The sequence below is a fragment of the Chroicocephalus ridibundus genome, chromosome 6 (genome assembly GCF_963924245.1).
Source record: "Chroicocephalus ridibundus chromosome 6, bChrRid1.1, whole genome shotgun sequence".
NCBI lineage: Eukaryota > Metazoa > Chordata > Aves > Charadriiformes > Laridae > Chroicocephalus > Chroicocephalus ridibundus.
Window position 1 is genome coordinate 44,954,320 of NC_086289.1, and position 135,718 is coordinate 45,090,037.

General features: G+C 49.0%; 2 protein-coding genes across 4 annotated transcripts; both read right to left on the reverse strand.

Annotated features, from left to right (window-relative positions):
* Positions 1–2,011: 2,011 nt before the first annotated feature.
* On the reverse strand, positions 2,012–76,377 carry P3H2 (prolyl 3-hydroxylase 2). Of its 3 annotated transcripts, XM_063338805.1 has the most exons (15): positions 75,398–76,375; positions 18,950–19,096; positions 17,815–18,004; positions 14,890–15,021; positions 13,589–13,731; positions 12,752–12,841; positions 12,234–12,274; positions 11,633–11,727; positions 8,620–8,747; positions 7,955–8,050; positions 7,715–7,865; positions 7,009–7,126; positions 6,421–6,496; positions 5,376–5,516; positions 2,012–4,295 (listed from the first exon to the last, which is right to left on the reverse strand). In XM_063338805.1, exons 1-15 carry the CDS (start codon positions 75,854–75,856, stop codon positions 4,203–4,205), a joined length of 2,100 nt encoding a protein of 699 aa, XP_063194875.1. In that variant the 5' UTR covers positions 75,857–76,375; the 3' UTR covers positions 2,012–4,202. The 3 variants fall into 3 exon arrangements, with proteins under 3 accessions (XP_063194875.1, XP_063194876.1, XP_063194877.1); XM_063338806.1 differs by lacking the exons at positions 2,012–4,295; positions 5,376–5,516; positions 6,421–6,496; positions 7,009–7,126 and adding an exon at positions 7,200–7,327 and having other exon boundaries at positions 75,398–76,377; XM_063338807.1 differs by lacking the exons at positions 2,012–4,295; positions 5,376–5,516; positions 6,421–6,496; positions 7,009–7,126 and adding an exon at positions 7,201–7,408 and having other exon boundaries at positions 75,398–76,376.
* Positions 76,378–118,364: 41,987 nt separating this feature from the next.
* Positions 118,365–130,514, reverse strand: CLDN1 (claudin 1). The gene is made up of 4 exons (XM_063339569.1): positions 130,189–130,514; positions 121,818–121,982; positions 120,840–120,924; positions 118,365–120,459 (listed from the first exon to the last, which is right to left on the reverse strand). Exons 1-4 carry the CDS (start codon positions 130,409–130,411, stop codon positions 120,297–120,299), a joined length of 636 nt encoding a protein of 211 aa, XP_063195639.1. The 5' UTR covers positions 130,412–130,514; the 3' UTR covers positions 118,365–120,296.
* Between the last annotated feature and the right edge of the window lie 5,204 nt (positions 130,515–135,718).

Genomic DNA, 135,718 nt, shown 5'->3' on the forward strand with positions numbered 1-135,718 from the left:
GACAACCTTTTGGCTGGAGGGAAACTTGCAGTAAGGCATTTAGAGTCCAAAGGGGCTCAGCCTCAGACTTTCTGCTGGCCCCCGCTGGTGGTTCTTTGCCTGTACGAGGTGTTTTCCATGCTCCTACCCTCTACACAAGGCACCAAGTGCCTTGTTGGGCCACTGCTCCCCACGCCTCCGTGCCCTCGCTGCCGCTGGCCCTGCACGCTCAGCTGCCACATCCCTGACTGCGAAGTGCAATGATTCAGCTTCTCCTTAACGAAGCCATCCATTTAGTCTGTACTTTTTCCTGAGACACTACTGATGCCCCGTTGCTGGAGGCATACCTGTGTCACAGACCGGGCTTTTGCAGCCCCCCCCCCCCCCCCCCCGGCCTTTTCCCAGCAACCCCTATCAGCAGCCTCCAAACTTGGCTTGGGCCCACTGGAACGCCAAAACAAAAACAAAGCTCCTTGCTAGCAAAGATCCCCCAGCATTGAGTAACACCGCGCAGGGCTTCACTTCGGAGCAACAGCCGCACCCAAGCGCGCGCGCGCACACGCGCACATGCAGCCACTTCAGTTGTTGTTTTAAATACTTTTAAATTCTGTTACGTTTCCTTTGTGAGTTGTTTTCTTTTTCTTTTTTTTTTTTTAATGTCATAAATCAACCCTGCTAATCCCACCCTGCATATGTTAGTAGTATTAGGAGGGGCACGGCAGAGTTAACAAGGAACTAAGACACGGTTCAGGCATCTCCATCTCGAAACCGCTCCCATTGCCGGTGGTACAACCAGGGCACGTATAACAAATGGCCAAGTGTAAGTAGGTTGTAGTTCTCTTCGGTGGCCAAGCCTTGGCTAGAGGAGCTCAGAGCTGGCCTGGGAGCCACGAAGCTTGCTCTAAAATGCACATCAGCTTTATTCCCAGTGGCATGACTTCGGACACTGCCTCCTTGGGGATCTGCTTCTTGTAGGGGCTTTGGGAAGCAGGAAAGGGCAGAGGTGAATAACAAATGTGAGCCAATGCAGCAGGAAGCAAAAAATGTTAGTGCACCAGGTTGTCCCTGAGGCATGTTTGACCAAGGAGGAGTGTATACATTTGTTTTTTGTTGTTAGCTTTGTTTTTCCAGGGATGCAGGTGCCCTGTGGACAGTCTGGATGTGACCCTGACAGCTCTGGCAGATACCAAGTCCCTACATCAAATCTAAGAGTTAAAATTGATTTCTCAGAGGCCAAGCCACCCTGGTAGCAACCCACCCCACCTGGCTACAAAAAAGACCCAAAAGCCTATACTGTATTTTGATGCATGTCCCAAAGAGCTCTGTAGCTCGCTCCTGTGAGGCTACAGTGTGCCAATAAACTTGGCAACCACCTCTGCTGTTGCAGCAGAAATACAGATCCACCTCTGAGCTAGACTTCGCCAGAGCAGAGTGATGGAAAAACAAACAGGGAAAGTGCCTTTGACTCACTGCATTCCTGTTTCCTGGCTTCAGCCTGGCACGGGCCACAGGCAGGTCTCGGCGGCACAGCAGCACGGTGAGCGGCACGGCCCAGGCAGCCCGGAGTCTTTCCCCTTCTTGGGGGTTTGGAGTTTGTGTTTACAATTGCGTCCCCAAAATGTCGCATCCTTCTGAAGCTGCTCCACCATTCTCCACCAAAGCCATTCACCAGGAGCCAGCCACCGCCCCGCTTGGCTCCCCAGCCTGCTGCACACCCCAGCAGCGCACAGGGGCTGCGACTCCCTCCTCCTGCTCTCCAAATTGCCTGAAGCGTGCCAGTGGTGCGTAAGTTACTACGTGGCTGGATGCAGAGCAAAGGTGATGGACAGGCAGGCAAATGCACACACACAACTTCGCTTAATCGTGTCCACATCAATGTCTCTGATGCTCCACCAGCATGAGGGATGTGTCCATACGCCCTAGGGACTGGAGCAGGAAATCCCAGGGAGAAGCACCATCATGAGACAAACCACATACCCCTCCAGTCTCCCCTTCTAATATTGGCTAAAGAAAGACAAAGACAGGCCCAGACGTTGTGTTTAGTTTATTTCCCCCGGATTTAGACACAGCTCTGGCTAACCACCACAGCAGCAAACCAACAACCACCTGCGATGGCCCCCCTCCCAACCTCTCGGCAGAAGAACCAGCTGGTGGGATCCCCACAGCCCCTGGGAGGGCAGGGGCTGCACCGAGCTGCTTGGAGAGGGCAGCTCTGCAGGATGCGCTGGGACAGATGCAGTTGTCAGGGGGGTGGCCGCACAAACTCAGGCTGAAGGTGCAGCATGTAGGAGTCAAGCCTTAGAGGCAATAGCGTGGTGCAGATGGGGAACAACAAAATCGGCGTTTTGGCTCTCCAGCTGCCCTCCTCTCCTTCCCTCCAGCTTTTCCTCTGGCTATTTTAAAAAGGGGCAGTTAAGCACTTACTGGGGAGGCATTTAAGCAGGAATGAGTCTCTGAAAGCAGAAACCTGGGGGCAGTTCTTTGGGGAGCCAACACAATGAATCTTTTCATCAGTCTATGAGGAAGATGAGATAACCTCCAAGAAACACGCTACATTGGTAGCTCAGAAACACTCAGAGCTTTATCCCCTGCAGATTCCACATTAAAGGAGGTGCAGCAAATGAACTTTCCATCATTTTCCAGGTAGTAATGGTGCCCCCTTCACAGTCTGGGCATTTGTTTTTCCATATTAACTGAGTTCCCCTTTATCTGGCCCAGGACCAGCTTTTGAGGAGGTCTCTACAGAAGGACCATCCCTGTCTATGGGCCTTTGCAGCCAGTGACTGGATGAGAAGAGGGTGCTGCTGAGCCTGGAAGATTTGGGAAGGCAAAAGCTGCGTGAACAGAGAGAAAAGACAATTCCCTATTGCAGATTTTAAGGCCTGGAAATGCCAAAGCTGGCAGAGGGGAGCAGAAAGGGACTGAGGAAGTGTCAGTGCAGCAGGGAGCTGAGCAAAGCTGCTCAGGGATGCAAATGCCAGCCAAGATCCCCGCAGTGCTTTCTGGAGAGACAGCAGCCTTCCAGTAAATTCAACAGTAAAGATGGCTGCAACCTGCCTTTTAGGAACTGCTTTCTAGCAGCAGAAGCAGCTGTTGGGTCAAAATAAAAGCTGTCCCTATGTCTGGGATGTGGGCAGTTCTGTGACTTCAGTGTTCGTTCTGACTGAGGTAGGGGCTGCTCTGATCCCACAAACGGGAGTTGATTTAATGGTGGGAGAGGGATGATTTACTAGCTTAGCAGCAGTTCCTGGCATAGTAAATCTCTTGTGATTAGCAGCATTTTCTTTCACTGCAACACCCTCAGACTGGGTGAGAAATACTCTGAGCAAATAGATGCCACCACACCATGAGCATCTGCTGCTCCTGCAGCGTCAGGATGTGAGGATACAGCCAGGGCATCCGCAGTACAAAGCTGCACTATGATCATCCAACACTGTAACATCCCTGAGCCTTTCAGCTGCCTTCCAACACGGACCTGGAAAGGATGATTTCCAGCCTTGGGTTTTCCAGCACTAGGCTGGAAGCTCAAAGGATGCAGTGTGAAGCAGTTTATTCCATGCATCCCAGGCCGTTAGCAAGAGCAGGGACTGAAAATGAGTGACAGGCCCTATTTCACCAGAGTCAGCTGCAAATCAAGCCCCTTTTCACCTGTGCACAGTTCATGCCCCTGCCCAGCAGCTGGGGAAGCTCTGCTCAGAATTAATGCCCAAATGCCAGCTTTGCATGGCTACAGAGAGACGTACATTTTGCTAGGGCCTGCATTTTGCTTTTTCAAATGGTGAAGTGCTCTGAGATGGAAATAACTGACTTGTGCTCCAGTTTCCCCCAGGGCAGCACCGTCCAGGTCTTCAGCCAGCACTTAGCAGAGGCAGGAAGACCGGTCTGTTATCACACCTGAGACATTTCTCTAGCAGAGGCTAAAGAGAAGCAGCTATTTGTGGCTGAGGAAAGAAAAAAAAGGGGTCCTCCAAGGGGGTACAGTGGGCCTGAATAAGTCCTGAGAAGTGCTAGGGAAGGACAGGGAATCCCAGAGGCAGAGAGATGCTGGCACAGAGATGAGGGGTCCCAGCAAGAGCTGTGCTAAACACAGAAGAGGCCCTCCTGACACTCCACAACCATATTAACCTGTTAATTTATACAGCAGCTCTGTACAAAAATAGAAAGGTTCTAATAAGATTAACAATATTAAATAAATATTTAATAGAAAAAGTCTTTGGCCTAGTTCATAGCTCATCCTTTGGGTTGATGTTCATTTCGCTGGGTCCTAGATGCTCCTGGTCCAACATTGCGATCACTTCATCTGCCTGGATTCGCTCCTGCAAGAAGGGACGGGAAGAAACCATTAACAGCTGAGCTTCAGCATCTGCTCTCAGCTTATTCAGCACGGCCCCGCTGGGAGCACCCACAGCAAGCAGCTCCTCCAGGGACCAGCAGTGTAGCTGGGAGGACAGGGGAAAGCCTGGGTTTGAGCTGGGGATTTGCTGGGCAAAATTAATCAAATCACTTTGCACCTCATTACCTAATTCCCTCCTCCCTCCAGGGGCTGCAGTGGTTGGGGCAGAGCTCTGATGTATTGCTGTTCCCTTAACACGCTTCACCAGCAGCCACTGCCACAGTGTACCCTTCTCCTGTCCCCTCCGCTAGACGTGGCTGTCCAGCCCCCTGGGCAGGGCTGAGCTCTTTCCACGGAGGAAATTCCAGCTCACGCCAAAAAGCAGAGCGACAGCAAAACGCATGTCTGAAAATAAGCTTCTCCTAAAACCTTGCAGCCCATCTGCTTCACAAGGCAAAGGCACAAGGTTTTGCTCTTTCCATGTGTTTAGTTCTGCTTGGTCTTTTATTTTTTACTCTTATAGACCAGAATAGCTATCAAAGGGAGACAGGGGCTGGTACAGCCGGCTTTTCAAACAGAATTTGGAGGTTGCCTGTTGAAAGGCACCACAGCCCAGATCTCCCGAGGTATCCGGGTGCCCAGGACCATGGATTTCAGGCTGCAAAACTGCTTTTGAGGACCCGGCAGCAGCCATGCATCACTGGCCTCTGAGCTGTGGACGGCTGTGGAGAACTTCCCCGTTCACCAGGTTATTGCCACTAGGTGTCAGAAATGGCCAGCCCAGCCCTGTGCAGAGCCCTCCCACATCCTACTCAGCACCCCATCCAGGCCCCACACCCCATGGGACCAGGGTGATGGGTGCCCAGAAGCACGGCCATCAGAGAAAAACGGTGAGTCCCAGGGCCACCAGTTCATGTCCCCATGGTGCAGTGGATGGGAATGCTGCCACCGGGAGGATGTGATGAAAATAGTTGTGCTGGGACCAGAGGCTGAAGATGGTCCAGTTTTTTTCAGGTTGCTGGGTACCCTCCAGCTCTTCTCACATCATGATGGAGGGACTCACCAGCTCTCTGTAAAGCGGGTCCAAGGTGAACCAGAGCGCCACAGCGCACCGCTGGCCTTTGGTAACCGCCTTCACCCCATGGGGGTTCTCACCACCCGACGAGAAGCTGATCATTCTCCCGCACTTGGGCTTGATGGAGGCCTGTGGGAAAACAGTCAACACCTGGGTGGCAAGGAGCAGCACAGCTGCATGCACTGGCCACATCTCAGCTTGTCGTAGTCCAGGGCCTGGGATCTTAATGGGCATCTCTCTGCATCACCCCAGGACCCAGTGAGCAGCTCTGGAGGATGTGCAGAGCTCTGGGCAAGGCTGTAAAAATGTGTGGGGTAAAAAGGGAGGTGTGAGGCTTGGTCCTGCTGCACAGCCATCATGTAGAAAGGAGATGGTGGCATGGAGTCCTTGCAAAGCCTGCAGGTGACCAACTACAGCAAAACAGGGCCATGGCATAGCTCCAGAGAGGATAAGGCTAACCCTGGCATGGACTGTGAAACGCCTTTCTTCTGTCTGCTGAGTCCACAAAAGGTATCCTGCAGAACTCAGGGGCAGAAGTGCGAACCAAGTCAACCCTGTGGTACTGTTCTTAGGTAGATGCAATCTACCCTCCAGCATCTACTGGGCTTCAGAGTCCCAGAATGGTGACAAAATATTCTGTCCAACCATGGAGGGGGTGCTGAGCCTCCTAAACGGCCTCATGCAGAGGTGAGGGCTTGTGCCGGAGTCCCATCCCTCTCAGGGACTGATGGCCACCACCGTGGCCTGCTCTGGGCCAGACACAGCATATGTACAGAAGCATTTCTTCATGTTCAGCCACGAGATGGGGTGGGAGCTCAGCGGTCCTCCAGGCAAGAAGGACTCAGCCATCCCTCTGATCTGCAGATTTCCTGCTCAGCACAGCCTCTGGGCAGGGCACAGAAGGTCTGTGCACCTCTGCCAGCAGGATTTTGTAGGGGCTTTTTGCAAGGTAGGAGCCACAGGCTGCCTGGGGAAGCTCAGAGGCCGGCACAGGCTGCTGAGGAATGCCATTTGGTTCACAGCCCTGACTTACCGTCACAGTTTTGGCATCCATCTCGGTGAAAATGAACTCGCCTCCTTCAAAATCTGCATTCATGTACAGGAGGGCACTGGGGGAAGAAGCGGGAGACCCCTGTGAGGGGAGCAGCAGGGAGGGCTTGGGGCTGACTCCCTCCTCCAGGGCAGATCCTGCATTGCTCCACTGAGATTCAGGTGAGGGAGCTGCCAGGCAGGGGAGGTCCTGCTGTTCTGGGTCAGGGCCACCCAAACTGCCCCCATTTTGGAGCTACAGCTGAGAACCAGCAGATGTCTCCTTGGCTGGGGAACAATTCGCAAAATGTCCCCTGGGTCCCACTGTCTCTCACCCTCCTGTTCTGCACCTGTGACAGAGGCACAGCCCTGTGGGCCACAGCTGGGATCTCCTGACCCTAAAATATCACAGAGCCATTACAGTTAAACTCTTGCTTGAAGCTTAACCACAATGTTTGCTGCCACCAGAAACTACCTGCTGGATCTCACTTCTGCCATGGCTGGGATGTATCAGCTTCAGGTCGGTGAAGCAGGAAGGACCCTTGGGGAGGGTCCCCAGGTACCCACGGGGACAACCCCCCTTTTTGCCTACCTGTAATCCCGAAATGTGTAGGCAGGAGGTTCTTTCCAGCACTCGTTGGCCTCAGGGTCCAAAAGGCAGTTGTCAGCGTGGATGGGGTGGCTCAGGTCATTCCTCCTCTCCTGCTGGCCTAGGCAGGACCATGTGGAGGAAGGGGGAAGGAGAAGGGGTGGATGAGATGGTGGGTGGGGTGGGGTGGGGTGGATGAGATGGTGGGTGGGGTGGGGTGGGGTGGATGGAAATGCCATGCTCTGTGGGGTCCATCATGGTGGGGAGCCTGCCCCGACCCCACTCCAGGTGGTGTTCACAGGTGAGAGGAGGAAAAGAAAGGCTGGGGAGAAAAGGCAACACCTGAGGACTCAGATCTGCACAGCTCTGCTTGTTCCTTACTGCAGGGAAGCAAGATGGAGAGCTGCGGGGGGTGGAAATGAGAAGGAACGGTGAGAGGAGGCAAGAGAAGAGGGAGCAGAAAAGAGGAAGAGCTGGAGGCGTGAGAAACAAGAGACACCCCAGAAATGAGCTGCTTCAGGACAGCAGTGCCCACCCTTTGCTGCTGTGGGGACAGTGACTTTCCCTAGCCTTCAGACACTAGTTTAAGCATCAAGCAAAACAGAAACACTCTCAGGCTTGGGTCTCCCACTCGTAAACCCTCCAAGGTGGGGCTGAACCCCTCCTGTCCTCCCAGCCCTGCCCCACCACCAGCACCCTGAGCCCTCACCGGAGAGGGCAGTGCGGCACACCAGGTGGGTGTAGGAGAAGTAGAGCGTGGAGTTCAGCATGAAGTAGGACTCAACGATCCTGCGAGCCTTCTCGCTGATGTCGTAGAAAAGCCGGGCGCTCTTCAGCGGGACACGGCCCTCGTAGCCATACTAGGCAAGGAGAAGAGGCGAGAGAGGGTCAGCGCTGCATGCTGGCTGGGAGGGAGGGCATGGGAGAGGAGGGAGGGAAGGAGATGCACCTTGAGGGCTTTGAGGACGGTGGCTCCTTCAAATCTCTCGTTTGGGGTGTGGGGGGAGGTTTTGCCCCTGTAACCATCTCCAGCCAACATGATACCCTGAAAGACACAAACATGGGTGAGGGGTGAACTGGTTGCCCAGGAGAGGGGGAGCTGCAGTGGAAGCACCTGGCACCCTCGTCCCCAAATCCCTGAGGGCTGCATTCACTGGGACAGGTAAGTTGGGTGGGAAGGCACTGCAGCTCTCCATGAACACAGTCCGTTCTGAGATGCTGGAAAACAGCCACCTACCTCCCAGCTGGGGATGTTCAGGCACCCTCAGTCTCTTCCCAGGCTTAGTTGACGATGAATGAGAAGGCTCAACCAGGCTTGTGGATGAGCATCCTTTGGGGTTGTGAATAACATGCAGCAAAGAGCTATTTCTGCACGGGCTTTGTCTTGCAGCATGTTTCTAAGAACAGCCCAAGACGGAGCAGCAGTTCATATGCTGCAGTTATGGGGATAAGCGTCTGACTGCTCTCCATGGGCACGCTGGCATCAGCTGCAACACTCAAGGCATGAACCCAGAGCCTCCCCAGGCGCTGATCACTTATTCAGCTCTTACAAGCCACCAGGCACTCAGCCCAGGTGGCACTCATACCCCCCGCCCCGGGGCATTGCCTACTCACATTGGCCACCCTGTGAAGTTCTCGGCACTGCTCCTCTGAGATGACGTTATCCAGTAGTACTCGCTGAGTGCCGTTCAGCTGCTGCGAGTTGTAGACAAACTTCACGTCGCTGTAGAGAAGCGGACCCCCTGATGGAAAGAGAGACACAAAACGACCCTGCTGAACATGTCCTGGCCTCATTGACATCTTGTACCATGGCTGCAGGCCAGCTGAAGTCACCCGGGTGCGCTGCCAGAGAAAGAGCAGAGTTTGGCCTCACATCAGCAGCAAAAGAAACAGAAGCAATGGAAACACCCGGAGACGAAATCAATTTGCTGCAAGAGCATCAGCATTTTCCACCTTCTCATTAGCTGCCTTGCAAATGCAGGGACCACAGCCTGAAAATGCCAAAACCCGATGGGACACAATGAGAGACATGGACACCGGCTAACTTGGCTCTCCTCCCCAGCAGCCATCTTCAATGGAGGCTATAAGTTTCCATTTGTGCTGTGTGGCTCTTGCCGGCTTGGCATGCAAAGAAACTCTCTGCAATTGTCATCAGCGGGGTTTTTTGTCTTTTACACACATAGAAAATCTAATGAGGTGCTGAGCTTGCAGCAAGCATCGCTTGTTTTCCACCAAGAAGAAGGGCTGGTAGTGGGGAGGTAGTCAGAGGACCCTGAGGACAATTATTCTCCGCAGAGGCAAAGGAGCTGCCATGGTTGTCCCTGCCATCCCTCGCTCCCTGTCTCCGACCTGCCTCCCTCCGCCTGCTGGAAGCTAATGGTTTGGCTGCATTTTGGAGGTCCCACGTAGCATCCCTGGGATGGGAATACAACCGTGGCTGGGCTTGCACACTGCTGGGCTCCCGCCAGGTATGGGGTGGCTGAGCCTTGCCACGTGCTGAGCGCACAGGCAAGGAGAAGAGAGATATTAGCTCTTTACAAGAAGTTTCAATCCATCCCCATCAAATTTGCCTGATCAGAAAAACATGGTGAGGCCACTAAATCACCATCTTCTCAAGCCTCTTCTTCTCATCTCCTCGAAGAGAGAGAATGAAAGAAATGGCAACAATAAAACTTAAACCAGATGTTTCTCCGGGAGAAAGGTGACATGCATCTAAATTGTAGGAAAAATTATCTGTTGTCGCAGAGCCGCAATAAAACAGAGGAAAGAGAGCCACAGAGCTCCTCTCACCATGTGGCACAAGGAAACTTCTCTGTTTCACTGCTTTTATAATCACTACTTTTCCTGTCCGTTGAAGCACATTGTGTGTTTTTGGAAGGTCTCCTTGGCCTACAGAGGACACGTAACCCTGAGGGCAGAGCCCCGCTGCTAGCCCACGACTTTATTTCCGAAGGGTTAGGTTTCTTGGAAACGGAAAAGGTGGGATGTTCCTCATGCTAACTTTGCTGTTCTTGTTGCTCAACAATAGCATTTATTATAAACGCAGCTGGATCAGAAACAGGAGCCTGAAATCCAAACTCCTGGCACACTCCAACTCAGGACTGAGTTTTCCAGCTCGGATGTTGCTCTTCCCCAGCCGTAGGCACATGAGGGATGAACCTGGAAGGCATCACTCACCACTTCCCCGGTTTCTTCTGTTCCTCCCAGGGAACTAGCGGGGGCTGCCCCGTGCTCTGAACACTGAACCCTTGTCCCACACCAGCAGCACACTCCTGGCTGCCTTCCTCGCCCCCACTGCCTCTAAGCACCAGCAGAAAGACCTGTTTCTTGTGTGTACACTCTGAAAAACACCCCAAAGAAACTGAGGCATTCTTTGGACTTTTGGGAGTGAAGGAATTGACGGAAAAGAGGAAGGGGGGAAGGAGAGAATCACAGAAGAGGAGTACAAAATTAAAATGGACTTTTCTTTTTCTCTTTTGGCCTTTTCTCTTTTTTTTTCCAAGTGAAAAGAGAGAAAGAAAAAAAAAGACAACAGAGAAAGGAAGCAGCTGGATGGACAAAAATTCCATTTTCTTTTTGAATCGTTTCAGTTTTCTTTGTGAAGTTGAAAACATTCTGCAACTAAACCAGAATAAAAGCATAGAGGGAAGGAAAAAAAAAAGATAAAGACGCACTTTGAAATTATTTGGTTATAGAAGGCAAACAGGCCAACAAATATAAATCAAACAGCTCTTGGCTTAAGCAAGCTCTTCAGGATCTTCCTATATTATTTGTCTATTTTATGTATGGCTAGAGTAGGGATAACAATACTCTCAACACGACACTGAGGAGCTGGAGCCAACTTGGGCTATGGAAAGCTGTGAAATTCCCCAAAAAGCGCAACCATTCATTCCATTACAGGGAGGTTTAACTGCCTGCTGCCCAGTAGAGACACAAGACACCTCCTCTCTTGAGGTCCCATCATTTTGCAGCGAGGAACATGCTTTGGTACTTGGCTACAATATAGTTTTTCAAAATTGTTATGGGGGGAAATCTTGTCTTTAGTAGAAGATGCTATGGTATTTTCTGTGGTTGCCCAAAATGTGCTGAAATGAGCTGAAATGTCTGCCAACAGGCCTTAAAACCAAGTGATTTGACGTAAGCCAAGACATGAAATCACAAGCCAGTCTGCAAACAGAAATGGTCGTTAACATGGTGTCATCCAGCACATTTAGCAAAGCATCAGGACCAAAGTTCCCAAAACCTAATGCCTCCAGCAGCCATCCTTCTGCAGCCTGGACAACAGGGAACATTTTAATCTTAAAAGCACCTGGGGGAAAGACTACTGTTTGCTGGTGCCACCTTCCCCACGGTGAGGAGGACCCAGCCTCCCAGCCCCATATCTCAGGGCTCTGTACTGAGCAGCTCAGCAGTTGTGAAAAGCAAATCCAAGAGCAGAGCAGTGCTGCTGGGGTCCACAGACCCAGAAATGTGGCAGCATTGAAGACTTCTCTTACTCTTAAACAAAACTTCAAGTCCCTCAGATAGGACTGTCCCTCACTGCTCAGTGGACAGCCTTTGCAGTCTGCAGTCTCTAGTAATAGGAAAAAACCTTCTGATTTTGTTGAAACATCTTCATCAGACTTACCCTCTTTCAGCTCTCGATCTGGTTTTGGCATGGGTTTCTTTGCCAGGGACAGCCTGGGCCCATCCTCTGGTTCACTGCTAATACTTGATGGGACACTGAGGAGCAAGAGAGAAGAATATCATGACTTTGGCCACAGATGTCCGGTTCTGGGAACTGTGCTGTTTTGCACCTTTCTGAAACCAGTACATGAAAAAAACAACCAAAAAACAGGCAAATGGGTACTTTCTACAAATGTCACAACCATATAAGTAGAAGCCCTCACCCTGTCCTTTGGCAAACTGTGTTTTTGTGGTAATGGGAACAACAGGTTCCACCAGCAGAGAACAAACACCAACAAACCTGAACATCAACACTTGCCTCATTGACCAAGTTCCTTCTAGATCATTGCTGGTTTTGAAGCACTCAGCTAAAGTAAGGTGCTTGTGGGAATGTTTGTAATGGTAAGGGGCAAAGGGTCCTAATTCAACCATGATGGTGTGCTGGGGTGGATGGGCAGCACCCCGCAAATGGCAGGCTGGTAGCCCATGATGGGCACATCCCCTTAACCCCACTGAGGGGACTGGTGAAGCTGTGGGATCAGCTGGGGTGGGTGGTGGCTCACCTGTGCTCATCCTGGCGGGCGCCGTACCTGTTCCAGTAGTTCTGCAGGAAAAGAGAGAGGTCATGCTTCCTCATTTAATGTTCCAGCCGAAGCCAGAGAGCTACCTGCTCTGTCGCACACATGAGGACATCAGCCAGCCTCTCTGGTATGGATCCATCCCACACAGCCTTGGGTCACCAAATTGAAAATGTAACCCCAACCCAAACTGGCATCGTATGATGAGTAGAGGGAGCCCAGCTCACCCAGCCTTCTCTGTCCCACCCCACCACCACCACAGTGGCTGAGATAAAGCCAGGCACCATGACAGGAGAGATGGACTAGGCTGCATCCGCTTCTCCTTCACCCTGGGAATGGCTGCCTCCCTTGCTTTGCCGTCACCCATAGGGAACAAACTGGGCCAAGACCCAGCTCCTGAGTCACCTACAAGGGACTTGCTTTACAGGAGAGAGAGGCAGGGGAAGCTGGTCCCATAGCTGTGAACTCCTAAAGGTCCTTGCCATAGCAGACCCAGGCATTACCGGTTCTGTGTAGGTGTATCCGAGGCCGGCCGCAGCCACCTGCAAGAGGTGAGACTCCAGCTTATGGCGCCGCAGCAGCGTTTTTGCTTCCTGAAAAGAAGAGGGGAAGAGGAGTAGTTGTCTTGATTTTCCTGGAAATCAAGGGAATGGAAAATCCAATTCCTGCCTACCCTCTGCTTATGGCACAAGGGGAATGAGCCTCATCAGGGCTGTGATGGAACAGAGAGGATAACTTCTCCGCTTCTGCATCATGAGAAAGGCAGCCCCAGGGCTGTAGATAAAGGCTGCCGGACCGGAGAGGAAGCCTCTCCCGCTGGGTGACTGAACACATACTGTTTGGTTGTTTGACCCCAACCTAACCCTGTGATAGCAAAGCTGCTCCCTGCAGAACAGGCTGAGCGCTGAACTCCAGGCTCAGTGACTTGAGAGTAAAGCTGACAGCCCAGCCTCCCCTTGGGAAAATATTTCTCAGCCCTCTCTTAACCGAGGTTGCCCTCTGCTCACTGCTTCATTGCATTCCTCCTCCACATCTCCGGAGCACTGAATGAGGGGATGGTTTACATTGTTGAGGCACTCGGTCATCGCCCTCCCTGCCCTTGCTTGGGTTTTGCTAAGCTGAAGTCCCCGTTTAAAGAACATCCCGCCCTCCAGCTTCTCCCCCACAGCAGTGACTCTGGACTTGCACGCTGGCAATTAGCTTCACCAGCTGGTCCAGCATCTCCACATCTGTTTTCAAAGTGGTCCCACTGTGGGAAAGCTGCCAAGCTGCTTCTATTTCCAGCTGATGCTTTTGTTAAAGCCTTCCACCAAGGGCTCTTAGGTGACACTCACTCTCACCTTTCTGGGTTTGACCGTGTCTGGATCCATCGTACCTTCCAAGAGGCCCTCGTAATAACCTGCGTTCTCCAAGACATCTTCATCATCCGGGTGGAAGAGGAGGTAGGACTTGGCACACTCCAGGGCTTTTACATAGTCACCAACTGGGAGGCAACACAACAGTTCTCAGGGGGGGCAGATGGGGGACACAGCTCCGCCAGCAGTGCCGGGGGCTCACACCGAGCATGGCGGGTCAGAGCCAAGGAGGGGAGCCTGCAGGGAGGGCAGGCACAGCCTGAGCTCTCCATCAGCCGAAGGGTGAGCCTGGCACTTTACAAGGCTCTTTTGATGCAACTTTGTCTTAACCACTCCATTTCACCAGCAGGGAAACTGAGGCACAGAGACATGACTTCTCTGTGGTCATGCGCAGGTTGAATGGTATCCAAATTGGATCCAACTGGATAGGCAGGATGTGGATGCTGCCCGGCAGCAGACTGCTGCTGTCCTGTGCAGCATGTGTCAGGGCTCTGGGGGGTTTTACCCACCACATTAAACCTCTAGTTTAGAGGAATAAAAAAGCCTGCACACCACACCCGAAACACTGCTGACTCCTCCAGCTTTCTTCTCATCACATTGATGAATGAAGAACCTTTAGGTTTGAGAAACAATTTTGACCCTCCCACATTCTGCCCTCTTCAGGAAAGAGCTCTTAGCACAAGCCTGAGATAGCAAAATTCTGCCTAGATTTTGTGTAACAGAACATAATAAAGTGCCATATAGGACCATACAACTGGCAATATTTTATAGCACTGCCAGCTCCTGATATTTTGCAACGTTGCAAACTCCTGCAACTTTACTATGAATCTTAAAATATTCCATAATTAGCAAAAATTGGCATCTCTGGATAAGCCTGGGCTAACTTGTATATCTGTTGTATATTGACTTAGAAAATGTATCAATTGGAGAAAATGTGAAATATATAAATCCCCCGAATGTCAATATCAAAAGGCAAATGAAAGGACCCTAAAAAGCATGATAATAATATTTAAGCTAAAGATTGGGCTTTTAAAACCTGGCTGATGTTTTAAAACACTTTTACAAAAACACTTAATTGCATTTCAGTCAACCTGAAAGGAAAAGGACTTTTGAAGAGACAATTTCCACTGTCCTCTGCTTCCTGACTCTTTCAGACCATGCCTCTGCATCGCTGTAGCACAGACACCATGGGGAAATATCCCGATTTCCACAAGAAGCAATTAAAACTTGCACAAAATGTAACAAAACTCCACAAGCGCTATGAGGAACAGAAGAACAGCATTTACCTCTGTAATAGGCAAACTGCAAGTAGTCGTAATGGAGGGGAAGGAAATTTTCGATGGGCGAGATACGGCCTGAACGCGTGGCGAGTTCTCGGACGCAGTCGTGTTTGCAAGCCAGGACTTGCATGTAGTGATCTGCCAAGAAAAGGAGGAGAAGATGGTCTGAACTGAGAAGGATGGTGATGGTGCCAAGATGAGGACAGACAGAAGTTAAATCTCCCCAATGTGGGACACGAAACTCATGCTGCTCTGGTCCAGCAGGCGGCTGCGCACCTGAAGAGCTCAGGCTCCTTCCCAAAGCCAATGGAGAGTTGCATTCACATTTTTGCCCCCACTGAGAAATGCCTTTCTCCTTCTGTCAACTGTAGAGGGAGCTTGAGCATCTCTTTTGTGTGCCGGGAGATGCTGCTTCTGCCCGGGAAAGGGGGATGGGTACAGGGACAAGCAGGTGGCAGGTAGCTCTTCAACCCCAAGAGTCAAACCAAAGGTGAGGACACCCACAAAGCAAGTGGAGATGTGAAGACAGGGTGGCCACATGTGCTGCTACACGAAAGCCACCTCCACACTCCCTTCAGCTCACCTTTAATCCTCTCCTTTCTGCAGCAAGAAAGCTCTTGAAGGTATGAGGAAGTTTAGGTAAGAGGGGTCAGAGCATCTTCCCAGGCATGGGAGAGCAAGGGACTTGTGCCACGAGTCTGAAAGGTGCCAATACAGGCAGTAAAATCCCTGCGTTTGCCGCTTCTCAAAGATGAGATATCTCCCAGAGAAATGCAAGCACGTGGTAAACATCTGCCATTCGCAAGATTTCATAATTGGTGGGAGTCCATAATATAGGCGTTGTATCAGCTGTACAATTTTGAAGCCAGAGCTGACATCTGATTCCAGTTTGGAGCCTTTGCTGCAATGTACTTAGAAATCTACTTTGCTTGCTCTGTCTCTGTACACCATTAAAAACCTTAAGAAACAAACACAGGCTTGGAAAAAAAAAAAAAAAACACAACTAACCACGTGCTCAGCTACCAAAGCACTTCTCAGAGCTGCCAAAAAAACAGCCTGAGGAATTTGCAATGAAATCAAGTGGAAACTCAAAACAGCCCCACATTCGCTCTGGGCAGGTAGTCTGAGTAGTTATCATCTGATTTAGTATATACAACCAGGGTATTACATTAGGAAAGCAAGAAGGAAAAGGACATAAATAATTTTGTTGTAATTTAAACCTATTTAAGCATCCTAGACCTGGAATAATCCATCACTGAGAAGCACTGCTTTTTCTTGGTACTGTCAAGGTGCCCTAGAAACAGGCTATATAGACTGGAATCGATTCCCTGAAATGCATCTGTCCCTGGGGTGGAGAGGTGAGAGTGTTTCGACCCCACGCAGCAGCACAGCAAGGCTGCTTGGGATTGAAAAGAGAAACGAGTTTTGAAGCAACTTCAACTCTCTTTTCTTCGCGTATTAGTATTCCCGCTCCCTGCTGAAACATCTGGGGCTGGGCGCCCTGGACCCAGAGTAAATTCTGGATTATGTTGTCCTGTAAGGAACCACTTAGTTCCCTGTAGCAAAGCAGTTGCGTTACATATTTTATCTCCCTCCACATGCCCTCGCTTCCCTGTTTCTTTGGGTGCCTGAATGGCCCTGGGGTTTGGAGTTGTTATTTCCAGGCATATCTGCCCAAGCCAAGCCACAGCACCTGCAGAAACCATCTTCTTCTCACTCCCAGTTGACGTGCTGGGTTGAGGACCACCACACCATGACCACACTGTGCATGGTTCGGCACAGAAACATCTTCTCTGCTCACTGGGGCTGCACTCAACTTGCACAGCATGGAAATAATTTAAGAGAGACCAAAACCTTCTTGACGAGCAGCAGCTTTCAGTGAGAAGGAAGGTGGGTTTTCTTTGGTACTGAATGCTGGTCTCTTGGAGGGCTTGATATGGCCCTTGGTGTCCTGGTCAGGGTTTTAAAAGCAGGCATGATCAGCTGACAGTTACACTGGTATCAAGTCAGCCCTTACAACACTTCTCATGCTTTTTCCATGGATAAATAAATCCAACAAAGGCAGCTTCCCATCCGGTATGTTGGTGGTTTCTCGTCTTGGTCATTTCAATTAGATTTCCTGTCTTGATATAAACAGAATTATGCAAAAACAAAAAACAATCTGCATCTGAGTGAAGTATTTTCCACACAAGAAGCAAAACTCCAAGAGCTTGATGCAACTCCAAGACCATGAGCAGATAAATAAGATTTCTGTCACCAAACAAACCTTAATTTATTGCTCTTCTTTCCCTTACGACTAATTAAATGTAATCTCATTTCTACTGAGAATGAACCATTTTAATCCCCTCTGGCTCAGAGCCACACATGCAAATCTGAAGATTACATAGCAATGTTCAATTCTCTCCAGAGATTTCAGTCAAGATCATAATTAGGTGGGCCTCTGCTAATGACAAATCCATCCTTTTTGGATGGGGAGGAAATCTATGTTCTGAGCCTTTTTGGCAACTTTCCTGGCTGTCTGGAGCATGGCCAAGAGGACTTTGCTGCTTTTTTATATGCACTGAAAAACAGAGAAAATATAAACAGAGGCCAGCAATGTCGAGATTCCAGTGAGGTATATGAGACTGTGTACAAAGGGAAACTGAGGCAGTTTATGTTAAAGCACCTATACTTTCATCTCTAATGGAAAGCTGCAAATGCTCTTCACATCTGGAAATGCAATTCTGCTAGCTCAGCTTCTATTCAGGACCAAAACCAGATGTTCTGTCTCCCTGTCCTCTGGATTTGCATTTTCTGGCCTTCCAAGTGCCCCACCAGCAGCAGTGATAGAAGGGAAGACATCTCACCAAATCCAGCCAAAGGCCCAAACTCAATAATTAACAACATTACAGAGCAAAGGGTGAGAACCCTAAAGATGCCAGAAGATCTCACCTGCAATAGCTTCATAGAGGCCAGCCTTATACTCCAGGTACTCGTGCTCCTCAAATCTCTGCGGTCCCTCGCACATGAGCTGGCAATCTTCATCCTCAGAGTAATACCCTTTCAGTGCACGCTCCAAGAAGTCAATGGCCAGCTCGTACTCCTCCTTGTCATAGTGCCTTACTCCAGCACTGTAGTCCTCCTGCAAAGTAATTAGGCAGAAGACAAGACCGTGAGTGGGCTACGCTGCTCGGACCACAGCATCCTGCCCTTGCCAACTGCAGGTGCTTCTATTAAGAATGTAAAAGCGGGCAGCGACAGAATGGTCTACCATGTACCTACCAGATGTAAGTGTTTGTAACAAACCATGTTTAACCATCAATGGACTTTTGGACCAGTGGAACCTCGTAAACCTGCCTAAATGCTCTGTTGAACTCCTCCGTACTTAGGAAATCCTTAGTGCCACTGCTGGATTATCCATTATGTGAAAAACCATTCCTTTTCTTTGTTATTACCCTCCTACCCAACAACTGCACTGAATGTCAAGGGAAAAGACTGCTCTTGACCCAGGCAGATCTGTCTCAGGATGGCCTCTAACGAGCACCTCCATTAATTACACCAAACAGCCACTCCATCTTCCTTGTGTCTTGCGAAATCAGAAAGTTAGGGGTGGTCCTGGCATTTGTGTTGGGCTTTTGCTTTGGGGAAGTGGAAAAAGCTGTCACTGTCCTCCCTGCCACCCTGCACCCTCACCAGCACAGCCACTTGTGTGCATGTAACCTGCCCAGGTGGGAGAACCCAGCTCAAAAGGAACACGCATAAGCCAAGATCTGTCAGTGCCCACAGAGCACTCATCAAAGCTGCCTGCTGATGCCGGTCCACAGCCATGAATGACTCCAGAGTTCCCTGAAGAGAGGGACCAGGGTGGGGACGTAGCCATCAAACAAACAGTAGAGAATGCCTTGAAAAAGCAGGAGCTGGCTTGCCTTTAAGGAGAGCACTGAAAGGGAGAGCTAGTTTTGCTGTATTGTAATACAGACCTCAGCAAGTATCTCCTCATTCATAGATGATGCTCTCTTGGCCTCCTAAATCTCTTCTCTCCAGATGCCTGACGCTTAACCTGGGCTTCTCTTTAGCTCAGACTCACCATGTGCTGCCTGGCCTCCCGGTCAATCAAGTCAACCTTCCCTGCTGTGGTCTTGTAGTTCTCAATGTCCTGCTGTATCTCCATGTGCTCAGGGTTTGCCATGAAGAAGGTGTGAGCTGCATTTGCTGCCTCCTCCAGCTTGTTCAGCTGTAACAAGATAAGAAAGAACGAGTGAGTTGGTGATGTAGGACAGTGATCACAGGCATTTATGCTGCACTCTTTGACACCACTGGACTGGGAAATGATGGGATAACCAAGGAAAACCTGAACGCAGAAGTTAAAGAAAACAGCTGAAATGAAAGCAAAGGCCAGCACAAGGGAAATTGGAAGAACTAGAGTTCCCGAGAGCCAGACAGGTCGCTTATCTGTCTGCAACATGGTGTATCAACAATGGGGTACAGCCTAATTTCCAGCTGCACATCCTTTGAACTCAGCTGCTCCAACCCCCTGCACAGTCTCAGGTGGAGGGATGTTCTCATGAGATATGAGAGGGAGAGATGAGGGGAAAGCAGCTGCTGAGGCTGCTCTCTCTACAAGCCTTGGAGGCTGAGCTACATCCAGGCTGAGGGGCTTCTGATTGTAAATGGGGACCTGGGACCATTTTTTAAGCTCGGCTGCCTATAGCTGCAAAAAGCCAGACTCTGCTGGTAGTGCCAGGGATATAAAGAGGAATTTATCTTGGTATATCAAGTTACTTTGGATTTAGAGATTCAGAACCGAGACCAGACATTAGTTTCACCCTGGAGAAAGCCTTGTAAACAAACAGAAATGCTAAACACATCCACAGTGGCTGCCGGGATCTGAGGGAGCAGTACAGATGTTCAGGTAAAACACCTGCATGACCTAGCAGGAGAGAGGCCACTTCCATGGCTAATGCACTTGCTCCTCGAAGAAAGCCAACACCAGTGAGCACCAGCAAGGTGCAGAGTCAGGCCCCTGGCATACATCTGCAATCTGAACAGGCTCACCCAAGCTTGTTAGCCAGGACCAAGCTAATGCTAGCCCTGGCAAGACTCCGTCCAAGTGCTCTCCTTGATAGCAAAACCCAAACCAAATCCTGTGCCACCGCTGCTAGGCTCCTCCTGAGGCACCGGAGCCAGTGAGCTCAGGCACGTCTATGCTATGCTGCCGTCATGGTACGACAGCTCACCTGCAGAAACCTGCACATTTTCCCACCAGACAACTCGACCAGCAAAACAAGAAATGCAAAAGAGACCTGCAGAGAAGCATGAGCTGCACAACCTGTCACCCTACACCTGAAGCAGGGCAGAGAGCCCATGTGAGGTAAGGTGAGGCCATGGCTGCCCTCAAGACCCTGCTCGTCCCCAGGAGACAGTGGTGGCTTCCTTGACATGCCTTAACACTGGATTAATACTTGCATACACTTAATGAGCATCAACTATAGCTTGCCTTTCAGCCAAGCCTTGAGAAACACCCTAAACCTCTTTCAGTGAGCCCTTAGGAACTACCTAGTACGTTGCATTTCATGGGGGCTCAGAGAGGGCATACAAACACTCATCACCAGCCAGGCATATAACAACTAGTTTCATCTTTGACTTATGATTATTTTCAGAGATGTGCCAGAACTGTCAATTGCCTGAGCAGCCACCTCATCACCGGGTGGCTTCTTACCTCCGCCAAAGTGTTTGCAACCACCTTTAAAATCGAAATACCCATCCAATAACACATGAACTCCTGTTGAACCAAGTAGGATTGACATCCAGGTGAAATCATGGATGCCCTCAAGGGATGCCCCTGCGTATGTATATCCTATGGCAATTTTGCACAGGCAGCTTGTGAAAGCTTTGCGATGAAAAAAATGCAAAGGATTTGCTCAGGGCACTTGGCTGCAGCAACAGCATGGCAAAAATTCCTTTTTTATGTCAAACGCTGCTCTGAGCAGGAGTAGCTGGACTGGGGCAAGAGCAACTGTTTCAATTCATCTGGACAAGGAGAGTTCACCTGGAAGCACTGAGCCAACGCCACATCACTCGGCAAATCTGCTCCTATTTGGAAAGGGGAGCTTTCTGCCAGCAGTAAAAAAATACCTCGGTTCTTTACCTGGCAGAATGATGCCTCCTTTCCTACTGCACGTAAAGTTTGGCAAGGCTCGGGAAAATACGGGGTCAAGACATGCATTATCTTTGTAAGGTAACCTTCTCTCAGGGTGGCGTGGAGGGAGCGCGTTTTGGCTGCGAAGGAAGCAGCTGATGCCCTTTGAATCTCCACTCTCAAACACCTTTTTCAAGTGGCAAACATTAAAAAATTACCGTACCAGGTTTCCTTTGGCTTTTCCTCAAAACGAGGTGGAATTAGAAAGTGCAGCAAGCTGCTGAAAACAATTTTTGCTTTAAAGAATGGAGATAGATAGATAGATAGATAGGTAGGTAGATAGATAGGTAGGTAGGTAGGTAGGTAGGTAGGTAGGTAGGTAGATAGATAGATAGATAGATAGATAGATAGATAGATAGATAGATAGATAGATAGATAGATAGATAGATGCATGCATAACGGTGAATGGGAGCCCACCTTAAAGGCAAGGGAAGCGGGGAAGATGCAGAGCACAGCAGGACAGGCACGCAGCAAATCCCTCAGAGAAGCACCCAGCGCTTTCATCTGGGCTATTTAGATTAGGACGAGCGCAAACACAGTCTGCAGAGCAAACAAGGGGGCTACCGTGAGTCAAACTGGTGGCAACTGGAGACATCACGGCTGTTGGGAATCACTGGCTGAGCTTGTCAGGGATGCCTGGGTGATTCTGATAGGGAGACACTGAATGGGAGCAGACACCCAAATCTACCCAGGGATTTGTCAAATTGGCACTTTTATATCAAACGAGCCATTCCAGACACACTCTCACATTGCTCACTGGGCCATGGAGACATTTTGAAAGCAGGTGCCCGGATACATGAAGACCTTTTGGAGAAGCCCAGCCATGGCCACGGGCCAGACCCACGCCAGGCGGGCGCTCTCCTAACCCCCCTCTGCTGCTCCAGCACAGCCAAAGTTGCTTGTCCAGTTCCCAGAAAGGCCAGGGCAGAGCTGTCCAAAGAAGCACGCATGAATACCTCTGAAAGGAAGATGAAAGCTCCGGTCAGACGGCATCTCGGCCCGCTCCCCAGAGCTGCCCTTTGAACACCAAAGCACTGCTGTCCTGCAGTGCTCACAGAAACGCAAAAAATTTGCCTTGTGTAAACTTCAGAAGTTTTTCAAGATTAGCTCTGTGCTGACAACGTATGTAGGGAAGCCAGCTTTTACTGCAAAAACAAGATCTATTCCAGTCCTTCGCCTGGAGTTTTCCTAAGGACGACACTCTCCAGCATAACCCCTTGGCTTCCCAGCAGCCGGGCAAAATGACTGTAAGAATTTTTTATCCAGGACAGCACAAAAAAATTCCCAAATCCCTTCAGTGTAGAAATATTATGTTTTTTAAAAAGAGACACATTCCTATTCAGAAACATACATCCCATGAAAATGCTTGTCTCAACATAATCCCATCCTGGAAAAGCTCATTGCAGCTGGGCAGCATCTGATACGGGATAAAGGACTGACCAGAGCATCTCACGATGGGAATTTTCAGGTCATGCTGAGTGTAGATGGGACTGCTGCTGCAGCTGGTAATTAGAGAGGTTGAGATGGGGCAAAAGGTTTGTTGGAGACACATGAGCTGCTGACCTGATCCAGAGGACTGCTATTTGAGTTGCTCAGGAGAATTGCATTCTTCCACACCACACCGCACCGCAGATTTCTATTCACAGACAGCATCCTGCCTACGCAGACTTAAAAAGGACAAAATGCATCTCAGCCAGGGAACTGGTCCCACGAGACGCAAGCTGCAATAGTCTGTGGTGGGATGTTCTTTTTCACTTTGGTTCTAGCTCCTTTTCAGAAAGCTGTCAAAAACTGTCACAGATCCTAGGATGGGCTTAGTTCTTCCTGGATTAAATCCACCCCTGTGAGATAGGAAGAGTCTGATTTCTAGACAGAACAGAAAATCCCTTTTCCACCCTTGAAACAAGGCTCACACTGCTGTCTCTTCATAGCAGAGATGACCTTTGGATTTTGCTAAGTGGACTCAAAGCAGAACATTTCAACTCAACACTTTTCAATTTATCATGTCCCATATTTGCGCTAGAAACATTCAAGTAACACAAAGAAGCCAACAGCTGCTAAGTTTTGGGGAGTTTTTAAGTGGATGCGTGTATATAAAAGCAAATTCCTATCTGGTAAGACACGTTCAGAGACTAGCACTGACATTAATTATGAAACACTCTAGGGAAACTTTTGCCAAAACACTCCGAATTCAAAAGGAGCGGGATATTTTGGTGCTTAAAGGTCCGGGCTGGGACTCAGGACACCTGGATTCAGTTCCTGGCCCTGTCGCAGCCATCGGAAAATACCATTTTGTTTTCTTTATGCCTGATTTTCCATTGTTTTAAACGAATAACAATAAAAATAATAGCATTTCTCCCACAGGGTAATAATTTTGTTTATTTAGATGGCAAGCAACTCAGGGACCATAAGCATATGCAAGAATGTAACACAAGGGGATTTTGATCTTTGTACAACGATCACAATGAAAAATCAGCAAGGAAAAAATGACAACTGTAGAATCACAACCTTAGTATGTGCTTTAAGGTCTGCTTGTTCACCCTGCTGGAATGAGATTGCTGGACTATCACTGCCGCTTTGTACCAAACCCTGTGTATTTCATCCGGCCACATGAAGCCAGAACACCAGCACTGAGAGAGCCCTGGGAACACTCTGTCGCTTTTGATCTCACCATGCCAGTGACTGGACCCAAGAAAGGGAGAACACAACATTTAAGTGCTTCTGGGTTTTGACGCTGAAAAATATTTTTTTTCCTCATTTGAACTGTCGGAGTGTTTCATTTCACGTAAAAACAGGAAAATTATTTTAAGCAGCAAAACCTCAGAATTTCAGCAAATTGCAAATGCCCAGCTTCATTCCCATCTGGGACAGTGCTGGCCTGGACTTCAATGGAACTGCGACTTCCAACCTGCAGTAGTGGCAGGATTGGATTAGAAAGGCTGTTTTAACCAGAGCATTAGACAGGACCAAACACAGGCTGGAGAAAGGATCTTGAGCAAGCATCTTGAGCATCACTATACAATCGATGCCAATTCTCATTGATACCATTTGAGAAAATCCTTTATGGAGCTTTCATGGGATGCATGATGAAAAATGTAATATAACGTTAACAGTCCATTAATAGTTCATCGCCAGTCTTGTACCTCTCAAACTACATATCAGCCAGAAAACCCCATGCTGAGCAATCTAATTTGTACCTATAAGGCCACTATCCCAACCTGCCATGGTTAGGAAATAAACTGCCTCGCCAGAATATGTCTAACTTGCTATTTGATTTTATCATCGCTTCAGCTGCTGAGTCCCTCAAAGAGAAAAACAGAGGATTCACCACATCGCTAATGCCCACTCAAAATCAGCTCAGACTGGCTCAGCTCCACTTGCAGGCACATGCTCTGAATTCACACTAGCCATCGCTATTTGCAGACAAATAAGTTCTGACCAAAGCCTCTCTCATGCCAAGATGCTCAGCCAGCTTGTATAAACCCCTAGCCCCTGCCCTAGGGGATACGCCACACAAGAGAACCATGGGTTTAGCTACAATGACCCTAAACTTGCAGTCCTTAAAGTTTGCTCTCTGGTGCTCGGCAGTGGAGATAACGAAGTTGAACAGGCGTCGTGCCAGGTCTGTGAAACGAGCATCGCACAGCTTTACAGTCCGGTCTTGCACTGTACCACCATCACTTTGCGTATGTTGAACACCGACATAGTGCAATTCATGGGGGGAAGCAGCTATAGCCAGAACATCTACAGGTGTGTGTGTGCTCCCACCTCACCCTGCAGTTTTCAAGGCGGAAACAAAGATAAAAGAGGTGGAAAAGTCAGAGGATTTCAGAGAGAATGTAGACCAAGCAATATCAATTCTGACTGCCTGAAACAAGGGGTCACAGGGAACGATATAACCAAGACCTCAGACTGCTGTTGATGATGAGTTCCCATTTCATTGAACGCATCAGATATTGGCAACTGTCGTCCATTCTGTGTGACTGCCATAATCCAACCTCTTTCTATATTAAGATATCTTCAGCACATAAGATATTGTTTGAACTAAAATTTCTTTTTCAGGAGGGGAAGAGAAGTAAGGCTTATACACTGGAAAATGTGTGAGATCCCTCGAAACCCCAGTGTTTCTTGCCGTGACAAGACTGGACCTACCTGCACATAACCTCCGTTGATTGCTGAATGCATGAGCCTGGCATGGAGCTTGTGAGAAAAAAATTTCAAACCATTCATCTGACCTAGAAACCAAAGTTTCAAACCTTCAGACAGCTCCTGGTTTGCTGCACAGATATTGTTTTTTTAAACTTTTTTCATGGCTCCGCTGCTGGTGTGTTGTATCAAAGGCTTAGTGCACTGGGCTCTGCAGAGGAGGGAGGCTCTGGAGTCGGTAAGCACCGATAACAAGAGAAATAAAAGGTTCGGTGTCATGAAGGATTAATCTCGTTGTGTCTATGCAGAGCTTACTGCCTGGGCGAGTAGAAGCAAGTAGCAGTGAGATGGCTATAAATAGCATGTGACCTCGACTCAACTATTTTATTATTGCAAATAGGGAAGGGAGAAATTCTCCGGAGAAGTTAATCTGGAATTTTTCCCTCTGCTGATGGGACTGCGCATTCACAGAAAGGTGCTTGAACTGTCTGCAACACACTATCGCACCCACTGACCCCTCAGAAACACTAAAATCGGACAGCAAGGCAAGCATATGGCAGAAAGGGGTCTCAGCCAAGTGCAGGGAATAGGTACCAAGTGACAAAGATATGAAGAAGCCTTAAAGTTCATTAACACACCATGCCCTGCTCTCCAGAGTCTACCAGTTCCTTGGCTTCCAACTCAAGATAAATAAGGTTGTTCCCCAGTCCTTGCTACCAGTGTGAAGGGGGCCAGTAGTGATGCCTTCCCAGAGGCTCCACATCCATCTTTTCAGAGGTCTTCTCCATTTTCAAAATGCAGACAATCTCCAGTGTGCTTCAGAGGTTCCTCTCAGACCACCCCAGCGCGCCTCGCTGTGTGCTGCTGCTCACCAGTCGCTCTGGTAGACCCAAATCCAAAACAGACGAAATTTGGACAAGTGGCACAGGGAAAACTTCCCATGAGAAAGGAAACCTAGGAAGCATTTGGGGTTTTTTGTTATTCCAACTACCAATTTTTCAGTACACAAACATATGCAGATTGGTAGGTACATGGTCAAAAAAGCTGACTAGACGTTGAATTAGTCTCCAGAAAGTGGCAGATACTTGGAAATTTAAAACTAAACTGAACAAAACACTTCAATATTGTTCATGGAACAAATTCTTTCAATTAACCAAGACAGAAATCAGATTTCCTAACGAAACTCTCACTTGGGCCATGCTGGCAGTATTTTAAGTAAGGGCACACATGTACGTGCCAAGCAGACTGATTGCATCCCCCTGCCTGAAAAGAAGAAAAACCAAATTAGACTGAGACCCTTCCTTCCTTCCTTCCTTCCTTCCTTCCTTCCTTCCTTCCCCCTCTGACATGCTCCTCTTAAACTGTTCCCAGGCAGGTAAGAATGAAGATTTTCACACATTTCTGGCTGTGCTTCAGTGCACACATGGTGGTAACAAATACCACACAAGGGGCAGGGCATTACTCACAGCAAGTGACTTGCAAAACCGCTTCCCAGCAGGGAAGACCCTTCCCACATAAATCTCGAACACATTGAGACATCATAGGATTCATCTGCGGAGCAAGCAGTGGGAAATATGTTTGTGTTTACTGAACCTTCACTCTGACTGATTGGGAAAAAACACTTTAAGCCAGATTTTGTCCTGTGTGAACACTAACATAGTCTAATGACAGCTAAGTCGTGTGTGAAACAACACTTTCAACAAGGAAAAACTCCTAGAATATGCAATGTGGACTATTCTGGCAAAAAACACAAAACCCCTAGGACTGTTTTTTTAAGCTTGGGCAAGAAACCCCTTGTAAAAGGGATTCTTCCCTCTGTGCCAGTACACAACAGCCGAGAGCACAGTCAGGAACTGGCAGTACATGGATTTCAGCACACTATTCTGTACCCAAAAAAGTGCCATCAGCAGATAGCTGGCCACTTGTCCCCCTCCCTCCAGCTGCCAACACACAACCATGCTGCCAACACACAATGTCCACGCCGCAATCAGGGGTGCAAAACACCCTGAACCCTGGGCCACGGGAGGGCTCTGAGCAGCTCCTCCGAAAGCCGTGTCTGGCTTAGAAATGGGCTCCTTCTCTATTTTTAAGGATACTAGCATAATTTGAAGGCTAAGTAAGATCTTCCCTTACAATTTTCGTTGGAAGAGGCGGGATGTATTCAGCCCTCAGGAATCTGTGCAGATGGTTACCCATGAGGCTCCTACACCCCGGAGTTTTCTTTGGACAGGTAATTAGAGATGAGTGGCATGGGAGAAGCAATATGCTTACAGACTAATGGCAATGAGCAGTGCCAGATACTAAAAGGTAGGGGGTATAAAGCCAGCCGGACTTTCCAGAGCCAGCCAGACTTTCCAGAGTGGAGGTTTTCCTCATGTCTTTCCTTCTGTTATAGCACCCCTGTGGCAGCTCCACTTGTTGCACACCTGGGAAAGTATCAGTCAAAGATTAGCCCGTGTGTTTTAAGCTAATGAAATCAAGCAGATGGTAACAAGCAGTACGTGACTATCCCCTTCTCATGGACCACCAGCAAGGGTCCCGTGGGCCACAACCTGTTAGACAAACAATGAGTTTGCATCTGATATATTGGCTGATAACAGACAGAGAGGCAGGTGGTCCCCTGCAGAGAGTCTCCAAAATACCTGGGAAGAGAGAGGTGAGTCTTGCTAACCCTGCCGGCAAGGAGCGAGGGAGCTCTTTGCCCGTGAAGTGAGGAAGGTCAAGGCTGGAATGCTTCAATCTGATCAAGGCTAAAACTGATCACATGCTTTTAGGGGAAAACAGAGCAAACCAAACTTGTCAGGCAGTTAAAAGGACCGGGGGGGTGCATCACGCAAGTGTGAGTCACAGGAAGAAGTGGACACGGCACCCTCTTGAGCAGCAGAGATGCCTCGGGAATTTAACAATATGCTGTATTTCCACAAGTTCTTCCAACCTCAGGGACCCAAAGGCATTTGATTTGGGCCAGAAACAAAGCAAACTCATCTGTGATGAAAGAACTGAAGTGATGACACAGAGATGGAATGGGGGATGCTTGGGAGAGGATAGCTGGACGGTGCTATTGCAGATAGTCTTACGGTGTTTAAGATCCCAACACAAGTATAACCCACAACACAGAGTCATCAGCACAGAAACAAACTTAACAGTGTTTATTCCAAGAAGGATGAAGGCCAAAGCACACCGCAGCACGTCTCTATCAAAAGACTTCCCATCAGATAAGAATTTCATTAAAACAACAGCAACACACAACCTCCTCTCCCAATGAGGGGATGAGAGCTATACTCTTGTGACTGAATTGGTTAACAAATACACAAGCAAAGGTGAATAACCTGGGGGCTGGGTGTGACAGGCTGATGCCATCCATGTGCCTGCAAGAATAAGGCAAAGCAGCTTATTCCAGCAAACTTCTGGACGTCAGTAGTTCTGTCTGGAAAATTTCAATGGCATTTCTTGCTTGCAAGAATGCAGCAACCCAAGTCGGAGACTGGATCCAAAATTAGCAGAACTGTCACATATTCTCTGTTTTCCAGATTCTGTGTTTTTCCTGCTTTTATGTATCTTCTTCTCTGAGACCCATAGAACAGCAGCTTTACAGTTTAGATGTGAATTTGCTCTAGCATCCCGCCACCTTGGACATTGCAACTGCACTGGTTGATAACATCAGGCACTGGGGCAGACTCCTGACCAAGCTGTCTCCGCGTTGATATCTCTAGAGAAATAATTACTAAAACACTTAAGAAAAACACAACAGAAAAATCCGAGACAAACAGAAAAATTCTGACAGCAGAAACTTTCCTCCCTTTCCAGGGTTTAGCAATGGCTCAGCACCTTTTAAAAGAGTCAGACATGATGAGCTGTTGAATGTCCTTTGGGAGCCAAAGTTTCCTGTGAAAATATACGTGCTTGTCTGCTGTTACTCAACATCATCCAAACAGCTACGCGTGCCCTTCCCCTTTCTGAGAGGACGCGTGGATTACTCATGACCATCCTGGAGCCAGGAAGCCACACTGATCTGGTGATAAAATGATACTCCCTTTTGCAGGCCTTTTCTGTTGTAAATAGAATTTTGTCAAATGGCTTATCTAAACCCTGTCCCAAGCCTGAAGGCTGCCTCTCCCTACCTTTTCCCTGAGCAATAGAAAGGTCATCTCCCACAGAAGGTACTGACTGACCCCAACTGTGATTATGGTCAGTTTATTTTATTAACAAACATCAGAATGTTTGTTTGAAAAGCAGAGTGTGTAGCCCTGAGGGTGGGCTGCAAACAGGACTGTGCTATCTGAGAAAGAGGTTGTTATCTCTCTCTGCCCCGAGCCATGGCGGGACAGCAAAGGGAGAAGCAAACAAACCTTAATTCCCAAGGAGAAAACAGGCTCATACCATATCTATGCATTGTCCCCTCACACAAAATCCTTGACAGTCTTCAAGGAACTGTTTTTAATTACCATGCTTTTTTAGACACAATGTTTCTGGAATACCTTTTCCAGGGCTCCAGTCATAAAGCCATGGATGATGACTTGCAACTGCAGAATGCTTGGAAACCATCGTGATGGTGATGGACACTAGGGCACCGCAGACAATTAAGTAAATCATTAGATAACCCTTCCAAATCAACAAGCAGTTTACAAAGAGTAAAGACGATCTACAAATCAGGGGCAGGCTCTGTTGACCAGGAGGGGAACTGACTGAACTTAGGTGACTTTGGAGAAAACTGCCATCTTTGAAAAGAAACTTCTATGCTGATCTGATAGATTCACGACTACTGGGCCAGCATCGAGGCATCGCATTTACTTTCTGCAAGGAAGCAATGCTTGTAGAGAAAGAGAGGGAAGTGAAAAATATATCCGTAGTTCTGTAATATAATCTCAGTCGGTCTGCAAAGCAAAGGAAAGGTCTCGCAAGGGCCACTACCTGCATGGGCTGCCAAGCTAGTCCAGGCCAAAGGTTCATGTCTCCCAGGAACCTTACCCCAGCAGTGGCCAGGGGTGGACATTTGTGGGCAGAGCGTAAAGACGTGGCAGGTACACTGTGACCCTCACACACGGGGTATCGTCAGTGAAAGCAGCAGTTTACAGGCTTCCTGAATCAGGATTTGCCTCTGGACCACTGTGCTTAAAAGCCACCGATGGACCTATCCTCCGGGGAGCTGTGTAATCCTTTCTGGAACACATTTATACAAGCTGCAATAAATAAAGGATTTGGGAGATTTTAAGGCATCAGTATATTATTTCCACCAGAGTAGATGTGTGGCTGAGAAAGACCCACTGCTGGGCTATGTCAGAAGACATGGGGGTTGCTGCAAATACACCTACACACACGTTTACATACCTGGAAGGCAAGAGCCATTGCAGCAGCACTGCAAACTTCCTCAGGTTCCTCCAACATTCGTTACACTAAAACTCAAACCCATCTGAGTAAAACAGAGATGGATTTTCCCACAAAAACGCATCTTCTGAAATGAAGGCAGACGAAACAGGGCAGGGGAGGGGGCCTGCAACCCACCCTCTCATCCAGGACACTAAGGGCACATCAGTTCTCAAGGGTGCTTTCTTGATGGGCAGGATGACTACGCTGACATGAGATGGACTGTGTGGATTTCACAGCGTAGCGACTGCCAGACGTGTTCTTAGCAAAGTCTGACCCTGACAATTCTGGAGGAGAGGTCCTCTTTCTTAAGAGCTTCTGACTGCTACAGCTGAGGTTGACACACCGAATGAAAGCACTCCAAAGAACCCATGCTCTTCCATCTTCAGTTTATCCAGCACTACCGAAGAAACGGGTGTTTCATTGGGGAGGATGTAATTCTACCCTTGCAAATGTGACTCTTACCCTACTCCAGCTCCCCAAGCTTTGATGAGGACTGTTACTAATTTGAGAGAGGAATTACTGGCTTTGAGAAAAGAATAACACCCGTCTCCAAAATGACACCTCCAACACAGCCCAGGGCCATGTTACAGACATTGTCCACTGCTGCTCAGGCTCTTGGTGCAGCTCCAGTGTCTCTGGTGGAGTTACACCAGGATGAATTTGGCTCGTGCTTCAGCGAGTGAGGCCACATACCACTTGGACAATTGCCACCATACATGACACACACCACAAGTCTCAGCTGGATTTGCTGCTTCTGAAATAAAAACACTTTGCTCGCTTTCCCCAGCCATAGCTTGGTAATCATTACTAAACACTTATCAACTAGACGGCCTTCATTTCCTGAGAGCCTGGACCTAATTACACCAGGAAACACTCCGCTTTTTCTTCAGACACTGAGAAATGTTGGTTTCTGAGCCCTCCTCCTACAAAGTCAAGCTTTGCTCTGATTAGCAGAGGGGAGAGGAGGGGGAAAAATAACGCAGCCAAATCTCAAAAGGCGAACTGCAGTGATTATTCACAGAGATGCCCTGGCTTCACTCTACATCGTTAATGATAACAATAAAATGTCACAGCTATTCCATCTCCACTCCTAACCTTAGCTGAGCCCTGCAAGGCCCCTGCAAAAGAGGTATCATTTTCCCCGGCTTGCAGGTAAGGAGCCTGATGTCTCACGGCAAATCAGAACCAGATCCCAGGGTCGCCGGCTCCTAACGCCATTCCTCGGAGTGAAACAAGCTCACTCAGCTCCATCTCTTTATCAGGACATTCGATCCAGCGGTGGGATGAAGGGGCCTTTGCCAAACGTGCTGTGCACAGAGCAGCCCTTTCAAATCCCTCCTTTGTGCCACAGGGCCAGCTGGGATGTTGAGTTACAATCGCCCGCTTGTAATAGAGCTCAGAATATCGCCATCAATTCAAACTGTTGGTTAATTAGTGTGTTAAGAAAAACCCCTATAAATGCACAGTAATGGAGTTAAAATGCCTGTAGCACCAAATCGCAAGATTTGCTGCTGCAGCAGCATCAATTTTCCCCTGTGAGCTGCCCGGGAGCTGCTGCCCGTCCCAGCGGGTGGCCAAGCAGCGGCTGCGGGTGCTGTATCCGATGGGAGCAACCTACAGCAAACCTGCCTGGGGGAGAAAGGCAAGGAAGACTTGTGCTACGGGGTAGTGCTTCCTCTGACAGAGGTTTCCAGGCAGAAGTCACATTACCCTGGCTTGGGAATGGGCCTACAGAAAGGCAGAGCAGAGCTTCACGAGAGTCAGTGGAAGAGCATGGGGAAGGTGCGTCAGCTCCTAGTTTGGCCAGTGCACGTGTGGCCGAAGGGTTGAGCCAGGAGGAAGCGGGCACATGTCTCTCCATGAAAGCAACTAACAGATGCGCCCTCTGCAAAGGGCTGATCAGCAGCACATCCCACATTTCTGAGTCTGGGTTGCTCTCCTACAGGCACGTACCTTCACTTCTCTTCTTCCTCACAGCCAAAAGGTGGAAATAAGACACAGAGCTATAACTCTGGGCAAAAGCAGTTCAAGGACTGGACTCCTGGGGACTGGTATAATGCAGAAGGGAGCACTCTTCTGACAGCCAGCCCTTCCCATTGATCACTCCAGTGCTGGTGACCAAGCACCAAACTGGAAGCACCAAACAGCCCGAATGAAACAGAGCTGCGGTTTTTTGGTGCCACCATCCTCCCGAGCCTCTCTCACAAGCACATTGCCAGTGATGCAGTTTAATTATAACCCACAGCACACAATGCACATGGCTCAGAGATTGCAAGCCTGTGCCTATATTTCCGTGGCATGCCTGCCTGGACTTTCCCTGCAGATCCAGCGCACCAGGGAAGCGCTGCAGGTTTGGGGTGCTTTGGCAAAGCACCTCTTACACCTGACACCTATTAAGTCCTGACCCTGCAGCTCTGCCGTGCTTATAGCAACTTCTGTGGCCCTTTGGCAATGCAGATCTTCCCATTTCGGGTTGGCAGATGACACTTCTGGGGGCACAGTGCTTTGTGGTGGGGGAAGAGCTCCGACCACGGGCAGGGAGGCTGCTGAGCCTGGACACTGTGTCCCACGTGGGCTGCTGCTCGGGCACAGGGACATCTGTAATGGCTGCTTGAAGAACAAGACTTCAAAGAGGAGACTTCTGTGTTCACCGCTGGAACAAACACAGAGACAAAATACACCGATAGCCACCACCAAGCAGATAAACCCTTGGTCTGCACAGATTCCTGTACCGGGGGCAGATATGCATAGAGTCAGGCTGGATGGCAGCCACAACTTGGACAAAATTAAACACATACAATGTTCAGCTCCAACTTCTGACACGCTCGTGGCCCTACTCACTGGAAACCCTGTAGAGACACGCTCCTCCACAACCTTCTTCACAGCAGGGGCTTAAAAGCACCCACAGTGGTGGGCGATCTTCACTGCTTTCCTATCCAAGTTCTGTTCCTCAGTTTCTCAGCGCTCACCAGCACCAGGAAGCAACATCCTCAAGGATGCGTGTGTCCCTTGTCGGAACAACGCAGGTGCTTATTCCATTACCGCTTGCTTCGCTCTGCCTGCCTGAGACGAGGAAAGCAGCTGCTTGGTGCAGCTCCAGCGGGGGACGGCAGCCCTCTGGAGCGGGAGCCCCACCAGCAGCCGTGGGATGAACAGCAGCCCCGAGCCTGCGGGGAGCCCGGATGCAAATATCGCCCGGTGGCGTACATGGGGACAGTGTCTCTCGCAGGGATGCCGGCGTGGATCACTTCCCTTTCCCCTCCCCGAGCTCAGGCTGTTATTATTACTCTCAGCACCGACGTGTTCTGCATCCCGGCTCCCAGCTGCAGCCCCAGCACTGATGTCACCCCAGCAGGCTGAGAGACATTACCCGCTGTCTGGGGCAAAACTGTTTTTTAGTATGCTAAAAAATGAGGAGCTGTCTGCCCCCGCTGAGCACACGGCTGAAGCCAGTGTTTTCTGAGCACTTCCAAGCAGCATATGGGTTTCTGCTTTTTATTCCTGGCTCTGGTTCTAACATACTGTGAATTCTTCTACCAGTCACTAAGCATCTCCATGACTCAGTTTCCCTGTTAAACAGGAGCCCAAACCTTCCGGCCCTGGCTGCTGGGCAGCTGAATGACAGCATTTAAATACCTCAGATGACGTTTCAGGGCTTAAGACATTGCAAGATTTTTCTGTTGATCCTAAAATTATGCACCGGTCTCCTGTAAGAGCTCACTCAATCCTCATAAGTGGCTCTTTGTCACTGTTCCCATCCACACCCTGGTTCCTCTTTGAAAGGCAAGTACCATAAAAGGCTGTTTATGGAGACTGAGATCTAGAAAGGAGAAGTCAAATAGGGTCAGGCTCGCTATGGCTTTGCTGCCCCGAGCTGCGGCCAGGGAGGGGTGGCTTCCCACTCCCCACGCCATGATCCACAGGGAACAGCAGCCCGTCTGTCTGAGGATGCTCTGACGTGGGTGGGTGTCTCCTGCCCCTTCGCAAAGAACCGTTTCATCTCCAGTGGAAATAGCTAAAACGGAAAAGGTGGGTGATGCCAAGATTAAGTAAGGGAATTAGGAAAATAGCAAGCGTCCCTAATCAATCACGCTTGGACAGTGAGGGTTTTATGTGCACAAAGACTTTACTTAAATTCTTTTTTGCATTCATCCACAAGAAAGAAAAAAAGAATCTGGTAGCTGAGGAAATTGCCAGGCGTTGATTCACCCTTGCTTTCTGCAAATATTTCCATTTTGTTGAAAACCCAATTTGCAAGCCCAGGAACTCTCAAAAAAGAATATTTTTTATTTTTTTATTTTTTTTTAGAAAAGAAAACCTGCAAGCAGCTCCAACGACAGCACATGACGTGGAGGAAGGCAGTGGAACTCTGCCATCCAGCAGACTTCATGCTGCTAACTCTTCCCTGGCCTGGAGCAGCAGAACCGCACCAGTCACCCTCTTGCTCTCTGGTACCAAGTCTGGGCTTTCCCTAGCACAGAGAAGAGAATGCTTAAAGAAGGAGGTATCTCAGTGCAGGGATTTTTAAAAGAAAATATGGCTAATTATACTAATAAACCTTATTTGTAACGATCCTAATCATAATCTGGTTCACAAAGGTCCTTTAACTTGCCTAAAGATGATCCAGGGCAACAACTGAGAGGGGCAGAGACTGAAACAGAAGCCACAGAAGGCAGCAAGGTAGCCAGGATGTAACAACATCCCATGGGACTCACCCCAAACACCTGAGCGGTAACCACGTGGCTTGAGAAATCCCATCACAACCAGTGAGAAAGATCTGCATTTTGCATCTCAGCCCAAAGACAGCATCTCCAGTACAGCAGCCCCTTAGAAAGAGCTCAGGGATTATTCCAGTATTAACTTTAAAAAGGCATCACTTCGGAAACCATCTGTGACTTTGCATCTCATCTCTTGTAAGATACAAAACACACCTGCTCAGCCTGAGTAATCCACAAAATCTGCAGCCTAACCAGTAGCTGTGGCCTCACAAAAAACCTAAACCTATGTTGTGGTCACAGCAGGCAATGGTACACCACAGACCATGCAGTGAATGGTGGGTGTCCCAGGCCCTGCACCGCTAGCAACACCTCAGAGCATCCCACGCTGCAGAGCGCGGGAGCTGCACCGCTTTCCAACATTTCTGTTCTAAACATAAATTTACAGCCAGCTATTGATGGATTAAATATGAGGGGGAAGAGCAAGTCACAAGTCTATTGTCTCATTTACTCACTCAGCCTCCTGGCACATGCACCTAACTATAATACTGCATTTAATTTTGTTTTTGTTTTCAAAAAGGATCACTTTGGACTTACTTCCACAAAGTTCTTCTGTTTGATTTAGCGCACAACAGCTGTTCATTTCAAGAAGCTGTTGGAAAAACATTAATCTGCTGCCAGCCCAGACTATTGCTAAAAAAGCAGAGCATACTTCTAGAATAAAAAAATAAATTAAAAAAAAAAAAAGCTTTAAAAAGTACAAATATCAAGACCTTTTGACAAATGTGTTTTGGTCATTGCTGAGGCTAATGCAAAACATAAATCACCGCAGGTGTAACTTCACTGGAAACATGCGGCTTTCCATCCAAAATAAATCTGGGCCACGGAATAAAACCCTCACAACCTAAATGGTGACTTGGTTGGCAAACAGAGGCATGGGCAGACTTGCATAGCTAGCACCAGGATTGCATTCAGCCCTGCGGGTTACTATTTACAGATGCTTCCTATGACGGCAGCATCCCTCCCCTCTCACTCTTCGGGAACGCGTTCCCGGCGTGGGACACTCCTGAGCCTCTCCCCATGCGGGCAAGTGGGGCTCACCCAGCTGAAGCCACTCGAGCCCAGGCAGCGGGGAACAGGGCACAGGCCTCTTGGTTGCCCTGCAAAGCCCAGCAAAGCGTGGCACGGCAGGGCTCAGCGTGGAGCCCGTTTCGAAGCCCAGGGCCATTCCTGCAAGCCCTCAAGGTCTGGCAGTGCTCAGCTCATGCTGCGGGGCTGCGGCACAGGCGTGCGCAGCAGAAACATCCCAGGAATGACGCAAATATTAAAATAAATAAATAAATAAATAAATAAATAAATAAAATGGTTTCCAGTGACAGCAGCAGAAAGCTCTCTGGCTGCCAGACCACAAACAAGCTGGAGACATTTCCCTCCTTCATCCTACTTGACACGAGACCGGAGCCAAGCTCCTTCTTCAGCAGTTCTCCAAAGGGTTTAGCATGAGACCATCCATAAGTCTGACTCCTGGTTGCACATGGACCTGGCCTTGCACTGGCAAGGTGAAAAGGCTCTGATTTATGGGGCATTGGTGGAAGCAAAAGCACTGTCTTGTGATGGGTCAGGAGTGACAACACCGACCTCCAATTTTCCAGCAACCCTGGGCTGGATTTTACACCAGGCCACAGCAGCAGCAGCAGCTTGTGACTCCTCTGGAAAAAACAGAGATGCTTTGAGTGAAGCACCAGGAAAGGCCAGAGCCCCAGATGAGCTTCTCAATAGCCTATGCACCCGGGTTTGCCTGGACAGGGTGGGCTTCTCACTGCAGCTTGAGATTCAAACTCTCCTGCAGGCATGGGCTGAGGGCTGCCCACCATGCCTGGACGCCTCAAACCAGGGCTGCGAGGCAATTCTTGTATCTCACTTTGGTGCCATATCATGCACTTTTGTGTCCAACAGGTCGGCTGGCTTGCAAGCACTTCTGGTCCCAGGCTACGCAGGGAATCAGGTCAGACTTACATGCCCATTAAACACACAGAAAAATAAGTTTCATCAGCCCTCCCGTGGAAAGGTTGTTACTTATTTATATGATTACGGTGGTCCAAAGGGACAGCTCAGAGCAGGGCCCTCTGTGCCAGCTGGCCAGTGCAGCCCCAACACGTACAAGAAGGTGGGTAACTCCTTCTCCCATGCCCAAGTCAACTGAAGGCTTTAAGAAGCTCACAATCTGGAGAACTTATGAACGAGGTTAAGGGAAGGCCCCAGAGACCAAGTCTGGAAGAGGAGGACAGCGAGGACAAGAGGGATACAATAAAGCTTAGCTTTTGGAAAGCAGATGGGCCCAAATCATGCAAAAAGGCTTTACGATCCCTCAAGCAGGAAATAAGTGATGACATACTGTCATGTTGCTGTGTCAACAGCTGACACATCGCAGCAGGATAATTTCACGGACTCCCACGTTATTTTAAAAGCTTTCTTTGAAATTGCAGAGCTAGGGCAGAGAAGCTTCAAGCCTTGCAGAGCAATGGCTCTGCAGAAGGCCCGCGTCTGTGGGAGACCTCGGTCCCTTGGGAAGCAGCCGGCTTAGAGGAGCCGCAGCCAGCCCTGCCATCCACAGATGGCATCTGGGACTCACCACGACAGCTGCTGATTCAAGACCAAAGCACCAGCCTCCCTTCTCTTTCTCCCTCCAAGCAAAGAGTACTCTGACCCAAAATGTTTCAAAGGGTTCATTGTTGTCTGGCCGGCACACGTGATGCTTGAAGCTAGCCTGGAAGTCCTCAAGATTGTGGACAAAGTTCTGCATATCTCAAACAGGCTACAGCACTTCTGAGAGTCTCCTTTATCCTTAAGAGGGGCTTTTTGTTAGCTTTTAACATTGTGCACCAGAAGCAAAACATCCCTCCCTCCTGCTGCTCTCCCTCTCTTTCTTATCGGAAGCAGCCGCTTGCATTTTCACTGACGCAATCACCCGGCTGTTTTTCCAAGGGTCTGCATATATACTTTCTCTGCTTTTTTCCCCAGCAGTGGGATGCAGGAGCCAAATCTTTGAGGACTGGCCCACAGGGTCCCACCATACTGGAAACCAGGAGGGATATCTCCAGGAAACCTTGGATTTCATAGCACTGCCAACTGGAACTGCGCTTCTGCTTCCAGCAGCGGGTTCAGCACAAGGCACAAACTCAGACATCAGCAGAAAGAACAAACCCCATGTTCCCGATGAGCCTCATGGAAAGGCTACACCTATTCAGCCAAAGTCTGCAAAATCCATTCGATCTCTAAGGAACAGCTTTGTTTACAATCTAGTTTAATTTTCTGGCCCACGGTGTTAGAGGCAGCCTCTGCGTAGATACATCTCTCATGTGCTTTTGCTTTTCAGGGTGATCCTGCCTTTGGGAGAAGTTTGCTGGAGTTACCAGGTAAGCACACACAGCCCTCTCCCCGGAAAGCAGTGAGTTAGGAAATAGTCCGGAGTCATACGTCAGGGTAAGCTTTGTTGCTCATTAACCTACTCATTTACTCACACCAGCAAAGCCTCCCCCCTGCTCCAGGTTAGTGCCTCCATCCCCTGCAGCAAGCAGGTGCACACAAGCATCCCCAGAGCATCCCCAGCAGGCCTGCACCGAACCAGCCACAGCGCTGCCGGCCAAAGCGGGAGGCAGGATCCCGGCCCATGGCTGTGACTCATTCTCCCGGCCCTGCCAAAGAAGTAGTTTTGGAGCGAGGAAGTGACAGGGAGACTTAAATTAGAAAGCTGCTAAAACAAAATGAAAGAAAATACTCCTCAGCTCTCCTTGCTTGGGTCCAGCAGGGCAAAAGGGGAAAGGGTGTGCAAAGCGTGAGAAGTTTTTTGGATGGGGCTTTGAGCAACGTGGTCTAGTGAGAGGTGTCCCTGCCCATGGCAGGGGGGTGGAACTAGGTGATCTTTAAGGTCCCTTCCAACCCGAACCATCTATGATTCTAGGTGTCAGAGCACAGAGTGGTGATTCCCCAACGCAGAGACGGGCCTTGGCCAGGTGACCTTTCCTTCCACAGGAGTGAAACACCTCTTTCAGCATTTCACCATCTGCTCTAGTGGAGCGATGACTGTGACCACACTGCCATTTGGCACACAGCACACGAGCTGATGCACTTTATGGGCATGTCAACATGCTTTATAGGGTCCTGCTAACCACACTGTGCCGGGTGGGTTTCCCTCACTACCCTCTGCCGTAGAAGAATTAAAACATGTCTCGAATATCTCCCCCACCACTACATATAAGGCTGAGTGGGTTTGAGCCCACATACAGGCACAGGAAAGCATCACGACAGAACCACTACAGTCAATGACAAATCTCTAGCCCTAAGGGGGGCTCAAAATACAACCATAGGTAAAGTGGCACAAAACCCAGACACCCTAGGTTTGCCTATCCCTTCAAAGCCACTCCCCAAGCCCTCTCTCAATTTGGCAGATTAAATCCAGCTGTTGCTTACATGCTGGCTACATAGCTAGCTGCTGTGCCAGCTGAGCTGGCTGTCCCGTGGCAGCACAGACACACAGAAGCAGACAGGGTGGTGCTCAGCCACCAGCTCTGCTCCTCTCCACCTCATACTACCTCTGCACAGGGACTCTCCTGAGAAATTGATGGCTGCCTCTGAGCATCACCACAGACAGGCAGGGTCATGAGGGTCCCTACACACCTTCTGGCCTCTGTGGCCAACGGTTAACTCCACAGCTTATTTAGATGGTTATATCACATCTGCGGAGGGGGAGAGGGGAACTTCATAAGTTTCCCAGGGAGAAATCCATATTTCTCTTACTGTACTTTGAGCACTGTAATGAATGACCCTGACGAGACTCAACCACGCATTTAGTGGCAAGAAGGGGTCGGAAGTCCAGCAGCTCAGCATGAAGCATGGCCCACAAATACTAACGGAAGAAATCTGAAACTAGGACAAGTGCCCTGCCCATAAATCACATTGCTGTGAAGAAAGCCAGAGACATGGCAATAATGGTTTAGGCCAGCACTAGACTTGTAAGATAATTTCCTGCTTTGTTTTGGTTTCAGGCAGACCCCATTTTTCTGGTCTCTCAGGTCGAGGTCTGCTTAGGCAGATTAAGCATATAATGTGCTATTAATAAAGGTTAGAAAAAAGTATAAGAGCATCAGCAACTTGGACTTACAACCATGACACTGACCTAAGAGACCGCTGTGCTAGGACCCATCCAGCCACGTCTACCACAGGCTCAGTGAGGACAAAGCTGAGAGCGGTGCCCGTGGCCGCAGTCAATACCGAGCGTGATGCCAGCCCGCAGCAGCACAGCTGTGGTACGCACGATGCTGGGACACAAGTGCCGGTGAGCCCTAGGAGCTCTTCCACCAGGACTTGGTCACATCAGCTCAACACCAGCGAGGACAGTGTGCAGAGTAAGCTCAGCCCTGGTTAGGGAAGTGCCACATCTCCTCACCTGGCCCAGCTCCCAACATAAACCCAGATGTTACAACTCCAGCATTTGCCAGTATAAATTCTGGTTTAATACACGAAATAAACCACAGCAATTAATTGCGCCTCTAAGCATCGGTAGACAGAGTTTCCAGCGCAGAACCTCTCATGTTAATTCTCCCAGCCAACCTTTAAAGTAAAAAGCTGTTATTGGGACTTCTGGGAAATGGAGACAAGTCACTTGGGTTCATTCTGCAAGCCAAGGAGAAAGCAGGCTTGGCCGTGGGAATGGGCCTGGACCAGCTCTGAGCTGATGGAGTAAGTAGACCCTTGCTTGTGGCGTTCACAGTCATTACAGCATACATATTCCAGCACAGTTACAACCAAGGCAAACCTCATCCCTGGTACTGTGCTTATGTCCCTAATCCAGGATGCTTCCTACAACAAAATCCATTATATCCTGTCCCAAACACACACACACTTTGCCCAAATACCTTCTTTGCCAAGTTTCAGCCCACATCTGAGATTCGATAGCCAAGTTAATAATCCAGGGAGGTGTCAGTTTAGAACAAGGAGGATGACAAAGTCAGGCTCACTTTTTCCCACAGTCTTCCATGCCTGGTAAATGGGACAAGCATCAGAAACGGGAGGAGGATGCTGTGCCGCTGCCCTTGGGAAATCCCACTGCATGACCGGCCAGGCAGGCTGGATCAGCTCCCAGGCAGGCAGGGCAGATATTGTCAAGGAAAGAAAAGGTCTGATTAGGCCTTTCTACCACTAATAATATCAAAATAGCATATTGCTTTCATTGGCAGTCAAGCAGAAAATGAAATGGTGCAAAAAGGAGAAGCCACAGGTGAAGTGGACTGGAATAATGTGGTGTCTGCAGAAACGACAGCCTTCAAGTGCCCTTTATGCTTGAGTTTTTCTCTTGCACATCAGGAGGTCTGTGAGGTACAAGCTATCAACTCCTACTCACCACCCCATGGGAATCGTCCCACGCTCCTGCCTTTGCATTGCTAGTAAATTGGCAAGTATCTCCTCCAAACTACAGCAAGCCCCTGGGAAACACGAGCCAGATGGTCCTCTCGCCCACTCTGATGCGCTGGAGGAAGGACAGCCTCACTTTCCACCTCTGAGAGCCATTAAAGTGCGCTTTCTCCAGTGAAAAGGGGAGGAAAAATGCTTTTGGCTGGCACTTAATCCCAATAACGAATTGTGACTCAAGACTCTGACCCGTTGGCTCTCCGCTCTTAAACCAAAACCTGTAGAGGACATCTCCTTGCTGCTACACGGAATGACAGCTTAGACTTTGACAGACTCCGATGCCTTGGCTCTCCCGTGCGGGGTCCGTCACACTCCGACCTGCCCCAGAGCCTGGAGAGAGCCTGAGCCCTCTGGGCAGGGAGGGATTGGTAACACGCCTTTACTCTGATTAACAAACTAAAGCGCTGACCTTCTGTGATTCCCTGCTGCGATGGCAGCAAAAATAAATAAAAGCAGGAATACCAAAGAATTGATTGAAGCAACTTATTGGAACTCCCTAGGGTGTTCCTAAATTAGCTTCTTTTTTTTTTTTTTTTTTTTTTCCTGTAGATGCTGTGCAAAACCCAGAGCGCACAATGGGAGGGAAGCAGCATGGATATGAGAGCGCATACCTAGCAGGTACCCTGCAGCGTGGCATAAAAGCACCGTAAATCTGCAGGATGATGTTCCCAGGCCGCAGCTTCCTGAAAGCATTATAGCTCTTATCATCTAAACACACAAGCACCCTCATACACAGCAGCAGGCATGTTGGGACAGCGTGTGTACAAACTGAGTACCAAGTTTGTACAGACGTACACGCACTTACGTATATTATGCATGCGTATATGCCCTTATACATGCATATATCATAAAAAGGGGCAAACTGTATGCCTAGAGTCAAAGCTAGGTGGAAAGGATAATTTTAGAGGTGGTGTGATGCACCTCAGCTCCAGAATTCAAAAATCTGGAGAGAGTCCAAAGGTGCTTTTCCTTTTTCCTCTCTGCCTCTTCCCCCATCACCCTTACCCCTGGGAAAGACTGAATATAAATTGCCTGCTAATTCACAAGAATAACGGAACAAACTGGGCTGCAGCAATGCTTAGCACACTCCCGAGCTCCGCGCCAACCCAAGCCAGCAGCAGCAGGGCTCAAGAAAGCGACTGGAAACCTGCAGGTTGTGATGCTCAGCCCTCAGCCTGCTCAGAGCCTGGGCTGAACCCGCAGCCCCGCGATCGCCGAAGGGGCCGGGATGGTGGGAGAAGGCTCCGTGCGTGACCAATGCAAATCTCCCAGCCTTTGCAGGAAGGGGGCTACAGAGGGTTAAAGGCAGGGACACTGGTGGCTTTGGGTGAGCAGGAGGATGGAGCTGTCAAACCCCTGAGCCCTCCCCTTCTCTGGGATGCTAAGACCGGATAGCTTTTGCTGCTTTCAGCAGTCTGTGCGGAGAACAGATGCCTTTTCCATATACAAAACGAATTATTTCCTTGCTCTCAAGGAGGAGACACTTCCCTCCCACGCATCCAGCTTGTTAATGTACTTTTACAGTTCCTCAAGGGGAGGGAAAGGCCAGGGACCCCCCATCCCACCTGGGCTGCTCTGCACTTTGCTTCCTCTGAGCGAGCAGCCCCTTTGCTGCTGGAGGGCAGCCTGGCAGGAGGGTCCCCTGGGAGGGGAAGGGCGGCAATGGGGGCCAGGATTTGGGTCAAGCTGGCTGCTGGCAGCACTTCAGCTGGCTGTGCCAGAGAGAAAATAAAATAAAATAAATTAAAAAAAAAATAAATATGGAGCTGGGGAATAAATGTCATTAAGTATCTGACAGCTGGAAAATGTGAGCAGCCATTGTTTGCAGCCCCCCCTACAGCTCCTCCTGCCAAACAAGTCTGCTGAAAGCAGCAGTAATAAAGCGTGAAAGTCAAGACTGGAAATAGTGACTCCCCTCTCTGCCCTGCCGCTCCCACCGAGGGAACAGGATGGCTCTGAGCTCACCCCGGCTCATGGGCCCATGGCTTCCCTATGCCCCCTGTCCCCTGCCCTTGTCTCCTCTTGCTGCTTTGCGGCAGCAGTTCCCAGATTCGCGCCCAGAGGCCTGGGCGGGCCGAGGATCTTTCTCAACTTTCACCCGTTCAGAGCAGCTGTGCCCTGTCTCCGCACGCAGCACTCGTGTTGCTGCTGTCACTGCAGGGGTGGGCAAACTGCTCTGAGCGTGGCTTCTGTCCCCACTGAGCCGCCGCGGGGAGGGAGGGAGCAAGCCAGCTACACTCCACATCACCAAGAACTCGGAAACATTGCTCCTGCCCCTTCTCACAGCTTGGGAGATGCTAGAGATCCTGGAAACTGCTGGCTCCTACCTGAAACAAAACCGGTCCTCTGCAGACTGGGAAATGAGCCTTACACTGCGGCTTCACTGTGCATGAATGTTTTAATGTTGGCTGCATGAAAAGAGGAAGAAATCTAGAGCTTGAGACACATACATCAGTTTCCACCAGCGGTCAACAACTCTAGGAATACCAACAGCTTATTTATCCCTTAACCTCCAGGCTATCTTCCCTATCAGTAGCTGAACCTGAGCCCAACACAACGTTCCCCATGTGCAGGGGGAGCATGCTGGAGAACACCGCAGGGAGGAACACAGATCTGGGGAGGAGATTTTATGGTAATTTTGGGCTTTTTTTTCTTTTAAAGCCTCCAGAGGATTTTCATCAAAAAGTCTTCACAATAATTCTGAAAACACAAACCTCAGGCACTGAAACTTCATCCACTTCACGTCCCAAAATGATGGGCAAGTAAACCAAAGATTCAGTTCCAGGAGGTACTTTCAAGCAACTCCAGCTGGTCTGACATTTCCAGAGGTGAGGCATGAACAGATGTTGTGGAACTCCTTTTCCTAGGCCCACAGAGCTGAATTCATGTTTGTATCTGATCACAGGCAGGCACCGTGCTCCATCAGTGAAAAGTACCTTGATGGAATTGCCGCTGGTCCAGTTCAATCTACTCCACACTTCAACAACAAGTGCCTTCATAGCAGTGTGAGAATTAAAATTGACCCATGTTCATACCTAGATGTTCCCTTTCTCATCTTGAGGTCTCATCTCCTGCATCCCACATCAATAATAAACTCACAACCCACCCACAACTTTTTCAACATCTCCTACATGAAGGCAAGCAGCAGTCGGGAAGCAGCACTTCTAAGAGACTTCCTCCTCTTGGTGGAAGCAAGCGGATTTGACAATTTTGTAATAACCAGCGGTTAAGAACAGACCCTAACCGCATTGCGTGGGAAGGTATAACCACGGCTCCTTCCCTCTCACACCCCTGAAAACTCCTGCGGAAATGTAGAGGAGGACCTTGCATGGTGTGAGACTTCTGCATTACCAAAAGATGTATTTTCCCCAATACATCCTGAAGAAGACAGCAGGTAAAGGGATGTTCAGCTTCGGCTGAACCCACTGGTAGGATAGAGAAAGCACCCTCATATTTCAAACAGTACCCTTAAAATATCCACCTTCCAGGTTTCAAGCCAAACAGCTGTATGAGTGATGATGTGATGGCCAGACACCCACTCCTGGTTGGTCACAGGGGAGGAAGTATTTTTGGCCACAGCAGATTTTCTTTCCTGCAAATTTGGTAACTACTGGGTTCTTGGAAAAGACCAAGGTGGGACTACGCCTCTTCCTTGTGCTCCGATGCAGGTGCAGACCCATTCTTGCATGCACCACGGAACACAACTCTACTATAACCCTCTAATTTAAAGGTTCAGATGTTGTTTAACTGTAATTGCAAAAAATGGGGTGAGAAAATAATTGAGAGAAAACCTAGACTTCTGTCCTGGTCTTTTTCACCTCATTGTGTCTCTGTGACCTGCCAGTGTCCTTTAGGAGTTTGGTGACCATGTTTCATAAGCAATTGGTGTCCTGAAGTGATAACACACACACACTGAGGTATCTCATTACCTTATTCATGTGGGTCAACCCTGCAAAACAGTGTGTGACACCAATACGTCTTGACCTTAAGAGCTCTTTGCTCAGCACCTCATCAGATGATACAACTCCAACAGATCTACAGCAATAGCACGACATGTCCACACACACACATGTACATGCAATATCAATAACTGAGATTCCAGAGATATTCTTTCTCTCACCGCTTCTCCTGCCGAGTCCCACACGCTTCCGCAACAAGCAGGAGGATTTTGATCAAGGCAATTCACATGGGTATAAGCCACATTTTCCCTGGCATCTTCCTCACTGAACACTCACTAACTCCAAAATGAGCATCAGAGCACCTCACAGCAGCTTGTTTCAAAGCCTTTGTGCCTCCTCCCAGGCCAGCTGCCTTCCTCTCCCTTGCCTTTGTCCAACTGGGAAATACACATTTAATTACATTCATTTATGTTCAAACAGGCCTACTGAAAAATAAGTGGATTAAAAGCTGGTCTGGAAAAATAATTAAACCCTATTGCAGCACAGCGCAGGCTGCGTACTTGGACTGCGATGTAATGCAGGCAACGGGAATTCTTCCCTGCTAGAGGCATTGGGAATTTAAAGTTGCAGCACAGCCATCCCCGCTACCTGCGATACATTTAGCAGATGTCTGAGACCCGCAGCCTCATCCATCTACCTTTGATGTTATGTTCCAGCCCTTCCTTCCAAGACTAAACAGCCATTTAACCGCTGGAGAGGCTCAGTGCATTTCTGCAGATGGATCTCAACTGCTCTCTGAACTCGCAAGGGTAGGAGCTGCACATAGTCGTCTCCATGCAGCAGAAGAGTACACCCACTCATTCACAGCCTTCACTGTCATCCAAGACCCACATGTGGATATTCTGCTTGAACGTGGCCTTTCCATGGCAGCAGACGCTTAATGCTATAAACGAGCTGGCTGGGAGCTGGCTACTGAGTTTGAACATCAACACCTTCCTGTTCGCACTTCCCACCGGTGAACGTAGCCAGTTCACTGCTGCTCAGCCTCCAGCTTCCCAGGAGAGGACCCCGCCATGGGCGGCGAAGAGATCAAGATTATGCAAGCCTTTCCTACCTCTAGACCTCAAAGTCCAGCCACGCAAAGTAAAATGCTACTGAATATCCCCAAAACCAAAACAAAATGCAAAAGAAGCAATCAAACAAAAAAATCCTATGAAATTAAAGCCAAAGAGGCAGAATTGTGAAGCACCAGGCACGACCACCCCATGGGTGCAGACACAGCTGACTGTACGTAACACACACTGACCACAGACCTGGAAGCAGTGGGACTGCGCAGCCCAGACACCAGTGCAACACAGCCGGGACAAAATAAGCCTATTTCCAGGATGCTGTGCTGAAACAAGTTCTGCCTGGAGTGTTTCTCAGCTGAGGGCCCAGCAGCATGCAAACACAACCGTACGTTTCCAGACCCACGCAGGTCTGACTTGCTAGCCCGGGGCTGGCTACCAGAGGACACCCACCTTCCTCCTGCTCAAAGCAACCAGGGGGGATTGCAAGAAACAAACCTCCAGGACTCGCTAAACCAAACACCTTCCCATCCAACCTATGCCACACCAAGCTGTCAGCTCTTGGAGTTGGCTCTGTGTGGGAAAGAAAAGAAAGGACAGGAGTAAGACAAATTTGTAACAGCTTTTGCAGCCCAGTGAAAAAGTTCAGCAGCAGTTGGCAGACCATTAAGACCTTCACGAAACCACTTTGCCCCAGGCTTCCTCTGAGCTTTCCCCCTCCCAGCTTTGCTTGTTTCCCTTCTCTAGCGCAGCCAGAATGCAGAGCTGGCATGTTCTTTTGTTTAATTAAGCAACAGCAATTAGGCAACACATTTTTAAGAGTTTCTCTCGTTTCTCTCGCAGCCAAGTTTGCTGTTCCTTGGGAAAAGGCTGGCTTCAGCATTAAACCAGCAGCTGCGTTCAAAGTGCCAAATCACTGGGTCAGAAAAAGGGAGCTTGATATGTAAACAGCCTTGTCACTAATTACCCGGTGCCTTCGAGTTAATTGCTGTGGCTTCGCTCCATTAGAGCCATGACTTCCTCAGGGGCAGGGCAAGCAGGCAGGCAGGGATGCTGCGAGAAGCAGGAGTTTGTCTGATGGTTAAACCAGAGCCTGGTTAGCAGGAACAGCTTCACTGAACGTTTCGTGTCGTACAAACCCAGCCACCACAAGCCGGTTACATGGAGCGGTCCCTGTCAGCACGGGCTCGGAGGATTTATCCATCTGTCCCACAGGCTCTGGGCTGATGTTTATTACAGCAGGTTGCACAGGATAGAGCTTTCTTTCCCGAGTCCTTTGGAGCTGAATTCAGAGATTGCTGCCCCCTCCTCAGAAACTCCTTGGGAGGGACGGAGCGGATCAGGGGGAAGGGGAGGACTCCGTCGCACTAGCAGGGAATCGCACCCAGCTTTCCTCCTCGCTCCAGCACTAACCAGGGACTTCATGTGATCCACGTGGTGCTGAAAACATGTTCCAAAATCCCTGAGAAAAATGCTGAGCGACTCTCCCACAGACAGCGTTCAGCAGCTGCAAAGGAAGCAATGCCTGGAGGACGGCGTCCCAGGCTCCGGCTGGGACCCACCGGGAAGCAGCACGGGTCCCCAGGCAGCACCACCGCCCTCTGCCTCCTCTCCGAGCCTTGACTTTCACTGGGATGTAAGAGCAAGGCCATCTAATCTATATGGTCAAGGACTCTGCACGCAAAATTCAAACAGATTTCCTGTTGTTTTTTTGGGTTTTGGTTTTTTTTTTTTTTTTTTTTTTTTTAAAGTAATGGCTGTTCCTCCTCTGCTTCAGTCAGGGCGAAGGTTGCCAAGGACACCCAGTAAATCTATCATACGCACATGCTCCACTTCTCTCTCAGCTGAATATTTACAAATTTCCAAAGTGCTGAACCTCTTCAAGCTGTTCAGCTTCTGCTTTCATCTGTAATATCTGTAGTGCTTCTGAGATTTTCCTGCAGCTATCCTAAATTAGCGAAGATCGAAAACTAGGCTTCATCCATAACCCTAAAGGTCAATCACATCATTTTGCTTCAACATGACAAACAGACAAGAGGAAAACAAACATATGGAATTTCCCAAAGGAAGACGAATGAAGAGCCCTGCCCCAAAGGAAAACAAAAGCCCTAAACTAAGAAGGATAACTTAAAATAATTATTCCTATCTCTCTAGATAGTGGCAACACATGCAATGCCCAGGTGCTAGCAAGATACCCCAAGCTATATGGGTTTTCCTTGTATTTCCAAGGGGTGGTAAAACATTCCTTGCTATTTTGGGAGAATGTCACCATAAAAAATTTGCATTCAAAATTAAATGCAGTTTTGCACATCTGAGGGGAGTTTGACAGCCCCAGGAGAACCCCAAGAAGCTTCTCACCCGCTCCAGCCCACAACACCCGTGTTATGCTGAGAGAACAGCTGCTGGGGAGGAATCCTACCCTGGGGAATGGGGTTTTTTTATAGCCTGAAATTACTACAAACACCAAAGAGCAAGTTCCAGATTAAAAGTCACTTCACTGGATAGCCACCATTGTGGGCAACAGCATGCACTGCATGTCTTGTGCTCCAGAGGTTGCCCCATCTGGTACAGCTCCTTAGGTTCAGTTCCCACGGAGCCAATGGGCACTGGGAGCATGGATGACCCACTTTAGCTCTGAGATGATGGCGTGCAGACTGCCAGCTACCCCACCATGCACATTTCAACGATCCAGTACCAGCGAGGTGAAGGCAGAGCTACATCTCTGTCTATAAGACCAGCTACTTCTGCCCTTGCCACTTGTGAAGCCCAACAGGCTGTCACGCTCCAAGGGAGATGTCAAAAGATCAAGTGAAGAGAAAAATACGGTCACCAAGAGTTCTACACATGAGTTATGGGTCTGGAGGATAAAGCATATCAAAATGAGTAATAGTGGTCTGAGGGGACTGCACACAGCTGGAAAGTTGAGCTTTCTTGCTCCTGCCAAGGCAGAAAAGAAATCCAGAATCCCTTGGTAGCTTCCAAAAGAGTCTCTTTTTCCAACCACCCCCATTTCCATCTACATGTGACCAGCGGGGAGAAGTGGCTGTGTGTCACCTCTCATGGCCCATAACCAGCACCCACTTCATTGCTCCGGACTCTGTGCAGAAACTGAGACCGCAATCCCCACAAGGATTGCTCAGCCTCTTGGTGCAAGATATGAAATCACACTCCAGGTGAAAGCAAAATATGGATTTAAATTACATGCTTGCAAGCTGTGTTTTCTCAGCAGTCAAAATAATCAAATATAGAGAAGCACCATGAAAACTTCTTCAGGGACCTCCCTTTCCAGCCAGCTTTTAACTCTCAAAGTAACATCCCTCATTTCTAATTCATGTACTGCTTCATTGCCTTTAATAGCACTTTTCCCCCAATCTATGGTCTCTCTTCTGCTTAAAGCACTAATTTCCATTACCTCAAGAGGTATCAAATTCCAAACCTTTGCTGCAGCTTCAGGTTTTCACACTCTGGTTACAGACACCTCATTAGCCTCCCCACATCTGGTCCAGGCTACAAGGTGTTTGTTCTGCGACACGCCAGAATCAGTCAACGCGACTGTCTGATTACACACAGGCTCCAAAATGTCTCATGTATAAAGAAAAAAAAAAGAAGAAATTAAGCAGATGGCCTGTGGAGCACTGAGATTTGCAATTTTCTTCCTGGAAAACTTATGGTAACCCCAGTTCCAAAAATAATACTAGGAATTTCCCTCCATGTGGGAAGGAAGCATTTTCTAAAAACCTTTGATCTCTGTTTTCCAGAGGAGGGAACCGACACATTAATTAAAACATATTGCTGAATGGGATTGCTATCTCACACCATAGGGCAAAACCAAAGCCAGTATTTAAATGTTGGTGGCCAGCTCCTGATAGAAACCTACTGTGGGTTTTTAATTCCCCCAGGATCTTTTTCCAATTAACAAAGCAGGAACATATCAGTCCAACTCTTCCATAATCCCAACTATCATCTGTCCCCTAAATCACTGCTTGTCTCCTACTAAAATTTCTTTCCAACAGTTCTCACCCTGAATTTTATGCACGTTTGTGTCTGCCCTTTTTTAATGTGTACATATTATGAGACTTTCCAAATATAATGAATTTATCTACGGCTATGAGCCTCGTTGTACAAGCGAAGCACTGAGACACCGTGGAGTGCAGACATAAACTTAGTGAGAACTTTGGTGGTTTACATCCAAGGGATAAATCCTGGTAGTCGACACTCCAGCATGACCCCAGAGTGTCCCAAAACTCCCCGGGCTTAGTCACACCCACGAGTGCCCTCTTCCCACCTAGGTTTCATTCCAAGCCAGAATTTACAGGAAAAACACTTTGCAGGACCTCCTGCACACACATTCCTCTGCTTGACTGGTCACCACTCTCAGAGGACATCTGTGAAGGACACCCATTCCTGTCCATCTCCTCCCCAAATCTTTACCTAATCAGTGTGAAGGGCCCTTCTCCTCTAATTCCGCCTCATGAGGAGGCTTCCTCATTTTGGAAACAGCATCTTCAAGTAATCGCTGGCCCCTTCTCCCCATACTCCAGCATCAGCAGAGCCAAGTCTCCCGACACAGAAGCACGTTGCAGAGCTCACGTCCTCTTACGGAATTGCCTCTGTCTGTAGAGGCCACAAGCTGACAGCACTTGTTTGGATTTCTTTCTTGGATCAAACCTTGCTTGAAACACTGCATTTTCTCCACTTCTTCCACTTTCCTTCTGTAACATGAAGCAATACTTTTTCCCCTATAAAAACTGAAATTGGGAGCATACAACCTTAATTTCAAGGTATGTATAATTGTTGGCTCACGCAGTCTCAGCATCACCCTGCCAAGCAGTACTTGCTGCTTGGAAGGCTGACAAAATGTGCTCAGCCATAAACAAATGAACTTTAACTCCACTACAGAAAAAGATGGGAAAGGACAGGAAAAGGGGAAAAAAGGGAGAAGGACAATGACCCTGCTGTGGAGTGACAGCACACTTATGGACTGGTCTGCTTATGGTTTATGGTAGTTTTATGGTAAGTATATAGCAGTTTATGGTAAGTATGAAGCCAGGATGAGGGGAAGACAGGTTATCAGCTCTCTTTGGAGTCAGAGATACCAGAGTGAGGGGGGGAAAGGTGGAAAACACACATCTCCAATTTTCTAAAGAGAGCTCATCAAAGCGCTTCAGCCCGAAGGAGCTCACATTCTGTGTGGCTTTATCGATAGACATGATTGCAATAGAGACACATGGGTTGAGCTGCTTAGTGATGCTTATATCTGAGAAGGGATTTAGGAAAGCTGAAAGTCAGCTACCCAATTTGGATAGCTGGAATTTGGCATAGCAATCTGACCTATATTAAGTTTCCATCTACTTGAGTACTACTTGGAGGAAATTCTTAACCACTGTTCTTGTGTCCTGTGCTTCCAGTTTGTAAAACAAGTTAATTTACAAAGAATCTGAGTTACCTCAGAGGAGGAGAATGATGAGAGACTTCCTCCGTCTGGATCTGATAATTCGTTACCCAGTGGAGGGGAATTCACTTGTAAAGGTGACCACAGGACACTCAGTAAAACACTAAGGAACTCATTGTCTTCAACACTGGTTGCAGCTTCGTGGTGCTGCGCAGCCGGCTCAGCCCCAGTGCTATGACCTTATCCCGTTAACCAGCTCCCTGCAGGAGGCTCCCCAAAGTGGCATCTGCTTCCAGAGCGATGCCCTGCAGCTCTGCCCCTGCTCTCTGGACTCCTCCTTATGAACCCAGCCTTATTTTCCAATTGGATTGACAGGCAGCACCTAGCACCTCCCGCGTCTGCTGGCACAGCGGGGATTAAGCAAGGGCTCGGCACCATGAACTCTCCTGCCCTGGGAACTGGAGGATCCCACTGCAACGCTGAACAACAGGAAGTACTAAATCAGCATCTCCTCTGGAAAAATACCGCAAGAAACCACCCACGGGACTCTTCTGCCCTTGCTCTTTTGGCCCTGAATACAACTTCCTCAGCAAAATAACCATCCCTAACAGGAAATGCTGCCTTTGTCCATCCTATCGCCTCCGAAACATCTGCTCATCCGCATATGCAGTCAGCCTTCTCGAGTAGGCATCATCACCCCTTGGTCTGTATCTGACAGGTCCCTCAGTCCCTCCCTTCCCACAAGCACTCTCCTCCAGGAAAAAAAAATAAAAATATCTCTTTAGCCCTGCACAGTTTTAACCCAGCCTTGGACTTGCAAACACAGAGGATACACCTGCACAGCAAATAATCTGATTTCTTCAGAAACGTAAGGGCTTGAATTACTTGAAGAATGTGGGCTGCTCTTGCAAACAGTATCTCACAATAACATCAGTTTTAGCAGTCCCACGGCAGGGCACGAGCAGCAAGAAAGGCAAAGTCTATGCTTTGGGAAAAGGGAACACAAGGTTAACAGAGTCCAGCAGAGCTGGGTTTGCGGGGGGGGGGGAAGAGATAAAATCGCTCTAGAAGATCTCGCCCAGGAGGGAGTGCTGAAAGTAGCAGGTTTTCTCAAGCTAGAAATGAAAAAACTGTGAGGGGAGTCACCAATAAATAAAAAAAACATACATTTCAATGAGGGGAAGAAAGAGGAAGGAGGAGGTGAGAATTTCTGACCAAAGGCAAGGTAGCAGACCTTCACACAGCATCATTCCACTTTGAAGTCCTTGCTGAAGGAGCTGTGGATGCTTCATGAAAGTTCATAAGCAAGCAGACAAATTCACAGAGGAAAAATCCAGTGGAGGCTCTCACAGGCACAGACACCAACCTCAGATCTAGGCTGCCCCACAGCCACCAGTTCTGGAGGCTAGGCAGGCAAGTGTCACACTATTTTCTCTGTTCTGTCCTTCCTTGAGTGCCCAGTGCTGGCTGCTCCTAGAGACCTTTATTCCAGCTGGATACAGCTGCCCTTGTGTCAGTTGCCTAAAAACAAAAAACAAAAACAAACCTCCCCCTCCCACCATACCATTAATCATCTGTTTTCTAGCGCACACAATGTTACTAAGAGTAACCACAGCAATAACAAAAAGCCTGGGACAAATAGGTTTTCTCACTAGAAAATCCAAAGGTGGTTTCTGCGCTGCATGTCGATAGTCTGTTATTGCAAGGAGCTTCAAAGGAGCAGAATTTCAGGGAAGGGTTTATGACACATCTGGTACGGGGCTTGAGTTTATCTGGAAGGGATCTTAATTGAAATAGAAAATTCCTAATTAAGATCGGAATCTCTTAACAGCCTTCCCAGCACCCAAACAGGAAATTCCAGGTGGGAAACTGCATCTCTTCCAACTCTGCCTCCTCCTGATACCAGAAGACAAAGGAGCTCTGTGTTGGCCGGGCAGCAATTCGCCTCTGATTTCGTGCTGCTCCTTGGCACCCTATTAAACCCAACGGTATAGACCCAGGAAAGAGGAAGACAAAAAAAGTTGTTTGGCTGATGTCGTGGGTATCTTTGAAAACACAGCAGCAGAAGATCAACCAGTAGTGCAAGATCAGTGCCTCGGGCACAGGCAGGCAGCCACTGGTGCACCACTGCCTTCCTCAACCTTCTCCTCGGCTGGTACCTCAAGCTTCAGCCTAATTTACTGCTCTCCCCCAGAGCACCTGTAAAGCCTCTGATTGTTTCCTCATGCTGGGACATTTCAGCTGAAGCATCTATTGTGTGACAAGCATCAAGTCACTTGATGAAATTCAGATTAGCAATTCACACCTTTTAGGATAAAAATAACCGAAGGAAACTGGGATGCATCCCAAAGCACACTAGACAATTCACATTAATCAGGGGGTGATATACCTGTCTCATTTCCAATCCTTCACCTCCTCTTCTCCAGCAAGATAAATGGCAAAGAAAACAAACCAACACCCTCTATATTTTTCTTTTGCAAGGATCCAGTTTCCATAAGACCAGTCTGCCTTGGCTGTGAGCTGGAAAATAAACCAGAGCTCTGCTCTTTCTCAAGGGCCAAGATGAAGGTGCTGTGTGTACAACCAAGAGTGAAAAAGCCCATGACTCCCTACATTTTCCAGGCTCCATTCCAGGCTGGTTGCTTATAAGTAAAGTTGTGAAAGAAGTATAGCTACTCTCTTCCCGGAAACAATCTCTTTTGGACAAATGTCACAATTCAGGGATCTTCTAGCATCTTCCCCACCTGCCTTTCTGAACCAGAGTAACTTCCCAGCCCAGCGAGGTTTCCCAGCTCCGGGTGCTGCAGTAGCCAGCATCACAGCCCAAAACACCACAGCCAGAAAAAGTCCTGACCTCCCCAATGCTGAAGCAGGAAGACAATCTGCTCTCCAAGAGGTCAACGCCAATGTTTGCCTCTGGAACTTCAGTGTGAGGTTCACACAAACTGTCTGTGCCCAGGGCTTTTGAAAAATTACTTAGTTGCCCTGCTACAGAACAAGACACCAAACTGCAGGCTCCTGGTTTCAAATATTGTGACCAAACGGTTCTCAGTGAGAGTTTGGTCCATTCAGAGGCTTGCCAGACAAAGCCATGTTGGTAATTCTACTCTGATCAGTTCAGCGTCACTTCTGTTGACACAGTGCCAGTACAGCAATCCTCATATGCCAGTCAAGGGCTAAGTGTTGGGAGCAGTTCCTGGATTCCATGCATTGCAGGGCCACCCATCAGAGCTTCAGGTGATGAGCTGCTGAAGCCATAGGATCAACCATGCTTCCTGCATGGAAAAGGCATGAAAATCAAGGTCCTTCCTCTGCTCTTTCCCTGGAGGATGAATCAAGTCTCTTAAATTCTATTTTTGGCTGAAACCACAATGACCAACTTGGAGGTCTGCAAGGGTGGAAAAACCTGGGAAGTCTGAGATGCAACCTACATCATCCCTGGGCTGTGTCTGCTTGACTCAGCAAGCTGTAAAGGGGTAAGACCAGCAACTGTGGTAACCGAGAGCCTCCTCCTCCCCTTGCAAAAATGTGCAGTTGTGGGACAGACAGGTTTGTAGCAAGCAGTGTATTTGGAGGTGAAAGGGAGGTGAAATAAAAATACTTTCCTTATCTAGCAGGTTACAGAAAGGTTTTCTCAGCAGGGAGTGTGAAATGTCAGCTGTCTTAGTGAAAGCAGCTCTAGTGCCACAGCTTTTATGGTGAAATGGTTTCATTGCCCTGCCCACTGCATACCACACTTGAAACAACCAGAGAGAGACCTGGTGGCAACGTCAGCATCCGCTGAAAGCCACGACAAACCACCATCTTGTGAATATTAAGGAAAGACCAAGAGTTGTTTCCTCCTTACACCCCGCTTGTGGTTTTGGTTAGGTCTATCCAGACGCACAGAGTGGAAACAAGCGTCTGCACTGATGAACCAGATAGCATCTGGCATGGGAAGGAGATGCAGAAGAAACGCAACACGAATTGCAGGCGGCAATTCACACCTGCTGCCCCCACAACAAGTTTAGATAAAACATTCACAGCTTGCTAATGGAGAGATAATTCTCATCCACCTGCCGACGCACACAGTTCAGCCCCATCCCCACAGTACGGTGAAGCCTTCTTCTTTCTGCAGCTACCTGCAATCAAAATGAGTAGGACAAGACCTCCCACCTGCACACAAGTTTGAACAGCTGTACCTACATGACTGAAATCGATTTAAAAATTAATTAAGAAATTAATTCAGGACATTGGAGAGACCCATGCCATTCAGAGCAGGGCACAGAGCAGCCCCACCAGTTCATTTGCCATTGATACCCTTCTGTCATACATTGCTTTTGGGTTGGTTTTGTGGGGTTTTTTTAATATTTTCTATGGAAGGCAATGTCTTCTAAACGGAATAATTCTAACAAGTTGTGGTGTGGTCTGTGGCAAAGCACAGGAACAAACATCTAGCCTCTTCACATCACTTCATTTATTGGGGTGGTGGGTGTCTGATGCCCGGCAGGTTCTTCCCACAGTCGCAAACCGAGAGCAGAGAATTCCCTTTCCTCCTTTCACCTTGCAGAACTTGTACACTCACAGTAATTTATCTACCACATCAGTGCGAGCACTGCAGGCTCTTTGAGATGGAAGTCCATCAACTCCAGAAGTCTGTGCGCCTGTTACTGGCTCTGAGCATCCCATCCACTGGCAGGGAGCAGAACCGCACACTGGCTCTGGGCAGCTCACACACAAAAAAAATCATAAGCTGGAGAAAAAAAAAAAAGCCATCACCACCGTGAAAGAGAAAAGCTGTTAGATGAGCTTTGTGTGCATATTTGCTCAGCTAAGGTGAGCTTCTGGCCTTGGACTCCCCGCGGCACAGACAGAAGTAACAGCTTTTCTTTGTCAGGACTGAGATGTCTTCTCATCTTTTTTTTCATACCCCAACAACTTTGTATCCTATACGAGCTAACACCATCAATCATTTCTGTCTGATTGCTACCTTGCTGCTTAAGCAACAAATAATGTGATAAATAAACCTCTGAGGGGGAAAACAGAAGCTTTACTAAACACAAAACACCAGCTAAGCACTATGAACTTTTCTTAAATTGCCTAAAAATGAAGAGCAGCTGCCTGGCACCAATTCTCCCAGCAGCAGTAACTGCAGCATTCAAGCAGCTCTGGATGCTTCTGAAAATAGGCATAATTTTGTGCCAAAGAAAATAATCCCTTAATTTTATAGGTGTCTGAATAACAAAAAAAAGAAAAGTGAAAATGAGATTGTCTGGGAAGGCACATATAATGCATTGCCTGGTGTCTAAAAAGGTCTTTGCCTCTCTCCAAGCATCAGCAAGTGGTACTTCACCGGATTTAAATTGAGAGTTCAGGGGGTTCAAATCAAAAACCTTTTCACATGATGTTCAGTTTACCATTGTTTCAGTTGTTAGGGGTCAGGCAACTCAAAAAAAAAAGGGGGGGGGGAGGGGGCAAAAAGGAAAAAAATTAAAGTATTCACAATACTAAAGAGTCCTAGCAGCATCCTCAGCAGTTCCACATATTGGCTGCTAGCAGAGGTTTGCCCAAAATTTTCAAGAGGAGATTTCAGGCTCTCTACGCAGCAGTGGCATATGCTGTCCCTGTGGGAAACCAGATGGAATGAAAAGCTGGGGAAAAAAAATACATTTTTTTGTTCCTGGGTAGCTCTTCTGGTCTACATTAGCAGTAGCAGGAACAGTCAGGTTGGAAGAAACCTTGGTGGGGCTTGATGGTGAACGCGAGAAGGGGATGCTCACGCCAAGGAGGACATGAGCCATTCTGGGGAGGGCTGAAGTCCCTCTGCCAGGAAACCTGCACCCAGGAGAAGGAGTGATAGAGAAACCTTGTGACTGCCCCCGCCACGATGCCCTGCTAGCCCAGTGGTGAATCCCTAAAGCAACAGGCCTCTGGACGTCTGTGGGGATCAACTTCTGGAGAGAAAGTGGGTAAGGCGTGAAGCAAGAGCTCCCACCAGAGCACAACACAAAGCTCTGGAGTTATTTAAAGCATGGAAAATACCAAGAAAGGCCCATGAAATGGCAGCTGTTTGTGACTGGTCTTTTATAAGCTACTCTAAAGAAAGCACTGAATATCCTACTTATGTTGAAAATTATACAGGTCACCTTCCATATTTAGAGCAGAGATGCACAGACGTAGCCGGGGACAAGACACATTCATACTCCATCTTTAGCAGGACTGCCACCCAGATCCATATGTGGTCTTGGCCTCCTACCCTGTATTTAAACCACAATAAGCTGTGCTCTGCGTTCAAGGAAAAAGGAAAAAAAAAGAAAATGAATCCAAACCTTTGTGGGAAGGGTTTCAGTGAAAAGGCTGGCTGCTTTTCCGTGGTTACTGAGGTAATGAAACTTCAACAGGGGCTTACACAATGTCAGAGTGGAAGAAATTCTAAGCATCTACTAGAAAGGTTTTAAGTTACTCAAAAGCCTTACTGATAGGATTTCAGAGCCAGCTACTCTATTCGGACACTAATGTGTGAGTGAACACGTCTTTCAAAACCACATGTGGCCAGGCTATTCATACTCCCAGTCTCGTTCCCTACCATTCATAAGTAGGAGTGTGAAGCAGCAGGGCAAATCAAATAAATGACTTCATTCCTCCAGGGATATGAGCAAATGCGAACAAAGAACCAAACATTTACAAATTCAGGATGCCATATTTTTGCCAAGTTTTCTTCCAGTGGGGAGCTCTGAAGGATTCAAGGAATACAACTGCTATTTTCTCTCCTAAAGCTCTGCGCCCATGAGTGCACACAAGTAAGCTCTGAGATCTCCCAAATCCACAAGACTCCCTGCACAGCTCTGCAGAAGACACCACAGAGCAGTTTAATGTACCAACACTTGTGTAATTGGATACAAAGATGTATGTCTCAGGTAAAGCAGAGTTTAGGGTACAGCATCGCATGCCAGGTAAGTGTAGCCCTTTTGCTAACACAAAAGCTCCTGGAAACCCTCACTTTGTAGTAGAAAGGATGTTTATGAATGGGCTAAGATGCTCCCAATTGCTCAGAGCCTTCATCAGACCAATCAGCTCCATTACGAGTTTGCTTCTGTAACAATAAGCAGACAAAATACCTAGCAAGTTAAAAGACACGAACAACAACCATTTACTTCATGCAGGGTCGAGACCCTGCGCGATATTACCCTCAGCTCCCTCTTTACCAGCTGCAGCGGAGCCTGCCTGGCTGCTTCAGTCCCAGCACAAACTCTTGCTCCGGTTTTCTGCACAAAGAAGCCCAAATCCAACCTTTTTGCAAGTTCCTCCTTTCAAGACAAACCGAACCCATCACTGCTTATCCTCCTCAAAACAGGACGGCATCCTTCTGACCTCTTCCTCTAGTTTGGTGCGGTCTGCCAAGCTCATTTAATGCTGACTCGTTTCCCCTCATATTCCTCTGCCGTTTCTGTTCCCTGCACCACTTTTCTCACTTACATTTCTCTTTTGATTCTCCCATAGGAGGAAGACAAGCTGAAACATGCTCCAGAGCTGAAATTACAGTTCACTCCATGGATTTGAAATTAGGCAGAATATCGACTTTCCAAAAAAAAAAAAAAAAAGCCTCTCAATGGATGTTGAAATAATTATTTTCCCAGCAGTGATTTTTTTTTCTCTTAAAGGAAAGCAATAAAGCAATATGAAAAATAGATAAAGTCTTGCTGCAAAGGGAGAGTCACTCTCAGCAACTTTCCTCAAGCAACACAGCTGTAGACAGGTCGAGCTGTCAGGCCTGCTCAGCCCCTTGGACGGCTGGGCTACAGCAGAAGAAGATGGGTCTGATGCTCCTTGCACCAGCTCATACTGATTGTAGGGGTTTTGCTAATGAGGTTCAGCAGAAAGAAATACAAAGGTGTGCAGGGCAGATTCCCAGGGGAATTTGTGGTGTCATGATGGGATGGGGTGATGTGACAGAGTGACAGGACCGGGTTCAGGATGTTGAGGACCCTCACTTCACCTTTCATCCTCGGCCAGATGCGTCCTGCTCTGTGAAATGAAAGCTGGTGCCCCTGGACAAGCCAGCTGGCTTTCCAGATTCATTACAGGTCTCAACCAGAAAGTGTCTGTAACTCAGGAATCACTCCAAAAACACCCCTTGGGTCACATTTTCTACAGTGATCCTATCAGGCTTTAAAGCCCCAAAACAAGGAGAACCATTATTCTGCAGCCTGCTAATAATTAAGGGCTCACACTCATCTGAGATGCTCCATTTCCCCCAGATCCCACGGATGTCATCAGGTTTTGAGGGCCCTTTAAACAGCAGCAGCAGCAGCTCAGGGAAAAACATCTGGAATAAAATAGGCTGAAGGTCCTGAAGTCAAAAAGATCTCTGCAAAGGTAATAAGGAACACCTAACCACAAATGTTTGCTGTATGGAGTCCTGTGCTGCTGAGACACTGTACTGCTCCCTCAGAAGGAGCTTTAATGGAGAGTCATGTCTGAAGATCACCTGTCCTGGACCCACACGTCTGTCACGTATGTCTCCTCTTCCATATGCAGGACAGTTGTGACTGTTGACACCGCTGTAGGACCAGTTTCCACCGAGAGGACAGTTATCTCATGCTCTGCTAGTAAGCCAGGCAGCACTATTGACGCCGAGCAAACTGTTTCCATAACTGGGCTTTTCTCCTGCAGTACAGGACATCTTTAATTAATCTGCTACTGTTTATGCATGCTATTCCCATCGGAGCTTCCTCGCAGTGCACAGACATCATGCAGCGCATCTGAGACTCTCCAAACATGTGATGACAGTTATGTCTTACAATGCCGAGTGCCTGATGTACAATTACTGCCCATCAAACTCATTCAGCAGATGGGCAAACCAGGGCATGGAAAGCTGGTTTCCCTCCTGCTCCTAAAATGACAAAATATGGGCTGGAATGGACCAGTCCCTGCCATTTCTGCTCTGCTTCTCCAACTGTTGGCAGTGGCCACAGCAGCACTTCTCTGGGTCACACACTCCCAAAGAAAACACGGTTGGGACCATCGGGTGGTTGCTACGCGTAAACCGTATTTTCTTTCTGCGTAAGCTGTCACAGTCATTTACATTTATACTAACAACCTCCAGCTCAGTGTTTTCAGATTAAAGGACAGGCACGCCTATGCCATTGCACAGTATAAACCTGCAAGCTTTATTCCTAATATCACCACCTTTCAAACCCAGACACCTGTGAGGACCCTCTGCTAAATCCATAATCAACTTACTGCACAGTCTGGCAGTCAGAGCGGTTGTCCTCAGGATGGACCAAGAACAAAGCGTGCAACTCAGGAGGCTCCAAACCCTGCTATTTTCAGCAGCACTTGGTACATATATCTGCCTGAAATTCCCTAGCGCTGACATCCTTCTGTTGTCACCGGTCACTGGCAGGACAAGGTCTCTGCTTGCACTGAGCAGCGTCCTGGCTCTGAAACAAGAGATAGCTGAGCACTGTTTTATGGCTCCTAACACTAAGTAAAAGCAGACCTCGTACTCCATGCTCAGGACTGCTAAAGCACTAAGCGTGTATGAGAGCAGCTGGCACATAAAAGGGAGAGTGTAACACAGCCTAAATCTACTGCAGTTTTGCAACAGAAGAATCTACAAGGATAACCTCCAAAAGGCCCCATGGTCCTCCTGGCACTTAGGAAAAATTATGAAAATAGAAGCGGCTTCTCTCGTCCTTGTCTTTCTCCAAACTCTACCTTTCCTACCCCAGGCCCCAAGAGCAAACAGAGCAAAATTAAACATGGTTGAGAGCTCAGCTGTCTGGGCTTAGCTCTCCTCCCTCAATAGTAGAGGATTATCTCCAAACTTGGTGGTAAATAGCTTAAATAAGAGGGACTGTGAAGCGGTTCACATAATGCACTATTGACCTAGCTGTACCTAGAAGCACGGATAGCTACACCAGCACGCTGCTTCACTTGGCACAGTAATGCCCATCGCTTCCCAAAGACGCTTCCTTGTAGGCTCGGGTACATTCCTACCCCACTGAAATAATCCCTTACGCGCAGGGTCAGGCATTGCTGGCTCTCACACCTGAGCAGTCCCTCCCGTCTCAGGTGTGCAGCAGGGGTGAACGCCAGCAGGGTTCTCCCGTGGGTCACCCCAGCTCCGCGCTTGTCTGCGCACCCGTGAGCAGAGCCTGTGGTGCGCGCCCAGAGCACAACTCTCAGCCTTGCTTAGCAGGACTTCGCCGCTCAGCACGGGCTGGCTGCAACACCAAAAGCAGCCCCAAAGAGCAGCACAGAAGATCCCTAAGGATGGCATGGGAGACCTTTCTGAGCACGGCTCCACCGCCTGACTCCGCTGACAATTCCGCTTGGGAGCTGAACTGTAACATCCACCACGTAAAATAATAGCAAAGGAACAGGAATGTAAACAGTAAGCCTGAAGCACGCAAACCCTTCCTATCTAATACTTCTCAAAGGCTTCACGAAGGGCAGTATGTTTTCTGTGCTGTGTTTTCCAAGATAACTGAGCGCACTGATTACGGGCCAGACAGTGACAGCTTTAAGTGCTGTAACTTTCAAAGAAAAAGTCCAGGCAAATGCTTATTCAGGTCTCTCTACCTGGTTTGGTTTGATGCAAAAAACATGACAGGCTAAAAATGGTTTATTTAGGAGTCTGTAATCTAGCTAGATCTCACAGCAAGGATTCAAAAATAGATTTGGAAAACAGAAGTACGCTGATTAAAATAACAGTGATTTGGAGTTACAAACACTGCTGCGGGAAGCCTTATGCTACAGTGCAAAAGTCATTTTCCAGGGACAGTTTTGTTGAGCATCTAAAACTCAAACAGTAATCAGGCTGGAAAGAGTCCCCCAAGATGGGGAAATCTCTTTTGTGAAGCTCAGACCTGAGCTCAGGAACATTCAAAGAATCACAGACTATTTCAACTCCCAGAGGCCAGCCACCAAAACTGAAGCTCTCCTGCACATCCCAGGCAGCCGGGGACCTACAAGCTTTGTCATCTACAAACCACCGCCTTGCAGAGCTGCCTCCCCTAGACACCTCCTCTCACACTGCTCACTGCAGCCTTCCCATCATCCAGGCTTGAACCACCCACTCAGGCACCGGGCAACAACTGGGCTCAGCAGATGGAGACCGATATCGTGTGTTGTGGTTTAGTTTACACCCAAGTCATTGAGGCTACTGGAGTGCGAGCCTAATCCAACATTAAAGATCTGAGTACATACAGGGTCTGCCCCTTTCTACGGTGGTGAGTCAGGTGTAGGCATGCTCAGGTCACAGCAAGAAAGATTCGGCCAGTTTGGGTGGTGAAGGGCAAACCAAGCAGCAGGAAGGATGGCCGGGAAGGCACAACACACAGACGCAGAAGCAGCAGGAGAGCATGAGGAACATGCTGATGGGAGCCAGAGGGCAACACCTGAGAATCATGGAATTCACACCTTTGGCTCCGCCATGCAGGTGAAAGTGCTGCACGAAGCCTGACTGGACCAGGCTGGAACAGGTTGCCCAGAGAAGCTGTGGCTGCCCCATCCCTGGAGGTGTTCAAGGCCAGGCTGGATGAGGCTTTGAGCAGCCTGGTCTAGTGGGAGGTGTCCCCGCCCAGGGCAGGGGGTTGGAACTAGATGATCTTTAAGGTCCCTTCCAACCCAAATCATTCTATAATTCCATTCTGAGATACGATTCTATGACTGCAGGATGCACGTGCAGCTCAACGCAGGCAAATCGAAGAGGCAAAGCTGTACGGACACTGCTGGGGCTGCCTGACTGATGCAAAGAGGGGTGGGAGCCTGAGGATGTCCTTTGCGTCCTTACAAGACCCAGAACATGCTCACAGAGAGCTACCAGGAGCACGCAGCATAGCCTGGGCTGTACAGAGGGGACGCACAGTCAACAACTGCTGACTGGACAAACTGCTTCCTAAAGCAGCACACGGCTGTTTTATTCGCGATTTGCCTGCCTTAGAAAAGGATCCAGTCTGAAATCCAGTTTTATTAGTAGTACCCTTGTGAGCCAAGGTGGCTGGCTGGAGGAAGAGACAATCTCGAATGGGCTGTCACAGCCAGCGTGTCCGAGACTGACCCCGGAGCCACCAGTAGCTGGACACCAGGATGCAATGCTTATGTTAAAGGAAATGGAGTGAGACTGCCAACCAAAGGATAAGGAGAACTACCAGCTGCCAAAAGACATTAGTATTTAAAGCAAAGAGAACAGAAGTGACCAAATGTGAGAGCAATTCAACTCTTGCCATGCTGTCCGTGTGGGGAGGCTGTGCTTGCCGTCAGGTGCCCAGGTCCACACTGACACCAGTGATGCTGGTGCTGGGGGCTGTATTTTGGCCCCCTTCTTTCCCCAGCTGAGCCCATTTGGAGACAAACTGGGGGGACTTAAACCCTTCTGCACCATGCTGACCCGCCTCAAAGAGGCTGCACGGAGCTTGGTGAGATGGGTACCCTCTGCCTGCCCCAGGGGTGGGAGTGCTGAGCAGTCCCTGCGAGACTGCAAACCAGCTTCCCCAGCAGCCCACAACAGGGATTTGCAGTCACTGCGGCACCCTGAAGTGCCTACGCACGGCATACGGACTCTGCACCACGGTAACTCATAGCAGAAGATGCCGCAGCCCCGCTCTCCCAGGCGGCAGCAAGCCCTGCCCCAACCTCCTGCTCTCACAAAGGATCAGCAGGACTCAGGAACACCACCAAGCCATTCCCAAAAATGATGCGAGTCCCCTCCAGACAAATGGCCTTCCCTCATCCACCTCCAGAGATCAGTGCATCTCGCTACTCCTGCTTAACAGCCTACAAACGCTTCCCTGGGATCAGTGCTGCCCACACGTGAGACAACTTCTGTCTGTTCTCAGCCCCTGCAACACAGACACCAGCTGTTCTGGGAGGCAGGATGCTTTGCAACACAGCTGAAAGGGACATGGGTGAGGTGAACTCTCTGAAAATAGTGGCTTTTAACTAAATTTAGCTTCCTTACAATGTGGTTTAATAAGGTCTTTTAAAAAAGCGATCCCTTAGCACCTACCTACGCATCTCCAAGAGTCCTTTTGCCATTTTTATCCCTAGAAAAACTCTCAAAAACAAAATTAAAGGTTTTGTTCAATGAAGCATCTCAGCAATATCAGTGCATTAAAAAAAAAAAATCTACTTACTACACAGCTCTGTAAGTATGAAAAACGGGGATAAGACACAATGTTCTTTCCTCCCCATCACTAAGGTATTTTGTTCAATCACGGATTCTTTGGATGACGCTGTCAGCCCTGGAGTGTTTTCCAGCAGCAGCGCAGTGCAATGTCCCACAAGTCAGTGCTCTTCCTTTCAGACTACTTCACTGAAACTTTGCAGTTTCTCATCTGCTTCCAAAGAGAGAGTAACTCAGGACACGGATGCCCCAGAATATATATAAGCCTTAGAACAGGCAGTGCCTTGGCAAAAAAACACTTTAAAAACAGAGCTTTTTAAGCAAGGGAACCAACAGACTCTGCTTCAGACCCTGGGCAGTCACAGCAACACCTTCAGCAAATATTTTGAAGGATATTTTCCAAGCTCTTTCCCTCTATACCACACTGATCTTTTCTGGGAAGGAATACGGCTGGCTCCGTCTTCAAAGGAAGTTGCACCCACAGCCCCGGGCTATGAACTTCAGCACATCTCCCCATCACACCCTCGGGAGTCCAGCCCTGACCTCAAAGAGCTGTGAGTTTAGCAGTGCCCTACCTGCAATACTCTACCTGCAATACTCTCATGCAGGATTTGATGTTTGTACGGCAAAGCTGCAGGCAGAAGACCCTCTGGATTCAAATGTTCCTGCCCCTTAACCTTGACGGGACACAGCACGGTCTCAGGCTTATCTTTCTGCAGGGACTTGATGTGAGATCAAGGCCACCACTGCAGCTGTTTTGGAAAACCCGTGGTGGAAAGCAGCATGTTGGTGTCTAACAATCATTTCTGTGATTTTTCTGATTATTTTTTTTTTTTTGGTTTAAATTCCACTGCAAAATCCCTGTGTTCTGGGTGGGAGAGGAGCACATGCAGGACCCAGGGTGGCTTTGCGTCAAAAAGGAGCAGAGGACTTGGCAAAGTGTCTCCAGCCAAAGAAGGAAGGTGTGATGCTGCTTGGCAACGCGGCAAGCACAGGTTTGGCTCTGCCAGGGCAAAAACCCACCAGCCTTGTGTGCGAGTCAGCGAGCACCCACGGAAGTACGTTAGCATCAATGGCCATTTATTGCAGTCACAGCGATTCCTGATGGCCATGTCGTGTCTACCCCCGTTTACACCAGCTATATGCTGTGGTACCCACACTCACAGAGTTACAAACAGCTTGGGGACACGTGTGCCAGAGAGCGACTGCACGCAGTGTGGCATCGCCCTGAGCACACCCTGTGATGGGAGAGAAGCAACAGAGCACCTTGCTCTGCTCCCTGGAGCCACGAGCATCCCCAAAACATGCTTCTGATCTGCTACCAAATTATAACTCCATACTCTAAGGATGCAATTTGCTATAATGGAAACCAGATTTTTTAGAGCTGCAAATGTGAGTTTGGCTTTGGACCTAAATCCCAGGTTTCGAGCACTGAACACATCTCCTGTAGGAGCCTCTGTCATTCAGTGAGTGCAGGGAAACCATTCACCGCACAAATCTTATGCTAGTGCCTTGGTGTGCCACTGTTGGGACAGAGGTACATTTTGGTGGTGCAGGCAGTCCATTTCTGCCAATGTCACTGCATTTTCTTCTCCTTCAAGGGTTTTCTGCCACCTCCAAGATGTTCCCCCCACCCTTAATAAAACTTTCAGTGCTTCAAAGATGGAAATTTCTCCTGCCTGTGGCTACCTCACATTTAAAACCTCCTGGCTGCCCTATTCCCCTGGTGCTAATGACATTCTCCTGAGCAGCCCATCTGCAAGCTCTGCCTGACCTGAGAACCAGCATCAGGGCAGGGAGCAGAGGGCGGTGGCAGCTGCCACCAAATCTCCTCTCAGTGGCCAGCCTGTCACCTCCGTGCTGCGAGGGGACACGTTCCTCAGCACAACCTCATGGTCAGCGTGTTGTCCCGCACCCTATCTGCTTCCCACCTCTTCATGAGCACAGACTCAGCCTTTCATCCAATCCTGAACTGAAAGAACACGGTTTTTCTCCTCTCTTTTTTTCTTTTTTTTCCAAAGTGAACAAGAAGCTGCAAGTGAGTATTTGGCCTTCACAGCTGATGGGCTGCAGCCAAACTCTGCCATGTGTTCCAGCGAATACATGTGGGCTTTGCTTCCCATCCAAGAAAGGGAAAAAAAGGACGTTTATGAGCCGGGATTCAGCAGGAGCGTGTGGGAAGGAAGGGGTGGGGAGGGGATGCTATTTTCGTTGCTGTAATTATTTGGTGGCCAAATCCCTGACCCTTGACGTCAGCTCTGGAGGGTCTGTTTAACTGACCAGTTGTCATGGAAAGAAGGAGGATTGGTTGGGAGGTACAGGCTGACAAGGATCAGCTCTTTGCTGCCTGAACCCACACACAGGCAGACCCCCTGCCTTCGTTAGTCATCACCAGCTCGCCGCCAAGAAATAAAAATGTCAATACCTTATTGCTGATACATTGGCTGGAAACAAAAGCATCCAGGGAACTTTGCGCCCTCCTTCCTGCCATCGGTTACTGTTCAAAAGCACAGGCCAAGTCCTGATCTCAGTTTCCCCAGGGTAAAGGCAGAGAAACTCCATGGCCCTCAGCTGGGTCACCCCGGGTTCACATCGATGTATCCAAACTCAGCCCGGCCTCAGTCCAGACTACACAGATGGAAATATGCCACGTGTAGAGTGTGGGGGTCCCTACTCCTCAGGAACAAACCCAATCACAATGACTAATTCATACCACCTCCAAAGGAAAAAAACCTAAGATAAATAACCCCTGAATCCCTTGCTCCAGATGTCAAGCGCTGCCTCGAGCCCGGAGTCCTGCTAGCAAGGCTCCTGCAACGCTCAGGAGGTTGGCAGCGAACGGCTCAGTCACTGACGTGATGGTTTCTCATTACTGCCCACACCATCCACGATGAAATCACCAGTTGTACAAGGAAATGGGAATAATCCTTGCTGGAACCTCAGGCACAGCTAGTGAGTACTGGGCATAAGTTTGCTTAGCAGGGCTCAACTGCGTTGCTCATTCACATGCAGTTCATTATCAGCTGCCATTCGTTATTCCTGTGGCCAAGGACAACAAAAGGGCTCGGCAAAAGCCAGAGCAGAGCTCGCTAAGATGTATGGATGAGAATTAACAGGCAGCGCAAAAAGCCATTTAACAAATCCCAGTGCAACACAGCACATGGATGGGGCGGCTCAGCAGCAAGGCTCTGCCAAGGAGCTGCCAGCAGAGGAAGCCGTCATGAGGTGAGTGATGTGCAAGGTGCAAAAAACCACAGGAAGCTAAGGAGATAAAAGGACAGGGAAGGGGCAGGTTCCCAGGTTATAGCACAGAAGCAGGAACCTGTTCTCCAAAGCCAGTGGGCTCTCTCGCGCCATCAGTGCCCAGTTTTTCCTGAGCTGGGATGTTAGCCTAGCTCATGCATTGGGATGCCTTAGATCAAGACCTCAAAAGAGCCAGTGAAACTGTGTGAGTCACAGTACTGACTCCTCCATCACCCAAGCCACAGCACCAGGGATTGGCAAGAAATAAGGAGGAATCCAGGCTTACCTTTTTTCTCCAGAAGACAGGGAAATTTTACAGGCTGGGAGCTGCTGCCAGTATATTTTGGAGCCCTGGCACAACTGCATAGCTATGAGGTGAGGGAGAGGAACTCAGCAAAACAAAAAAGTGACCCTGGCCATCAAATGTCTGATTAGCAGCCTTCATGAAATGAGGTTGGTGGGTCCAAGACAAGTTTGTGTCACCTGGTTGTGTCCTGATTTGCAGCAGTGCTGAGATGGGTTGTGCTAATTTACCAACAGTTGAAATGATGTGGAAATCTGCAAACACCATAGTCTTGCTTTTGGATTTATTCTATAGAAAAAAAAAAAAAAAAAAACACACCATAAAAAGAAGCAGTAGAAAGTCACTACAACCATCTAGTCCAACTTTTAGTAGAGCACCAGCCCGAAGTCAAGTCTGAAAAGTCAAGACTAAGTTTGCTGTGAATGCTCTGAGGGAGTCCAGTACAATTCTTGGTACGTTGGTCCAGCCACTAGCTCACCTTCACCACAAAAACATGTGCTTACCTTCCAGTCTGCATTTGCTAGTGTCAGTATTGAACCCCTGGGTCACCTCTTTCCCTCTCTGATAATACTTTCAACCCAGAATGAAACATTTCAGAAACATTTCATTTAAAGTGGTCAGGAAAAACCGGGGCAGGGGCAGTTGGGTCAGTGACTAAATATCCTTCCCTAAACCCAGGACACTGACCCAACCATCAGGACTCCGAGTTTTCCATCCCATAAACTGAGTTTATTTTTGTCTACATAATTTTAACTTTCTGAGCACTAACATTTACCCTCTGGTGAGGACTAGGAATGCTCTCTCAGAAAATCTAAATAAAGAGACGTTCCAAAAGATTAGTTCTGGGATCTATTTATTTATCCAGTATCTGAGTAATACCAATTCTCAAGATTACAGATAAATAAACACCGCTAATCTTAATAATCCAAATAATAATGATTATCTGACAGTTCTACTATAGGTCTTTGTCTGGGATGTGTCCTATAAATCCTATGAAAACAAGACCAGCTAGCTGGGCAGACCTTGCAGGACAGGTGGCGGCTGTGGTGAGAAATAGCCTCAGCCGGCTGCGCCCACAAAGATTTTTAAGTAGCAGGGTTTTGCGTGTTATTCTGTGCCGCTACCCATGAGATGCCATAAGGGAAATCACCACCTTTCCCCGAAAGGCTGAGGTTCACCCCAGGACAGGACGCTATTATCTGCTTAAGTCTATGCAGCGCTGCAACATGGAGGAAAACAGAACGAATCATCCATGGGAAATACAAGCCCTTGAGTGAAACAAAGCAGATTCCCAAAGCAACTACATTGGCATGAATCCAGAGTTACTCTGCGATTCCTAGGTAGGTAATCCAGATGTCTGTCAAGGAGATGAAAGACTCTGGCCCCGGTGCAACAGCCCAGAGATGGGCAGCAGCAGCAAATAGCTACTTGAGGTGGAAAGAATTCGGTGGTGATGTCTTCACAACCACCCCAAGGCTCGCTACAGGCGCTCAGAGGCAGAGGCCCAAGCGGGGCTGGTGGTAAGGCTCACATAAGCACGGTCAGAAGACAGAACAATCAGTCTGGAGTGGTTAGAGGTCTGGTTTTACATACACAGGTCTCCTCCCTTGAGCTTGGATTCCCATAAATAGGGAGCTTTCAAAGGCAGAACTGGAGTAGAGCAATAACAATAACAATAATCTGTATTGCAAAGGTCTCTAACTCCCTCTCTGTTTCATTTTTTTTCCTCCTACAGTCTTTCGTCAAGTCATTGTTGTGTCTGTATTGCATTTCAGAAATCTTGCTGGCAGGGGTGGGCAGGAGAGCACGGAGCGACCCAAGCACAGGCTCCCAGCGGTGCCTCCAGCACTGCCCCATCAGCTGCAGCGTGGAGGACCCAGCAGGAAAGGCAACAGTGCCAAGTCAAAGTTGTCTCCAAACAAGACCGCTAGAAAGACTGAGCTGCTTGTATAAAGTTTGTGTGACCGAAAAAAGATTTTTTTAGAAAAGAAACAACTTTAAAGAACAAATAAACAGCCTGAAAAACCTAAACATGGTTTTACATTGGCAACACGTGAAATCCTGATGATAATGGAACTAAATCACAACTCAGACATGGCAAGAGGGAATTCAAGACAGAATAAGCAAGACCGAGTTGCACTCTTGCACCTTTTGTTCTACTTGCAGTCCCACATTACTAAGAGAGGAGCAATGTCCCATGCACTGGAAACTTGTTTTATTTATTGTTTTAAATGCAAGCAGAGCCCAAAAGACCTTTCCTCCAGGGCTGGTGGTTACAGACTACATACACACGATGATTCCTGCTGTACTTCACTGATGTGCAATGGGGCATACAGGCAAGTGGGAAGATGACACCATTGCGAGACAGTATTTACAAAATAGGAGCAAGTGCCCAGGAGCAGCACACCAATATACAGAGAAAATGAAAACTGGCTGTAGAGATCACCCAGCAAACAGGCCAGGGGATGCTCTGGCTGGGAACAAGATAAGACGAGAGAAAGAGACCTCGAGGGATGGGTTAGCAGGCTAGAAGAGAGGCAAGACCTGGTTTTGTAATTGATAAAGTGACCAACTTTTTCAGGTTACTTGTTATTTTTGGACCAGATTGACTTGCAGCAGTCAGCACCGGGACTGGAAGCGATGCTCTGTCACAGGGTTCATGGCAAACCATCCACAGCAAGCTCCAACACGGCTACTGAGTCAGCAGCTCATGGCCAGCAAACGCTCACACGGTGTACATTGTTTCCTCCTTCTCCACTCGCTTTCAGAGCTAGAAAATCTCCCCAAAAGCAGGGTTAGAAACACCGTTCCTGCAGGCTAGGTTTTAACAGAAGCAAGATGACTAAGGCAGCAAAGTGAGGAGGATGTGATTAATAAAACATGTAAGAGGGCAAAGAGACCGTCCCCGCACCCACCTGCCAAGCCTAGAGGGTATTTCACTGACTAACACCAAGCAGCCAGCACACAGCAGAGAGCCACCAGCATAAGGCAAACTGCCCTTCTGCCCATGGGACGTGACATCAGGAACCCACGGAAGGACCTTTTCTCTGTGGGCTGGAGATCCCACTCACTACATGCACTACAAGAGTTAAATCCCATGTTCTTATCACCTTCTCTGTTTCCACATCTTCTCAAAACCCATCCCACTCTAACTGCCTCAGCCAGCTGTACCCAGTATATTTCTAAATCACCTGAAAACATCAGCTATCCTAGGAAAAGGAGGGGTCTTCCTATTTACAATACATATTTGGTAGTTGCAAAGAAGACTTGAGAGTGCATTTGGACTTGGGATGCTTGTTCAAAGCAATTTGTCTACAGTCTCTGTAGACACTGCAGTCAACCTCAGAGACCCGACGAAGGGCCTGAAGCCCATAGAAACCTTCAGCTGAATCCACAATCTGTCCCAGTCCTGCAGCAGCCACAGTCTCCCCTCACATCATGCTACAGTCACCAAAAACACTCAGATCCCATCTGTGAAACAGAACAGTGGTCTTCAAAAGACCACTGTTTCTATTTCAGAAAAGTACAGAGAGAAAAAAAAAATAAAACTAGGAGATAACTTGGGGAACTAACAGAATAACATGAGACTGATGGGACATGTTCTTGTACAGGGATACCATCGGCATTTAACCTAATCACATCGTCACCACCCTGTGCCTCTACAGCGCTCCATGAGGGAGTACCTCAAGCACTTGCTCAGAAGCAGGAGCAACACAGCCCAAGGCAGCTGCTGCTACAGTCCAACATGCAGCAAAGAAAATCCAACACCTCCAATCCAACATCGGTTTTCCACCAATTCACTGCAGAGACTAATTCGCGTCACCACGACTGGGCCAGGCGGTGCTGGCGCTTGCTCCGCAGTGAGAGACCGGAGGCGATGGGAGACCCCAGCCCGCTCCCAGGGCGCACGGGATGCCCCAAAAGCGGCAGCGGCACACACGGCACAGGCCAACATTTGGCCTGTGCATCTGTCCAGCGGGACGAAAAGCCTTTGTTTTTCATACCCCACAGGGGTGTTGCAAGGATTAGCTCATGTTTATTCAGCACCATTTTTCAAAGCACTGCGCAAGAGCCAAACCCTTTGATTTTTTTTTTATCTGTTCCTTGCTTTGTCACTCCCTCCCCTCCTGAAGGGACGCATTTCTCCCCTCCTGAGAAACAAACAAGCAGGAGGTCAGCAGGAGTGGGAGGTGGGAAGCACATTCCAGGCTGCTCCTCCGCTCTCAAACCACAAATGCCACCAACCCCTGCCGTCTGTCCAGCCCGGACGGTGCCCGGCATCCAGGCCTCCCCACGCAGCCCGGAGAGGGGCCGGAGAGGATACGCAGCGGGATGTTTAACCTCATCTCATTTTCTTTTCTCTTCCAAGGAGCAAAACAGGGGGGTCAAACAGCCTCCCCTGGAGTCGTGCAGCCTGCCCACGTGCCCACGGCAAGGGAGGGGGGCTCTGCAGAAGCCCCGCTTTGCAGCTCCCCTCCTCAGATGAAACGCCCAGGGGATGCTGCAGCCACGGTCTCCCCTGGAGGGTGCGCGTGCTGATGCATCCCAACCCTCAGGGAACATGCCAAAGCCTTGGCACTCAGCCTTGGCACGAGGGGATGGTTCACATCCGAGCGTGTGTAAGTGCCAGACATTAGACCTCGTGTTCTGTGCAAGTGCGGGCAAATCTGATGTGGGGCATTTTCTTCCGCGCAGAGACTTGTTGAGCCAGATCAAAAGAGCAATCCTGGGAACAGAGCTCAGGCGCAGGCGGCAGCAGCGTGAGGATGTGGACAAACCCCTACGGGCTGCTCTGCGGGACCAATCTGATCAACGCACTGCTCACAAAACCCAAGAGCATCAGAAAAGGTTAAGGAAAAAGGTATTAAGAACATAAACAGGTCTATACAGTGCCCAAAACTTGGGCATCCATGCAAATGGCAAGAACATTTGCTACTCCATTGGAAAGCAGCAAAATCAAAGTGCTGGCATGAATATAAAATCTCCAGTAGTTGCAAAAGCGAATTAAGATGGCGCAACTAAGAAAAAAGGCTATTTTCAACACATTGCTTTGGTAAGTTTACAATGCATTTTTAAACTAGGAAAATAAAAACCTTAGACACAGTAGAAACAGAAATGGAGGAACAGACCATACCCCAAAATTGTCTGGATTTTTGTATATCAATTTTACTGAAATGGGAGAAAAAAGCCCCATTCCCTAATTTAGAGGAAAGTTTTTCAATGAGCTCAGCATGAGCAAACCTTTGTGACTCTGGGAAAGACTTTGAATTCAGGAGAAGAAATCACTTTGACATTACACAGAGCATCTTCCAGGGCAAGGACCATAGAAAAATTCTGCCAGCTTCACTGGGATCACATAGGAGCCAAATTATAGTCCCAGTTCACTCCCAGGATTTCATTCAGGATCTCTATGTGGCACATGGACACTAGAGTTTAAACCAGTGCAGTTCTTGTCCCTGACTTATAAAAAATGGCATTAAGGCAATAGCAGAAAAGGAAGCACAGAAAAAGCAACACAGCTATGGTTTTCCAAAAAGTTTTAAAGTGCAGTAGATGATGATTTGCCTCTTTCATGTGCTGCTGTACAGACACTGCACCCCAGGCACTGGCACTGCCTAGGACAGATGTTTGCTTCTCCAACTAGAAATAGATTTCAGCAGAATCACCCTCCCTGTTCTCCACTGTGCAGGTCTTCACCTATTAAGTTGCTTATAGCAACTAAAAGGTTATGAATGTGCTCAAATAAAGCAGAAACCCAGAGGGAAATGTTCCAGAAATGTTTTAAACATTCAGCTTGGCATGAAATAAAATTCCCACAGTTTCTGTCCTTACAACTCATGAAGGGGAAGACTTACTACAGGTACCTGGCTTGACAGAGCACAAGTCTTGAACTAAAAGAAAAATACCATTAGCCATCCTGGCATGGGTTAGGGTTTTGTTGTTGTTGTTGTTTTCTTCCTTTGGCAAGGAAGTTCAAAGAATAACACCATTTTCCTCAGGGAAAGTAACAGCTACAAGGCAGAAGTTACTGGGATAAGAGGATGATACTCAATATGCCAGAGGCTGCTAAATACTGACTGCACAGTGTCATGCAAAGTATTTCATACCACACAATAGGATAAAAGATCATCAGATCTCAGTAGCAGAGGTTATATATCCCCCAGGTTCACACACAGTCCCAGCTCCGGGAACAGAGCATCTGTTCGGCTTGTCTGAAAGCAAAACACCTCTGGCAGAGGACATCGAGATGTCACTGGAGGGGCTCTTGGGGCTTTTCTCTGCAACCTCTCCACCAAAGGCAGATCATTTTCCGAATTATATTATGTTACACTAACAGACAAACAAAAACATCCTGCCCCCCAGACAAAAAAAGAAAAAAAAAAAAAAAACAAAACAGAAAAAGCACAGGTAAGCCAATCCGAGTTGTCATCCAGGATGCTCTGTGTGGGGAACGGGCCATGACCACTGACACCAGTGAGAATGGAAGGGGGGGAACCACACCCGGGATGTTTTGGGAGGGTGGAGGAGAGGACTTGGGGGGGGGGGAGGGGAGAAGGGGAGCGGTTGGGAGGGACGGGGCAGGGGACGGCCCTGCCCGGGGTGGGGGTGGCGGGTGATGCCTACCTGGATGTAGGCGCGCTGCAGGTAGCTGTAGGGCACCCTGCGCTGGAAGTCGGCCCCCACCTCCTCGGCGGCGCGGTGGCGGGAGGCGGCTCCCAGCCGCGGTTCCTCGCAGCGCCGCAGGCAGCCGGCCCGCCGCAGAACCGAGCCGAAGAAAGGCAAGTCACCGCCGCCTCCCGGACCCGGAGCCGCCAACCGCACCTGCCCGCGGCAGCTCCGCCGGCATCGCAACCGGGCGGCCCGCAGCTCCCGCCGGCTGCGCAGCGCCCGCTCCAGGCACCGCGCCGCCCCCGCGAAGTCGCCGCCGTAGTACGCCTCCACCCCGCTGGCGTACAGCGCATCGAAGGGCTCCAGCGGGCCGCCTTCCCCCGCGCACCCGCCGCCCGCCCGGCACGCCGCCGGCAGCAGCAGCGGTAGCAGCAGCAGCAGCAGGGCCCCCCAGGGCCGGCTCCCGGTTGCCATGCCCGCCGCACCGGCGGTCCGTGCGATGGGGGGCCGGGGGTCCGCACACCGTGTTAGCGGGGCTCGGTGCGGTAGGGGCCGGGGAGCCGCCGCAGTGGGGTCCCTGCAACGGGAGCCGGGCACCGTGCAGTGGACCTCGGTGTAGTGGGAATCCGGGAGTTCGTGCAACGGGAGCCGACCGCCGTACAATGGCTCTCAGTGAGGTGGGGGGTCTCTGCAACGGGAGGCGGTCACCGTACAATGGATCTCGGTGTAATGGGGTCCGGGGGGTCCGTGCAACGGGAGGCGGTCACCGTACAATGGATCTCGATGTACCGGGTTGCGGGGGTCCGTGCAGCGAGGCGCGGTGCAGCCGAGCCCGGGGGTCCGTGCGATGAGGCGGGCACCCTACAACGGCTCTCGGTGCGGGGGTCCGTGCGGGGGGCTCCGCTGCTGTTCTGCCCTCGGCGGCGAGGCCGCGGCTCGGTTCCCTTCACGCCCGGCCCTGTGCCGCCCTCCCGCCCCGCCGGCACCTCTTAAAGGGCCCCGCACCGCCCGCCCCGCCCGCCCCGCCGGCCCGGCCCCGGCCCCCCCGCGGGGAGCTGGTGGTGCGGGGCGGGGGGGGGGGCGGGGAGGGAGGAGGTTGGGGACGCAGTCACCGGCCGGGAGCCGCTCGGAGCATCCCCGCTCCGCGGCTCCCCTCCTGGCTGCAGGGATTTTTTTCAAACGACGTCCTGAGATTTAAATCGTCCCGGGGTGATTTAAAGGGCAGCGGCCGCCTTTTCTCCCTTTATTCCCGGCCGTGCCCCCCACCTCCTCCTGCTTCCCCGCATCCCCGCGGCTGGCATCGCTATTTTAGGGATGCTTTTCTTGCCCCTCTGCGAGGCCGTTGTTTGGAGCGGGATTTCGCCGGGTTCTCCACCCCCTGCCCCAGCCCCTCTTGCTCCCACAGCCTCCCGCCGCTGGGAATTCTGCAAATCAATCATCTGGGATGGGCACGGTGAGTGGCTGGTGAAGCCTTTCAGCTCCCAGCTGTGTGTTTGTCTAGCGTTCTTCAAGGTTTCTCTCTTCCAACGCTGCAAAACCCTGCCCTGCCAAAAATGTTACTTTTTTTTTTTTTTTTGCATGAATTTTAAGGCATTCTTGTGACGAGACGTTTGGCAATGCAGCCTAGTGACACAAGAAAAAAAAAACATCTTAGTTGGCATTTTAAATAATCTCAGTGTTGAACACCTGTCAGCAAGAAGTTTTTCATATTAATATAGTTAAATTGGCCAAAATCATCTGTTCATGAGTGACAGGGAATGGGCAAATCCTGGATCCCATTAGATGCCTGTAAGCTGTTCTGGGCTTACATACTCCAAAGTCTGTGTGTACAGCACTGTGCAGTAGGCTCTCTCTCACCAGAGATGGTGGCTTTAGCTATTTCAGACATTTCAGGAACATCTCCATAGCTGTTGGCTGTCTTTTCATAGACTAAAATAGCTGCAAATAGGAGATGTTTGAAACCCATTTGGTCCAGATTTTATTATTGCTTTAAGCCAGATGTTCCTCACGGCCATGCTGGGTTTTCCCCTCTGCTGCTCTATTGGCTTTGATCAAATTGTTCCTAGTTTATGCTGTTGCATCCAGGATCAGAAACAGGGCTCAGCGCCCTCTTCTTTGGGCAAGCGATGAAATTATGGAGTCTGGTTTACAACAGTTTCACATAAGGGAAGTTTTTTTTCCCACATGGCTGGAGATTTACTAGAGTTCTCGGTGAAGAGCTTTCCCATCTGGCAAAGATTTCATAACAATCTTCCCTGTTGCTTTCTTGCAAATCGTCACAAAATGTTTTAAAGGGTCGGGTGTCCCTCCGTCCTTCTGCCCTGACAGATTGGCATGCTGGGGAGGGTACTCACAACGGGGCAACCAAACACCCCAAGGGGAGATCTCCGGTGGGAGAGGTACGTGCGGTAACCACTTGCTCATGCAATATGAGTTCTCAGGTCCAGATAAAGCCTTTTGCAAGGGAAGGGTTATCAGCACTGCTGGGGAACAGAGGCGACGTTATGAGAGGGCCACTTCAACCTTCTCAAGGGTCACTTGAGGATTTCCTGCCTAGATATGACAGAGGTGCCACTGGTGACCGCACAAGTTTAGATTCACCCCGAATCACAGAGATAAAGCACCCAGCTCCTTGGGTGCAGTCTCTGAAGGATGCACCTCAGTTGGTCTATTTGCAGAAGTGCTGTCTAATTCCATATTGTTTCCAAGTCAGCGGCACCTCTGCGTGTGCAGTGATAAGATTGAGGCCCTGCGTCGGAAGGAATGTAGAATGTACATGAATGACTGGAGAGAGAATGAAGTAAACCAAAATGTTTTATTTCATCCTGCTGCGTTTTCTGATCCAGATGTTTCTTTCATTAAAAATCCTTTTTGAAACAGTCAAGAAAAGGTTCTTAGTTCTGACACCTTGCAGCCCAATGCCGCTGAGGTTCCTCCAGGGTTTTCTCTTCAGGCACCCACTCACTCTATGACTAAACAGCCACCGCCCCCGGTTTGCGGTCCTCCTGCCTAGGGTCATGCTTTCTTTGTTCATCAAAGTTTGTGCTGTCCCTCACCTTGATGCTTCATTGCTACCTAATTGCAGCAAAGAGCTCAAGTATCATTGGCACATACAAGGCACACAGGATATCTCTAGGGCATTTGGTGCAGCTGCTTGAGCAACCACCCTTATTTTTATACCCCTGCTCACTGCCTCTATGAAAAGGCATCAACCAGATGGAAAGAAGTTTGCTGGTCCCCTGATTGGAGGTCGTCTTCTTGGAGAAGCTCTGAGCCACAACAACTCAGCAGTGCAGCTGCCACAGCCAGCAGCGCGGTAGGCAAGGTGGGCTTGCCTTATCAGAGTTGGAAAGGAGCTGGGTTTAGAACCCTCGTACATACAGAGGCAGGATTTCACCCAGCAGGGCAATTACTAGTTTAGGATGTTACAGCTCTGAATCAGGCCCCAAGATGCCTGAGATACCCCTCATGCATCTAATGAAAGGAATAATTCTAAAAATGTAACAACTCAGCCCGTGTTCAGATGTTGATCCTGGCCCCTGTGCAGTTGTTTTGAAAGACCTTTTCCTACGTAAATAGATTCATCTGAAGCTTTTTTTTTCTTTTTTTTTTTGAGAAAAACTCTGATATGTGGGTCAAACCACTGATGATTTGGCAACCAGATAAGAGCAAATTTTAGAATGCCTTTCAAACGTCTTTTCAACACGCACATTACGAGCAGACCTAAGTTTCAAGCCCTCTCTGTTTCAATTTGTAGACTTGCCTTCGCATTTAATTCATGGACAAACTTTATAATTCCCCAATCAAACACAGGTGACCTCTTCAGCCATGTACCTTAGTGAGAGAGCGAGCTTTGGATCAGATGGAAAAGTACAACACACCCTCTCTGAAGGGCTTTGGTCCTTGCCTGATGTACAAAAGTACAAGTTTATTGAATATATCAAAATGATTAGTGAAGTACTTCATGATTTAGACACAAATCCAGACCTGAACTCTGTGGAATGCCTCCATCTACCCAACATCTTTTATATTCAAGAAGGTGTGGGAGTGATTGTGAATGTCAGTAGATGTCGGGAAATTAATACCGAATAAATAGATGTGCTGCAATAATAACCACGCGCCACATTTTTGGGACTCTCCTTCTATGAAAAATCCATCATCAGAGTCACATAAAACTGATCTAGGCTCAGGAGGGGTGAAACGATGAGTGACCAAGCAGTAATTTTCTCTGCAAATTATTATTCTTGTTTATAGCACAATGAATGCACGTTGCAACAGAGCAGGATATGGATGGAGAGGACACAAGGTGCACGCTGGGGATGCCACCTTGTCCCCCCAGGTTGTACCTGGTGTTTCTTTGCTGCTGACTTACAAGTCTGCTTCCCCACAGCTGTTCCGCTGCACTTCTGAGCCTGTCTCTGACACATTGCTCCAGAGGGGCCGCTGACGACTTGAGGTCAGCACAGGTGAACAGGTCATCTTTAATTTTTCCACCTGAACCTTTTCACTTTGACTTCCTTCTGGCAATATTTCTGTAGGCTCAGGACCTGGAAGCAGCTGACTCTCTTGTTTTGTCCCAAACAGACATCTGACCTGTCATCAAACACTGTATGTTTTTTTCGAGTACTATGTTCAGTTTTGGGCCCCTCGCTACAAGAGGGACATTGAGGTGTTGGAGCGTGTCCAGAGAAGGGCTACAAAGCTGGTGAGGGGCCTGGAGGACAAACCTTATGAAGAACGACTGAGGGAGCTGGGGTTGTTTAGCCTGGAAAAGAGGAGGCTGAGGGGAGACCTTATCACCCTCTACAACTACCTGAAAGGAGGTTGTAGAGAGATGGGGGCTGACCTCTTCTCCCTGGTGACAAGTGATAGGACGAGGGGAAACGGGTTCAAGTTACGTCAGGGGAGGTTTAGATTAGATATTAGGAGACATTTTTTCACTGAAAGGGTTATTAAACATCGGAATAGGCTGCCCAGGGAGGTGGTGGATTCACCATCTCTGGAGGTGTTTAAAAAAAGGGTAGATGGGGCACTGAGGGACATGGTTTAGAAGTGGCTCTTGTCAGGGTAGGCTAAAGGTTGGACTCGATGATCTTAAAGGTCCCTTCCAACCTCAACAATTCTATGATTCTATGATTCTATGTTCTTCTTCCATAACCTACAATCACAAGAACCTGGGATGTCCTCTGTCCTAGAAGGCCTCTATCCTGCCATTTCTCCCAGGCATGTCCATCTCTCCCAGGCATGTCCATCTCATACCTTGCTGATGACAGACCATTTTTTATGACTTCCCCTTGACATCTGCAGAGACTTTACCTGCCCAGATGGACAAAATGTTTGCCAGCAAAGCTTTGCTTACAATGTTGCTCTGGGTGTACCACCCACTCGTGTATCCTTCCTCACACACACTGTCAAGGTCATCTCATATCCCCCTTTGCAGCATCCAGGAAAGTTGCCTTGGCCCAGGCAGAAGACACGTGCTTGCCCACATCTCTCTCTGCTACACTCCATTATTAACACCAGCCTCGACAGCTCATTCTTTTCTTTGTTCTGGTCGGGCCTGTCTCTGTGTTTCATTTCATGGGACTTATTGTATCTCTGCCTGTTTTGGAAAACATTTTGTGCTCTAGAATTTGCCGTTGCTTCTCTGCTGCAGCACAAACCAAAACTAACTCCCCAAAGCCATCTCTGCAATGATCCCTCCATTGTGCCTCCCAAGGCTTTGGACACGTGCTTTAGTTTGCAAGCGCTTTGTGATACACAGAAACCCCTGTGCTGGATCTGTTATAAAAACCTTAATACAAGAGCACAGACAAGTACAACACAAGGCTCGCTGCTGGCACTCAGCAGAGAAATACAATCATATAAATCACATAAGCAGAAGACGCTTGTGTCTTCCCATGTGTAGGCAACAGGATAACCTTATTAGATTCCAAGTTCCCACATACTTTGCTTACTCGGAAACTAGGACTCTACTTTACTGCCATTATAAATTAGAACCCAATAAAAATAAAGTTCAAAAAGTATAAAGTACACAACCACAGGGGCACTGGTGTCTTGGCCACATGCCTGTATCTTTGAGCTTGGATTTGAAATACCTCCATGGCCTGTGTTATTTAGGATGACAACAATTAATAGCACTAAGGAATTATTATGTTGCGCTCTACATAGCACTTTTCCTACAGTGGCAGCACTAGAAGTTTTATGTATTTAGAGGGGGTTGCTGTTATGAACAGGAAGGTACCTATAAATGCTATAAACTGAGAAAATTTAATCATAGACTCATATGACACAGTTATTTTCAATGCATAGTCCAGAGTTAATGAGACGTGTGAATGGTTTCATTGTGTAACTCTCTGAACTTCAGCTGTAAACTGTGGCAGTTTCAGTTTCAGAGCGTGAACAGGGTCCAATTCACAACTGCTGTAATTGGACCGAAGTTGGTGACATTGCCAAAACGATGGGTCAAGTGTAGAGCGTGTGCACGCACAGCCTGAGCCTGGCTGTAGCTCTAGGAGGTCCCACACACAGTGAATGGATGGTGGTGGGACAGGCTGGATAGAGTGCCCTGTTTGAGTAGGGACTGAAGGACATGAAATTCACCTAGGAGGGGCGACACTTCTTTCTGACATGACTATGATACCCTGTGGTGGTCTGTGAAGGGAGAAGAAAGACAGGGGATGGAGGAGACACAGAAAACCTCCTCTTCTGCCCCAGATTAGGTTGTTGGTAGAGCTGAGACTGTGTGGATGGAGTGGCCCAGGCTCCTGTGCAGTTGGTGTGGATGTTTGCAGACTCACCACCTCTCCAGGGAAGAGCTCCCCATGAAAACCATGACCATGAAAACCTTTGGGGTAAACATCTGGTGGCTTTGATTCCCAAGTTTCCTTGTGCTGGCAGCTCTGCCGCATGCAACAGGGCTGTTCACACTGAAAGCATGAGGACTGAGCTGCTGTTGAGGGACATGGGAGAATGACAGTGTGTGAAAGCAAGATGTGGGCATCGAAGTGAGACAGTAGGGAAAATACTCAAGGACCCATTGAGAGCTCTCTTGAAGCAGCTTGTATCTTTTAGTGGAAATGTCAAATAAGCCCCCACTAAAATCAGTATAACTGTCCCCAAATCCATTGTGGCCATATTTTCCTCTGCATGACCTTGTGCTTATTTTTCCTACTCATTAAGCCATAATCTGGGTACCTTGATGAATTTATTATTTTTGTCATTCCCTTGATCAGTTCTTGTCTAGTCTCAAAATATAATTCAGCACTTAGAAAACATTTAAAAATGAGATTACATGAAAGCCACCTGTCTGCTGAGCCAGCTCAGGTAGATGCTGCATCCTGCTCCGAAACGTAACCTGCAAACAATAAGGTTTTATCCACAGACCTTTCTCCCTGAGGAGCCCAGCGGTGAGAGACTGGGTCTCCAAGAGTAAATATTTCTTCTCCCTGCAGAGCTCTCCACATGAGCCAGACCCCAACTTATTGTGGGAAGAAAGAAGGAAACATCAGGCAGGGGGAAGGGGCCCGCTGGAGGGCAACCCGAGGAGAGAGAGAAAGGAGAGTTGTCGCAGGGGGAAGCCCAAGGTCCTGCCCGTGAAATCAGAGGAGGAGAGGGAGCTGCAGGGGAAGCCCAAGAGGCGGAGAAAGCCCACTGAGGAAATTAAAACTAAATTTGGACACGTGCTGCGGAGAGGAGTTCCCTGGAAGAGGCACGGCTGAATGCCAGCAGTGACAACCGGGAGCAGCCCTCGGTGGGACCACGGCAAACACCAACGGCTCTCACTGCTGGGGGCACGGCGGAGGCAGAGGGGGGGCCTCTCGCTTTTCCCAATTTTAATTTTTATGATTCAGTGAAAAGGCGGGGGGCTGAGAGACTCTAAAAAACGTTGAGCTCATTTCTTTCACAAGTATCGGGTTCCCCGTGGCTCCCCTTTCACCGTCCATCTTTCTTGTACGTTAATGCAGTCCTGACTGATCCGACCAAAAGGCAGAAATCAACATCCACGGCCAGATCATCTACAACACAAGGGAAACTGGAAGAAATGGTGTGCAGTTCAGTATAAGTCGGTGTAGCTCTGTACCTGCTCCCTGGTCTCCTCAAAGACCCGCCCCGGTTAAAAGTCAAAAATCTTCATGAGGGTGCAGCGATGTTGGGGCAGATCATGGACACACTGTGCACGCAGAGATAGAGGCCTGGAGATGGTTAAAACTAAATACTCTCCAAAGTGCATTTGGCAGAATAATTTTTACTGCAAGGTGCTAGGTTTATATGGCAGTAGTTTTCATCCTAGAGAATCCTAAAATGCTCTGCTAATGCTAGACACATAAAACGTGCTTCACTACAGCTGCTAGGCAAACGGGTTGCTGGCACACTGCTTCCCACCCAGATGTGGATGGGAATAACCAACCCAGGACATCTCAGCAAAATCCTGCCTTAAGGGAAATTACCCCTGGGAAAGGAAGCAGAACTTGACTTCTTAACATTTCGTGTAATACCCAGGCTGGTATTACAGGTACCTGGGGGTCCTGGTCTCTCCTCACAGATGTAATTCTGGAGGTGGAACACTGAAACCAACTGTGTGGCCCTGGGGCAAATGAGAGGGAAAACTCAAGGTTTCAGCGTTGAGCTGCGAGTGTGCAAGGACCAAGCCAGGATTCACCTGGGGGTGGTTCCATAGCAGCTACACTGTCTTGCTTGGTACCAGCTTGGTTACACGCAGCAGCAGGGGTACCTCCTGGCCCCCAGCCGATAAGAAACTTCCTAACACTTGATCAGCCCCAACAGAGAAGCCTGTCCAAAGGGAATCAGGAGACTGAGGGTCTGTGGCCAGCTGGGGCGTGCAGGAGATTGCACCGTCATTCTTCTTTTCACCTCATCCTTTGTACCTGTATCAGTAACCGGGGAAAGCTGGATGCTGCACGGGTACTACACAGGGCCCTTCCTGCTGGAGAAAGGTCTGGGAGGGCTGGAAGGGATGAGTGGAGGAAGACGACTGGAATGGGTGGCTGAATAACACCATTATTTGCAGAGCTGCTGCAGGCCAGTGGAAAGCATTCAGTTTGGGAACAATTCTGCCAATCCAAGCAATGACACGTTCCCTCATTCCCTTTTCTCTTTCCTTCTTTTTCCCCATGGCCAAGTTTTAGGTTTCATTAAAGCTGAAGTAAAGCTGGACAAATTCCCCTGCAGCAGCATATTTACTCCAGTTTCAGAGCGGTATAAATTACAGAAAAGTTGGGTATTGAAAGTGTGGGATGGTGTAAGGATGCAGAGTGACTCCGGTTTGCTCAAGATCAACACTGAAACCTGCGAGATCAGAATCTGCCTTGAGCTCTCCTGTGCCACCTTCTCCTTCTAAGGCATGCCAAGCGCCAGGGACACCAGCTGCACGGTGGTGGCACTGCAGAGGGTGACTGCAACATCAGCTAGGGAACATACGGCAAGAGCAGCAAATCCAGATGGTGATAATGAAGTGGAGAGGAGCAAATACCCTGTCTCATTGAAGTGTTCCCTGTAATCGAAGAAATTGCAGAAGAGAAACACTGCTGAAGAATGGGAAGGGAAATCGCCTCTGCATTCCCTGTGGTGTAGTGCTCTGTGAAAGCTGATGTTGCTGCGATTAGCGGCTGTTTCTCCGAGGGGAGCAGGAGAAGGCTTCAGAGGGAGCAGATTCCCAACACACAAGGTGCTGTGCACCCAGGCAGGGAAGGAAGCAGCCCAAAATCACTCAGAAGAAGCTCTCCTGACTCTCCTCCTGGAGACCTTGCAGGGGGACATCCTTTGCTAGGTCAGGCACTGAAGGCGAGTGCCCCAGCACAGAGGGTGTCACTGGCACAGGCTGTTCACTACAGCTTTGGCAGATTCGCCAGGGCCTTTTTTGGCTGAGGATGGATTAAGGATGGTGGGGGGGGCGGGCAGGAAGCAGATCTCAGCCTTACTGTAATCGCTAAAAATAGACCCTAGTGTGTATTCGCTCCCTCTCTCCTAGATTGCATTACCTTTGGGACTCATCCAAAAAAAGATTTAGGAGGGTAGCCAAGAGGAGAAGATCTCTGAATACAGTAGCAAGGACTGTTTTCTTTAATTTTCTAGTTTCTGTAATATAGCTTTTAGTGAAAAATAAGTAAGCCACAGACAGTGGTGCTTTTGTATCTGCTCCTTGCATCGAAGATCTCAGCTGTTAGAAATTAGAGTGCGGTTACTTCTTTGACCCCTGTAATTTCTGCAGAGAACGGTGATCTGGTCTCACAAGCATCCCCCTGGCCAAGCCTTCAGGACTAGGAGTGAAATTCGCTCAGTATGCCAGGCCAAGGGCGCTTTTTGAAGTACATGCCCAGAGAAGGAGAGCTAAAAGTTTCAGCAATCTTTTGCTGCATTAATCCATCACACTCTGACAAGCGGATAGCTCGAACAGGCTGGATTGTTTATGGAAGGAGGAGGGAGGTTTCTCATGAGAGGTGGGATTTTAACAGCAAAATAGATATGCGAGTGCTTTAATCTTTATGCCAGGGTGTGTTTCTGTTTAAGAAGATTCTGACCTTATTTGTCAGGAGAGGTTGCTGTGAACCTGGCTTTGCAACTGGCCAGACTGTATATTTATTTTTTTTTTTTAAACAGCCTCCGTTGTTATAAGCCAGGAGGGTCACTCTGAGCAGCAGCTGCTGAAGAGGCTGGCGGGCGCCCCGAAGCAAAGGTCAGCAGAGCATTTCCAAGCAGGGTGTAGGGCATTTCCAAGGGATTAGCAGCTGGTTGGGTGGAGATGCAGTCTTAAAAAGCATCTCAGAAGGTCCCTGGCCGCAGCTGGAGCTGATCTGGGGGTGCCTCGTGCCAATAGGGCTAGGGCTGTTATGAATGACTACAAGCTTTTGAAACAATGCACGCTTCGAATTTTTGGGTTTGATTCTTTTTGAAAGGGGCTGCATGAACAGCCCTGGAGAGTGTGTTTCCCCACTGGCTCACAGCTGTAATCAGGGGCAGCGTGGCTGTGATTTTCTACCATCCTGTGCTTCAGGGCCTCTGTTCAGCTGGCACCCGCAAAGACAAAATTGAGCCTATGCTCATCGGTGGTGCCCCTGCTCTGCTACCAACAGCGACATTTATGGTGCAGATCACATAGGCAAAATACAGAGCCCAGGCTTCATTGCGGCATTTCCCAGTGGAACAGACAGCAGGAACCCTTTTCGGCCAAGAATAAGCAGGACATGAGAATGAGAGCGGGTTTGTACCCCAATTTTGGGCTCAGACATCTTCTTTACACTTTAGTCAAGACACAACTTCAAATCTCTTCTCTATGGCAGTCCCTAAAGGGGCAGGGGCAGAACATTCTTATGGCCAGGAGGTCTTTTGGATGGAGCTCTAGGCAGGCTTTTGAAGCTCAAGACTCAAATTGAAGAAAGACACAAGACAGCACGCTTCTTTGGGCACAAAGCTCTTACTTCCCTGCTAGCATCAGCCTCCATGGGGTGCAAGTGCTCACAGTGACATAGGTAGACTCCAGAATTCTCCTTTACTACTATGGAAGAAGCAGCAAGGCAACAAGAGGCCACCCTGAGGGCTCAGGGATGCTCTCAGCCCTTGGATAGAAGTGGCAGAAGGGCCATTCAGAAGACAGAAGGACAACACAGCCAATTCATGACATCCGATGGAGTCCTGCAGCATTTCACACAATTGGGCAAGGCTCTAAAAGTGACAGAGCCCAAAGAGAAACGAAATCAGGGATGATGGCGTATGTCATCAAACCCATGCTCCTTTGGAAGTCTTAATGAGCAGTCAGTCTGCTGTTTTGCAGACAGCAACGCACCTTGGGACAAGTTCTACTGACACATTACAGGATTTTCAAGCGCATCTTGTGCCAATTATCCAAATTACTGGGAAAAGGAGAGCATACAGGGAATTTTGTACCTAGTTAATTTTATGGAGTGCATTGAGTAAGGGTGGATTTATTTTCTGAGCTAGACATCATTTCAAACATTGCTTTGTGTTTCTTCATTGGGGACGCAGGGTACCGTTTTATTGCCTTGTGTAAATTGCTTGTTGTTTTATTGAAGCATAAAAACACTTGGCAAGGCTACAGTGTGCCATTATCTTTCAATTGGGTGGGCAATAATTCCTTAAACAAACACAAAACCTTATTAAACTCCCAAATACCTAGAAATCAAAACAACTTAAGAACAGGGACGTCCAATATGCTGCGGGTAACAAAGAAATGAATGTGTTTTTTAACTATTGAACACAATTAGATCTGGAAAACCACCCTGAAAACTAAAATAAAAGCAAGTCTGATGTTAGCACTGCCCACAGTGTTTCCTTGTTTTTCTTTCTGCTTCTGTCTCTGCCTATAAGCATGCTACACTGCTGGTTAACGAATCCCAAGGAATTGCTGATATTCTATTTCCAGACAAGTTTGCAGATGTTAATCCAGTAGGGAGAGATGGCAAAGGAGACTCTGGCAGAGTTTCTTGTGTTTGCTCAGCCCTTGGAGAGGGATGCGTGCCAGTGCTGGACCCTGCACTAGGGCTGTTGCTGGTGCCTCTTTGTACACAGATGGGATGGAGACCGAGACAACAGCTAACCCCCTTCTGCAGTATTTGTGCTTCACGAAAGCTGACCTCATCTCAGACAAACCTCAACACATTCATCACCAGGAATTTGTGAGTCATCCCTGGGAAACTTTTCCCCCTCTGCGCTAACCATCTGAGCAGAACAGCTCACACTGCATTGGCCAGAGCTTGGCTGCTGGGTAGGGCTTCAGGGGATTTTCTCTGACTCGCCATGGGAGCAGCTTGCTGATCAGGATCCTGCATATCAGTGGCACGCGGAGAGGCTGTGCCCACAGCTTATCTTCAATCCCTCTCTCCCCTCAAAAGCAGCATCCTGGTAGAGATGCAAGGGTCAGTCCCTATACCAGGGATGGCTCACGGACAGCACAGCAACTACAGACAGAGCCTGAGGAGAAAAGACAGCAAAATCTATCTGCGATGACAGTGATGAGGGTTGCCATTGACACCAGGGTCAGTGCCAGCTAGCAGAGTGCAAGAGCATTTCCCCAGTCCTGTGATCTCCGTGAGCCACCGTAAACTCTCCAGCTGCGTAAAAGCTGCCACCAACTTTGGCTCCTGTCCTTAGGACAGCACACCTCCAGCCAGAGGTTATATGGAAGCCGAGAAGCCTGTTTTGAACATCGCTCCCCAGATATGAGGGGTCAGTAAGATCTACCAGGAGCCCAGTGCCCCAGCTGAAATGAGAGGCTGCGCTGATTTTTCAAGCTCATGATGGTCAGGTTGACAGAAACACCAAAGGTCTGTGATCCTCTTCCTCCCTCCTAAGTTGTGGCAGGTCTCTGCAGGGCATTAACCGTGGCTTTGCAGAAGCCCCCTGCCCTAAGAACAGAAGATGTAGAGGGACACTGAAGAAGGACCTATGTAAAAGTGTACTTCAGCTCCAGGACAAACTGAGCATTGGATTGACAGGAAGAGATGAACAAGCTAGTAGAGAACCCGAGGCAAAATAACACCACCCATGCTACGGTGGGGGAGATATCAAATCACCCAGCCCATCTATCTGCTGGTGCTAGATTTTCCCTAATTGATGCTGTATTCATTACACACAGACTTTGCGCTTCCACAAGGGGGAACACTGCCTGCTAAAGGAGCCCAAGGGAGGAGTTTGGTTTTCCTGGGTGGCTCATGCTAACATGTTTATTTTAAGAAAAACCCTTTTGATATTTGAACCCATCCCCATGGGTATCTGGAGAGAGCGCCTGCTCAGTCACATGTCTTCCCCAAATTTAGCATTTAGGAAAAAGGAGGCTAATTCCTGCTCTCAGATGGGAGGATGGTGTGGAAGGAGTTCGGGCAGCTGGAGGAAATGGCAGTAAAGGCATTAGGAGTTCTCATAAATCATCTGTGAGTGTTTGGATGCTTCGTTTTGTGCTGATGCCAACATGCTCACTTTCTGAGCCAAACATCACTGATTTTGTTGGAGTTTCCCCAGTGAGCTTTGGCCAGGAGAAAATGGGACCCTTTTTCTTTAGCTGTGCGTCCGCTTTTTCATCACAAAACATCAGAGCAACTCATTCTTCCCGATGCTGCACCCGCAGCTTTGCACGCACACAAACATTGCTGTGTGAAGAGAGTGAGCTTCTGTGCCCAAGACAGCATTACTTGAGGTAAAAGCTAAGTCAATGCTAAAAGCTATGCCAAGGTCAAGTTCCTTCTGCTCCGAACACAGAGCAGGGTCCGTGCAGAAGTGGACAGAGTTAGCCCCAAACACAAGGGAATCCAGCTACTGGTGCTTCATCTCTCTGCAGTGGTTTGGCCACGAAGACTTCTGCTGCACTTAGCACAGCAAAACTAGAGACTGAGACATTTCAGTGACATTCAGCAATCTGACACTGAGACAGTAAATCTTTGCATTTGGGAACCAAGATGCTGCCTCTCCTCATACCAAAGGGGAAATAGCTGGGCAGGCACCCATGAACACAGACCACCCTCTTCTACCCCCATGCCTCCAAGCATCCTACTTGTCTTATACATGTCTTAGCTATTTTTTTCTCCTTTATCCAAACAGATAGGAGAGGAAAGGTCAAAGTGTCCCTCCCCTAAACATATTGTGAGCCGGATATTTATCATGTATCAGTGCCTACCTATTTATTTCAAAGAGGTTTCTGCTGATTTCCAGCACGGTCTGTAAGGTCAGGGGAACACAGAGCTGAGACTGGGTCCCCTTCTCCTCGAAGGGCTGAGAGTCGATAAGAGTCGATAACTGGCACTGCCCGATACCAAACGATCTCCCACACCAACAGCTGCATGTGAGAAAATTCAGACAGAAATCTCTAGCCACATGTAACATTTCAGGGACTGTCAGGTTAAATATAGTACTCCTGCCACCAGAGGACAAGAAGCAGGCAGCTATGTTGGTTTACACCAGCTATGGAGCTGGTCCAAGCGTTAGATGTATAGGTTAATCATGCACCACATCATGAGCTCAGGAAGCACCTATTACACACACAGGAATTTTTAAAATATATATGTGTTATGGCAGCACTCAGGACTTGTGCAAAGGGCTGTACATACGCAGAATAAATAAAAAAAACAAACGACAGTCCCCTCTCTCAGGATCTCACAACATAAAACCAGAAAGCAGCTAGACACAGAGAAAAGCAGATAAAAAAAGAGACTTATGATGCCTAAAAAAACCCGAGCAGCATTCATCTGATTTACTCACCACATTGACTGGTACCCGTTTCCTCGCGTCTGCAAGTCAGGTCTGGTTTCACAGGACGACTGCTAGCTGGGGAGAGCAGGTACTTTTTGTGTAGGGACTAGCCTACAGGTGTTATTTAAACACAGAAACTAGGGATGCTGAAAGGTTGAAAGCAAAATCTTTTCAAGGATATTTTTAGGATGAGACCTAACTGATAAGTATAGCCACCAGACAACAAGTTTTAAAACATGCAATTTTCTATAGGGTTTTACCACAAAAGGAAACAAAGATGTTCCAGACTCTCTAAGGACAAATAAAGCCACCGCAATGGGGCTGACCGTATTAGTGGCTGCTACCTGAAGGCTGTTGTGATTAGGCAGTCTGGCATGAACTGGGAAGAGGAAGATAATAGTTATATGGAAAAATCTGCTACGTGCATCTGAGCCAGCAGACAGAGAGCACAGACTCAGAGCCAGGTCTCTACACAAGCCTCTCACTTCTCTGGAGCCACATTCCCAGGACTCCGGTAATGTGCGAGCAGCACTTTGAAGGCTGCAGGTGCTACATATGTGCTAAATGTTGTTCCCTAATTGGAAGCCAATAGGTGTGATATTGCCTGCATTTGTGCCAAAAAGCATAGGGGCTTGCATGACTCCCACACTAACCTATAAATCAGCACAGGCTTTTGGGGAGTTTAATGTGAACTTACTCAAAACAGCCTGCCTTTGGAGAAGGTGGGTGAAAGGTTTGCAATCCACAGTCATGGGTTCATGATGACAAACAAACCAAGGGAAATCTCCCCCTTCCCATCACCCCACCCAGTCCTGAGTAATGGAGAAGGGTCCCAGACTTCAGCTGCCTTCCCTCCCCTTGGTCCCAACCTGGCATCTCGGGGGGGCGGGGAGAGAAATGAACCCCACAGTGAGTTACAAATTAGGTATCTTTGACATTCATCTAGTGTGCTAGAAAGCTGAAGAAACAGCAAGGTTGAGCCTGGCCAGGTTTCTGAAAGAGGCGCAGGACCTCAGAGATCCACGGGTTTAATGCAAGCCCAAGGGAGGTCAAAGAGCTGGGGATACTGAAGGCAAACCACAAATAAATGGCTTTATCGTGTCACGCAATGAAGTTCTTTGTTCCTAAAGCTAAGCAAAACGAAGGATAATCTTCCTCCATCCCACGAGCCCGGGAGCAATTTTTTTATGAAAATAAAATTAATGTTGTGCAAAGGTGGGTTCTTTGTGGGAGACACCTAGTCAGGGCTCTCAGGAGAGGAGAAACAGACTGGAGACCCCACTTAGCAGACATACACCTGGAGTGGATTTTTAGGGCGAATATAGTACTGGAAGAATAATGGGGTTTATACCTCTCCAGACAAGCAAACAAATATTTTCGGGAGGCATAAGCAAGAAGTTTTGACTGTGCATATTCACTGAATAAAAAAAGGAAAATCTTATGAGAATGTGGCAGTTGTATTTCCTAACACTCTGAAATTAGGGGGCATCAGAGCTAAGGCTGCTTTATTTTGGTTCCTGCTGTACCCCTGAGATGAATGCACTACAGGCGGCCTCCAGGGCACGTTGTCCATTATTTACTCTTTCTGCCTCCTTCCCCCTCAGCATTGTGGCTTGCTTAGACCACAGAGTTCATGTTGTATGAAATAATTTCGTGTTTTGTAGTCTCATTCTTCAGCATGCAGCTTCAGGTCTTGTTCAGTGGAAGCATTTAAATATTGCTCTGAGGACACAACTTCGCTTTAAGCTTTTCTCTGACTTTTATGCTGTCCCTAGAGGCTGCTCTGCCATTCATTACTTTCTTTGTGCAAGAAGGAAATACTATTAGCTCCATGTTAGCTGGACAAAATTAATCCACAGAAAATGAAGGTGAAATATAGCAACAAATTTTGGTGTGCCTTCTGAGGCACCAGTATGCTGATTTTTCAGGGTATGACATATTTAGTGTATCTAGGATGTAATTTCTATTAATGTCAGCCACATCAGTGAGCATCCAAAAGCACCATCATCCTTGCCAAGTTCTACCAGAATGTTTTCACCTGTAACTCAGCCAATTTAGGGGAAGCAGCAAACCTCTTATTCAAGGTGGGCACCTTCTGCCAAACCTCCAGGCTTGGAGAGCACTTTGGCTTCTCAACAAAACAGAGACAAGAATGCTCAAAACTACTCATGTGTCCCAAATCTTAGCCACAGAGAATAGGACAATTATAGCTGAAACTTTCCAAAAACACGGAAATGCCTGAGGCGGACAGACCACATGGAAACCTTTAGCTCAGAGTGTTTGACAGAGTCACAGGGGAAGGTCTTCTGCTGGAGGTGCTGCCCAGAAGTGCAAGTGGGCACCCAGCCTATGGTGCCCACAGAGGCAACGCGGCAGTGGTCACTGGAGCTGACCCTGCTGAGGGATGGGGTCCTGCGTCATGGCTAAGCTCTGGCCTCCCTCCCAAACCAGATGTTCCCGCACTGCTGCCCCTTGCTGAGACGGAGCCTTGGCGAGCATGGCTAAACCTCATTAAAAGCAGCATGAGCAGGAGGTGGCAGTGGAAGCCCTGTACGACCTCTGTATTCCACTTCTCTGATGCTGAACAGAAGCCCGGATGGATTATTTTCAATATCAACAACTATTTACTGATCTGGGAGGGACTCTGCAGGGTTGCAGCACAAACTTGTTGTCACAGCATCCAGTCCCTGCTCCAGTGAATAATGAAAGAGCAACAGCCGGAAAGAGGGAGAAAAAATGCAGCGTAGCAGAGGCTGGTGTGCAGCACGCTGAGTCGGGGCCACCGCTCCTGGCAGGGGCTGTGCTAGGGTGGCCCGGTGCCCAGCTACTGTATGGTGGCAGATGCACAAAAGATTGTCCTTCACTGAGGCCTTGGCACGGATTTAGAGGGGCTGTAGGAATGGACATGCCATTTCCCCCCAAAATGTAAAACAACTTCTGGCCATTTTTACTCATCTGAAATAGCAAGCATTTGAGTGCTGGGCAAATTCCAGGACGGATGGCATCACTATGCCTAGTTAAATGGTCATGGTGGTTTTTAATTGAACTCATAATTCTTTTTGATTGCCCTCTCCAGGCTTTCGTGCAACATCACCAGATGCTAATAGACAAGCGTGAGATGGGATGTAAAGAGCTCTGAGATCCCTGTGGCCATGCTGTAATTGTCATTGCTATGGAACCTTTTACAGCCAGGTTAACTGTCACTAAATCATTTGCACAGCAGCTGTTGGCTATTCTGACTGCAAGCAGGTGCATCTGCCAGGATGGTTAATCTTCTCCAATGAAATCTGAAGGACGATGGCCCCAGAGCAAGGGTAATAAGCTGTTAGGAGTCCTGCTTGGACTGTCCTTACTCTGGCTTGCCTAGAAGTATAGAGAAAATACAGCAAAAATTAAATTGGTGGGTATGTATATGAATCTCAGATCCATTGATGGCATTTTAGTCCAGCACAGTTTCCTGCACAGTATGCATCTTCGTGACCCAGGGTCAATGTTGGGTTGCGTGGGCCCATCTCACGATCCACTCAGTCATCAGCTTTACTGCAGGGACTGCCCTCAAGCAGCCAGGTTCATTATTATTCCCTGGGCAAGGGGAGCTGCCGCATGGCTCAAGATTGAAGCCATCACCCTTCTTTTGCAGAGCAAACTCTTGACTCCTTCATGATGGTCTTGCACATTTGTTCCCATGGAGGTCCCCAAGGACAGGCATCTCACGACACCATGAGCGCAGAGGACTTGAGACAGCCCTTCCCATTCCCCATCCTGGACAGACTACAAGTAATTTAACTAATGTCCAAGCATTGTGGGGTTCACAGCACCAGTTTCTAGAAGAAAACTGTGTGATGCATGGTACATTTGGGGTTGTGGAAAAATTTATGAAGTGTGCTGTGCTTGACAGCTTTTTCCAGGAGGGCTTTGAGTCGATTTTCTTCCAAGAGTCTGCATTCAGTTATAGTTTGGAATATGTGATCTCATAGTGTTTGTATTTATACCTCTCACAAAACCATTTTTACAGCATCAGTATCTATAGGTTACTGTGAGGCACCAAGTGAAGTCGTCGTAAGGTCACTCACAGGATACTGCCTCTTATGTGGAGCACATCAGTTTGGCTGCAGGTTAGCTACAGCTGAAGTTACTTTCTGTAGCTATGAGCTGAAGAAATACAAGCAAGGGATATTAAAATGATGAAATAACACAATAAAAAGGGAAAACACGCTACAGGGAAAACACTACCCTGGCTGGGGACAGTTATAAGCATTTGATGATGGAAGGAGGCTTTTCCATCACCTATTCCTGCATTAGGAAAATGCGCAGTTCCCTGAGCAACAAGCTCAAAGGGCTGTTTCTTTCATGACTTCTTTAAAGAGTCCCTGATGTCTCATGAATGAACAAAATTTCCATACCGAGACATTTCTGTATCTCATTCAAGATTCCTAATCTCTCCTGGGAATATCCCCCCCATCATGCAGGTGACAGCCTTGTTACCTATCAGTGTAACAGGAGGCGGCAAATCAGCCTCACACCGTGGAAGAAGTTTGGCTCTTGCACGGAGGGCTCTTCCTCCCTCTTCTCAACCCATTTTCAAAGGGAAAAAAGTAACCTTTTTTTATGGAAGGGAAAGCATGACATAACAGACCAGAAGAAGACAAGGTGCAGCAAAGGTTTGAATCTCAGCCTTTGACCCTGAGATTGCAGCCTTCCCTGCGTAGTTGAGAAGACACAGCCTCTATGAGTGAGCTGGGGGGCATGGAAATGTCCATGATGTGGGAAAACAGCATGCCATGGGCAGCGTGGAGCTCCTGGAAATCTTCATCTTAATGGTTGTCCCAAAACGAGCTCTGCTGCATACACAGCTGCGTCAGTCTGTGGAGTGAGATCTGGACCTTGTTTTGCCACAGGAGTGGGATAAACACGGGCTTTTTGGGTAGTTTGGCTCATTTGCCGGATAAGCTCTTTGCTCAGAACAGAAATATCAGCTTGTCTGACCCAGGCTGCATGTTTCTGTAACAAACTGAGGTTAAGAAATGCCCTGATTTCCAAACTAGTCCATGCTCTAAGGTGACTCACAGTGCTCTGAATGCCCAAATTTTTTTACAAAGAAATGTTCCTTTTTTTTCTCTTTTTCCTGCATTCAGGACTTTCTTTTTTATTGTTTTCCTGCATGAAAGACACCTAAGTGATAACACAACCATTTCCAGAGCTCACTGCTGCTGATTATTTTATCTGGTGTAAAACCTAAGCCCTCCTTTACTCATTAAGACAGTCAAATTTATGATGCCAAATAGCTCAGAGGCATTCCAGCACCCACTGGAAGTGGTGGTAGCTTTCCCACTGACTTCAATGGGCACAAAATATTCCCAAGACTGGAAACCCCAAATTACCTGCATCTGTTCTGCACATTTCTGCAGCCTTCCAACTACTAACAAGACCATCATGTTGCAAGAATAAGTACAGCTATGTGAAACGTTAGCGAGATTGTGGGTCTCGGCGTAAGTCCTGGTCTACTCCAGTTGATTGGAAAACTGCCATAAATAAATCAGGATTTGGCCTCAAGTGCGCTGCAAACTAAGGCCAGGTTCTTCAGCGTGCTACATGCACAAGGAGCAGCCCTTGGCTTGGGGTGCATGGGAGGGTATTATTCATTGTTAAGATTTCTATAGCTGCCCAGGGAGTTTGAATGCTTCCCACCCACCTTGTCTTCAGCCACATGGCTACGATGGGTGCAGGTAAACTGGAGCAGTGAGGGTAGCTTCCCTTCTCTCCTGGGAATGGGGAGTAGGGCAAGAAGGAGAGGATAAGTGTATTATAGAGATAGTATAGGAGTATATAGGGAGTATTTGGGGAGTTGCTGGAGGACGTGGAGGATAGCAAGCGAGCAAGGGGTCTGTATTGCAGAAGAAATTTGGGATGCAGTGAGATGAAGGGATTGTGGGGGGCATGGCAGAAGAATGAGCCACTGGACAGAAGTCATGGTTTACCTGGTCTCTCTCTTCCCTAACTCCTGCCCCAGCTCCTTGACTGCCCACCTTGCTGCCCTCCTCCCAGCTCTTCCTCCGGGGCTGGAGTGCAGGGGAGGATCCCTGAAAACTGATGCCAGAGCAGGGTAGAGGGACAAGGACGGCCAAGAGGAAGGTGTGAGGGTTGTGCTGGGTGCAGGAAAACCCACGGGGGACACAGGAAACCCAGGGTCTCACAGGCAGGAGATGGCCATGAGGGACACCTTCCCACTCCTAGGTGTGGGGGTGCTTGCCCAGGCTCCTATCTTTGGGGAATTTAAGGCTCTAAAATATAAGATTAAAAAGTACCAGCCCACGGTAGGAAGTCCCTCGCTTTCCCTTCCCATGCACAGTTCCACCCAGTTCTGCCTTGTCCTGACAAAGCAGTAATGTGTCCAGGAAACACGCTGCCGCCCCTCGCGTCCCACTGCTCCCTGGTATCTCTGCGGCTCCCACAGAAACACATCAGTGCCCAGGCACTGAATCCATCCCCTCTCGGAGGATTAAGATGACTCCTCGCCACCTGGGAAGCATCTCTCTTTAATAGGGAAATATAAAAAGGAAAATTAATTTGGTGCAAGGGTAAGGATTAAGTTTGCATAATTCTTGCGTAACAGAGCTAGATGCTGTATAAGGCAAACAAAACCGAGGGAAAAGAGGAGCAACAGCACAGGAGAGGCAGAGAGGGGTTGAGCCGTCCTCTTTCAATGTCTGAGGTTCTGGCTGGCAGCCTCTCGAAAAGGCCAGTCAGCATTTTGGGGACAAAGCCTCCTGGCTGTACCGAGGAGGCAGAAAACACGCTTGGAGACCAAAGTCACGCCTTTTATTGACAAGTGTAGGCGCAAGGGGATTAGCAGGGTACAATGCCTCCCTTCTGATTCACTCGCCGGCTTTTCATTCCCTGCAAGGCGGGCAAGCAGCCGCCCCTGCATTCAAGGGGGGAAGAAAGGGGCAAGGGTAGGAAGGTCAGAACCAGCTGGCTCATAGGCAAATTCCTCTCTCCTTCCTCCGCATGTTCACTCGGCTACAGCTGGGTAACAAACGCTGGGGACACGGCAGAACAAAGACTGGCTGTACACAGCACACCCGGGGTTGTTTGGGGTACAGTGGACTTTTGGGATTCTGGGCTTCTTGTAGCTGAGGACACAGGGCTCCGGATGGCAGGATTTTGGGCTGAGGGCCCCGTAACTCGGGTAATCGCTTCTGCTCCCCTCGCAACGATGCATCCTTGCTGCAACAGTGCTCTAACGAAGAGGTGCCAAGATCATACCACCATCTACCGGCCTTTTCCTCACGGCACAGCCACTGCAGCAGCGCTGGAGGGTCCCTCTGCAGCCCGGCTCAGCCCTGCTAGCTCTCTCCCTCCAGGCACCCTCCTGGCTCCTTGGCAATGCCAAGAAAGCCACCCTACCAACTACAGGAAGCTGTCCCAGGGCTGGTAAGCAGCTCCACATCCCTGGCGTTTCTCAGAGACAGAGATTCTCTTCACTCAGTTGGCTTTCCCAGCTGTGTGCAACAGCTGTTTTCCCATTGCATGGTATCTTCCTAATTGCCCTCTTCCAGTTTTGAAGCAATCAAGGCACACTCTGCTCCAGACCATGCCACTTGAATTTACCTTGTGTGAAAGTGTAAGTGGATTGATGCTATTTGCGTGCTTCTTGCCAGCTTACTCGGTATGGAGAACTTGCAAACCTTCAGGTGAAGCCAGGCCAACAGCAGCCCAGCTGTGCCACAAAAGGCACCACGTTTGGTCCAGGGGCCTACGTGTTAGTCTCTCCATCAGACAAATGAGCTGCTGAAAGAACCATGGTTGACTGCTAAAAAAAATGAACAGGATCGTGGCAATTTATTTCACACAGACTGGTCACATCAGCCCTGACAAGGTCATATACACAAAAGGTTGCAAAAAGTCTTCTGGGAGTCTTAATGAGAGTAGTCTGCTTTAAGTTCTCAAATGAAGTGAACGTTGTTTGCCTGGGTGGAAGGCAGTAATATTAACATTGCATTTCAGATGTCTACAGCACTTTGCAAGGATTAACGAGTTAATCCCCATAACAGCTCTAAGCAACTTTTGCTTAAGCATCATCATTCCCCATTGTATATGTCACAGGTGGTGGGATTTCTCCAAGTCTAAACTTCAGAGCCAGCAGTTCCCAGACTCTGGGCTGGTGGTCAGTCTAACTGTCCCTGCTGCCACCTTCTTCAGATGGATGGATAAGCAAAGGCTATGCACAGAGACACAAAAAATGGGGTGCAAAGTACTTGTCTGGCTGACAGAAGTGACCACACTCATGTTTTCTTACGTTAATGGGATTAACGCACACCCCATGAGCAGCTCAGCTTGAATGCATTGCTTTGAACAGTGCTGGAAGCCTGATGGACTGACCATCTCCAGCTCATTTTGTCAGCTTTGCTTTCATGTACCAAGGAAAAACCATTGAGTTAAAAGCCTTGTAGGCCAGTGTGCCTGTTTATCTTGTAATCTTGTACAGCAACAGCAGCCACCATGAAATCTAACTGGACAGTGAGTCAGGCCTGGGCTGAGGAGACTCTTTCTTCCTGGGCAGTTTTTCCACAGTCTGCTCCAGTATCTCAACATTTTCATCCATGGAGAGTCTGCCAAGCTCTGCCCACAGACATCTCAGAGCAGGTGCCTTTCACAACACACAGCAAACTGGACACGAATTGCATATGTAAACCCCACACTAGGTTTTGTAGGATTGCTGTTAAAAAGCTGTTATTAACAATGCAAGACCAGAAGCCCCATCCTTAGTCATAGCTGCTCCTGGGATATTAGTTTTAGTTGCAGATGAGGATGTTTAAGGTCTTCCCCATCCTCATGTCCCCTCCTATTAGAGTGCTAATCTGATCACGCACTGCCTGGGTGAATGCAGTAACCCTGTGGCTGTTGTTTCAGGGTGTGCAGAGCCACCATCAGAACCATCGCAGCCACATGAGGAGCAGCGAGAGCTGCTCCAGTCTTTGGATGACATGGGCTCTCCCTTTGACCACCAGTGGGCAAGGGGGCCGGCCACAGCCCTGCACGGAGCTGGGAGCAGGGTGCCACGGTCCCCTGCCTGTCTCGAGAAGCACAGGATAATGAAACATTGTCATAGACTCTGGCCTAACTGTTGATGGACTTCACACTGAGGTCAAATACACCGTCCTGCCTGCTCCAGCAACAGTTGCACATAGAAGAGGGTAACATGGGCGGATGAGGACAGGAACATCTGCATGCTCCTTAGGCCACCTTCCCAGAACTTACTGCCCATGGCTTTGTGGGCCTGATTCTCCAGAGAAACCCAGCAGCAAGCAGGACAACTGCTGGAGAGTTTACAAACGTGGATGTCAGCAAATGGTTCACATCCCACCTGCAGCCCGTGTCCCAGCAGGGACCGGAGCTAGAGATACTGCCACACACCTTTCCTCCCCTCATACCTAGACGATGAATTCCTCCTCAGTATCCCAGTGAAATCCTGTCTCGAGGGAAGATCTGAAGGAGGATAACAAGGATCTTACAAAGAGTTCAAAGAGTTTGGAGGGTGAAGCGTGAGAACACGCCGCGTGACGGGGCAGACAGTGGGACAGCCGGGTGGAGCGGCACCCCAATGTCGCAATGAAGGGCAGGAACCCGACAGAAAGGACCAGACAGCAACGGGCTGTGCAAGCCCGGCGTGACCAAGGCAGCCTGGCTGGAAATCCACTCTCCGGGGCTCTGTGCAGGCACAGCCTGGCCTGAGAACCTGCAGATGGAGCTGCGAGAGCGGCTCCGGCGGGCTGCAGGCAGCACCCGCCCTGCCTGCAAAGCCCGGGTGGGTGGTGGGTGAGGCAGGAGGCAGCAGGGCAGGGGCAGAGGGGAGCACATCAAGCCTCACCTGGCCACTGAGTGAAAGTCCAGGCTCCCCAAGCTAGGGAATTGTTGTGTTTGGAGGAATCTAGTGATGCTCCGCAACCGGTTTCCTAAACAGGGAGAGAAATACCAGAGATGGGGGAGGGGGGGGGAAAGCCCTGCCAACAGCACAAGTACCCAAACCAACAGGCACTAACCCCATTGTCCGGTCATTTGCTTAAAAATAGGCTGAAATTTGTGTTCTGTGCAGTTTAAGATAGGGAGCGGGACTACCACCATGCGGAGCTGTAGAGGCAGCCTTCACCTTGCCAGGCTTTTCAATTAGCATAAATATTCAATATTCAGTGACCCTGAAAGACTGACCCTGTCCCCAGGGTCTGGCTACGGGAGATCCTGCTAGACCCTCCTCAGATTTCTGTCTTTTCCTGCAAAAACTCCTTCCCGAACCACAGGAATTTTCCAAAAGGTAAAATGTAAGTCCCACCTAATGCCATGAAATGCTCTGCGAAGCTTTCCAGTTTTGTGGAAAATCATTACCGTGAGCTCTCTTCCCCCGCTGCCTCCCCCAGAGCAGCAGCTGGGGCAGTGCCCCCACACATACACACCCCCCCCGGGGCAGCTGCACCACACCCCGGGGAAGATGTAGGGTTCCCTGTGCATCCCCCCCTTCCAGCCCCAAGTCCCTTCCCTCCACCAGGCGGGCTGCTCCAGGCACTTTGGGGTGCTGCAACAGCCCTTGCCAAGCGCTTCCCTGGCGGAGTGCAGTTCTCCAGCGGCTCGGCTGGATGCACTCTCAGCTCCACTTTGGAAGTGGGAGCGCTTGAAGCGGAAACTCGGCTCAGAGACGTCCAGGAGCAGCAGGTTCCTGCATTCTTGGCAAAGGGGGGGGGGGGAAAGAATATCAGCAAGTGAGCAGAGATGATGGTGGAGTGAGCAGAGGTGGGATTGACACACATATAGCTGAACATCCCCCAGGAGTGGGGAGGGGGTTTAGCATCAGGGTGCTACAGTCCCTGCAGAATGCTCTGCTGGCTGATAAAAACACTTAGTCTCTCTCTAAGCCATTGCACCCAGAAAAAAAAAAACCATCCCCTCCCAGGTCAGGCATCAGCCCCATGTCGACCAAAAAATGTCTTTTTATTGCTGTTGTTTAGCATGAGAGCAGCCAGGAAGGGTGGGGGAGTACAAAGAGATGGTCAGCTGGTGACAGACAAATACTCAGCAATACAGAACATATCCACAGCCCACTTCATTTCTCTGACGAGCTTCCTGCAGCCCCCTGAGCCCACCTCCTCACCGGCAGCGTCAGGATCTGCTCCCCGTGAGAAGCGAGCCCTATCCATGGGGTCATTTCCCAGGCTCAGCTGCTCTGACGTGACCCTGCTCCCCAGGAGGGGGCTGCAAGATCCAACTATCCGGGAGGCCAAACAAGGAAAGCCTTTCTTGGCAAGGGAGAAAAAGGACCTGGGAGGCCCCCTCAGCTCAGGTGACCCACCCGACCCCCATTGCAAACAGCTATAAATCCTCCTGCTTCCCCACCGCGGCATGCCCGGGTGCTCCCCCTCTCGCTGGAGTTGGGCCTGGCTCTGCAAAGCATGTCAGTGCTGGCCGGCATTGGAAGGTAAATACGTAGCTGGCTGACTTCTTTATCAAGAAGGTTTTTCTGGCTGAGAATGGAGCTGACTTTAACCAGTGCATAGCAGAGCTGGGCACAAGCTGGCTGCTTGGCTCTGCCAGGATCCCTGCAGGACCAGTTCACCCGGACCCTGTTAGCTGGCTTCATCGAGGCTCAGTGCGGTCCCTGCCAATAACCCCAGGGGGATGAGCCTGGCACTGGGCGCTCTTGTCCCTCATCCAGCTGCCATCAGCCTGGACTCACTCGGTCTCTCTGCACATGCTGAGTTAGCGGCAAGCGGTGCATTTCCACCGGGCGCAGAAGGATGAGGCATCAGGGCTGGGTCCCGCATGCCCCATCGATGGGCTACCTGCTCAGCAAGTCTTTAGAGAAGGGTTAACTTGGTAGAGATTAGCTGAGTCTCCTTATCTGTCCTCAGAGCCTCTCCCATCTCAGTTCATTTGTGGTAGAATGCTGGGAAACAATCTGCCACATTCCCCTTCCTCTGCTAGCTCCTCCCCATCTCCATCCCATCACCCCAGTGAGGCTGCTCCCAGTGCCCCCACGTTCTACTGTCACCTTCTCACCCTATGCCTTCATCAGCCTCTCCTCCCCAGCCAAGCCTCCAAGCACTCCCTCCCCTCCCTCCCCAAATCCCCCCTCCAGTGCAGCCTGTCCTGTCTCCTCCCTTCCAGTGTCACCCCCTTCTACCTCCTCCCCATCCCAAGTCCTTTCTTGCTGGCTCAGTTGTCTCTCAAGATAAGCCTGCCAGGGAGGTACAAGTACCTGCCCCCCACGCAGGGGAAAGCCCTCTGGCAGGGCTGTTACCTTGGCTGACTGCCACACAGCATCAGAGTTTTGGTTAGCCTAGGGCAGGGAGAGCCCATGGGTACCTCCACCAAAGACCGGGAGTATCCAGGAGCTCCCAAGTACCCTGCCTGCAATTTGCCTCCATTCATAGGTATCCCATCCCCCTGGAAACCTGGCCTTTTATATAAGTGATTGCTAATCATCACCACCACGGGGCTTACCCATAGTAATGGCACAAATAGGCTGCAGCCTCATGAATCACACCTGGCGCAGATTTCAGCTCCTCCTCTGACAGATGGAGAAACGAAGTGCACAGCTGAGATTGTGTGGATAAGGGTGACACAAACTCATTCCCGTGTCAAGGTGCCAAGGGATCACCCCCACAGGAGGCAAAGTGCTGGTTTGGGGCTTCTGCCCTGTCCCAGCGCTGGCAGCACAGCTGCCAGCCATGAGGCTGCAGGGTCTTGCCCTGGGATGGGGCTTCAGGAGCCATTAGCAGAGGATGCGCGTGGTGACACGGGGTGCAGGCAGGGGAGTGGTGGCGGAGTCTGGCAGGGCAGATTCCAGGCAGAAGGGCTGCGACCCATGCGGCGCTGGGGCGGAGTGTCAGGCAGGTGGGGTGAATCACGCCTCATGCCTTCCTCCCGGTTTCTCCCCATCGATTATGACAGGAGCCGAGATGGCTGCTGCAGATACCTGCGCTGACAGCTGAGTCCCCCCCGTCGGCTGCCGTGGGCTCTGCTCGGCCACAGCAGCCACCCACAGGGTGACCCATCACCCTACAGTGACACCCCATAGAAGCCCGGGCCACTGAGGATATACAGCCTTTGGGATAGAGACCTCAGATCTCCAAGATGTTTTTAAGATATTTTTGGCACTTTGTTTAAGCAACAAAACTACCTGCATGGTGCAGTTTGCAGTGCAAACAGCACAGAGGGACCGCTTCTTCTGGAGCTCCTTCTCCAGGGGGTCCAGAACCTGCTAAAACTCACCAAATTTCCACCATCACCTTTTTTTTTTTTCAGCTCAGTCCTTACGGCTTGACTGCCCATGCCTAGCTGCGTCCCACCCAACTTTCTGAGATTCAACAATATTATCCTTGGAGTGTTAAACTCAAGTACATAAGAGAGTCACATGTAGTTAGCCTAAACAACAAGCTGAGGGGCTTCCAAGAGATACTTCCTCACCAGCCCAACCCAGCTACCCAAGGATGTGTGTGCCTCTAAGTGATCACACCAGGTAGCATCAGGATATATTCCATCGCCTCCAAACCTTTCTACAAAACAAAGTCCTCTGGGGTGGCGATGGTTCATCAGGGCCCCATGTTTTAAATGGATGCAAACAGTCTTGGCTCCTGTACAGGGGAATATTGCAGGCAGGGACATATCCGTCACCTCTTTACCATTGTGCAGCGCCCGCGTTTGAGCTGGAGCACCCCAGGGCTCAGATAACCCCCCCCATCTGATTTTTTTCCTGCTTGAAAAGTCATCTGTTTCCACTGGCAGAATATCCCCCTGGTTTTAGGCAAGACCTGTGCTAAGATCGTTGTTTAGAGGGTGCCAGCTCTCCCAGTTGCCCCACACTTCACTCAGGGATGCCTTTCACTATTTTTTTTTTTTTTTTTATTTCAGGAATGTTGTAAGTAAATTCACAGCTGAACAACAGTGGGAATGGAAACCCTCAGAGCCATGGGCTGCCGATGTTACAGGTACCTAATTCCAAACTGATCCTCCTTTGTGCTGATAACAGGGCTGGCTATTGTTTTCCTGAAGTCCACATGTCCGAAAACACCGCAGGCGTAGATAATTGCAGTGGGCATGTGCTTTTGAATCTGTTTCTAAAACACGCCTGGGATTTAAGCTTTTTTTTTTAAATCATGACCCTGATTCTGCTTTTTTCAAACTCAAAAGCAAAAATTCCCTTGGTTTGAAATGAAGAAGGGTCTAGCTCTTAAATACAACTTATAAAAAGGAAAACGTGCCCCTCTTTTTTTCTTTCTTGTGGTTTAAGACCAAAGCCTGAAAGCTTTCAGCATTTCAACAGCTTCTTTCTTCCCCCCTCTCATACACACACACACACACACACACACACACGCCTTTGATTTTATTTCCTTTTTTAGCTGTAGAAAGTCAGATCTTATCTGAAATGAGCAGACAATTTGAAACTCTCCCTCTTTCCCTATTTTACGATGATGATGATGATGCTCATTTAGTTTAAGCTTTGTCTTTGGCTATAGCCTAGGGTTTTCTTTTAGTAGCTTTAGGTTGGGCGCTTGGCTGATGAGGGCCACCTTTTCATCCTTTCACACTGTGCAGCCAAGACCGCAAACTTCATACAGCTAAAGAAAGCAAGCAAGTGAGGAATAACTTAATGAGCGGGATACTTCCAAAGGCTATTTTCTGGTGAAAACCAAGGTACCTTTTGGCCTCTTTGCTCTCTAATGGGGTAGCAGAGGTTTGGGATACATTTACTTGCACTCTGAACCTTCATTTTATTTTTGCTGGATGTGAGCTGTTGCTCTGCAGTCCCTTCATCACTGATACACCAGCAAAGCACATGACACACAATGGAAAACAGGGGAAAAATCCTGAATAAATTGCTCTCCGGTTAAATATTTTTAGCATAGGACACAAGAAAGGAAAAAAAAAAATTAAAAATTGCTCTATGTCCCTCTGTCCCTCTTCCCCATCTCCTCGTACACCCAAAAAGATTTTGGCCTGGCCAAGGTGTGACGCGCTCCCGGTTCCGTCATCACGGAGCTGGCTCATCCGGGACAAAACGTGAAGGTGTAAACATGTTGTTCCTCGGGGCCTAATTCCCCTTGGTGTAACATGGCTGCACGGCTGGTGTTTGTGTTGGGGATCCTTCGGCTCCTCGTGTCCCAGCTTAGAGGGATCATAATTACATCTCGCCTTACCGATCCCTTTGGCTGGCCTGCCTCGAATTGCTCCCACAGACCTGCTCGACTTGTTTGGCTGCTGCTACGAGACCTGCTTATTATTCAGCCCAAACCCCCACCCACTGCCCTTTCATGTACATTCGCGTTTGTCTCTAAAAGCCGCAAAGGGACATTTTTTTGTGGGGGAAGGTGGTGAGCATTGGCTGCTGACTGGCCCCTAGGGCCAGTGGTAGGGCTGGGGTGAGTGGTGTGCTGGGTTCGGCACACAGAGAGAGGACAAAACAGTGGCTGGCTAGGTAAGAGTGAGTCACTCCATTGCAAAATACGGAAAATTTAATGAGATGCTTCCTGAAACTTGAGTTTTGCTCCCACAAAGCACAGGAGCAAACGCAAACCAGAATAAAGCAAGAAGCTAAGGCAAGGGTGTAGATACAGACTGGGTCAGAGACGGCGCCTGGTCCCGTCCTGCTCCCCCTCCGTTTAACTCCAAAGTGGGTATCGCACAGGCAGGTGCGGGCAGCACTGATGGAAACAGGCTCCCAGGGTGAAACTTCCTTCTCTCCAGCGATGCCAGCTCCTCTCTAACGTGGGAAACTTGGCCTCACACTGTCCCTTTGAGCAACATGGCTCTGACGCTAGCAGTGAGAATTCCCTCACTAAACGCAGCGCTGCTTTTGGACTTTAGGCTTGATCCTACCTGTTGCAAAAGGAATTTCTATGTGTAGAGGAACACACTAAGGGTTAAGAATGACACGGGAGATTTCATACCGCCCTGATTCTGCGTGAGGAAATGGCTGCCCAGCTCCATGAGCCGCAATGAAATGGAGGAGGGTTCTTGCAGGAGGCACCTTGATCCCTTAGACTTCGCATTTGGTGTTGCCCTTTAGACAATGACCCCAGCCTAAGGCAGAAAGTTAAGCTTGCATTCAAATCCATAAATCCTAGAGTGACTCCTTCATCCAGCATCTGATTCACCCGAGTCTGAAGTCACACCATGACTTAGGAGGTGTTCCTCAGTAAAGTCAAATGGGGGAGCTGGGCTAAGTCAGCTACCCATTGACTGATTGACTGGTCTCAGCTGGTGGGAATGGGCCAGGCTCCCAGGCCATAGTTTCTCGCTCAAGGGTGTCCGCGTACCCAGCAGTATGCCAAGCTTTCACCAAGCTGTGCCAAGGTGCTCAAGAGGTGGGGTCCTGCAAGGAGTAGCTCAAGCTGGATGCCCTAAAGGAGAACTCAGGGGCATTTCCCCAGCCTCTGCCCCAGGGGTGCTCAATGCTGAAAATAAGGTCAGCCTGAGCAAAAGCAGCATTTGCTTTGTGGACACTGATGGGGTGTGCATGTGAAAGGTGGAATATTTAATTCATGTTCCTGCTCTGGTCAGTTTGATGGCTTTTCTAGGTGTTCTCCACTCCGGTCGAGGTGTGCCTGGGTGTGAAAACACTCATCAGGAAAGACAAGACTCCCGTGCTCCTGGTGAGTCAGTCTCACTCCGAACACCTGAGTCACTCAATATTTGTACCCAATGGCCCAGCTCCAGCAGGTGCAATCCCTCCATCCCTGCCCCCTGCGCGGTGCTGCTGGGACAACGTTGTCTCAGGAAAATGGCTCCGTGGCTTCTCTTTGGGTGGCTGGGTACAGGCGTACGAGGGGAGCGGGGACCATGAAGTTTTCATCAGACTTCTGAGGCGCTGGAGCAAGCCTGAGCATGACTGAGTGAGGCAGTTGGGACAGCAAATTCCAGGGGAGGAGAAACTGCACCAGAACAAAGGAAGTTTGTCTGAGGACACAAACACAAAAAAAAAAGTCCTCCTTGCTGCAGCTCTAAGAGAGAGATGAAACCGTTTCTAAAGTTAGGCAAAGCTCCCTGCCTCCCAGTCATCCCTCATTTGTCACTCAAATTACGAGGAGTCCTGGGGCAGCACCTACCTTTATTAAACTGAGTCATTTGCATCTGAAAAGAGTTGTTAAAAAAGAAGGTTTGGGCAATGCTACTGATCTGGTTCACCTGACCTCCTTTAAGAGTACGGTCTGACTTTGGATTTTATTTACACTCTTATTTACGCATTTGATTCCAGTGGAGTAATTCCTGCTTCGCCGCAGTGTAACTGAGCTGATAACCAGATTTATCGGTGCAAAGAATAGACTTCCCCAAAGGGGCTGCAGCAGAGGCAGACGCGGCAAGCCTTCCTCCACCTGAGCTCCGCTGCCAGCTCAGCCCGGTGCTGTCACCAGGCAGCCAGCCCTGCCTGCTCCCCACTGAAACTGCTGCTGACCTTAACGGAAAAGGGGAGAGTATTTTTGGATGACTCACAGCATTGAATATTGTGTTGGGAAATGAGCAGTTTAGATCAGTAAACCAGCTCGCTTTCGTTTTTGGGAGTGACTGTTCTGTCGGATGGGGATCAGGGAGGCAAAGGTTGGTTTGTTTATGCAAAAGGAGAAAGGGCTTAGTCGAAGTTTTGGTGGCTGATGAAAGTCCAGAGTCAGTAGCCAAGGACAGCCTCAGGGCACGTCCAGATCTGAAAATCTGATGGCATTTTCAAATAGTAACAGTCTGGAGAGATTGGGATCATCTCTGGATTTGAACTGACCTGAGCACCCAAAGGAAGCAGGGGCTCACCACTAGTTTTGTCAGAAGCTCAGCAACCACATGAGGGACATTTCAGCTCCGAATTCAAGAGCTTTCTATTTGATCAGCTGCGGTTGTGAGTTTCTACCACCAGAACCAAGGGAGACCCTTCCCTAGTGGCATCCAACATACCCCCTTCCTGCTCCAGCCTAAGAAAAAGTAAACGTGTTACATCTTTGATCTGCTGATTGCTTAATTCGGATAAAAGCTGGCTGTAGCTTGTTACTGTTTACTGAATGGTAGCTGGGGACAAGATCTTTGCTAGTTTGAATACAGACCTCAACCAGATGAGAAAAGGGATATGATGACAAAGATAGCTGTAATAGCAGGACAAAAGGAAAACCTCTTCCCTTCCTGTGTTGTTACAACAAACAACTGGACTTAGCCTTTTCCCCAGTGTGAACCCCATAAAATATAGAAATTGCCCCACAAACGGCAGCAGTCCCAGGCGCTCATTACTCTTACGATGCCTCTAGAAGCCTTTTTCAAGCAGATACTGTCATCGTCTCTAACGTTCTGGCATTTGCCCTTGCAAACTCAGTCCAGGGGGTGTGTGTGTCACCTACACGTGTGCGCACTTGCACAAACACACTCCTGCAGGCCCTGGTCAGAACGGAAACCCGTTCTCCGCTCTACTGAGTAGTTAAACTTCACCCTGCTGGAAGGCTGCCTGCGTTGGGCTGTGCTTCGTTACACTGACACACATGCACAGCGTTTCCAGCGGACGGAATTATCCTGAGAGTCTAACTTCACCAGTCAGCTTAAAATTTGACTGATCGCCTGTACGAGAATCTCGCTAACTGGTTTTCACAGATGAGTAAGAACAGACACTGCTGCTTTTTTTAATTGCTACCATCAAGCTTAGTCGGATGTTCAAGCTGAATGAGTGTAAGTGTACAGAGGCGGGTGTGGGAATGAGTCCCAGATTGCACCCACTGCATTCTTCTTGTTCTTCTCTGGAAGGAGATATCATCATTATAGTAACCATCCTTAGCAATCCCACAGGTTCTGGGCTGGATGGAGCCCAGAGCCTCCCTTCCCCACCTGCCCAGGTCAACCAGAGATAACGTGTGGGAAGCTGATACTGTCCCCACCCCGTTCCTCCAGTCTGTGCCCACAGCAGCCTCCACAAACAGAATTAAATCCACCTGAGAAACATCCACCAGGAAAAAAGAAATCTCAGACATGGAAGAGATTGCACTGTCAAGAGGACTCCAAGGAACACGGGGAGGAAGAGAGCCGGTGCCGAATTACTGGTGTTAGGAACAGACCCATGTGCCACGCTCCTGGGGAGCTTCTCCCATCCCAGGCTGGGCGTTACGGCACATCCAGCAGCGAATGCACCAGTGGCCGCTGCAAAAATATGTGGCCAACTATCCTGAGAAGAAAACCACCGCTGCAGACACAGAGCAGAAAAAAGCCTTTCGTAGGAAATCACCTCAATTGCTCTTAAGAGGAAGAGGCACGACTCGGAGTGGAACCTTTACGACCTCGACTAGCTGCATTGTGAGGTGTTTGGCAGATGAATTCCATGGGGAGAAGAAAGAGTGTTTACTTAGCTTTTATCAGCATTCCTTCTGAACTCCTTTCAGTTCTGCAAAAAAGTAAAAACTCAAATGTCCTGAAAGAATCTCTCATTGGAAGTCATGGATGTTGTAATCACTGCTTTTAGCTCCCATTTGTCCGGGAAATGTGAATCGGAATTACCCATGTCACAGCCGTTCTCTAAATCTCCTCCTGGAAATGCTCACACTGCTTTACTTGCACATCTCCCCCCTGGCAGAAAGGGAGCAGAGCACGCCTTGCACTTCATGTGTCACCTGCAGCTATTCTGTAAGAAATGCTTAACAGACCAAAGGCAGAGATGGGACTGTGGTCAGTTCCCTCTGTGCTTTATTTGTCCTATGATTTCCATAGCTATCCCTTCTTTAAAATCAGTAGGAACGGCCAAGTTGCTTCCCAAAGGGGAGCCCAGGTGCCATGATTCTAAACACAATACCGCCTGCTTCTCCAGAGCTATTACTGAGCTTCAGTCACGCATGAGCAAGTTGATTTAAGTGTATATATTTGGTTCTGTCCCACCCTTAATACATTATTTATTTTTTCAAGCTCTGAGCTGTTTGCACAGCACCTGGCCCAGCTGAACTGCGGCCGCTGCTCAGAGGGGCTGGGGAACGGTATCGTTTACATGATACTGAAAGAATCGGGGTTAGCAGCGCACCGATGCCAGTTCGCATGCAGAGTCTATCACCGCCCCTTTCACACAGCAGGGATTTCATTATCCAGGTGAATAATAGGAGGAAAGGGAGGGCTAACTTCTGAAAGCCAGGACAGAGGTAAGCAAGTTTGCCAATATGAGGAGGGAGTAAGCTGGCTTAGAGCGGGTACTTAACGAATCAGCTCGAATCCCCTCCAAACCCCTTGTGTTTTTGGGTCCAAGCAGACAAAGCAATGCAATCCTTCAAGTGTCCTCAATGTTGACACACACTGCTGAGCTCTGTGTCTGCCAAGATAAAAAGAGGCAGCCTCCACTAGTCCATTATTCAGTGCTAGACAACTTGATTATGATGGAAAGAAACTACACTTTTGCAATATTGACATTGTGATCTATGGTAACAAACAAGTTATAAAAGGCTTGTCACATTTGGAACTACTGCTGTGGCTGTACTTAATGTTTTTAACTCAGTCTGAAACACCTGATCTGTCTTCTTTGGAAAAACATTCGTGTAAAGCGCGATTCTAAAAGAGCAGTTTTCATCTGCTCCTAACTTTGGTCATGATGTCATCACCTTTCAAAGCTGGCCTGAGCCTGGTTCTGGGGAAAAATTGTGAGGAAATTCCTATTAAAGCATGGTCCTGTGGTGATAAGAGCTGCTCTGCGTCAGGACTAATTCATGCATGCAAGGAAAGCTTGGTCATTTCTCTGCAGATAAAACACCAGACAGAGTCCTACTTATTTTGTGTTCCAGTTTCTGAGAAATTCTGCAGAAAGCCTGGGAGCTTTGCTGGCCTGCCATGCCCCGGGATCACCGGTGCCAAAAGCCTGGTCCTACCCCACTGCTCCGCTTTTCTCCCCTGCCTCTGAGCTGAAGGGTCTCAGCCCCGCTCCCTGCCTTCTGCTTGTCTGACCACCCATGTGACAAACCTGGCAGAGAAATAGTTGCTCAGTGTGCTCCAGAGATGGCAAAAAGAAGGAGGCAAGAGCTCACAGCTGGTGAAGATGGAGCAAGGGATACCTCCCCCGTTCCAAGGCAGCTCCAGGACAAAGCGGTCCATCTTTATCCTCTGCCTGCACCCAGAGCCAAATAACTCCTCACAGCTGGTCATTCCCAAACCAACACACAACACATGGACCTCCCTGAGCGCATGGTGGATTTGCGGAGGAGGAGAAGGAAGGTTAGAGCACCAGCACAGACAACAGGAGACTCAAGTTCAAAGCCTCATAGATCTGTAGGCACTTCCCTCGATTTCAGAGATTTAAGGTTCAGGGCTATAGTTTGCCTGCTGCCCATCTGTAAGTGGCGCGAACATGCTGTCCTAACCCACCAAGCTGCTCTGGGGATGATGAAGGCTTTAGGTGTGCAGATAAAATTGTAACGAGCCATGTAAGTCCTGGGGAGATAAATACTCACTCCAGAGTTGGCTTGAATTTCAGACAAGTACTTTCTCTATCTGCAGGGCTTAGTCCTGCAGAATTACCCTGAAACGTGAAACAGGCAGCCTGGAGCAGTCCCATGAGCTCAAGTGCTGCATAGGTGTAAGTAATTATTAATGACAAATCTGCTAGGCAAATGGGGAGCTGTGTTGGAGCCATCACAATGTTGTATCCCAAAGTAGGACCAGATCACAGAGCAGTAATTATTTGCTCTTGGTGCAAGTCTGTCCAGGGTCCATGCAGGGTATATCACCCTGGCACCCCAGCCTGTGCCTTGAGATCATTGGTGTTATTTCTGTTATCGTCGTTGGTATTAACAACAATATCCTCACCATTATTGTCTGGATTCCAAAAGCAGCAGTTAGGGGAAAGGTTGTAGATGGGGGATGGAGCTTTGTTTTTTGACGCTGTCATGAGTGGTTTGGGGCCAGTTCCAAAGCTTTAAGGGAAATACCGCTTGATCCAGTGCTAACTCTTTGAGTCTAATAAACCTGGCCTATAGCTCTTAATGAAGGGCCAGCATTACTGCAGCAGATGCTGGGCTGGCACATCCAAATTGGCTCTGGAGCGTTCAGGAGGCCGCTTCCACCTCGTGGAAGCCCCCACAGTTCAGCCCCAGCCGAGCTGCTGCCCCGTTATTTTCAGAAGGACGGTCCAGCCGCAGCCCAGCGCGGTGTTGTTTTTCATGTCGACGGAACATACCGCAGCTCCAATGTGAGCGAACACGTTAACATCAACAGAGCCTTTTCCCCAAGCTAAACATATTACGGCATCAGCAAATTACAGGGCACTGTAAATCAGACTCCCTCTTGAGCAGGCTCTGCTTGCTGGGCCGAGGCCACATCCCTCCCTTGGGCAAGGCAGCGGCAGAGGGTTTCGTTACTCCTCGGTCTCCCCTGCCCCTTGCACAGGGCTGTAAGCTTGGGCACGGGCGCATTTCTGCTCCTAGAGCATCCATCCCACGCATACTCCCCAAATGACACTTTTGTCGTGTTACACCAAGACAATGACCAGTAAGCCTCCATAAAAGAGACAACCCGTAGGTCTGGGTCAGTGGTAGAGCATTTTCACTGGTTTAAAAAAAAACCAAACAACAAAACAAAGCACAAAAACGCACATAGGAAAGGACTGCCTTCCCCTTGCTGTCCCCAGTTTCTGAGCACCTGCAGTGAAGAAAGGTCTGAACCTGCTTGGGCAGGGGGGTTGGACTAGATGATCTCCAAAGGTCCCTTCCAACCCCTACAATTCTGGGATTCTGTGAAAAAACTCCACAGAGCACTTGCTTTGAAATCCTGGAGTCAGGTAAACAAGCAGACCTGGCTCACTGACAGATGCGTTTTGGCCAGTGTGTTTTTTTTACCAGACCTTTTCTAGAGAGCTGCAAAGCGTTGAGAAATGCTAGTGCAGGTCTGGGAAAAAGAATAATTAAAATGAACCATTGAGCTCTTTTCGCTGGAAAAACAACAAATGCAGCCCACGCTGTCCCATCCCCCGTACTGCAGCTGGCAGCTTTGCTCACAGGAGTAACCCAGGGCCACCGGCTCCAGCTCGGGTCGCGTGTGGCAGAGCTCTGCCAGCTCCGGCCAAGGCTGTGCCACGCACACCTCAGCGCAGCCACCCCTCCAGGAGCTGCATTTAGGAAGAAAGGCCCTAAAAAAAGCAGCAAAAGAGGCGCGCACAGGTAAATGATTATTTACAGCTGCTGCATGGGGAGCGTTACACAAGGGGAGGGCGGAGCACGTTCCACCACCCTTCCACAGCTTGTGGGCAGAAAAGCCTATCACCGCCGTGGTGTTTCTACTCCCCCAAGACGGAGCTAATGCTGTTTACCTTGTAATAAGAATGCTATTTCTTGCCTTTTTTTTTTTTTTTTTTTCCCTTGGCTGAGCTTGTTTTCATGGTTCCCCTGCTGCTCTCCTGCTGGGGGACCTGGCTCTGAAGGCAGCCAGGAGTGCCGGGCTGGGAGTACCAGCATCCCATCCCTCCCACCTGCTGAATGTTGCTGTGTGGTTCACAAATTAAAAATCAAAGCCCTTGCCTGCAGCAGGAGTAGAATCCGAGGCAGGAGAGAGCACTAGTACTAGCACTGAGCAGCTCTCACGTAGCTGGGTCTTTCCAAGGATCCGGGGAAGCTCGGCAGTAGATAGTCCACGTTGTTCTTCCCTCCCTGCCTTCTGCAAGATAGAGTCCTTCTCACCTGGTTTGGTTTTTTTTTTCATTTTCATTAATAGCCACTGCAAACTATAGGTCATTGGCAAAGCCTGTCTTTGTACCTCTCAGTCCTGGGGATCCTTGGTGGGAATGCAGATGGAGGCACTTAACTCTGATAAGATGGTTTGTTCTCAGCCCTAATGTGAAAATGCAGTTCTTTTCTCATGTCAGTCACATCCTTCACCTTCCCGGACTACAGTCAGTGATGTACTTTTTGCAGGTATGGTACTTCGTGATGAGGTAGGTGAAGTACAAAAATATCATGGTAAGAACAGGACTTGTGCAATGTCCTGGACAGAATGTGCCACCAGCTCACCTAACCCAGCCCGGCTGTGCCTGTCAGGAACAGTCTGGTACGGTCAGATGGACCTGGTGATGCAAGGACTTTGGAAAAATCCTTCCTCAAGGAAGAGGACCTGGACAACTGTACAAAAGAAAGGGAGCAGAGCTGGGTTTCGGAGCAAGGCAAAAACCAAACCCACAAAAATAACTAAATATGGGAAACTTAATGTCAAAATTCAGGTTTCTGACACAAAACCTGCTCCTGGGCCTGGCTGATGAACCAGACAGGAGTGGAGGGCAGTTTATGTGCCTCAGAGGCAGATGGTTGCCCAACGCTTGCCCCCCAGCCCAGGCAGGAACCACCACCCAGTGGCTGCTTGCAGGACCTTGTGGCAACAAAGCAGAAGCACCCACAGGTTCCCATGGCCAGGGGCTCCTGGTGTCTCCAGCAGGTCTCTGTAGGAAATGTAGACCCTAGAAACACCAAGTCCCTGGCGCAGTATGCTAGGAATCCAGGCAGGGCTTTTCTGGAAAAGCTGTAGGAGTTGGGATGTTTTCCAATCGAGCACATGAGGCTCAACAAAGGAGTGTTTTTCCCTTTCTGCTCAGTGATGCAGATGCCATTGCGTGCAGGACTTCTGCGGGAACTGCAGACAGGGTCAAAAGCAACGTGCTATAGAAGAGCAAGCTCCTTGTCACAGCTGGGCTTCTAGAAGAAGGGAAATGGCAACCAGGCAAATTAAGGAGCCAGTGGGATTGGAGGAATGAAGAGTCTAATACATAGGGATAATGAGGAAATCCTTGCAATGCTGTTTGTGTTGCAATCAAAGCGCCAGTTTGGAAAGTCCGGGTCAGTTGTCTAGTTGGATACAGAATCTTGGCTGAAACATGTGGTTGTTGTGAGTCTGTGGTTGGTGGGGTAAACTGAGGCACCCTCGGAAAAATGGGTGCACCTGGACCAGGTCTATGATGAGCAATCCCATCTCTGCTCTGTGGCACCAGTCATCTCCACTGCCAGGAGGTGGGTGCTAAAGTGGTGGGCAAACAACATCATGGGGGAGATATCCTGATGGCATACACGTGCACATGGGTGCTACTTACTGGCAGGGCTGTTTGGCCATGTGAGAGGTCTTACATTGCAAGATTTGACTGCAGCCCTGCCACAGTGCAAAGAGCTGACTCTGAGGGATGCCTCTTCAGGCAGACACAGGTATAAGACCCTGGAAGAAGATGCTGCTACTGTCGGCATCTTTTTAGACGTCCTTTGTGAAAACACTGAGGCAATTTTACATCACTGTCAGCTCACTGGCTGCCCTGGAGTTATTCCATATGTCTCCATGCTCAGGACAAAGGCTTGAGCTCTTTCAGCCTGGTTACTGATCTAAATTTGTAAATCTGCTAGATTTGAGCATCTTCAGGCAGCTACTGGCATTTCTGGGGTTTGCTTTTAAGCGGAAGGGCCATGTTAACTTCTTTCCCTCCATAATGCCATTATTTCTGCTTCTGTCTTATAAGGATTCTGAGCTTGTATGAATATTTCACAAACATTTCTTATCACCAGCTGTCACCAGCTCTATGGGTTATTTCTGGGATCTCCATTGTCAGAGAGTCCTCAGTGCTTTAATACACTATATATATATGTGCTCAGAGCAGTACAGAAAACAAAGGCAGATTTATTATAAGCTCATGTGTAAATCAGAAGCTGAATCTGATAAAGGCATTAGCACACAGTTTCTTAAAACTATCAAGTTGGAGAAGCCAAGAAATCCAACAGTCTGATGCTATTCCAAAAACATCTTGAGCTCTCTTACTTCTTTGAAATATGTAAGCAATATAAACGAGCATGTAATTCCCGCTGACAGTGAAGTTCCCTGCACAGTATGCACAGCTCTGGCACCATGTGAATAATAAATATGGTATGGAAGAAGATGCCAAGAAGCAGTCAAAGTTCCCATTGTCTGTACAGACGAATGCCATCATTCCTTTGCAAGATGGCTTTAGCAGCAGGAATGTCAATCACATGCAAGGATTGAAATCCAGTGGGAAACTCTCCTCCAACTTTCACGTTACTCCTTTTCTATGAAACCTACAGCAGAGATGGCCAAAGGGTTGTAGAAAATACATCCAAGAGGAATTGCATGATTGCGCATGAAAGGCAGGAGAAAAGGGTTGGGAAGCTCCCTCCCGAGCAGGGTGAAGGAAGGGAGAGATGTCCTAACTGGGCCAGGGGTCATCTCTTGGGACTTCAGCCCTCCAAGTTCCTGTCCCCATCCCTGGATAGCAAGAGGAGCAGCTGCCGCCCTGTCACCACTGGACTGGAGTTAGGATCATAAGCCATATGAGATTGTATTTACACTCAAACTTCACCCTTGGCTTTCCAGCCTGCCTGCTGGCAATCCACAAGCCCTATCCAAATGAAAGTTTAGCTGTAAATTTTGTCAAATTAAAAATACATCAAACAAAACAAGCTAGCCTCTGGCTGCTTCCTCTGTGACAGCCTCACACACAGATCCGTGTCTCCCACAGTCGTCTATTTTTGCCAGCAGCTAAGAAGTCCCACTGACCACTTTATAGGTGGGATTGCTTTCCTTCCCTGTTCTTCTGCCCAGGACCTTACTGCTGCCCAGGAAACTTCAGAGTAGAACTTGAAAAAGTCCTTGGAGAGGGAGCAAGCATGAAAACATGGGAAAAAATTAATCTCAATGGAAATCCTTGACTAATTGACAGGTTGGAGTAAGAATGACCATAGACCCCAAACTATGCCAGGCAACCAGTCTGCTCCAGGCACTGCAAGCTCACTCAGCCAGCCACATGCCTGGCTGTTTTGCTCTGCCAGCTTTACAAGGCCTAATTAGCTCTATTCATTTTGTTTGTAATTACAAAAGCAAACAGCCCTTGGAGAGAGAGAGGGGGGGGAAATACAGGAGGCAGCTCCTTGACTAAGCTTAAGAAAATGTTTTAAATAAAGTTTGCCTCTCATCAGATGTACTTGAAAATATGAAAGGGATGAACACAAGAGCTCTGGGTGAACGGAAAAAGGTTTCCAGGACAGGCAGAAGCAAGGGGGATGGAGCCTTGCTACCCTGGGGATGCATCAGCACAGGCTAGAAGAGACCATCCCTAGCTGGAACCATTCTCTACCTGGCCTGCAAAAGTGTACACCTGACTGGTTGTCCTCATTGTGACAGCTGGGAAGAAGTACAATACCCTCCCAAAGAGGCTTTAGAGGGAGATGGATCCTCTCTTCATGATCCTGTTAACCAAGAAGTGTCAAGGAATTGCACACAAGAGTTTAAGAGACACACATAGATCAGCAGGTCTCTTCCTGCTCTGGAGGCAGAGTTTCTCATGCAGATAGCCGCTGCCTGCACGTACCCTACCCCGGATAAAGCTACAGAGAGCAAAGCACTGCTGGAACACGGAGCATCTCTCCTGGGAGGGCCTTGGCTCCACACCCCATCCCTTCCCCATTCCTGCAGCTCCCACTCCCCTGTAAGGGAGCCATCTGCCTTCCCCCTGCCCCTTCCTGCTCCACCCAGGGCGCAGCCTGCCTTGCTGAGGAGCAGACCTTCTGGTTCCTGGGCTGCAATCGTAGCAGATTACTGGGTGAGTTTCTGCCAGAGGCCACAACTGCCTGACTCATTGCAGAAGATCTGTCCCCACCTATGTCTGCTGTAGATACACACAGCTAAACAAGCTCCATACTGGCTGGCAGGCAGGCTCCCAAAAAAGCCCAAGCCCTCCCCCCCCACTTCCCTTCCATGCACACTATCCAAGTTCTGCTCAAAAATAAGAAATGAAGTAACGCAATCTGAGTTTTCCTTAAAAAAGTCCATTTATTGAAATTGTTTAAACACTTTATACAAGTTCCCAATGTAAGCATCTGCTCCCTGGCTCGGCATTAATGCAAATACAAAAGCACAGACTTCAGCAGCTCTTTAATGTGACCTGAGCTTCCACCTCCTAAGACAAGGTCTCATGAGGCAGCTGCTGTGCACAGGCCATTCCCCATGGAGAAGTGGAAGCCACGTGACCCAGCTCCAAGCGCAGGCCAACATCAACTCAAGCCTGAAGCAAATGCTCTGGTTGGTTTCTTTTAGTAACTTTGAATTATGTTGCAGAGTCAGGTCAAACAGAGGTACACAGCTTACACAAACCACCACGGTCATGGTTGTACATCACTCAGCCCCAGAGGCTCTCCCTGTCTACAGAAGGAAATCAAGAAGTCTGATGCCTCTGAACACATACGCAATTATAAAGCCTGGTCAGAAGCAACCAGTTTCCTTCTGCAGAAAGAGCCAGGTGGAGCTTTGGAGAACTGGTATCATCCTTCTAGGAATTATGAGACTTAACTCCAGACAGCCTCAGCCAGTGTTAGTCAAACACCAAGTGACTGACTGGGTGTTTCAGAGGAAGGGGTGGGAACATTTGATGAGCTGCATTTATTTTATTTTTTTAAGATACAACTTAGTATTCAAGGATGGCTTTATCTTTAAAATGCTAGTTTCATTCTCTTTGGTGAGCTTGGATTAAAAGAAAATGCCACAACCTTTGGATCAGTTTCCTTGGAATTTGCCTTCATATAATCACTGAAAGTGTTTACAAGAAATAAAAGACAGGATCAAATGGCAGCGTGTGAGGTATCCTTGGGGAAACATCAGGGAGCGGCAGTGCATTCAGTTTGGTTTAACACATTTAGCTGCATAAGGCAAACTGAGATCAGTAACTAAGCCCACATGAGAAAGACTCAAGGAAAGAGGAGAGTGTTTGTTAAAAAGTGGCCTGTAACACACGCAGGGGGATGAAGCGTCAAGCTCAGTTAGGTACTGTAGTGGAAACATGGAGAAACAATCACTGGCAGCGACTCGGTGTCTACGGAACAGCAGCAACAGCCCCACCAGAGACACCCAGTGAAAACAGAAGGCAATCGTTTTTCCTTTAGCTCTCCCCTGGCACCAGGGAAGCCCGCAGCTGCTTTTTGACCTCTGCAGTCACGATTTATGCAGCCTTTTGCTCAGACACAATCAACTTATAAGGTCTTGTCAAAACAATGATGACAGTTAAGCCAAGCCACCTTACACTGCATTTTCTGTTGGCCAATGGCATGTGCATGGACAGTTATGGATTTCAGTTTGTTAAGTCACAGCAGTTTAATTGTGTCTGACCCTTTGCCATGCCAACCTGCACAGAAAGGAGGGTGCTGAAGATGACACCAAGAAGACATTACAAGAGCATTTTAGATCTCTTCAAAAACATTCCTACATGTAAAGTCTTTTCCCTAAAAATTATGTTTCCCCTTAAGCTATTGGTTTCATCACTTTATATATAATATATGTTCCTTTAATTTCTACACACACCACACTGGGCTCTAACTTAATGGGATATGGGACTGAATTGTTACCATCTTTTTTTTAAAAAAAAACAACTAAAAAGCACCAACATCCATCTAAAAAAAAAAAAACAGTATCATTTTTCCCTTTTACTCCCAAATACTAAAGTTAACCCAAGCTTGGAGGTTTCATCTTTCCAGTGGCAATACCTATGAACCTAGGCTAGCCTTCCTCCATGGGCTGGGAGAGAAAGGAGAAGTTACGTCCAGTAGCAAAGAGGATTATAAAAATATACACATTTTTGGGAGAAGAGGAAGGCAGAACCTAGAGTCTGAACTCTGCTCAGGACAGTGGCATTGTAGTGTCCTCTCCAAAATGCTTCCACTACCAGTGCTGGTGGCTCCTCTTCTTTGGTTCATTATACATAATCCTTCCCTGTGGAGGGGGCATTTTTGGGATAGCCTCGGGTGGGTGGATAGGAAGTTTCTCTCCGTGGACAGGAGCAGCAGAGGAAGGCCCCCCCGAGAATGGCCAGAGAAGCAGCCGCCCAGCCTATGAAGAGAGCTGACCCAAATTCAAATCTGCAAGAGAAAGAAGAAAGAAAATGAACACTACAGATGACCCTCAAAGCCCAGAGCTTTGTACACTGGGTTAGTCCAACCTTTCAGCTCACTGCAGCAGGGCCGAGCTATCTGCAAACCAGGCCACAAGCATTTAGTGGCGGAAAGTCTGAGAATTCACATCATTTAGGTCTCTGGCAGTGATGATGCCTTAAAACAAAGCCAAGACTTACGAGCCACATGGATGATGAGATCTGGTCCTAATGCTCTTCCTGCAGTTTGGAGCCAACCCAACTAGCTCAGGAAATTCCCTTCTTTGTTTTGAGCCACTGCTACTCAAAGCTAAGCCCTGTGAGCAACTGTCATGCTATACTATAGCATTATACCAACTGGGTCAGTACCTGGTGTTGACTGGGGTGAAAGGATCATAAAAGGCCCGAGCCACTCTGTTGCCGTACCACGACGTGGCCACCAGTGCTGCCAAACCTGCATATGAAGGGAACAGTGTCATGACTTAAGAAAAAACAATTAACAAAATCACTGCAAAAATAAGTGTGTAGCAGAACCAGCATCTGGAGTGATGCTGAGCTGCTGCTACCCTGGGAACTTCTGAGCAGTTACTTAGTGCTGGTCGGGAGAGAATTAAGAAATGATGATCAGAGGGCTGGAGCACCTCTGCTATGAGGACAGGCTGAGAGAGTTGGGGTTGTTCAGCCTGGAGAAGAGAAGGCTTTGGGGAGACCTTAGAGCCCCTTCCAGTGCCTAGAGGGGGCCTACAGGAAGGATGGGGAGGGACTCTTGATCAGGGAGTGTTATGATAGGACACAGGGTAATGGCCTCAAGTCTATCAAATCTACCCTCAAGAGGGTAGATTTAGATTGGATATCAGGAAAAAATTCTTTACTGTAAGGGTACTGAGGCACTGGAGCACGTTGCCCAGGGAACATGTCAATGCCCCATCCCTGGAAGTGTTCGAGGCCAGGCTGGATGAGGCTTTAAGCAGCCTGGTCTAGTAGGTGTCCCTGCCCATGGCAGGAGGGGTGGAACTAGATGATCTTCAAGGTCCCTTCCAACCCAAAACATTCTGTGATTCTATGAAAGGCAGAACTGCTGACAGACTTTCATGGATCAAACTCAGCTCTGCCAAGAGACTGAAGGCATGCAGTCCATATAGAAAACATAATGCTAGTGCCAAGAGACCTATTGGATGCCTCTGATAGCTAGCAGCTACTGTGCCAAAGTCCACTAAGGAATTCCTAGCCCAAAATGCTCTTGGAGCAATGACAGCAAACCCTCCCCATCCTCTCACATCCTATGCAGGATAAATCCCATTTAGGAAACGGCACAGTTAGCATTAAACCCATCTGTATGTTACCAACCTGCAATGATGAAGATCACCCCACCAAAGACAGCCATCCGCATCTTCTTCACCTGGTCATCTTCCATGCACTTCATGCATTTCATGCCGGTCACAGCAACAAACACAGCAACAAGGCCCAGGAGTATGGCAGCCACCATCAAAGCCCGAGTGGCCTGCAGACTGCCTACAAGACATTAGGATTTGAGTTACCACAAAGAAAACTCAAGATACAAATAGAAATTCAAAATACTGGGCTCAGTAATTACATTTCAAAATACTCTTACACGGGATACAAACAAGCAGACGTTCCTTTTTGGCTTTAAGCTCCCAGAGACTGCCATGAATCAGGATCAGAGGACACTCAGCCTAAATGCATGGCAAACAAGGGCATGCAGCTTTTTGCAGGAAATGACCTGGGAATTGCCCTCAGACATCTTTTGTTCCCTGGTCGTTTGAATCCCAATTGGAAGGGCATATCTGTTTATCAAAAGAAGTATTCAGATTTAGGCTCTACCTTGACAAAGCATTTAGGCACATGTTTTCATATGAATAGTGACATACATATGAATAGTCCCACAGCAGAGAGCAAGGCCCCTTTGTTGCTCAACACCTCCAAAACCTGTTTTTTACATGAATACATCAGTGGCGATTTAGATAATTTTTGTGCTAAATCCTCATTTTGGCTCCCAGAGGGTACAAAAAGAACAATTACAACAGAAACAGGATTTTCCCAGCCAAGGGAAAAATAGGTTGTTTTTTCTACCTTAAATATTTAGCTTATTGGACTCAAAGATATTCAAATATTTTAATATTTTAAGAGCCTCTTGTGCTTTTGAAGAATTGGAGCACGGGGTGATGCCTCCCATAGGCAAGGGTTGCATCCGCCTGAGTTCTCAGCAGACAGGCTCAATGTATATTATCCAAGATTTGTTTTTATATTGGCACATCTGAAGGCATAGACACACGAGCTACTGAATTCAGATTTTCTTGATACCAAAGGAGAAAAGCAACATCATTACTGAAAATTAACTCATTACTAAAAAAACCTCAGGTGACAAAACACCTGAAGAGCAGTGAAATAAGAGCCTGAGCTTTATTTTATTGCCTGGCAAATCAGGTTTGTTTGAACAGCATGGATTTTAATATACAGCCCTGTTAAGATGTGGGAACAAATGGGGCTGGTTAATCACAGGAACAAGCTCCCAGGAGCATGCTGTAACCAAGGCAAAAGCATCCCCTGACACACAGGTTATCTAGCAGCCACACACGTACGGTTTTAGCAAAAAGTATCACCAGAATCTGTTCCCAAGTCTGGAGCTCACCCCTCAGAAAGCACACTGACTGAATTCTGCTAGAGCTCTGCAAAGCACTTCAAGCTTGGACAACTACAAGATTGAAACCTACAGCCGAGCACCTGCAAACTCATCAGTCAGCACTCGGCACTGGTATGGTGAACCCATCGGAGCCTCTGCCGTAGCAACGGGCTCTTTGGCTGGATGGAGAGACAGACAGGAGTTGAAATGGGACACTGGCCAGGAGGTCGCAGGGCCACACACCTGTCCTCTGCAGCTTCTTTACTACACTTTCCCCCATGGCACTGCTCCTGCAGGAAATTCTCGTGACCTACACCAGCAGCGGGCTATGGGGCTCCAGTTCTGCTTTAGAACAGATCTGGAACTGCCTCCACACACACAGCCTTATTGTTCTATAAATAGATTATGAAACCAGTTAAAAGCAATACAATAGAAACCGTAATATTCAGAGCAATAGGAAGTGACACACTTTTGTAAGAGGAGGCTTGGCTTTCTTGGGAAAAATCCCACAGTCATCTTGGCTAAATGTCATGTCTCCCTTCCTTTAAAGGGGAAGGGTGACAGCTCCGCAGCACCCAGGTGTTAATCAAAACCCATCTGTTGCATTGAATGCAGAAACCCACTTACAAAATCATTTATCACTAAGATAATCACAACAGCAGTATCCAAGCACCTTTAATGTATTTATCTCCAGTGTCAGAGATTACACCAAACATATTTTCTAGCTTACAGGAGTGATGCCAATATTCAGAAAGACTTCAGCTGACAGGTTACCACCCAGACAACCAATTCAGCTGCTGCGCATTTAAAGCTAAACTCCAGGCAGCAGCTCTGGCCATGCGTTCAATGGCTGAACACACCAGTTCATACTTGGCCTGGGAAAGGAAATTTTCTGCAGAGGTACCAAATCCATTTCATCAACTCTACAGTAAGTTGGGCTTAGTCTTGCTACAGAAGCAGCACTTTACAGGAGCACTCTATAGGAGAGGGTTTTGAAAGAGTTCTTCCATGAAGCTGAAAATAGGGAGCGTTATAGCTCAAACAACTAGAAAACTAGTTATGTAAGGGTGGGAAGAAACCTCTCACCTTCAAACACAGTAAGTACTAAGGGACAAACACAGGGAGATGCTCGAAAAAGTTTGTATGAACTCAGAAGATCTAGCTGTGAAACCTGCTAAAATCTCAAGATGTACAAGTATTAAGTGGATGCACACCACAACAGCTTTGCAGAAGCAGCCAAACAAAAAGCATCATTGTGAGCATCTCCCAGGGCCACACGTTTTCAGCATCCCAATGTCCTCACCCCTCCTTTATCCATGGCTCCATGGCATAAGAGGACAGAGGCATTTCAGAAACTTGCAGTAGGACAGAAAAACAGGTTGGAGCATTTGCAGAACAGACTGTCCCTTTATACCAAGAAGTTTTAATGTGACATGAGTGTATTGGCCAACCATGCTCCCCTCCGCCCAGCCTGGCCGCTCTGGGCTCATAGCACACGCTGGGAGACAGGGCTTTTGTCTTCCTACCACTTTTGCAATGTGTGCAGTGCATTGACTGCATGCAGTTAATCATCATACAAGCTATGAATTATTATGTACACATTAACAACCACATTGTCAATGGAAGACACACATCCAGAGGCTGAGAAAGCTAGTTTAATATTGGTTCTGTTGTTCACATGGGCCTTTCCAGGTGCTTTAAAAAAAAATCCCAAGTGATATAAGTACAGCATTGCCTTAACCTGCTAAACAGGACTGGCTACTGACAAGCAGAAGTACTCTACAGCAATTTAACTTTACAGCTTTTATTGTATTAGAGAGAAACAGGATTTCCCCCACACTCCTTGCCGCTGCAACTGTCTCCCCAACCGGAACAGGGCTCGTAGCCTCTCATGGGAATACACCACAGACGCTGGGAAGCCCAGGCAGTCTCAGGAGCCCTTGGGGGGAAAAAAACCCCAAACAAACAGTCCTGTACAAGGCAAGACAAACTGGCCTGGCACCCAAAAACAGCTGTCAGGTGTCAACAGTATTTTGTCAATATAAACCACTATTGACTCGGAAGCCAAACCTTTTTATTGCTGGTTAGCAACAAGAGACCTTGTCTGAATAGCCTATACCAAGAGAGCAGCAAGTACTGAAGAACAGAGCCTTAAAGCTACCGAGAATGGTTAATAACAAATGTGAATCTGCAAGCCATGAAATACTGTGTTAATTCCGCAAAACTTACTTCGCAGCTCACACCTGCTTCACATCACGAAACCCACTTTTTCTTAAAACACACCAACAAACAGCTCTAACTTATTGTTAGTGGGTTTGGACACAAACTACACAATGCAGTTTATCTGAAGCCTATGTAAGACTTTCCTTCCCACAACTATCATTACCTGACACAGAAGTAATTGCTGGCAACTGCTTAGTTATAAAAAAAGGGCTTTGACAGCATATGTTTGAGGTTATTTTTCTGTCATCGCATTTCCTTATTTATTCTGTTTATATCATCTACATTATAGAAAAGCTGTTGGGAAAGTGCCATGGGATTTTTGTAATGCCTGTTTCTAATGCAAAATTGCTGTAATGGCTCTGTGTGCAGATTTTTTTCTGATAGGGATGCTCATTGACTGCCTTGTTTGTATTTAAACTGCGGACTTGTTCCTTCCTTCCCATGGGCCTCCATGCAACCAAGTGATGACAGAATACAGGTGAAACAGATGCTGCGCAGCTCCCTCTAATCTCTGCAAGGGAAGTTCCCCAGGAGTTATAAGCACCCCTGTAGTGTAGGAAACATGTTACACCGTCCCCCTTCAAGAAAAATCAGCAGCTCTCAAAGCCTTCACACTGGGGTTTCGTGAAAGCTGAATCTCCTTGAAGGAGCAGAACCTGAGATCCTGCTGTTCTGCCCTGACAGCATGTGAAAGTTACTTTTGTGCAGCAGGCAAGGGAATGAAGATCTGAGCAAGCACTAACAGCTTCAGAAGTAGCCAGCAAACACCTCTCCCACTTTGCAGTCTCTCTGGCTGGAGACAAAAGCCTGCTAATGGCTTGGAGGCATTCAGACCCCCTTACCAGCCCCTCCAAAGACCCCACACGCCCACCACCATCAGATATTCCAGTCTGGACTCCTCCCCACAAGTCTAGAAGACTGCACAGAGCCTTCAAAGCACCTCCCCACAAGGTGCACAGAGGAGTCTGGGCAGCACGTAGACTCAGACAGGGTCTGAGGCCAAAATGGGGAGGCTGGGAAGTCTTCACTGCATGTCCAGTGCAAAAGAGGCAAGTTTAGTAGGTGACAGTGGCCTTGTACTCTGCCTACCCCAAAGTAAATAAGGTTCAATGCCCTCCCCCAGTCAGTCACTCAACAGGGAAAGCTTGCCGGTGAGACAGGCAACACGCAGTACCACCAGTTCCAGGTTCCTGGTCAGAGGAGACCTGGGCAGCCTGTTTTCCCACAAAGCCTGGAAATTTTCTCACCAAGAGATTTAGTAACACATAGTAACGCTAGCTACTAAAGCTGCTTAGAAGCTGCTTGTAGAGCAATAAAGCCAGGTGATTGCAACAGACTCCCATCCCCTCTTGCAGACACACAACACGGCACCGCACAGGAACAGCCTCGGTGGCATTCCAAGTAACCCTCTACCTTCTCAAAGCAATGCACAAGTGAGACTGTTTTATCACTCGATCATGATTTTTCATGAGGAAGGAACAGGGATTGAGAAACACGGGAGCAAATTAACCCTTAACCCACATGAAAGCACAGATACCAGCAGGTTCTACCTGCTTGCTCCAGACCTATTTGGACACATTTGTACCTCGTGCTATAGCTTTGTCCCTCCCTGGGCCACCCTCCCAACTCCCCTACCATCGCGACAGAGCAGCAGTAACCTGAGCATGAACCCTTCCTTCCCCCCACCCATCCCCTTCCCCAGCTCCTGGAACAGGCTCAGCCAGGGTAGTAAAGATGTAGGAGGGAAGATTTCACATTTCAGTGATGCTGTTTGACCCAGAGGGCATCCAAACCCTTGTTTATTTTCTGGGCTAGGGCACAAAGGCTCATTGAGGATGTACTAGGTTTGGTGATGAAGTGCTAGATGAGTCTCAGCTTGTCTCAAGCACAGAATCTCTTCCAGCAAAACCAAACAGGGCAATGAGTATCTTCAGCTAAAACAGCCTAGACAGGACCTAGAACAACCCCTGCTCTGAGCAGGAGAGCGCAGTTAGATGGATCGGAAAGCTTCCAGAGAAAGGTACCAGAAGCCCTTCTCCCACCTGTCTGAGACCATCCCCCTGAGACCCCGGAGGAGCACAAAGCTCAGCTAAGCTCCATGGACGATGCTGGAGTGCTACAAGAACAATGCTGAGGCTGTGCAACAAAGCCTTGTTGCAAGGGTGGCTTTTGTTGCCTCTATGTCTGCATGTGTCCACGCACTGCTTTTCACGTAAGCCAGCAAAACGCAGCCTTTTATTGCCTGAATAGGAGCACTGACATAAGCCCTCAGCTGAACGCAGCTGCGGGAGAAGTGCCAGCATGGGTACACTCCAGCAGTGTGGCCACACGGGAAGCTGGAGGCCCCTCAGTTGGCCAACGGTGCTTATCAACTTGTGCCAACCCCGTCCCTGACATGCAGCATCAGTCCAAGCAGCCAAACACTGACACATCTAGGGGAACGGCAAGAGCTACCAGATACAAGCTTGCTGGCAAAGCGTTCCAGCATTCCCACAGCCACGGATTACTGTAGGTGCAAGGAGGCTCAGTCCTTTCTATGGGAACAAAGTAATTACAGATCTGAGCCTCTCCCATCAGTGCATGAGGCTCTGACATGTGGCTCACAGCATTCGGGGCATGTGACGCTCTGGCAGGAAAACATGGCCAGGCAGGAGAAGTTTCTCTGCCCACATAGCTCTACCACCTTCACCGTGCCATAAATGAATGCAGTCAGGGAGCTCCTTACTGCGCAGCTGCACCTGTCCCAGGGTGTGGCTGTTGAATTGGGTGTAAATGGGTGTTTTTCACACCTCCACCCAAATCGGCCCAAGCCTATGTGGCTTTAAGGCTTTGAAGGGAGACCAGGCGGGGAAAACAGCAGATAAGGTGTATGTCCCCAAGCATGATCTGCATTCAAGCCGGGAGGGCACAACCTAAGCAAGCCGGAGTACAAAAGAATAAGGAGTCCTTTAGCCAGCTCTCATTGACTTTCCCAGCGAGGAAAACATCCCCCGCGATTTCCATATTTCTTGGGCTTCCTAGGAATTTTCAGGCAAGCGTGCCCTGCAGGGCCAGGGGCTCTGTAAGAGGACAGAAGGCTCAGCCCGGTCCCTGGCACCTCACACCTCCCTCCCCCGTAGCCCTGGAAGAGAAAAGCCCTTATTGTTTGCAGGACAAAGGTGAAGGGAGAAGCTGGTTTTCAGCTCTCAGCCATGAATGGGGCAGGTCTGGAGGTCCTCGGGCAGGTTTTTAGGAGTCTGTTCAAGCCAAGGCTCCGCATCTTGATTCTGCAGGCAGGTCTCATTTACAGCACAATGGGCTGCAGCCACACAGCCCCCGAGGCAAGTTTACCTTTCGCAACTCATCGAGGGGGTGGCTGGAGATTCCTCAGCCCTGCTGGCATCTTCGCCCCCCACCCCCAGTGCGAGATAAGAGGCTTGAAGCTGAGCTTATACATAATTACTACACAAACCACCCCGGACTGTGTGCTCAGCCCAGCCCTGATTACCTACAGCCCTGCACCCTCTTAGTGCTAAGTGGGTGCACCGCACTCCTGAAGGGAGTAATTTGCACCTCTGCCAGCTGCAGGACCCAGGGGTGTTCGGGGCAAGGGAGTGATTGATGTGGGCTAGCAATGAAGGTGGGGCCCGGGGTGTCCGGCTTCACTAGGTGACACACAGGAAGGGGTTGGTGGCAAGCTAACTTGGGGATACTCCCCACGGTCCCCGGTTTACGTGAAACTGCCAGCCCATTCCTTTGGGAAAGAGAAGGTGACCAAGACGGTAATTATTATTTTATTAATTAGGGAGGGAAAGGAATGAAGGTGTTGCAGGACACTACTGGACTCGGGATGAGGGGAGGGATATTGAGAAAGGATGATTTTAACCCCTTTCGGTGTCAGCAAAAGTTACACGCTCCAGCGCTGTAGAACCAGCGCTCCTCCAGCTCGGTGTGACCATCCCGAGTGACACCCCAGCAAGCCAGGCTGCAGTGCCTGCATGCATGAGATGGCTTCGCCGTCCCAGGACAAGATAAGAGACCTAGACGTTACCTTGAGATACTGGTCTGCCTAAAAAACTACAGGCAGCGCTACCTGGGCTAGAGTCCAGCTCACCTGCCAGCCCTTTGCCTAAAAGGCCCCAAGGGTGTAGCAGCGACTTTCCCAGAGAACAAAAGACCAAAACAGTCAAACGCAGAAAGAAAAGGCTCCGTGCTGGAAAAGACCGCTCCAGCACCGCCGATGAACCGGGCTCCTGCTGAGCCGTGCCCAAACGAAGGCGGTCCCTGTCTCAACTTCTACAGCCAAAAGTTCTTGTTCGCAATCGCGCCGCTTTCCCGAACACACGTGGAGGATCTGACCCTTCCCCTCCCGGGACAGTTTTTTAGGGGGACCTGGCAGAGTGCCCCCCGCCCGGGGAGGCCGTACCGCTGCGGGATGCGCTGCAGCGGGCGCCGCAGAGCCCCGTCCGCCCCGAAGTGGGGAGAGTCACCCTCAGCCCCGGTGGGGAGCGCCGCCGGGAGAACCCCAACAGACACCCATCTGAGCCCCGACGGGACGATCGGTCCCCGAGCCCTGCACCTTCAATCCCAACGGACGGGCGGCTTAACTCTAACGGGACAGAGACCTTGAGATCCGACGGCACCGGCAACCCCAGCGGGACAGGCACTGCGGGGGGAACAGGACTGGCACCCCTAGCCCCAGCACTTCAGCCCGACCCCCGACACGACCGGCACGGGGGTAATGACCCTACGGGACCGGTACCCTCAGCTCCGATCAGAGGCACTGGGGCGGAGGGGATGATCCCGCCGGGACGGACACCCCCTGCCACAACTAGACGAGCACCGCAACACACGCACCCCCCAGCCCCGACTTACTTTCCAGCTTGAGCAGCGAGTCGTACACCTTGCACTGGATCTGCCCCGTGCTCTGCATGGCGCACGACATCCACAGCCCCTCGTAGAGCGCTTGGGCCGTGACGATGTTGTCCCCCGCGTAGGATGCCATCTTCCACTGGGGCATGGCGGTGCTGATGATGATGCCGATCCAGCCCAGGAAGGCCAGCACGAAGCCCAAGAGTTGCAGCCCCCCGCTGGCCATGTCTGCGCGGAGCCGGGCCGGGGAGGGGGAGCGCAGGGAAGCGGCTGCTCCGCGCCGGCGGAGTGTCGCTGCGAGGAAAAACGAGAGACTGCGCCCGGCTCCGCGCACCGCACTGCCGCCCGCGCGCCGCCCCGCGCACCTTTTTAAAGCCGCGCAAAAGGCGCCCCCTGGCGGCCCTGCCCCCCCGCCCCGCCCCGCCCCGCGGGGTTTTCCGCGGTGGGAAGCGGCCCCTCGCCCCCCGCCCCCGCGGTGGAGCCGCCCTGGCTGCTGCCTCCCTGAAGCGCAGCGTCGCGGGGGATGTCGACACCCCCCGGGGTGAGGGTAGCAGCAAAATGCCCCTCCGCCCTTCCCGGGGCGTGACCCCCTCCTTCAAGGTTTCGCCCCGACCCACATCCCCTGGGGCCACCCTGCCCCTCACCGCCTCTGGAGAAACGGGTGGTGGGACCGTCCCTTCTGTCCCCCACGGGGCGTGCCAGGGGATGCTTTGGCACCCTTGGAGGTTTTGGCACCTCCAAAGGGTGCCCTGGTTGTGCTCGCTGGTCTCCCCTCCCCCCACTTCTAGAGCTGGGGGCCCTGAGAGCATGAACCCACACTCACCATCCTTGGGTCTTGCTACCTGTTGCTGTGCTTCAACAGCCGGAGCTATAAACTTCCCTTTTCGGTGAAGACACCTTCCCTGAGCCACCACATCGGATGGGAAAGATGGAGATGGGTCTGGGCCAGTACCACCGGTCCTGCTGGTGGTGGCTGTGTGACCCACCTTTCCAGCCTGCCCCAGTGCCACCACTGCAAGGCAAGGGCAGAGGAGCATTTCCCACGCTGTAGACTCACTGCCCAGCTCCCCGCACATGCGGGAATAAGTTGCTGCAGAGGAAGCAATAGAAAAATCATGGAAATTATCAGTACTATGATTTTAAAGGGCTTTCAAGGAGGCAGCTGAGCAAACACTCATCATCCGTGTACAAATGCTGCCAGAACCCTAAATCCAAACTTTTGAATCTGCCATTTTAATAAGGATGATGTGCTGTACATCTTTTCATTACTGCGTCTCTCTTAAAGGAGAAATTTCGATTTTTGAATGCTTCAGAGATTTACTAAGGTTAATTGAACATGGGGATTACAGACCAGGAAGGAGTGTCCTTTCTTTGGCGTGTATTTGTCCAGTTACTATAGTTTCCCTTTCTCCTACGTGAATATTTGAATATTGACAGATCTGGACTCAGAACAGGTGGAGTGAGGAAATAGTGTCTCCTTCAGAGGGCCCGGGGAGCCCAAGGCATGGTCTGGGTGGTGTCACCTGCCTTCACCACGGCCTGGATGGAGGGGACGTTCAGCCTGGCCCTGCCGTAATCCCAGGCTCTGAGATAAACAGGTGATAATTACTGATAAACGTCCTGCTGGAGGTAGGGATGGGGCTGTATTGTTTTGACACTGTGGTTTTGCTGCATTCTGATGACTTCGGAGATTTTGCTGGAGCTGCTTCCTGAGATTTGCAAATAGACAAACAAACAGACGCGTGATTACCTGACCAGTCCTGTGCAATGCCGGGGGAGGCGGGGGGGTCAAAGGGGAGAAAAGCAACTGCAATCTCACCACACCGGGCAGAGACAAAGCAGGGCTGGTTTGCTCTGAAAACACTTGCAGCTGCCGGTCCCCAACGTCCGGCCACCAGCGCCGGTGTGACGAAATCCACCCTAGTTACCTGGTAGCAAACTTTTCCAGTCGTGTCCTTTTCCGCTCGTGGAGGAATTAGGTGGCTGTGAATCTCCAGCTGAAGAAATGGTGTGTTTTCCTGGGTCTCTGCGGACCCCGGTTTTATAGCTCTGGGAGTGAAGAAGAGGAAAGCAGCAACGTTTTCTTTGGCAATGCAGAGATAACAAAGTAGATGAATGTCTCCGCGTGTTCATCAAGAACACTGCTACAGGGAGTAGGGAAGCCAGGATGGTGCCGGCTGTTGGAGCTGGTCCCTGGAGGAACGATTCCTTGCCTGATGAAGAGTCAGGGTAGAAACCCACGTGAACCTGAGGAGAGCAGGGTTAGGAGTGTCTGGATTTGATCATTGATGTCTGGGTAGTCATATCAGTCTGATAATGTCCGTCTGCAAAGGAATATGCAGTCTTCCCAGGTGTTTTAGGGTGCTGAAGTGACTCACCCCTCTCCTGACCCTCCTGCCACCCCCCAGACAGATCAGGTAGCTCCTCACTGACTCCTGCAGTGTGAGGTCAGCTCTGGACAGGCGTACGAGTTTCAAAGACACCTTTAGCAGGTTTAGATCGTTTGGCTACAGGCTCCAAGCAGCCAGGAGAGGGAACAGAGCTGGTTTGTGTGGGAAGGACTTGGGCTTTCTACTGAACCTTCTAGGAAAGTACAGGGAGGAGTCCTGGGTGGCAACCATCCAATCGCACTTGCACTGGAAGGGACATCAAGAGTGGTCTTGAGGAGACACACGTAGCAGGCATGTGCTGTATGATATAGCACTCTGACCATGCTGCTGGCTCTTGGAAGGACTGCAATCCGTGCCCACCCTGTACTTGGGAAAAGCTGGCCTTAGTGTGTGTCCTGGTGGCACCTTTGAGCCAATTTGTGCCAAATCCATCAGTAGTGTGAATCTGACGGCTTGGACATACAGTAGGACACCATGTGTCCTCAGTTTCTTCCCCTTCCAGAAGGCCACGGAGTTTAGACTGAAGACAGCCTTATTCTGTGAGGGATGCTGTGGGACTACAGTCTACAGCTGCCTGGAGATGGGTGCTGTGTTCCTGAGGGGCTGTATAGCTGTCCCATTGCTCCTCTGTCCCTGATGGGTGCTGTGCTGGGCAGTGTTACTGGGTGAATGCATGACAGAGTGGCCTTGGGTCAGACAAAGACGATGAAGGGCAATGCTCAGATACGCTCACGTCCCCTTGGACCTCCCACGGTCCACGTAGGCTGCAGCACAGGCTCTTCCCTGTGCCTTTGTGCACACTTTCTAGGCACAAGTTCAATGCGTGCATCTTGCTTTGAGGAAGTGAGAGCTTGGAGTCAAGTCGCTCGTGTCTCTGTGACCATTGAACACCCCTGACAACCCGTATAAACACCTTGTGCACAGAGTCCCACCTTCGTGAACACCCGATTTATACTTTGCTTTCCAGGGACAGTTTGAAGTTGATACTTCTACTCATGTTTCACGAAAGATTTCAAAACCCAGCAACTCTTTCTGTGGACATCACGAGGAATTTACAGAGCAAGATAAACACTGAAACTCTGCTTTTCCCCTTCATCACTCATCGGTGTTCTCAGTGCTCTGGAATTTGCAGCATCCCTAAGAGCACAGTCTCCTCTTCTGGACTTCCTTCCTTTCTTTGAGACGTTATTTCTTTTCTTTGAGACTCTTATTTCTTTTCTTTAGATGATTTTCTGCACCGGTTCAACAGTCAAAATAAATCCTCTTTTTACTCAATAATCACAGCCTTTCCTCCTCTGCCTGAGATTTTTTTTTTCACTGGAAGTCACAAAGAGTTTTCACTCTATTTTCACCTATTTTTTCTACCTGACTTTTGGGGAAATACCATTCCTTCAGGTCATTTATCTCGGCTGAAAGACCTGGGTTTATCCAAAATGTTGCAATCTCCCTTGTATTGTCTAGGCTAAAGGTGCTCCAGTACTGACAGTCCTTAGTGACTGGCCTGTTCTTAAGTAAACACGTGAGTCTTCGTTTTTTGCCCATTACAAAAGCAGGATCAAGTGAGAAGAGGCATGTCTGTAGGCAGCTACTGACATCAAACTGGGATGTTTTAGTCTGCAGGGAGACAGACTCCTCTAATTGTTCATAGAGATTGTCCTCATGTGCAACAGTCCTTGCTGCACTGAGCAAATGCTTAACACCTTGGTCACGTCACTCCTTTGGGTGTTGTTAGTCAGACCGGCAGCCTCACCCCCCTACTCAGCAGAGAGTTGTGCTCTGTGGGTAGTAAACGATACCTGTTTCCTTTTCTGGCAAAAACAAGCTTTAACACTTGCCAGGACTTGCAGGTGAGCAGCCTGGTTTCCTCTTCTCTCAGGTGTTTCTCGGGCAAGGTCTCACTGTGTTTGGAAAGCACAGGGTCGCGTATGATCCTCTGCCCTGGTGTTCCCTAAAGCTGGCCCAAATTCATCCTTGAGCTAAGGGGCCCAGGCTGCCCCGAATTCATCCTTGAGCTAAAACTAATGTCTTAGGGAGAATTATCTCATTCTGATTATATGTTTTTATCAGTATGGGCAGGTGCGCAGAGCAGGCACAGCCGCATGATCCTGGTTTCAGAGAGAAAACACAAGCACCACATCTGCACCAGAAAATGGGAATGGCCAGACAACATCAACCCAGCCAGGTGTTTCTGGTGGCAGCCAGTTGTAGAGCCAGGGAATAACATAAGCACATAGTGACACTACCCCAAAATGTGTTACAGCCCACTCTGATCCATGTCCGAATATATCCTGAACCGGTGCCAGTACTTTTAAATTTGCTCACTTGATTTTTCCTCCATAAATTTGGTTGGTTGTTTTTTGAAACTTCTGGCACCTGCAGCATCCTGCAGCAAGGAGTTTTTGCAGGTTTACTCTGCGTTTCACGGGAAAGTACAACATCTACTTTCTATTGAACCCTGTGACTTGCCGTTTCATTTGATGTCCCCACGGTTCTGGGGAAAAAGGGCAAACTGGTGGGACCACCTGCATTTAGCTCTGGTTTACATTGTCTCGAAAAACTTTAAAATGACTTTGCTTTTTATCCGCAGGCTGTTTTTTCTTCTCTCTCTCCCATTTACTCCCTCATCCATCCAGGAGAAACAACCCTGCTGAACCTTAGCTCCAAGCGCTGTTTTTCAGGCAGCGCCCAGATGTCTTTGCCCAGATGTCAGGAGGATCTAAGACGGCTGCAAATCTTCCCTGGGATTAGTCAGGATTGTGTCCAACCCAGTCTGCAGTGAGGGGCAGACGTTGTGTTTGACCATGGTAGCAGCTGAAGCAGCCAAAGATCACAGCTTGCAGGGCTGCAGAGCACAGCAGCACAAAGAAACCTTAACCCTTCATCAGCTGCTCATGGTGCAGGACAAAGTTTTGTCCATTCGGTACAAAGTTTTAAAAAAGGTTGTTGGAGAAGACGTCCTCCAAATGACTCTTATTGCCTAAAAGGCAACAGGATAGTGAATAGCACCAAAACCAGGGTTTTTTCCCTGCATACCCAAGCTGAAACCTCCATTTCCAGGAGGAAAGCTCAGATTTCCTTTTTGAAATTAAAATTTGTGGTTGATGGAGGCAGCATCAGTTAGAGGGACTGACTGGACTTATTTG

Bases quoted from the DNA above. Each gene is read 5' to 3' on its own strand.
- P3H2 (XM_063338805.1), bottom strand. From the start codon at position 75,856: ATGGCAACCGGGAGCCGGCCCTGGGGGGCCCTGCTGCTGCTGCTGCTA. The intron at 15,022-17,814 runs GTGAGATCTTCT...TTTTCTTGGCAG, and splicing joins CCTCTATGAAGCTATTGCAG to ATCACTACATGCAAGTCCTG. The intron at 7,127-7,714 runs GTGAGGGCTCAG...GGTCCTGCCTAG, and splicing joins GTGCCGCACTGCCCTCTCCG to GCCAGCAGGAGAGGAGGAAT.
- CLDN1 (XM_063339569.1), bottom strand. From the start codon at position 130,411: ATGGCCAGCGGGGGGCTGCAACTCTTGGGCTTCGTGCTGGCCTTCCTG. The intron at 121,983-130,188 runs GTAAGTCGGGGC...AATGTCTTGTAG, and splicing joins CTCGCTGCTCAAGCTGGAAA to GCAGTCTGCAGGCCACTCGG. The intron at 120,460-120,839 runs GTACTGACCCAG...TTTCTCTTGCAG, and splicing joins TTCACCCCAGTCAACACCAG to ATTTGAATTTGGGTCAGCTC.